This window comes from Phaethon aethereus (genome assembly GCF_964289735.1).
Source record: "Phaethon aethereus genome assembly, chromosome: 2".
Taxonomy (NCBI): domain Eukaryota; kingdom Metazoa; phylum Chordata; class Aves; order Phaethontiformes; family Phaethontidae; genus Phaethon; species Phaethon aethereus.
The window spans coordinates 56,444,523-56,588,701 of record NC_138582.1 but is presented as its reverse complement, the minus strand read 5'-3'; the positions used below and the strand labels follow the sequence as shown (position 1 = coordinate 56,588,701).

The 144,179-nt window shown below is 43.1% G+C and overlaps 2 protein-coding genes across 2 annotated transcripts; both read left to right on the top strand.

Moving 5' to 3' along the window:
* Window positions 1-39,830: 39,830 nt before the first annotated feature.
* On the top strand, window positions 39,831-98,861 carry EPB41L3 (erythrocyte membrane protein band 4.1 like 3; the record flags this gene model as incomplete). The annotated part of the gene is made up of 24 exons (XM_081996550.1): window positions 39,831-40,028; window positions 59,036-59,140; window positions 61,557-61,599; window positions 65,331-65,406; window positions 66,787-67,005; window positions 67,325-67,412; window positions 70,998-71,150; window positions 73,151-73,248; window positions 74,595-74,770; window positions 76,886-77,106; window positions 80,771-81,337; window positions 85,455-85,508; window positions 87,393-87,428; window positions 87,596-87,661; window positions 88,147-88,338; window positions 91,562-91,636; window positions 92,039-92,140; window positions 92,828-93,556; window positions 94,080-94,202; window positions 94,714-95,106; window positions 96,060-96,191; window positions 96,638-96,736; window positions 98,407-98,487; window positions 98,751-98,861. Exons 1-24 carry the CDS (start codon window positions 39,975-39,977, stop codon window positions 98,859-98,861), a joined length of 3,993 nt encoding a protein of 1,330 aa, XP_081852676.1. The 5' UTR covers window positions 39,831-39,974.
* A 33,290-nt stretch (window positions 98,862-132,151) lies between these two features.
* On the top strand, window positions 132,152-136,180 carry ZBTB14 (zinc finger and BTB domain containing 14; the record flags this gene model as incomplete). The annotated part of the gene is made up of 2 exons (XM_081996435.1): window positions 132,152-132,301; window positions 134,837-136,180. The coding sequence occupies 2 exons, from the start codon at window positions 132,152-132,154 to the stop codon at window positions 136,178-136,180; spliced, it is 1,494 nt and encodes a 497-aa protein (XP_081852561.1).
* Window positions 136,181-144,179: the final 7,999 nt, after the last annotated feature.

Sequence of the window (144,179 nt, the reverse complement as noted above, 5' to 3'; positions counted from 1 at the left end):
AGGGGTATCTCACCTGAAGGTTTAGTGCTAATATATTTTAAGGCAATCGTAATACTGGCCAATTAGAGGTCCGTGGGCATTATGTTTGCAGTGAGGGAAGACAGAAATAGAAGATTTCGTCTGATTTCTAAATCTTACCTTCATCTGCTGTGTCACAGTGATCGCTCTTAATTATGAGAATTTTGTTTCATTGCCATGCAGAAAGCTAAGCCGCATGAGTCATGGGCAGAACAGTTTGCTTTTAATAAATGGAAGTGGATACGGTAATAATAAAAAAAATAAAAAAAATCAGTTCGACTCCAAAGCCATCTACCCGTCTAGACAGTTAGTGCCAACCTCCTGTCTGCTAAGAAATATCTTCTTAATAATGCTGTAATAATGCTACTACTTTTATAGTACTTGCCATTTTTCAAAGTGCTGTACCCAACTAATTCATCGTTGGCTGGGCTTGAGTCGGCCTTTTGCTGAGTTTGATAGCATTTTTGTGTCTTGCTTTTTTGTAATGTGCTATTTTGAATGCCATGTCCAATCAATTAGGGAATCACAAGAATGTTTTAGGCAGCAGTTCCCAGGGCTGGGCAATAATCCTTGTCCCTGCTCTTCCAGGGTTGCCTATTCATCCTTTCCTGGCAGAGACCTCATGTCTCCCCATTCCCCTCTCCTATAAAAAAAGGCCCTTGTCATGGCCAAATGTTCTGCGCGGGTCCAGTTTCCTACGGCTGCCCTCCTCTGACTGGTACCCCATGGGGAAAAAGCAGGGGTGCGTGTGTTGGCACCTTTTCCTTGCCCACCTCTAATTTACCTGCTTCATGTCAGAGGCTGTCTTTGCCCTTATTCTTCCCTGGCTTTGCATGCCAGGAACAACGCCTTTCCTTCCTCCTGTTGCGGGGCTTTTCCAAGAAAGTTGCACGTGTTCACTGAAGGGGAGAAACTGGCAAACTGAAAGGGATGGGTGGGTGGGTGGATGGATGGATGGATGGATGGAAGGAAAAGGGAATGGAGGGCAGAGTTTGCTGCATGTTTTACCTGTTTCCCCAGCCTAGTGTCAATCTCCTGGGTTGATTCTGACTATTACTCATACAGTTGGGTGTCAGCATGCATTTCTCCCTGAAAGATGGGGTGCTGGGAGCAGCCTGGCTTCCAGACAGCACAGAAGCAAGTTGGACATGCATCTAGCTCCTTGCATGGGTCGGAAATGGAGGATCCTGGCCGGGGGGGGGGGGGAAAGCAAGGAAGGTATATGGCACAAGGGGAAGGATAGCTGCTTTGGAGGGGACGAAGCTGAAGAGATACCTCTCCAAGGTATCCAGAGGAGCAGTAGAGGGTTGGGAGGCCCCTGGCCGAGAGGTATGGTGGTAATGGGAGAGAGCGGGAGAAGGGGCTGGGTGGGGATGAAGAACGGGGCATGCTGGATGTGGGAAGACAAAAAGGGATGACCTGGCAGGAGCAGGCTGGGAGAGGTTTTCTGCAGTCACCGGAGGTGAGAGGAGGTGGTGCGTGGGTAGCGGCACACAGGGAGCTCCTGTGTAGAGCAGCAGGCTGTGAAGGGTTCAAAGGGCATTCCCTTTGCGTGCAGGGCATCCCACCCAAGCTGGTGCTGTTTGTAAATGAGCAGAATGTCAGAGTTAAAAACTTTTCCATGACAGGCAAGCAGGGGCCGTGCGCCTGGCTGCCGGCGGGGCATTTCGTGGAGGCGGGGAGTGCCTTGGGCTGCACCAAGCCCTATGCGTTGGGAGTTGAGACGAACAGAAACACAAATGAGACCATTAAGCTCATTTGCTCCTGACATCCAGGTCTGAAACATCAACCTCCAGAAAGGTGAAAAAAATAGCAAATATAAAACTGCTTTCCTGTAGCAAGGCGGGAGATCGGAGTCTCTTCTAGTGCTGCCTGGACTTGTCACCCGAGCTTCCTTTCATGTAAATGGACACTGGGATAACTCCAGTGAAGTGCGGGAGGATCATTCACATTTCCCACCTGTGTGAGAAGAGTATGGATTCAGGCTTGCTCTAAATTGCTGGAAGAAGAGCTTTTTAAAGTAATGATTAAAAACTGCTGATTCATGGAAACATTAACTTCCATGGAGCTCCCATCTGACAGAAGTCAGGACAAGCTGGCCAACTAACCCACCTCAGAATTAGAAAATAATGTTCAAAAAAAGAAAAATAAAGATACTGTCAGTGATACTGGAGTGTTGAGAACTCTGGAACTCAGGCTCACATGGGTAGCCCAGAGGTACCAGCTACCTCCTATCTGTTGCAGAGGTTTCCTGCTTGCAGGAACAGCCTGTTAATACCACTTGATGTTTTGAGGTTAAATCAATGTGCCGAAAGCCCTCTAGATCCTCGGATGAAAGATGCTATTACATATGCAGTATACCCACAAAAGGGATCACAGAGTATATTGTAACTGTGGGGCAAATCCGCCTGCAGTGCTGCTCAAGGACAACATGTGTTGCTGTGAAGCGCTAATGCCCCAGCAGCGTTATCTCTGCTTAAAAGCAGCGTCAGTGCCTTCCTCTGTAACGGACAGTACAAGAGCTGCAGAAAGTTGAGCTGGTAAATTTTGCGTTGTTTTTCAAGTAATAGTTCTTAAACCTCCTAGCTTGCTTTTGAGACTAGATTTGATTCAAACCAACTTTTTTCCTTTTTTTTTTTAATCAAACCTTGTTAACTCTAATGGATGTCTTAGCTGTCAAGTCCATTCCCTTGTGATTCATGATGGCTTACAGAGCTCCTGGTGGAGAAGAGTATACAAGTCTTTTTATTTCAACTGCATGACTAGAGGTATGCCCTCTCATAGTTGACAGCATGCATTTTCCTTTTGAAGTCTCCCTCCTTTTTATGCAGGTTACGCTGTGCCAGATCTGCTAAATGGCACTCCTGCATGGCAGGTGAAAGGTGGGGGGAATGTGTGTTTGTTGCTACGATTCTACATTAAACACCGAGCAGCACAGTTTTGCAGATCTGAGAAATGAAAAGTCTCCTGCTTACTGTCAAAACCTCTTTCCTTTCTTAAATCCCACAGAGAGATGCTGCTAATTAAAGGAGTTGGGTTTTTTTTTTACTCTGATTCCTATCAGAGGCCTGAATATAATTTGGATCTTAGCATTTTTGGGACCTCTCAAAATATATTGTCTAAAGAGAAAATAAGCCTAATTTATCCACTGTGGTGCAACAGGATTGCAGGTGCCGTGTTGAGAGCGTGTCGGTCTGTGGCTCTGCCGTAGCCAGCCATCGCTACCCTTCACATGGCCAGTTCCTCCCCTGGTCCCCCAGAGAAGCCGAGGAGTGGTGTCTCTGCGTGCCGTGTTTGCGGCAGAGTCTCAGGTCCGGTAGCTGCTCACATCGCCTCTGGTTAGTGGAGAGCTCAGTTACGTGCTCTAAGAGGAGCTACATTTGCCAAACTGAAATTGTGAAAGTCAGATTATCCTCTCTCAAAGGGCTTCTGTATCCTCCGAGGAATTTTTGATGCTTTCTGACATGCGGCATGTTGTGGTTTGTATTGCAGTGAAAACTCAAACGTAATTTTCAGTTTTACATTGCCCCTTTTGGATCGGGAGCCGATGGCACGGCAGGTCCTCCATTTATTTCTGGTTTGGTGATACTGGTGAGTGAAACAGGGTCCAAATTTTAATAGCATGTGGTTTGTCACTGGAAATTAAAATCGAAAAGGCAGACCTTGCCAGCCACCCAGCTTGCCGGTTTTAAGTTCCCTGGGGAGTCTCTCCCTTGCTAGGGTTTGGTTGCAGCTGCAGCAGCTAAACTCATCTGTCTAAATAGAAGCATGCATTTAGCTGAGCCAAAAAACAGCCCGATCCCTCTGGATACAGGTGGGGATCCCCTTGCCTCCCGTGTGCCCGGGGAGAGGCAGCCGGCGGGGGGTGGACAGGCTCCAGCAGCCTGACCAGCATCCAGCTTTTGCCGTTATCCGCAGCGTGGGTTCCCCCCTCCCCGGCCTTTTTTTTAAACCCTTTCTGATCTTTTTTTTTTCCTATTCTCCCCCCCCCCCCCCCCCCCCTTTTCCCTTTTCCTTTTTCCCTCCCTCTCTCCGGAGCAGCCTCCGCAGCCCTGATTTGCCGGGAGGCGGCGGAGGCTCGCTCCGGGCAGAGCCGGGCTGCGCGGACGCCTGCCCGCCGCCGCCGCCGGGAGCAGCCCCGGTACCGGCACTGGCACCGCCGCCAAGGTACCGTCCCGCCGCCCCCCTCACGGTGCGTGCGGGGGGAAGCGGGGGATGTGCCCGGGGCGGGGGCAGATTGCATCTCCATTCCCCCCTCCCCTCCCTTTTTTTTTTTTAAAACATATTTCTATTTATATATAGAAACCTCCTTCCTAGGAGCCATTTTTAAGTTAGCAGCCGCGGAGGGGGCGGGGGGCGGCGTGTGCGTGGGGCCGGGGTGCCGCGGGGGGTGCCGGGGGGGCAGCGAGCCGTGTGCCCCCGCGGGGCGGGGAGGGCGGCCGGGGCTCGGCGGGGGCCATCGCTGCGGCCTGGGGCGGGGGGGACACGGACACGGCTGCTCCCGCGAGGTGGGGGGGATTGCAATTTTTTCTTTTTTTAGGGTGATACGCGTTTGGGTGGGAAACTTCTGTAGGCGGCAGAGGCACGGCGGGGGGGGCGTCTGGCTTGGCAGGGCGCACCCCGACACCCCCTCCCCCGACCCTTCCCGACCCCCTCGGTGCCCGCTGCCCCGCTCACGTGGGGGGCAGAGGGCCAGGGGGGTGGCGGGGGAGTGGGCTGTCTCCCTCCCCCCCACGCCCCCCCCCGCCCCCCCTCGCGGCCGTGGCTTCTGCAATGCGGCGGGTGTGGTTATGCACGGAGCACATCGCCGCCCCGGACCGCTGCAGTGGCAGCGCCGCGCCCCACGGCCCCGGCAGCGGGGGGCCCCACTGTCCGCGGGTGTCGGAGCCAACGGGCCGGGATTTTGCTCCGCCCCGCGCGACCGGGGCCGCCCGGGGCGGGTGGGGAAGAATCGCGCGTGGGGGGTGCCTGCTCGCCCGTGCGCCGGCTCCCAGCTGCGCTGGAGCGGCCGCCCGGCTGCTCCCCCCTCCCCCCCTTCCCTCTGCGTGGCCCCGCGGAGCGCGGCGTGGAAACCGCGGTGTTCGGTCTGTGGGGAAAGGGGAGCGTGGCCGGCAGGAGAGTGGTGCGGGTCCCGTCCTTCCATGTCCCGGCTGCCGCCCCACGTACTGGGGTGACCAGAGAGGGGCGGGGGTGGGCCCAGCGGGGGAAAGAGTTCTTCGTCTTTTTAGGTTTCCTTATTTTTCGTTCAGAGCTGACACTTCTATCCCGGCTAGCGAGGAGCTCGGAAACACGCAGCCCTGTTAATCCTCGCCAGCAGCGAAGTGCGGCCGGCCTGGCCTGGCGGGTTCGTGATTTTTTTCCTTCCTCGCAGCTGCGCTGCGGGGGGACGGCATTTGGTACGGGTGGTGGTCGCTCCGAATGCTGTTCGCTGGGGTGTGCTTGTGTTTGAGGCAGAGTTGGAAAGTATTTTCTCAACGCGATGTCACATGTATAAGCCGAAGGGAAGGTGCCAGCGACGTTCCAAGTCTTCCCTCTCAAAGCGATTGAAGTCAGGGGCCTGCTTGCTGGGGAAAAGTTCCGCCTTAGGTGGGTCCCATGTGCACCCGTCTCTTTACGGTGTGGTGATCTGAATGATACCTTTTTCATTTTACTTTTAATATTGTCAGCATTTTGCTGGTGCCCATAGAAAGCTGGAAGATTTGTGTAAAGAAAACAAGTATAACTAAATCTCATAGAAAATGAGAAAATAAGGAAAATAGGTGTTTGACCAGTAAGTCTTAGTCAGATGCAATCGGGTGTATGCTTTTCCTCCAAATCTACGGAGAACTGTCCTTTCATAGGGTATGAAAAGGTCAAGATCACCCCGCTGCATCGCTTGATCTGGTTAAATTCACGGGTCTTGCTGCACCCGGCTGTGTGCGCACGTAGTACCACATAGGCGGCTGCTGCTGAGCTGGTCTCCTTGGGTTGGGAAGTTTCAGCTCCGATGTGAGGATGAGACCTGCATGGTGATGAGGGGCGAGGAGAGCCCGAGGGCACCGCATTAGAGTCAGAGCTGCTGGAAGTTTATTCCTCACGGCACCGCTTGAGCAGGAGGGCTCCTTGAGCCGCTGGCGCGCTGCAGACGCGCTTGCTGCAGTAGAGAACGTGAAACATGTTGGGGAGCATTAAAAATACATTGGTGGTGTTTAGTCAGACTGGTAGAGCGCGGGCCTCTCCCCGGACTAACTGTGCGCAGTCGCATCCCTACGTTACTGATGCAGCTGATGGCCCTTTCCCCCAAAGGCTGCCCCGTGTGACGGAGGAGCTGGTCGGATGCGCGTCAGGAGCTCATCCGATGGAGCCTGCTTCTGTGGTGGGCAGGTTTAGCTTTTGGGAGGAGGAGGAAGGGGGGGGGGGGAGCAGCAGGGTGTGGCACTGTCCCCAGCACCCCAGTCCCTGCGCCTCCGCCTTGGCAGCTCCTTGCAGGGTAGGAGCTGGGGAACTGCAGCAAAACTGAAGAGGTCTAATGTAGTTGGGGTTTTATTCTGTCTTCCAAGAAGGAGCAAGTGAAGGTGAAGCTGTAACTTACATAATTTTTGAATTTAACAGGGTGAGATCTTTTTTTTTCCTCTTTTTTTTTTTTTTTTTTGGTCTGTAGTGGAAACCTGCATTCTGTTTACTCTTTGATGAAAAAGAATTACTGTTCACAGGTTTTTGTCTGAAGGCTGAGGGGTTTTTGTAGATAATATGGGCACTGGTGGTAGGTTTGACCCACAGTAGCATGCTCAAACCTGTATTTGTTGGATTTGTTGTTTGGTGCAATGGTTGTGAATTCCTTGCGGGCTATGTGTGATTATTTTCTTAAATACGTATTATTTTCTTAAATATGTAAGATGACGCTTCTGTGTATTTCCGGCATGAACTTGAGTTAACAGAAACTTCTTGAAATGTGTTAAATGTGTTATTCACAGCGGGTGACATTGAGACTTGTTTCATGGAAATCTCATGTACCAGTAAATGACTGCTTGTTGTTTCAGAGGAAGCATCAAACCATTTATAGGCAGTTATAAAAGAATAGTTGTTTCCCATGAGATGAAGCAGCAGCTTTATCTCTCGAGCTACAGCATTTTCAACATGAAAGTAGTAATAACTGTGTGACTTTCTCACATGGAAATACATCCTGGGGTGAGAATCCGTGTACATTCAGTGCGCATTCAGTATATGTTGCGCTTTGAAAACAAAGAGTCAGTCCGTGCGGGGAGCTCTGTTCCATGAGTCTGCAGGATTGTGCTTTTTCGGTGTGTATAGCATGGCCCTGGGATATTGTGGTTTAGCATCTTATTTATCACATAAAATATGTGATAAAATAAAAACCTGTAAATATGTTATGACTGCAGAGTTTGAATTTTCAGCGTGTTCTGTTCAGACATAATTTCTCTCCAATCAAGTGAAAATAAATGCATGCATATAACTGAAAAAGATTGCTGTTGAGCAAGCTGAAGATTAAGCTGAAAATGTGTTTATTCTGAAGGATTGTGATGGATTGTTTTTATTGTGTACAAAAGTTACAGAGTATGTCAAAGAACTAAAATAAACATTGTGAAGCAGCTTGAATCAGTACCATAAAGGGAGCCTTTAAAAGAGATGGACTACTAAAAAGATGATGGATTAGGTAGATTTTATAGCCTGTTTCTCTTAATTTTTAGTCTCCAATACTAGCTATTTCTAATGGCTGGGGAATGATCCAGGTCTAAATGGGTATGTGGACACATAGATACTTCCTCTTGCATTAGCTGGCTAGAAACACCCAAAGACAAATGCTTGCTTTCTTTGGCTAGATCTGCATTTCTTAAAATGAACAACACAGGTAGTAGAGAAGAGGAACGTAAGCGTTTATCTTGGCTTCGGTAAGAGAAACCCTATGGGCCCTTTGCTCCTGCCCCTGCCGCTCTCAGTTGTTGTCACCAGAAGCATCGGTGCGGAGGAAACTTGGAAGGATCGCTGAGGACTAAGTATCCGTGGAAAAGCAGAAATGGGTCAGTATTTTGGGACAACTGAGTTATCCGAGACAGTGTGCTGTATAGACAGCAAACTCAGTATCTCTTACTCCCTTCCTGAGTAATTGATCTAATGCAATTTGAGTAATTGTCAGCTTTTTGTCTCTGGAGGAAGGTGAATTCTTTACTTTTTACTTGGTCTTTTACTGTATCAGCAGAGCTGGTTCTTGGATAAAGTAGATAAAAGCAAAAAGGAAATTATAATAATCTTCTAAATCGCAAAGCTGTTTGCATCCTATGGGACGCAGTATGTGAAAGGGTAATACATAAATAAGAGTTTAAAAAGTACACAGGAATAAAAAAGGGAAAAAAAACCTCTTTTTACACAGACCTCTTCAATTTTTACTCTTTCCTTTAGAGATCTTGGAAATACTTTGTGTGTCACAGATAGGGAATCTCTTTCAGTGGCTTCACTTACCTATCAGAACTGCTGTGTTGGCAAACTGAGAAACAAAAGAATTACTGAAGTCTGCATGAGGATCACCCACCAGATGTTTGATCCTACTGAGAAAAGTCTTTATAGTTCAGAGGGTTAAAGAAGAATGTGGAAAGCGGGGACTCGGAGCCCGTGTTGGGGGTCAAGGGCTAGAATAAATGGAAAGCATATGTGAATATGGAGAAATATTTCAGGAAGGGGGGGAGAGTGTAAAGAGGAAAAAGCAGGATACAATTCTGGATACATGCTCAAGTGCATGTGTTTGTATGAAACGTGTGTTTACTGACAAACGTGACAGAAGGCAAAAGTCATAGTACTGCTCTAATGAGTTAGAGGAGGGAGAAGAAAGCTCCTATGTGGAATGGAGAGCGGTTGATGTTTCTGTTTTCAGGCTATGTTAAGATCTGAACTACCAAGGTATAGCATGCATCAGTGGCTTGGCTTTTATTGCAGCCTTTTTCCTAAAACGGGGACTGGGTTTTGATCCTAGGTGGGCTGGAGGTAGTAGTGAGGGGGAGGGTGTATTGGAGGGGGGAACCGCTGACCCTGATGGTGTTGGACCCTCTTGGTTGGAGCCCTGCTGATGTTCTCCCATGAATGATGGGATGCTCATGGCAGAGAGGAAGGGCAGGCACCCATCTCCAGCCCGTGTCAGACCAGAGCAAGCCGCATGCTTACGCCTGTGGTTTTGCTCTTCTCTTCAGTCATGTCCTGCTCCCCCAGCAGGGCTCTTGCCTATCGCTCCTACCACACACCCCCTTCTCCTTGCTGCCGTCGCTGGCTGGGTGCCCTTTCCTTTGGGCAGGAGCCTCTGGCACTGTCCATCCTTCCCGTCTCCCAGAAAGCGCCTCACCCCCCTTCCCTCTTCCTGCTTTGGGATTATCCTTCCACGTTCCTCATCCTCAGAGCTTCATCCCTTGAGGGGGCTCAGCCTCAGCGCTCTTCACCGCCTCCCTAGAGGAGGTGGGTAAATCCTGGGAGGCAGCCGCACGCCGGGGTGCGCCGGCGGCTGTTCCCCCGTGGCAGGAGGTGAGACCGCTCCTGGCAGCCGGGAAGGGAAACGTGACATTGCTGGTGGGGATTACCTTGTTTACTCCTTATGAATCTGAGGGCAATTATGTGTCACACCTCCTGGTTTCCTAGGGCATACTGGCTGCAAAGAAAATCTTGTTTAATAAGCCAGCAAATGCAAACAGGCTGTGAAGAAAAAAAAATAAAAAATAAAAAACTCTTCCAGACCTAGGAAACATATGTTTATGCTAACTGAGAGACCTGTTCTTGCACCCTGACTCGCGTTGGGGAGTATCTTTATCTGCCAGTCTTCCCATGGAAATCAGTAAGCCCGTCTGAAGCAAGACTCGATTTGGTTTAGATAGAGGTATCAAAATCCAACCCTACCAATTCGTAGTTTAGGTCAGGAAGCTGTAATCTCTCTAAGGACCCTGGAGATGATTACTTTACCAGGTCTGCCGAATTCGTCGCTGTTTTCTTTCAATTAAATTACCGCTGTTGCAGAGCAAGGGTTGGGGCAGGTCGCGCTCAGCCCCTCTGCTCCCCAGCACAGCGTGATGGTTGCGGGTGCCCCATGGCTGCGCTGGAGTCGGTGCACAGACACACACATCTATACGGAGAGAAACGTTGCTGGTGTGAAGTACCTGCAGCCAGAAACCTGGTACCTCTGGTTTGTTCCTAGTAGCAGTTCATAACCTTATGTATCGGGAAATACGAGGTTTGGTAAGGGTAAAGGTGGTGGGTGAGGTATAAAAGTGTGCTCTCAGGAAAGCAGGGACTTTTTGGTTTAGGCAGTTGGTCTTGGTAGTCCAGAGGTGGGTTGCACAGAGCCCTTTGCACGGGGTATCTGGCCCCGGCGCTGGCCGGGGAGGTTGGGGAGGGTGATGGGCAGCTGCCTTTTCGGAGGTCAGCACGTCACCTTGTCTCGAAGCGGGAGCGAAACAGAGGTCTCGCTCCCACCTGAGGGGTGGTCAGTGGGTACGGATCGGAAATAATAACCTCAGCCTCTTCTTGCAAGCGGGTTTCTTAATTCATCATGTTGTAATGGCAGTATGTGGCTGGTTTAACCATGTGCCTCCCTAGGCAAATGCCGGTGTAATAGCTCGAGAACAGTCCTGGAAGGAGAGGCTCAGCTGCAGGGTTGAAAGGTGAAGTGAGATGGCAGGCTTTTTACTTTGGAATTTCTCTTTTCCATGTCTTCTGTCTCTCTCTCTCGGATCATTCCAGAAGACTGAAAGTTTTGGTTAATTATATATGCTTAAAGGGAAACACTAATGTAGTTTCCGCGTACTGGAGCATTATTCTTGTACAGCTGGAGCTGGCAGCCTTTCATTCCCTTACCACCTCCTTTTTCTCCTAAAAATAGCAGCACACTACAGTGGGATTACAGGAGAGGCAGAAGAACATTTCCTGAGCAGCAATTTTTGCCGGATGGTGGTTGAGGTAACATCAAGAGCAGATTTTGGGGGAGTCGGAGGGAGATAGAAATAGAAACACAACAAAATGGGACAGAGGCAAAACCGGGGTGGAGAGGATGAGGCTTGTAGGTGGGAAGCGTAGGGATGGTGAGGGTCACTGGGCTGTGTGACAGCCTGCCTGGGGAATTGGGAGAGACCTCAGCACTTGAATCATTTAGGAGTTGCCGAGACAGAGCACTCGGCAGCACCGTATGGGTAACAGTGCGGATCGGAGGCATGGGCAAGATGACCTAATTGCCAACTCTGATTTTTATGATTTATTAAAGAGTTTTGCAGGCTTTCTCTTAGCAGACTTAGAATTGGAATTTGAGGCATGGCAATTAGGAGGGTCTAATACCGTGCCAGCACACTGTCGGGGTTTGATCACTTACTTGCAGGGATAGCATGCTAAGTGCAGCAAATGAACGTTGTGGACAGGCTGTACACCAGTTTAGATTTGGTGTTGACATTGGTTTGCATTCTGTGTTCAGTCCTGCCCTCGATGCCACTAGTCCTACATGTGTATTATAACAGTATATAAATGGACTACAGTAGATATCTTGGAAAAAATAAAAGATCACCACCACCCACAACCACTTCTCATGCCACCCTATTTAATGACACCCTCAAGAATGACAGAATAGTTGATTTGTCTTAGTTTATTCTGATCTTGGGAATGCCTTTGTGCCTGTAATGGGTTGGAGAAGAGCCAGCAGACAATGTTTCCACCCCCACCGGTTGTCCAAGGCAGGAGAAGAGACAGCGCCCACCACCTTCATCAATATATTTAAATATATTCAGCTAGACTTTCTGGCTGCATAAACCTTGTACCTACGTGCATTTCCATGTAACTAAATATGCCACACAATTAATTACTGTGATGGTGAAATGCCGATGTAACTAAAGTTACTTGAAAAGCCTTCCTTTCTCTTCAGAGTGTTGCTGTTACCCATTGACCACAGTTCTTGCAAAGCCAAACAATCCATCCAGAATTTCACATTTAAAGTTTGAAAGTGTTTTATTTGCTAGTAGTGTGACACAGATTTCTTGACTTGTTCTTCATTGTGCAAACCCCAAACTCTCTCTCTTACACTCACATCATATGTAAACCATGAATATTGTACTTCGCAGCTTGTCTACTAACATGGTAATGCAGAGCAGTAAAGCCAGTCCTTTTCTCAGCCTGAGGGGTCATGATTGAATTAAGGACACACAGCTCAAGAATGAAAAGAAGTGTCTTCCTTTTAAATTTTTACCAACTTCCCACCTTCCCACCACCAAAATGTCTTTTGACGGTATAGGACAAATGGCATGGTCTTGGGGCTACCCGCGGCGTCAAGGCAGTCGTCGTTTCTGCGTTACGCTGGCCAGAAGGATACCAGCAGCTTCTGTAACGGGAGCGTCTGTATTAGAGGAAATTCTCTACCTGGTTTTGGACTCCCTCCCTCTTCAGCTCCAATTTTCTTTTTACTCATCTGCCATGCAGACGTGGTCGTAGTGCTTTCCCCATCCCTTGTTCTTCTCAGTCACCTCACCTCTACCCCAGCAGCAGTTCGGTTATTGCACTTTGTTTTGCTGTTTGCCCGTGTCCTGCATTTTCCATCATCTGAAGCACCACTTTCTAACTCTTGCTGGTGCAGCTTCTATCTAAAAGCAAGGTAGCTGGTACGAAAGAAGAATGCCCCCCGTGACCTTCTGGTCCTGTGATGTTGCTTTCAAGAACACAGTCAGTGTAGTTATGCTTCTATGCTTCCTTTTTCTAATCAGTTTGTGGAATTAGGTACAAGTGTTTAATATCTTCATAGATTTGTAAGAAATCTTGCCGTACTTTTTTATTTTAGTAAAAAAAAAATGCTGGCATACAATATATGATGCAGCAACAAGCCATCGTGTTATAAAGATACAAATTGCCATAAGAAGGTATCTGTCATTCTAGCTTCCAAGCAGTTATAAAGAGATAAAATAGATATATTAACTACATACTGCCTTATGGTGGTTTACTAAAAAAGCTTCACTACCTGTTTTTTTAAGGCATGCCAGGGTTATTGTTGTTCCTAACCCTCAGAACTGTGAGTCTGCTTCCTTGATAGTGTCCTCTGCGCCTGGGATGTTGTTACAAGAAGAAAAATCACTGCAGGATGGGACTCGGCAAACAAATCAAGGTCTCAGCCAAGGAAATGCATTGTCTGTTCATTTTCTAAACAAAATTAGTTCAGCCGAAGGCGAGTGTTTTGTATCTGGTTTCCACTGGCTGTATTTTGATTTTGTAAAATAGATGTGATAGGCAGTTATTTTGGCATACATGCCGTTGTTTAAAAAATACTCGTGGTTAAATATTTCTTAATTAAATGTTGGCTGCCGAGCCTGAAAGAAACTGTCCAGAAATTCAGAAGGGATATCAAAAACGTTAACAAGAGTCTGCATAAGTGTTTACATGATGAACGGGATTATTTCCTACTTAAAAACGTACTAGTTGGAGAAGTGGGCTGAGCAGAAGTCACTCTTTGACTAGCAGCATGTTTAAGCCCAACATCTTGAGATTCTCAGGCAAGGAATCCTGCCTTCTGGTGGCATTTGGCCTTCGTTTTAAGACCTTGTATAACCTACTCTAATTTAACCTAGTATTCTGAAATTGTGTTGTATGGAAACCCCCTTTTAAGCTACTCTGTGGAAATTTTTAGAACTTTATTTCTTTCTGAACTCTAGTTAGATACAGAATAAGAAAATTCTCAATCAGTATCAATCAGTAAGATACAAAATTAGTACCTAAGAATAATATTTAACATCGCTTAAGGTGACAGCTGTGAAAAATGCATGATGTCTTCCAGAATTGTGGTGGCAAGGCATCACTGCAAGTGTACTCTGTTAGAAAAAGGCAACTCCTTGAAAACTTAGTGTGAGCTTGGAGTATTTATTGCTTTCCATAGGGAAATGAGGTAGTGACTGGCAGTAGGTAAGGCTTTCGTTCAGATGCGCATAAAAAGCTCCTCGAGCTCCTTAGTCCTCCCTGCCAGTGCCACCAGTACAGAACAAACAGCTCTTTCCAGGCGCAGGTCACAGAATCATTAAGGTTGGGAAAGACCTTTAAGATCATCAAGTCTAACCATCAACCCAACACCACCACGCCCACTAAACCATGTCCTGAAGTGCCACGTCCACACGTTTTTTGAACACCTCCAGTGATGGTGACTCCACCAGCTCCCTGGGTAGCCTGTTCCAACGTTTGACCAGATGAAGCCCTCAGCCTTGTTTCTTTGTCACCTGCCTTGCAAACCACAGCATTTTGTATCGATGGGGCTGCCCAAGGTCCTCCCCTGCTTTGGGAAACCAAAGCTGGGAGGTAGCGGGGGGGGAGGGCGGAGGTCCCGGGCCCTCCTGGCTGCAGTGCCCGCAAGAAGTGCTTCACCCTGGGGTGCTGCAAGACGCTGCTTCCCCACCTCAGGGATGTTCTGTAGTAGCTCCTGGGGCTGGTAACTGACTGACTGCGCTGCTTGATCCTCTATTGTAGGCACCGCGAAGGTTAATAATTCAATTTGTCAGGTGAAAATTTAAACTGCGTCAGTCACACCTCTTGTAGAGTTATCCTGTGATTAAAACTGACAAACAGTTTTCAAGGAAACACTGTTTTCGTGTGCTCCTAACCTTTCAAAGGGTTTGTAGTTGAAGCTTAAACGTGTCACGTGCACTCTTCAAAAATTTGCCTTTAGAAAGATGTGTTTAATGTAAGGAGGAAGGAAAATTTCACCTATAGTTTAGATGGAACTGAAAGTGTATTAATTTCCACTTAAAATGTTGACCTCCCTTGCTTTGCCACTAGGAACAACCCATAGCTGCCCAAGTTTTTAATTTTTGCACCTATCTGGAATGATCTATTCGCTGAGCAGCGATGCCTTTAGACTTGACGGAACCCAATGATTAATCTTGTGGTAGCCTACCAAAATAGCCTTACAGGAGCTGATGAATCCTGCGCAGTTATTGAAACGTTTTGCAACATTAAACCCTTAAATTGTTAGCCTCAAACAGCGGGATAAAATAAAAAATTAATGCGTTCCTTTCCTTGAAGGTGCCCCCACTTCGTTTAAACAGCAGATAACTTTCTGTCTGCAGCCTTCATCCCAGATGAAACCAGCCTGCGGCTTCAGAGACGCGAAGGCTGGATCTAAGCACTCGGTTTCTCTCTGACACGTGAGGCAAAAGGCAGAGCCCGAGCATGCCGCGACTCCTGAACACGCTACGAGGAGCCACGGGGGTGCCTGACCCCGAATGTCCCCGCGTCTTCAGCAGCCGGCAACGCGATTGCCGCGGGCTGGTGGGCTGTCGGGGTTGCCGGTGGACGCTTGCCAGGCGTGGTATGAATGGAGCCCGCTCGCCATTTGTAATGGTAGCGCTTCGGCGGCCAAGCAAATGTTGCCCTGCTCCGCAGCAGGTAACGTGTGGAGGTGTTGGCTCCTCTTCCGCGGCGCGCGGAGTTGCAGAGCTCCAGGGTCGAGGATGCCACGCGCAGTTATCCAGCCTTCGGGTTTCGGGTTGGGGAGATTTGTGGGCTCTGAGGCTCAGCGGATGTTTGGGGCTCACAAAAGTAACGCAAGTTTGTGGCTGCCTAGTGGGGTTTTCTTGTCCTGGATCTGAAGGGCTTGTGGATCATCGTCCTCCTGAAGCCCATGGGGTGTGCGCTCGGGGTGTTAACGCTGCCCCGACCTGCTCTGTTCAGCTGCCCCTGGGTCACATTGTGTGTCGTGTGTTGCCAAAAAATACAGTGTTTGCTTCAGCCATCTTCTCCTTTCCTTTTTCAACCCTGAAGCCGGTAATTTTCTCATAAAATATCAAGTCCTCTTGACCACTGTAACAACAGCATCAGGCAAAAATGTCGCCAACCATCTCTACTGCTCAAGCAATCATTTACATGAATGTGAAAAACAGATTTTCAAGATTGAAGTGCTAACCCCAATTTCCTGTTGCAATCTGAAGTAAAATGTTTGGTGTTTCCAAATCATAATTCTTTCGTCTCAGAGCTGCTGTTTAAACTTTGGATTGAACAGCTTTGTAGATGACGGTGGTGCCACAGCTCTTTGCAGTGTATTTCCCATGCGAACCATGGAAGTACTTGCAGCATTTATCCATCAGTTTTCAAGCTCTTTGCACTCCATCTATTGGCACTATAAAAATGCATTAGTTTAATTATTAAGATAATACTACTTGGCTATTTAAATTCCCTAGCAAAAGATGGGACAATCTGTAAGTGAATGGAAGGTTTTTAACCTAAAACCTGTAAGTGTAAGAGGCTTTGGTCCTAGCCAATGGTCTTGGAAATTTGAAAAAGGTTTTTAGGGGCTACTTAGAAACAAATGATGGATATTGGTGCATCTCCGAGCGTGGCAGCTGGGAAGTTTAATTATAGGCTGGAAACTCAGTTAGGGATTAAGGAAAGTGTTAGCAGGAGGGGTGAACGTTAATGACAGCTGTTTGCTGTAGGCTTTGGGGAGGCAAAGTACATACAGAGCATGAATAAAGCGTAGGGCCAAACACATGCTGGCTTTGAACATTCAGAAACTCCAGGTCGCTTCTTCCTTGGCACGTGAACCTCGTTTGTATGAAATCGTTTTAACGGCCCGCATACGCGGAGAGGTGCGTGTGGAGGGGGCAAAAATTCCTGCCTTTGTTTCAGAGCCCTCGACATGGACGAGCTTGTGTTCGCTGTTGGAAAACAGCACCCAGGCCAGGGATAAATACAACCTGGGAGCCAGGCGTGCGCCCACGGTAGCCAAGGATCATTGGCCCAGGGGAAGGAGATCCCGACAGTGAAACGCCTGGGACCGAGGACCTGACATCCCCGTGCTTCGCACTGGCTGTGCTCCGGTCCCAAACGGCACCCTGCCAGTGCCTGCCGAGACCTGCAGATTAAAAAGACCTAGAAAGCCCGTGCCACAGGGCCTGGGCTCGTAAGCACGCTGTACAGAATCATTAAGGTTGGAAAAGACCTATAAGATCATCCAGTCCAACCGTCAACCCAACACCGCCATGCCCACTTAACCATGTCCTGAAGTGCCACATCCACACGTTTTTTGAACACCTCCAGTGATGGTGACTCCACCACCTCCCTGGGCAGCCTGTTCCAATGCTTGACCACTACCTCGTGTCGTGAATCCGCACTAGTAGTTTGAAGGAAAATTCCAGATCCTGTTGCCTTTAAAAGCGTATGGGTTGGGAGATAGTTCTCCATCTGCTTAAGGGATCTGTAAATCCTGTTGCATAGATTAAGCACCGGGGCTGAGATTAGTAATGAGGCAAATTGCTGGGGCAGTTTGCAATACAGTGCTGAGGCTGAATCAGTCTTCCCTTTCTGTCATTTTTCTCAGGACTGAGTTTAGGTTTTTTATTCAAGTACATTCGGTCTGGCCTGAAAATAGCTTTTTTTTTTTTTTTCCTCTTGTACGGCACAGGTTTTTTGAATGAGGAGGAGTTGTGAGGGATGTGTGCCAGACTTAAGCTTGCTAGGTGCATACATGACTTAACAAATCTGCTTTTTAACACATGACAGTAACCAGAGGTCATTCTTTGAGAGGAGAAAGAATGATAGCAAGAGCCATCCTGGTGTGGGGAGGAATAAAAAAGCCCAAAGAGCAAAAAAACCCCACTCCAAACACACACCACCAGCCAAAAAACCAAACCCCCAAAAACCCAGGCATTTTGTTTTGAAGTGTTTAAAACAGACGTGGAATAGTGACTTGGAGTTTCTATTCTTATGTTGAAGGGTAATAGCACAGATGGAGAAGTTTGGATTTATCCCTGTTGGATGTGAGGTTGAAGATTGCCTTTTATTCAGCTGCAGTAATAGATGTGCTGTACCTTACAGGCTGCCGTGGCCTGTGCATTGAAAGAATAAACTAAAGAAATCGTCTTCCCATCAAATCAAACTAATCGGAACATCTGGCATTATTTATAATACATTTCTTAGATTTATAGTTGTGCATGATCTTCCTTGACAATTAAAAGTTTGTAGAGCACAAAAATGTGTCTAGTTTAATAAGCTATGAAACCATCCCCTATGAGACTTCTGCGTGTTACAACACCAAAGTTGTTGGAAAAAGGGAATAATTCAGCCTTTCCGCATATAATTCGACATGAGCGGCCGTGATGAGCGTATGGCTGCAGTATATAGGGCAGTACAGCCGGCTGCTTGAAAAATTACCGTGTGGTCTTCATACCAAAAATTGGCAGCTTTTGGGTACTTGCTGACTTCGATTACAACTGGAGGTGGTTGTCGGCGGAGGGAAGTGGCTGGTTATCCCGACAGTCGTGTGTTCTCCCCTCGCTTGTGTGGGCGGAGGGGGCCGGGCAGCACCCCGCGCTGGGTGGGTGCCGCGGCACGCCGGGGCTGCTGGCTCCCTCTCTAGCCTTCCGTCTAGGGAAGGACAAAGGTATTTTACACCTCTCTTCCTTGGAGGGCTTACGGTCCTTGGGAAGCTCGCTGGTGGGGGAAAGAAAGCGCTTCACGTGGTACTTAAAATGCTGGACAAGAATTCACAGCAGGCGTTTCCTCTCCTCTGAAGTGTGAGCGGAGGGAGAGAAAAAAAAGAAAAAAGAAAAAAACCTAAAAAAACCGCGGCTCACTTTAGGGATGGTGAAACTGCATACCTGAACCTGTTTTACTTAAGGTTACATCAGCATAGGTCAAGCAACGTGCTGAACTGCAGATGAAATAATAAGAAATGAAAAGAATCCTCATCTTCCTGAAGGCAGCATGCTTTTACGAGACCGTAAGAGATTACAAACGGGGTCAGACAGGGAAGAGCCTTGAGTACGTGTGTTCTGCGAGCTGCGCCCTTCATTGTGTGCTTGCGTGTGTGTGTACGTGTGAGCAAGAGAAAAAATCTTTAACTTGGCTCAGTCTGCAGGCTGCTGGGATTTTTGGGGTTGTTTTGGTTTAGTTTTTTTCCTCAGTTGATTCTTCCCCCCCCCCCCCCCCGAAAACCCATTAATTACAGCTGTAATTCTGAGGCTTAGATGCAGTTCTGGGCACAAAGGACCCTGCCATATTTCTGGACTTATTTAGTACTAATGGATTAGACCAAAAAAAAAAAAAAAAAAAAGTTGTCTCAGAACCCCACCCTGAAATATTGCAAGCTGCTTTTCTTCTTAAGAAATAAATATCCAAGTCCCCACTTACATCTACTTAATCCAGCTTGAACTGGCTTCTCTGCAAGTCGTCTGAATGCCAGCCATTGTCTAGCAACTGGTTTGAATGAAATGGTGTCCTATATTGGCCTGTCAGCCTGTTCCTTGGCATCGTGTCCCCGTGGCACGTTTACTGTCGGTACCAGGGATAGGAAGAGTAGATGTTCTCCTTGGTGGTGTAACGTAGGTTGAGGTTTTAATCCCCTTTTAAGAAACCAATGTCAAAACTGTTCTTAAAATACAGGTTAAAGGCATCAGCCTCAGTCATTTGATTTTCCCTTTTTCGTTGGCGGGGCATAGCATGTAGTTCATTTCATGACTGTATTAAGATGCCCAGATGAACCTGAAATTGCAGTCTTTCCTCGCCATTTAACTTTTGGTTCAGTAAGGGTTAGGGCAAACATTTGCCAGCGTACCAAAAGGGACCTGACACTTCTGTTGCAAATAACAGCTTTTCCCCAAAAGCACTGCTTGCGCTGAAACAGTTTGGCTTCTGGCTTGCAGCCATGGGTTCACCTAAGCATATTACAAGAAGTGACAGGTAGACAGAAGTAATACATATTTTAACATGCTTGACTCGGCTAGAGACCATAAAATGGGGTAGACTAGACTTTCCTTTCCTAGCAGATGTGAGCTTGCTCCCAATTTATTAATAAGTTACAATACTGCCAGCGCTGCCACTTGGGTCACCTTAATGGCCCTGAGGCTCTTGAAAGCAGACAAGAACGTCGAGTTCCTGCGGTTTTTGGAAGATGTTCTCAGCTCCTGTGAAACCGCTGCAGAAAACATGCTGAGGGGTCAGCCCGGCCAAATTGCCAACGCCCCTAACACCTGCCAGGGACAGAGGTGACTGTTTCTGGAGTGGGTATTTCGGCAGTGGATGGAAGTTATAAGTGAAATTGGAAATGTTTCCAATTGGTACTCCCTAATATTTTAATAAATAAGAGGGTATCATGGCTTGAATGTACTCTGGATACAGGGAGCCACAGTTGTTCTGATATAAATCATGTGCGCTCTGTCACTGAAACTAGATCTTGTCCATTAATAAATGCTTTGCTTGTTTGAATGATACTCAGCACAAGAGAAGGAACTTTTTAAATATAAAAAGAAAAAAAAAATCAAATAACATCTACCTAGTAGATGGGTTTTTTTCCCCTTACTTCTTATTGACTATAATGTAGTTAAGATCGTTTTCTTCCACTTGGGAGATCTTTAGGCAGGAGTTTGGAGAAAACAGTGTGGAATTATGGTTGGATCAAAGGTTAAAACTAAGTTGGTAAGTGTCATAATATGGTGAAAATCTTGAATTCTTTACTACCAGGAGGTATAAAGAGCAGTATTGTTTTCAGACACAAAGCCATCCTTGCAAGCTGTTCAGCAACAGTAAGTGCAGTTGATCTTCAGCTGAAAGCAGGGTTTGGATGCTATTGCTCGGGAAAGAGGTGGACTGATGGGAAAGAGAAGAGAGGAGAGAGAAAAGAGCCTGTGAGAGGACTGAAAATAGGACTTGCCAGATGAGGCAGAGGAGAGAGTGGTCTGAGGGGCGAACGGCAGCCGTCCGCAAGCTGCGGAGCCATGTTACGCATCCGCTGTCGTCAGGGTGAGGAGGAAGGTAGGTAAATCTTCCTTTCAAGTAGGAAGATTTAGGTCAGACATTTGGGAAAATTTTTCTAAGTCGTAAGGCTAGGGAATAAATGGAATAAATGGCCTGTGGGGAACACGGGAACTTCAGCACTGTGGGATTTTAGTATAATACGTACTAGATAATTACTATACTATTTAGACATAAATATATACCAGGTAGAGTTTAGACAAGGGGGGCTGGGAAGGGGACCATGAAGCACTGATGTCAGTATGCAAGACGCTTCGAAACGACGAGCACCCTAATTAAGATCCAGCACGTTATCTAACGTGCTTGTTCTGTTGGTGGTGCTTTTGGCAGACGTTCATGGCTGTATCTCTCCAAAAGAAGTTTGGTGACTGCTAATAGTTGATAGTTAATGCTGTTCTGGAGCCAGGGGAAGGATTAGTTGGTTTCTTGCTTCTTTGCAAACCTCTAAAAAAAAAAAAGATTTCTTAAGGGTAAGGTTTCTGTGGCCCCAGCTGTGGTGAAACACATGCATATAGCGAAGGCGACGGAGAGCAGAGTGGGTTGGCCCCAGCTGCAGGGTACCGCTTCCCCAGGGCATTCACGACATCCAGGGAGGGGGTGGATTACTTCATTCATTTTTCAGTTCAGATGTAATGGCCATGTGAATATTGGCATGGAGATTGCTGTCCCCACAGAAAACAGACTGCAGAATGAACAGAAGAGGGGAAGGAGAGGTGAAATGCAACTCTTGTCATTTATCTAGCATCAGCCATGGCTCCTAGTAGAAATTTTTGGTTGTTGAACCACAATTTATGATGTAGGGAGTAATTCTCTGTATTTTCTGCATATTTATTAGCTCCCGAGAAGGTTGAATTGTGCACTAAGATATCGAAATTGTTTGATAAGTGAAACTTGGAAATTATAAATGTCTCATTGGGCAAATCTTTTTGGTAAAGAGCAAGACAGTTACCTTGTTTTTTTCCCCCACACTGCCACATAATGTGGAATATAAGTTGAATTTTACGTGCTGTGGTCTGAAGGGTTCTGAAGGAAGTGGGTTGGCATAAAATAATCAGTAGATACAATGCACAGCAGTCCTTCGTCGCATGCCCAGAGAGTCTTGCATTGGGTCCTGCACCATGTCAGGAGGAAGGATGGAAGAAGCCACCGTTTATGGACCTGTTTCACTGATTTGGACACTTTCCTGGTTCGCACACGAGACAAGTTTGAAACTCAGCACACCGAACAAGGTCTGGTATCTAAGTCTTTCGCTTTATTTCTGAATTGTAGGAGTCTCCCTTAGATTAAGGTAGATAATTTGGATTATTCAGTAGCTACCAAATGAGTGGTTTGTAGCCTTAAAAACACACTGTCAAACATTAGCAGAGCTATGTATAAGGAAAAGTACGTGGGGAAGGAAATAATTCAGGTTCTGAAGTCATTTGTTCCTGACTTAGGAAATAGCAGCATCTGGCTTAATTACTTTCACTTCTGCTTTTAAATTATCAACTTGATACAGAACAGATTTTTTTTTTTTTTTAAATGCTCAATTCCTGTTGAGTAACCTAGCATGATTTATGTGACTTCTTTTTTGAATCTCCAGTGATCTAAAAGCTGCAAAGAGGTTTTCTTCCTCTTTCTGCTGCAAGAGTTTGTCTGTTCCCTCTCACTCTCATTTTTGTCATTAAGCTGCATCACTGCCACTTTCTGCTTTCTTATTCTTCCCCTCCTCCCTTCCTCCCACATTTTTTTCTGACCACTGTCTTGCAGGGGCACTTCAAGCCACCTGGCTGTCACCATTGCCTCAACCCCTTCTGTCCTCTCTGAGCTGCTGTCACTCCTGTGTGTCTTAAGTCCTAGACAGTCATACACATCGAGGAGGAGTTGCCAGATGTGGTGACATCCATCTTCAGACACAGCATAATCCAGTATAATACTGGGTCAGGAGTATATGATGTAATTACTGTCTAGCTGTATGTATAGCATTTCAGGGTTTAATAGGTGAAAAGGGTTAGATCCTCTTTAAAGATAGCTATTTTCTTTGTCAGGCTGTATTGGATGTTGGTCTTCAAATCCTCATAGTGTAGTGTAGCGGCACAGACGGTGAAAGGTTTTGGCTTTATTGGGATGTTACGTGAAGACGCAGACAGCTTGCTCTTCATTCCTTGTAGAGCTCGTTGTGCAAAGGACCCTCAGGACTTGACTAGTACGTGTTGGGACAACGTGTGCACGGGCTTCCTGTCCTTTGAAAACTCGTAACTAAAACGGTCCTAAAACACGTAACCAAAGTGTAACTGAAGCTGGGAGAGAATCCCGCTTACTCGGTGGTTTGAAGTGAGATCACTCTGCGCTGCAGATGCCTGGATCCACCGTAAATACTCTTGTTGTCCGTGTGTTTCCACTGTGACCGATTCGTTCCTAGAAGTCCCTGCTCCCACACCATCTGCAGATCTTGGTTTGCATCCAACGCGTTATTTGACAGCTGGTGGCTTTGAGGCGTCAGGGCTGACTGCTAGTATGTGCACTTGGGTTGCGGGGGGGACATGCTGAACTGCATTTTCGGAGTTGGCAGTTTCCCCCGGCGGATGGTCTGGCATGCCGTCGTCTGCGTGGGTCTGGGAGGATGGTTTCGGGCTGACATTATAACCTGGAGCACGGGTGTCGCGGGCTAGCCACTGGTGCCAAATCAACGGTATTTTTGTAATCTGTAGCAGGTAATTAAAACACTGGGGGAGTGTGGGGATCCCAGAAGAGTTTAAGTATAAAAAGCTGCTGTCTGATGCCATGGGTTTGGTTGTTTAGACTCGCAAGATTTTAATTTGTTTGGGGAGCCAGTGGTTTCCTGATGCAGCGCTCCAAACTGGAAAGTCTATTACTTGATAGTGCAGGGTGTGTTTTACATTTAAAACTGACGTGAATACCCGGGAGATTAAAATCTAAATACGAAGTGAATAATCTATTTCAGAAAAACAAAAGCTATTACAGCTAAACACACTGCGATGCCTCATCGTATAGCCTTACTGCATCAGACACGTTAAATGCCTTCAAAAGTTGAAAAATTGGATGTAAAGTTAGTATGATATTGGGGGGGGGGGACGGGGTGGATCACAGAATCATTAAGGTTGGAAAAGACCTTTAAGATCATAAAGTCCAACCATCAACCCAATACCACCATGTCCCCTAAACCATGTCCTGAAGTGCCACATCCACACGTTTTTTGAACACTTCCAGTGATGGTGACTCCACCACCTCCCTGGGCAGCCTGTTCCAATGCTTGACCACTTTCTCAATAAAGAAATTTTTCCTAAACCTCTTTGACGTTTAGACTAGACGAAGAGGAAGATGAAGTAGGAGCGCTCTCAGCCCCAGGCCTCCGTGCAATTGCTCTCCACGCACAGATCCGTCTTTATTTAACTAGGACCCAATATGGACTCAAGGGTGGTTCCTCTGGTTTTTTTCCCTGCCTATGATTTCTTCCTTCCTTTCATGGCTGCCTGAGTTTGAAGTTTTCCCAATTATTTTAATCCAGCGTTCAGGAAAACTTGCAGCTCCCTGGTGATGGAGAGTGGGATGCCACGGGGGGAGAAGCCACTGCTCAAGCGCAAAACCATAAAGATGGGGAAAAAAATATCCATTAATTGCAAAACAAAAAAAAAAAATTAATACTACATCACTTCTTCAAGTATTAGGCTGGGGAGGGTTTAATTCATCAGTGGGCAGTCCTTTGTGACTTTTTCAAGCACCATTCAGTAAAATAAAGCAAAAACCAACTGGTTTCTTTGTTGAATTCTAGTTACTAAGATGTCCAGGAAATCAGAAAAGCCATGTTGATATTTTAAATTATAGTTCATCATTATTTGTTTTATTTTGTAGCCTTCTACATCACCTGAGCTGGAAAGAGAAATGTCTGGTGGGAGAGAGCAGGAAGCCCTTGGAGGAGATGGGCTTGATGCTCTGAAGTGCACCTTGTCTATCTGTTTCCCTTTGTCTGTGGAGTCAGGCAGGTGACCAGTTTGGGAGCACTGGAGCACAGTCTATTTAGGTAGTGTACGAAACAGAAAATATTGTTCACAGGTGTTACAGTATTTTGGCCTGAGGGTAGTGTGATAATGTAGCACACCTGCCATGTGTCAGCAGCTTGTGCAACTTTTTTTTTTTTTTAATTTTGAATTGATTCTATTTTCTGCTTAATGTAAGAGAATATGAACTTTAACAATCTGATGCCTGAAGTCAGTAGCGTTAAATACAACTTTTAAATAGTGAGCAATGCACAGGGGGCCCCACGTGGACATTTGGCTCCAGAGCTATTCAGAAAGGTCAAAACCTCACGTAAATGGAACCCAAGTAATCAAAGTCAATTGTCTGCAGAAAATCAGGGTGCGCCATTAAGGGCTCGTTCTTGCCTTTCTAGTTGCTGAATGAAATGTTTATCAATCAGTTGTAATCACAGTACTACAAGCCGTTTTGCTGTGTTTTCTTTTGCCTGGATTTTTTTTTTTTTAAACTGAAACGAGGAAAGGGTGAAGTTGGGGCTGTTTCTGTGCAATTTTCTCATGACCAGCATCTGTGGGATGCTACTGTAGTCTCCATTACTGGTTCCTTCATTTCCTTCTCCTCCTCTTCCTCACATCTGCCTCCCCCCTGTAACTCCTTGTTTCTCAGCATACTTATTCATTCAGTTATTTGTGTATTATTTCTGCTCCCCCTTACCTTCCTGCAATGACAGTATTTGTGCAGATTAAAGCTTTTCAGTGAGCGGACGTTTTGCTGAATTTTGTTATAAGCAGCAGTTTCTCGTGTTCCTCAGGAGTCCTCCTTTCACCTTTTTGGTTTTGGAGTCTCTTTTTTGTGGTGGTGGTGGGTTTTTTTGAGTTTTTGCATTTATTTTAATGAATGAAATAGGCATTGGGCTTGGGTTTAACCGCTGTGCTCTTCTACAGTTACACCTGGGAAGGTGTGCATTTGCCAGTTTGTGCGTGGTCTTCTTCCAGACGGGAAGCCGTCTGCAGGAACCGCAGCGTGAGTGGTGGGCAGTGGCCGCGATCCCGCTTTTGGAGCTCTTGGATGAATCCTGGCAGCGGGGGGAAGAAGGGGACAGAGCCAGCCCCCACTCTGGGTGCAGGGAAGGATGCAGCGGCAACCGCACCCTGTGCCTGGAAACCTGTATGGAGAGTTTGGTGGGAGAATGCAGTTCCCTTCTTCCTCTAGTAAATCCATGTCTGCCCATGGGGAGAACTGCTTGGGTCAGCGGGGTGGGGGAAAACCATCCAAAACAGGTTACGGTGGCCTGATTTTTCTTGTCCTGTTCAGAAATTAGGATAGCCTTGGGGTGCTCTAGGTGATACGACCTCCAAAAGGTGATCTGGTGTCTTCAGAGAACCCGGTCAGTCATACTCTTCATAAATCTTGCGTGCAGGAGGGGCAACAGGAATTGCAGTGATCCTGGGTTTCATTGCTGTGGGAAGCCACCCACCAAGAGAGCCAAACAGACCCGAGTAATTTCACTGAATCATAGAAATGAAAGGTAAACAGGAAATAAAAACATTATCCTGTGCATCCAGATGCTCTGAAGAGCAGAAGCAAATATATGCATTTTGTGAGTTCAGAGTTGCCAACCCAAGTGGAAGGGGTACCAAAAACAACAAAATTTTAATTGCTTATGCTTTGTAAAGTTGCAGAGAATTTTGCTGCTGCTGTTTATCTGTACATAAGTCTCCAGTGATGACACCACACAGCTATAGACAACCTCTTCTTGCCTGTCATTTTAGTTGATGTACCATCTACTCTAAATCCCACTTGATGCCGGTCAAGTTCTTGCTCCACTGTTAGCAAATGATTGATTACTTTCTGTCTGCAAGAAGCTTTGTATGTATTGCAAGGCTCTTATCCGCTCCTTTCTCTCTATTCCCTTTCCCAGGGTAAACAAATTCAGCTCCTTAAACCTTTTTCCACTGGTCACGTTTTTTAGACCCACTGTCGTTCTTCCTACTCTCTCCTTGACACTCTTCAATGCATATTTTTTCCAAAAATATGAACCCCAAACTGAAATACAATATGCTGTATACTCCTTCCTGGTGCTGCAGAAGGCAGAACAGCTCCAGCATCATGTCCCAGACTGAAGCTCGTCTCCCTTTAAGGCATGACTTCGGACCCGCATGCTGCTTCCTTCCTGCTGCCTAGCCCACAGCTTCCCCATCGCTTTTTGCTTCTGAGCTCCCCGCTCCTGTTGCCGTTACCCTTGCGGGAACGTGGTCAGATTCAGCGTAGAGGCGGTTTTCTGTCGGACCGCTTTTCTCCTCTTTAAGGGCTCCAGCAGCGTGCCCCAGCCTCCCCGGTGCGATGCGGAGCACAGATCAGGCACTCGCCCTTCCGTCACTGATGCTTGAAGGGCTGTGATTCCTCAGATCAGTTAAGTTCTCATGGGTTGACATCGTGCTACTGATTCGTAGGCTGGGGTTTGGGGTTTTTTTAATCACTTGTACACCTTTTTTTTTTTTTTTTTTTGTCCCCCCCTCCCCCTTTTAATCATTGAAATTATTTTTGTGGTTCGCTCATGAAAAAGTCATGCGGGGCTGTTTTAAAAGCCTTTCTAAAGATAGGCTCTGTTGTCTATACCACTTTCCTTTTATCAGCTGGGGCACATGCCCTGTCAGAGAGGGTGAGAGAGACATGACACTAGTTTGATGCGACTTTTAGATACATTCATGTTGACTGTTTCGTGTGGGGTTTTTTTTCTAATCTTATTACTTTTACAGGATTAGAAATTCTTCAGCAGTGTGCTCCGGTAACTTCTCTGGTATTAAAAGTACACTGTAATTTCTGGCTTTTCTGTCCCCGCTTTCCTTTGTAAGATCAGGTGCTGTGTTGGGTCTCTTCATTTCTTTTAGGCCTTACCTGGCCTCTCTGGCACCTGCAAGGCTGTGGTTAAAGGTTTAGAGATGGTTGCTGGTAGCTCCCCGAGCACTGTAGGGACATCTCCAGTGGTTCCTGCTGACTTGAAACCGCCTGGCTTTACTGACGTGCTCGCTCTGCCCTTCCCGCGCTCCGTCCAGCCGGTGCTTGCCCATCCCGCATGTCAGGTGAAGGATGTCCCGAGTACCTGGTCCCAGCTAGCTGCTGTGAAACAAGGCACCGAATAATTCAGCCTTTCCGTTTCTTTTCACTAACGGGCCTGGTTTTCCGTCTGATGTATTTATAGATTCTCTTCTTGCTGTTTGCCACATCCCTTGCTGACTGCAAGTCACTTTGCATCCTAGTCTTCATTTCTCCTTTTACGTTGGTGTAGTCTTCTACATTGTTCCCGGAGCCACGTGTCCTTGGTTCTGCTTTGGTGTACAATCCCTTTTTGGTATATTCTGCTCCCCCCCATCATTTAAAAGCTCCTGACGCTTCTGATCTCCACCCTTGCTAGGTAGAGGATAAACCCCTCCAGAAACATTCAGCTGCTGCTTCTTTGGGTGGTGGTGGGGAAGATGTGGGTCCTCTGTGTAATTCAAGTCTGCCATCACCTTTTTGTCCCCTCTGAAGGATGTGTCTGGTGGTTTTAAGGTGTCTCCTCCAGGTTACATGACTCCTCCTTCAGACATTGCCTCCGCTTTTCCTTTTCATCTTCATCAAGCAACTTTAAAGAACTCAGTACCATGCACCTTGCTAGAAGGCCGAACAAATGCTATGTATGGCAACACCTCCAACCAGCCTTTTTTTTGTTATTGCCTGTTAACACCTCCCTGTCCTCCCTGAAGTCTCTGTCCGGCACCTGTGCTTGGCCCCATGGCTTGTGCCGCCGGATCTGTTAAATCGTTCGACCCGGAGTGTGCCGTGCTGGCACGATTGCTGCTCATCCTGATGCTTTGATTACCTTTCTCCATTGGTTTTCCTCTTGTGTCTCTTGTTAATGTGTTTTTTCTATGTGCTGTCTCTAATGTGTTTGTGGTTTTGGTATATGTATAGGTGTATATATATAGGTATAGGTATATGTATAGGTGTATGTATACGTTCGAGGTGCAATGCTGAACTCTCAGTACAGCCAATGTGTTTGTGAGTTGAAGTACAAGGGTTGCGCGAGCTGGGCTGGAGCCTCACAGCCATGTTAGCCAGGTGGGGTGCCCACCGATGCCCAGAGGAGCGGTGCTGCCTCCCCCTCCCCATGCTGGGGAGGTTCAGCCCTCCCAGCTGAGCCACCCCAAATTACGCTGGTGCTGCCACGAGAGAGGTGATAGGTTGGGAGAGGGCATCCAGTTGCCCTTTTGGGGGTTGTTGCCCAACCAACGTCCGTTCAGGCCCCATCTCTGCAGTCGCGTTGGCTTGTTGGTGTCCACCAGAGGAACCGTAACGCCAGGGATGTGCCTTCTCCGCGAGGCCTCTGCCAGCACTGGAGGACGGCGATGGGTGAAGAAGGCGCCGGCCGTAGCCCGCGGTGCAGGGCGGCAGACGTCCTGCCTCTCCCGGGGCCTCCGCGCCAGCCGTCGGTGGCTTAGGGGCCTCCTGCACCCGAGGACAAATTCACTCAAATTAAAGAGGATCAACAAAAAAAAGGGGTGGTTTTGCTAATAAGGAACCCAACTGGAATGAAGCGAGCTGAGACTTCAAGCGGTTTGGTGAAAACGGTTTCTATTTCGAGCTTAGAAGTTGGGGTTCTGGTGTGTATTCTTTTCTCAAAACGTGTGTTGACATTTCTGTTCCCGCTCGTAGCGGCAGTGCTGCTCTCCGTACGCTCTTCTCATCAGCATCTCGTCATTACTGGATAAATATGTCTCTTGTGATGTGCAACATTACTCTTGAAGTGGGGAATCCTTGTTTTGTTATATAACATAAGAATTTGGACCTTTGCAATGATTTATAACAATCTTCACAAGTGATTGTAATTAAAGGGGAACTTTCCACAAAGAGGATTAATTGGATCAAAGAAGCTTTTATAAATGTAAATCGTTAATCTGTGCATTACAGGAAATAGTTGGTGGCTATGTATAGTTCATTTAATTACACTTGGTTCAATTCTGTTTTGTCACTACATCACAATTTATTCGGAATTAATTTGCAATTTCTTCCGTAATGTGATTTCTGTTTGCTTAATATAGCAGATATTTTCACTAGCATGTGTTTATATATAATTAAAGATTTATTAATGACTGCTGAGTTAATTAAGCTGTGGACTCTGCAGTCAATTAGCTGTGAATTTTGTTGCTCAGTAGATGCAGGAGGTCTGTGCTCTGAGAACGGGAGGCAAGGAGTCAAATAACTTGTTGAATGTATGAATATATACAGTAGAGCGTGACCGTCACTTGCTGGAGGGGACCAGGTGACATAGCCTGGGCTTTGCCCGCTCAGAGAATTATTAATAGAGGACAACATGATTTTGGTTCCCATACGGAGAAGAGGAAATTATGTGCTTTGAGCTCATAGCAAGTAATTGGTAAAAAAAATGGTAATCTCGCAAGCTGCAATATGTTGGTAGCTGTAGGTGACAAGGACTAGGTGTGTCGGAGGGTTTTAGGATGTAGGCTTTGCGCAAGTGGTTTGCGGGTTTTGCAATCCCTATGCAACGTCTTTACTTTGTATAGTGTAAGGGTATGAAAAGGTTCTTTTCTGTGATTTGTTCTAATAAAAATTATTTTAGAGTATGTCATGTAGTTTTCTGAAGTTGTGTTTTAATACCTTGATAGTATATTAACATTTAAATTACTCTTCTGCAGCGCTCTCAACACTTGCATTTTAAACCTTTACACCGCTGAAAGTACTACATACGTTTTTAACATAATTTTTAAGCAGTCCACACAGATTAAAATCAGCTAGTTTTTGGCTTCTATTTTCTTTTCCTTTAATTAAAAGACTTGATTTTCGTTCTGATTGAATTCTGTAGCTAAATTGACTTTAGCCTTAGACTATCCAGTGTTAGCAGCATCTGTGTTAAGTTTGGACTCAGCTAATCTTTTGGAATCTCTGAATATTGGGTTGTAAGCCAAAACTGAGCTATCCAAGACCACATCTGGCTTGCATAGTATTACCTCATTTGTATAAGGTAGTGCTCTTAGTTTCTTTTCATTAGTTTGTTTTCTGTTTGCTGGAAAGGGGAATTTGATACAGGAGTTGTGCTGGCAACAGAAAAAAATTGAGGAACTTCAGTGATTTCTTTCTTCCTGTACTGAAATTCTCATTAGAAGTCATGACTCAGGTACATAGCCAGGTATAGTAAAAAAACTAATAAAATAAGAAAAATACAATCTTAGCCCATTATGTGTGTTTGACATATGTGTGGACACCACCTATTCTGTCAGGTTTGCTGTGTGCAAACAAAAGTAGTATAGTATTTATATTGTTAAATTTCTTAAGATTGCTGTTACTTATTTTCAATAAGTGAAACTACCTGTTCCTAGGGGGATTGTTGTGCCATTTATAAAAATCAAATGCTTTCAAAGTTCCTTTGGATAAGCAGCTGTTTTCTGAGGAAGGCAAAACAACCAATTGGTTTGCACTGAGAGAGGAATGGTGTGTTTTGTCTTGTAATTTAGGTATTCTCAACCTGCACTAGATGGAATGAGAGAAATCTTAACAAATACAATCATCGGAGTAATTTGTAAGAAATTGGATTCAAAATGTGTTTGCTTTGCTTCTATTTATGTCTGTAAGATAACGCTGTAAAATCAATGGTATTTTGTTCTTAGTATTTGTTATTAAACATATTAGTATGCATAGGGAAATAAAGAAGACATTTGGAAATGGGTAACCTTGGGTTAATTAAATCCATCTGCTGTCTGACTAATGACAGGAATATTGTATCCAGGGAATCGCTTATGCTAAAAGATTTGATAACGGACAAAAAGTTGTCTAACAAAGCACTCTTAGAGCAAGCCAGGACTCATGTGTAACTGGAGAGAAAACCAGTCCCAGAGAGTAACTCACAGTATTGTAAAGCTCTGCTTCTTGTGGAAATGTCCCAGAAGAAGTAAGGAACCACATTTGTTGTTCCTTGAGATGCACAATTATAACTGGCAAGAAAAGTAAAACTCGTTTTCATCTCGTGCTACGTGAAGTTGTGTTTTATGGAGCTAATTTAAATGGGTGTGTTTTCATGCTTACAAAAAGCCAGGATACAAATGTTCATTAGAAAAGAAGCTATATAGAGTGCAAAAATGAGCTTCCAGAGGCCCAGTGATGGCAGCTGAAGGAAGACAGACTTTTGATTCCTAACGAATGGCAATCTCATCGTATATAGATTAATGCCTGAAGATACTTGGGTTGACTGTGTTTCAGGACAGCAAGTAAGATGATTGCTTTCTATGTACACTGCTCTAGCTCGTATCAAGAGGGCAAAAAAGACGACTTTCTACTACAACTTCCATGCATTATACTTTGTATTGGTCATCTGTGCTGTTGGGAGTTGTTTTATTAATGATTTTTTAGCTGTAAGTTAGTTTTTTGTTACTTGCTAATTCATAGTTTCTCAAAAAGAAAATCAAATACATCGTTTGTTTTCATTGAATTAATAATCTGTTTAATTTGCATTTGATATCTTCGTCCACTTGTACAAAGCATAGTTTGAGAGTGGGGGGAAAACTTCTGAATTTTGTGGAGACTGGGGTGCTTCTAAAGAAAGGCAACCGTAACAGCATCAGATGAAAAATAGTTTATTACATGTTCATCTGGCAGATGGGCAAAACAAAACTCTGAGAGATTAACATTGTTCTGCAATTTAATTTTTAAAGCATGCAAAGAAGAGTGGCTTAATAAAATTGAAAATGGAGGATGGGTTTGTTTGATCTGCATAGGAGGAACTTGTTTAGGCTTCCTTTGTAGCGAATCAAAGTCGCGCTAGTATGTGATTTATCTCAGCTTAAAGCAGGCATCTAAAATAGGTCAGATGAATTGCTCTCTGATGCGTCTGGTTTTCTCCTCCACATTTAAAGTGACCATCTCAGATGTTGACATCTGAAGTTTGATTAGATGGACGCCTTCCCGACTCACATTTTCAAAGACAGGAGTTAATTATTGCTTTTTGTAGATGCTAATGACAATTTGTTAAACAATACGTTTTTAAAAGGTGCTTTAAAGGAGTGTAGAAATTCATGATGTATTCCTAAACAAAGTGTGCCGCATGTTAGTGCTTTGAAAGCGTGGCCTGAAGCATAAATCTGCCATACATGCTTTCTAGTTCTGCTTCTCTCCTGTGCTGTTTCGGCGTGCAAGAGGTGGGAACGTGCGCCCCATCCCCACACGCAGTGCAAAAACTGGGTGCAGGCTGAAGGCTGGGCACTCGTGTGCTGTACAGAGACCTACAGTCACTGGAGAACTTGGCCTTGAGAGGGCAGAATACATAAACGAGTTTGAAAATAGTAATTGGCCTCATTTAAAACATTTTCTGTCAAGCAATGTAGCTTATTAAACATTTCCGTAAAACAAACAAAACCAAACCAAAACAAAACAAACCCCAAAACCAAAAATAAGGCCTGTACTTTTTTGTGATTTTTAATAAACCTAGTTTCTACTAGTAAACATTGTAGTGTATGTTAAGAGTTGATAGTGACTTCCTAGCTGATGAATTAGCAGATGTATATTCTGTGGAACTGCTTATAATTACACCGTAGCTATGCTTGCCAGGTTAGAGAAGTCATGGCCTGATGATGAACAGAAAGAGATTGCAGCAAACTGGGTTTTTTTCAAGTTGCTTAAAAGCAGCATGCTCAAGGATAAAACCATGAGGACTAAAAGCGTACAAGTAACAAATGTGAGAGTACACTCTTATTTGCGGAGCTGGCGCAGAGTCTGCTTTTTCAAATCCTTGCTTTGATACAAAATCACAGTGTTTTTTGAAATTGGATTTTGCTTCTCTGTAGTTTGAGAATTGGATGCCAATATTTCATTGAAATAGTTAAGATTTTGAATGAATATTGCTAGTATTTTCATTTTGATTTAGTTCTGGACAAAGTTACGGTCAAACAGACTTTTTACATTCATGGAAAGTCATATTCACTTTATTTTAAAATCTATTACTCAGAATGACTTAATGGAAGTATTTATCTCTTATTTTTGATGCTCCAGCACTTAGAAAGAAATGACAGAAGCAGGGATGAATTCAAACAGGAATGACAGAACTGTGCTTAAGGACAGTTGTACATTTGCACTGCTGTTGGTGGTCCCACTTCAGAGGTTTCTAGCGTGTATGTTGCCTGGAAGCATCAAAAGTACTTGAGTCCGTTTCCAAAAGGGAGTGCAGGTGTTGAGGAGTTGAAGACCTGTTGACTTCAATGTAAAGAACAAAAGATTTAATGTTTTCAAAAATTTCTATGTGGTTTAGAAACCCAAACTGCAGTGAACTGTGTTGGACTTGGGGCCCTACATCACATTAGCTTTTCTCGATGTGTTACTCAACTTTCATGAGACGTGAACTATGTAGAACTGTGTGTTTGTATTTAATGTGAACCTAAGTCCTATAATGTCTGTGTATGATAATGTAGAGTAAGATTTTATGGCAGCGTCCTCTTCCTTAGAGTATGGATGCATTTAGACCTGGTCTTTTGCACCAGGGAAGCTTTCCTAGGGGTCCTCGTTGGGCCAGTATAATAGCTACTTTAGTTTTAAACACTGAGCATATTAAGACTGAAACTTTGCATATGATTTTCCTCCATTTTGTAAACCTAACTTACAAATTCATGGCTATGAGATCGTATTCAGTGGGTTTGCACACCTTGTTTTACAGAATAACCAACCATGACTACAGAACCTGGATCAGACTCTGAGTCCAAGGATAAAGAGCAAGATCAGCAGGAGAGCCCTGCGCAGCAAGGGGCGGCCGAGACCCAGCCGCAGGACCAGCAGCAGCAGCTGAGCGACGAGCATCAAAACGCTCTCGAGCAGTTCTCGGCTGTGGCAGCCCACAGCACGCCGGTCAAAAAGGAGCAGGTAAGGGAGCCCATGCACACATGCCCGCTGCACTCAACTAGCTACGTGCCTAGTTGTTGCTCTTGGACAATAACGAGGTGTGTTAGGAGCGGAAATACATATTCCGACACGCATGGAAGGCTCTTTGGTGTGATACTGTAGATCTTGACTGGTTGGTCTTCTGTGTTTGAAAAATAATAGTTCTCACACAGAATGTTTTGAAGTTCATGTTGAGTCTTTCTGCCTCCAGTGCTTAAGGGCAGTCTTACTAAGTAAGCAGGAAACATCTTCGATATTGCATTTGCATTAGGTAGCAAACAGTGCCAATTTTTAAGAAGCTGAAAATGTTTTCTGAGTTCATCTCTTCGTTGACACCTGCCGAAAACTGATTTCATGCTTGCTTGTCTGATGTGTGAGCCACAAAGAATCTGTGGTCCCTTAAGCTTCTTGTAGTTCTGAAATGACTGCATTATAATTACTTTAACTTTTCATGTAATAGGATTCAGAAGAGCTATCACATGCTTTTCCACTTGGTTCATTGTTGCATTTACTCAATTTGCGGAAGCCGCTTTCTTTTTCCCACTAATAATTTCCAGTCAACAGGATTAACGGGCATTGTTCTTCATGGGCAAGTGACACACAATTAACGAGGTACCTGCAAATCACATCCCTTAGCTCCGTAAGCTTATGACCCCCATCTGATCATATGCACCTTTGAAGAGTGGAATGAGTCAGTCTAACTCCTCCTCTCCTCCACCCTTTAAAAAATTCAGATTGTTTGAAGTGAGGTCCCGTTATTTTACCTAGTTGGGACACAGTGCTGGTGAAGCAAGCAGATGTAAGGTGTTACTTAAAAGCAGCATGAGTGTTCCCATAGAAGCTGTTTGGGGCTGGCTGTGGTCTTGGGTTTTAAGCTTTTGTCCACAGAGCTACAGCCCAAACTTGCTGTTGGTGGGGAAAAAATGAGGGTGTAAGCAATTTCAGATGCAAACGAAGTATTTTTGTATCTTCCTGCTTTATGGGTGTATTACCTAAATGCTTGGGACAGCAAATGTTTCTGGGACCAAATTAAAAGTGGTGTCTTATTTCTGACTTCAGTATTTCAAGAAGTAGGCATGGCAGGGCAGGATTTCTGACATTTATTGCTATTGAAGCTGGACCTATCAACTGTTGGAAGAACTGCTTATTTTTTTGAGTGCTAACGATTTTTACTGTTGATGAACCCGACCAGCGTCACTTCATACCCACCAAGGACCTCTCTGCTCGTGCTCCCACATCCACCGATTATGTATTGGGACAATTTTGGTCTCTAAAATAGATCAGAAATTGCATGCAGTTAGTTTGGGGAAAAGAGGCAGGGCTGCTTGTCTGAGAGAGAAAGGTGCTGCACAAACTGGTCATTAATTTAAAATACAATTCTATCAGGCCTAAGCATAAATATTATTAATTTTATTCTTCCAGACATCTTCAGTAATCTTTCCATCCCAAGTTTCTTTTAACCTTTAAAAAAACAAAACAAAACAAACCCCAGAATAACCACAAAAAAACCCCAACCCTTAGGCACAAGTCCTCAAGTCCTGTCTGTCTGTGTTTACGGAGGTGTGAGTTTGAAGACCTGAGATGCTCTCGTGTGCTGCGTGATCCCTTCCTTTCGCAAAGATCACCTGTGGGCAGGTGTCTGCAGAAGCCTTGATAGAAGAACTGGGTTAGTGGAGGGATATGCAAGACCTTCCCATTGGGATTACCAGTTTGAATCTGAAAGTCCCTCCTGTAGCTACCTGCCAAATCCAGCTTTAATGAGCTGCCCAGTATGTTTCGTAGTGGCTTAAGTGGCTCTATCACAGGAAAGAACCGCTTAAACGCAGCGCTAGGAGACAAAGCTGTTGGCAGTGGTGTTACTAAAAAAGCCAAAAATGGAAGGAGTAATGGTTATCGCTCACTCTCTTGCTGTCTGTAATTGCAGTGAGGAAATTGATGATTTTTGCTATTGCTTGTGTCAGAGAACCTTGGGAAGAAAGATTTTAAGTTACTGATCCATGACAGTGACTTTTTGTTGTCATTCTGTACACATGAAAAAGAACATTTTAATGAAGACAAAATGGCTTCTTCATGTTCAAATTAGCAGTTGCCACAGAAATTAATTCTTTTTATCAGGTATAATAATGCAGTCTTACTATCTTCCTGCCTTCCTATGTCTTTGAAAAAGAGAAAGAAGGCATCACATGGGTTGGGCACTAACATTTCTGAGCAACTGTCATAAGTAGATGGGATTCCTGTGTTGTGCAAGCTTGATAATACCACTTCATACTCCAGTGAGAAGCTGTGAAGAATCAAAGATCATTAATGCTGCATCCTGGAGCTCCAAAGACTTGCTTCGAGAGGGGGGTCCAGCTTCAGAAAGGGTTGAACATACTGTGTCATAGTAAGGTAGAGTAATATAGATAGACGTGAGGCAGCCTATGCTCAAAAAACAAAACCTGAAGCAACTTGTACTGCACTAGAATTTAGTCCGTGACACTGAAAATACTGCAAAAATACAGCACAGAGGTATCTTGGGGAAGAATTTAGGAGAAAATGCAACTGTGCTTTCAGAGTTCAAAATAATTCACTGAGTACATGGGTTTTTCACTGGCCTTTTTTTTTTTGCTTTCCTAGACACCAGGATGTCGTGTTTCTTTAGGAAGAAGAGTCTTAATACAGTCTGAAAGTATCTCAGTGCCTGAACATGTCAGCATAGTTTGGGGGATCTTCTCTAATAGTTCTTGGCATGTTTTGTTCTCTAGACAAATGAGAGAAAATCCATTGTATGATTTTAACCTAGACACATTCCCCTGTTCTTAATGTAGATGGGAACCTTAACAAACAAAATAACCTCAGTACCATTAAAAAAAAAATTATAAATAAGCAGATTTCTGCTGTAGTCTTAAGTTACCACATGTCTTCATGTGAAGGAAAATAATCACCAATCCGTAAAGATTTGTAGAATTTGTTTGTAGGTTGAAGATGTTTCTAAAATTTAAATGGCTGCTGGGTGCCCTTTTTGTGGGCTTTTTTCTCAAGCAGCTTTCTGTTTTCTTAAAAAAAATTATTTTCATGCATCTGGGTTTTTTTGTTGGTTGTTTTTTGTTGGGGCAGAGTGTTAACTCTCACATGTGAAACTAATGGGCCATGGGCAACGACAGTATCTTTCTACCCCTTTTGCACCTACACGTGTGCACATGCACCTTCCTTGGCAGATCTCTTTAACAAAACGTATGGAAGTCATCAAAGAGCCCCGCAGCCCAGCAGCAGCAGCAGAGCTGTTCACAGAGGCCCTGGGAGGAGACATCTTCAGTCTTGTTTTTCTCTCGATGCAGTAGGTTGGACCACTTGCCAGCTGGCCGCGGTTGTGGTAGAGGGGTAGGCTGGCCTCAGGCCTTGCCTTGAGCCTGAGGAGACTCTCTCCCTTTGCGACAGCCGCTGTGAGCGTTAAATGCTCAGCAAGCAGCTAATCTGCTGACATACGTTGTGCCCTTCACCTCCTGCCAGCCTTCAAGGTATGTGAGGGCTTTGACATCCAGACACAGAGGCGGTGTCCAAGTGCTGGAAGGAGAAAGTCCTGCCGTGTTGGAGCTAGATGGGGGAAGAGCTGGCTGGCACTAGGCTGCTCCTGGGAAAGAACATCCATGGCTCAGGGGATGATGTGGGTTTTGAAAGCAGCTTTTTTATCTTTCTAGTCTCGCTTCTAGTCTCCCCACCCAGGGAAGCCCAGGAGACCATTGCTATGCCTTCTCTTGGAGGGGAAGGAGGAGTGCGGGGTCTTGCCTCACCTCTTTGCAATTGCCTCCTTGCAGTTTATTGGGGCTTTGGTGGGAGCTGGTGCTGTCAGAAGCACAGCCAGCTCCAAATGCCTCTTTCCCCCATTCACCCGAAGGCAGAGGGGAAGCTTATGGCTTGTTTGTATGAAATCTTTTGGGTAAAGTTCCCTGTGATTTAGCGGTACACTGTTGTTGCTGGCTATATGATGCAAGGTTGTTCTGGTCTCAAAGCAGATTAAAGCCTTTGGACAGATTTGCTCCATTCTCTTGAAGTTTTATTATATACAGTGAATGGAAACAGACTTGGAGTATTAATTTACAATACATTTCCAGCAGTGCTTGTTGCTTATTACACTGAAATCATTCAGAGCCAAAACAGTTTTGTTTTTTTCCTTCCTTCTAGTGGGATAACAGGAAGATGTTATTTTTATTTTGTTTTAGCTTTAGCTTTAGCTTAGGTATTACTGCACTCCTGTTGAGGTTTTGTTTGGAGACTATCAGGGGCATAACTGATGAGAAAGGTAATGACTGCGGCATAGTGCCGTTGCTAGGAAGGGTGAAATGCTGTAGAGCTGTTCTGGCTTTCATCTAGTGCCGTGGAGGGGACCACGGGCTGTGCTGCGTCACGGTAACTCTTCAAATGGTCTGACCCTCAGATAAACCCAAGCAAAAGTAACCGCGGTTGTTTCTTCTTGCCCCTTTTCTCTGTCTTTCAAACAGCACCTACTTCTCGCCAGCTTGAGGGACTTATCGGGCCTCTGCAGAGAGCAAGATTCAGCCTCTCATCCTGTACTTACCATCCATTACCCAGCTGGCTGCACATAGAAGTTGTTTGGCCCCTCACTTCCATCCTGTTTGTTTAACCCTTTGCTCAGGCGCTTGGGGAGCTCTTTGATCTTCCAGGCACGTCAGCATCCCCCTGCGAATTCACACTGTCACAGGGGGGTCGACTGCTTTCTCACTGACAGCAAAATTAGTGCAAACTTGATGTTTTTTTCCTGTTCTTTCTGACATCTTGGAAGTATCGTAGGATTTAATAGGTACAGGACTTAAAAGCAATATAGTAGGAATATTTGTTCATCACAATGTTTACCAATTACTCAGCTTTTCCAGCAGATCAAAAAAACAGGTCAAAGAACTCCAGGAGAGATTTTGTGTCTATGGAAAAAGTAGAAACCTAAATTATTTTCCTTCATGCCCCTCCTCCACAGGTATTCTATACATTTTGGAGTGAGAAGGGAGGGCTGGGAGTAATATGGGCAATAGGGGAATTTTTTCAATAGGTAAAGAAGACTCTGTCCTGCATCAGGGACTTTCTTGTCCAAGCCCCACAGTAGGCTCACTAAAATGCCTGGGTGAAGGGTGCATAGTGTACTGTATGGCATGACTGGTTTATCTCACTTCAAAAAGTATCTTTCTTTCTCTTTGTAGGGCACAGACAAAGAACAGGAGTTCGCTGCTGCGAGTGCAAAACAGCTGGAATACCAGCAGCTAGAGGACGACAAGCTCTCTCAAAAATCATCATCTAGCAAACTTTCCAAGTCTCCTTTAAAGATTGTCAAGAAACCGAAAAATATGCAGTGCAAAGTGACACTCCTGGATGGATCAGAATATGCATGTGAAGTAGAGGTATATTGCTTTTTTTTTCTTCTTTTTTTTATCCTGTCTGGAGGAAAATAGTTGCAGTTAGATTCCTAATTTAAGCAAAAGAATGAATAGCCTGATATTTCGCCAATGCCAAGCACAGAGATGCTTCCATTGTTTTCTGTGGAGGTTGAAGACATTGCACAGATTTGAGCTGGATGAGGGATCCTGAGCAGTCCCTGGAACAGCCAGAGACCTTGGATTAATTTTATGTCAGCACGTGCCACAACAGGAATGCAGAAAATGAATTATTGGTAGCAAAGCCATAAGCAAAGAAGGATTTGACCCCATTGGGCTTCCCTTTTCCTTGGTATGCTGCTGAGTTGAGGTGCACGTTGAGTCACTGTCCAAACAGTAATTCTGACCATCGTGAGATTAGCGGGGGCATGAGAGGCACCCAGGAGAGGCAGGGGAAATGTCAGGAGTGAATAGCAGAGAGAGTGGTGAGTTTTATGGTTTTTTCTTATTCCATGATGTCTGTGAATCATAACTGTGTCTGAACGTTACTGGCAGAAAGTCGCTGGTGGTTTTCTGTAAGGAAACTTGCCTTCCCTGCTGGCACTTTGCCAGGAACCTACTTCTAGGAGGGATGGTCGTTGCTGTGCTGTCACTTAGGAACTGGTCTGTGCCTGCAGGCAGACCCATGCTGAGAGGATGCCTTGCCTTCAATTTCAGAAGGCCATGGAGAAGCAGAGCGCGAGCGAATTCAACATCTCATAGTGGGCATGAGCAAATTCAGCATCGCAGAGTGGACCCATTTCTCCGTTCAGCCTTTCCAGTCATGTCACTGTCTTTGGGCAGTGGACCAGCCTGTCCCGAGCCTGCTTTAGGTCAAGAGGCCACAAGCAGCGGCCAGGAGGGGAAGGATGTGTGTTGGAGGGCTCGTCAAAGCCAGCCCTCCTTCGGGCAACTGCAGGGTGCGGTGGCAAAGAGGAGCCACCTGGGGAGCACAGAAGAGTGTAATGGTAGAGATGGGATAGTCTGCAGGCTTGAAAGGGGAACCCGCAGGAACCCGAAGGAGAGAGGGTGGAGGAAAGGAGGTGTCTGACTGGGAGCCAAATCCTGATGTCTTTACAATCGGAGTGCACTCAGCCCTTGCATCCTCCAGCCGCTCTTGTTTTAAGCACTTAGGAGAGTGGCAGGTGAGGAATAACTTTATGATTTTTATTTGACCATGGCTTTACAATTTGGGCCAAATTTTTCTATGCTAACACAAGAGCTGTGATATTATTACTCTTACAGCAACTTAGCAGTCATGCTGTCCAGTATCTTTTAGTTTCACTGGCCAAGTCCTGTGTTGTTTCCTTCAGACTAGCAATAGCTGTCTGGCCACATACTTTGTGACTATTAAATTGTCATTTCTTGACCTGCGGTCCCAGATTTGTCTGTCAAGAATAGCATGCAAACCACTAAGCTGGAAGAATGACTAATACTGGCTTTGATGGAAAGAGTCAAACTTGTTTCAGCTTTTGCCACTTGGTTATAACATGTGAGTCACCTTTTGGAATACAGCCAAGCACATTTTACCAAATAGGATTTCTATGGAGATCTTGTCTAGCTGATGACTGAGGCTGAGCTTTATGAGGATGTAAGATAGAGCAGAAGAGGAGACTTGTTATGTTAGACTTCCACTTACACAAAAAAATGCTGTGAATAATTCTTTTAGGAAGTTTCACTTTTTCACTAAACTTGGACTCTGTTGAAGTGTCAAAATGCTAGCATATAGAAGCCATCAAGTTGTATTGCTTGTCAGATTTCTCTGCTTTGTAAGTTCTGAATACCTTTTGAATAATGTCCAATATAAATTTTGTATGCATTTTTTCTACTTACACTGCTGAAATATTTTAAGTTGTATTGACTGTGGTCAGTAGTCACTTTATCTACTTCTAAATGGCTAGACTTCCTAGGCAGAATGCAATATTGATGAGAATAGAGCTCCTAAAAAGATGAATCCTCAAATGACAAAGCTGTGATGATGGGCAGACCATTGGGTACACTGAAACAGAAGTTAGTTAGAAGGCACAAATATTTCAGGGACACAGATATTTCAGGGAACAAGTGCAACTGGAGCGACACATGCATTTACAAACCTTAAGTGGACGATCCAGACTTTGCATCCTTCCTAGGTGGTATCGTCAGCGTACTCTGTGTATTGAGGATGCAACTGCAGGTACCTCTCTGGCACAGCCCACGCTGGCCCCTGGGAACACTTGATAGATCCCCAGGGGAGTCCACTTCCCGTGTGCAGAAAGTTCAGCTACAGAAAAAGGATGCTGTGTCCAGCCAAGAGAAATGATGTGACTTTCACTGTGCTTTTTCTCCCAGGGAGAAGTAGTATATACAAAGAGGGTTAGCAGGGGGGCAAGGGAGGCTGAGGTTCTGTCTCAGGAGACATGTCAGGAAACCATATAGTGGGCTGAAGGTGAAGATCTCGTACAGTAATTTTGCATAATAACAAAGTTCTGTGGCTGTTTCACAGAAACTCCGTGCAGCAGGATGAGAAATAATCTGTGACATTTCATAAAAATGCTATCATATTTTAAGGATCATCTAACGTGAACTTATTGTATCCCTTTAAACTTGGGGGTGGGGTGGGGGCAGAAATGTATAAAAAAGTACACTGAACGGCCTAACAAATTATGGAGGTCAGTAAATTCCCCAAGATTAATTCCTTAAAAGAAAGGGGAGAGGGGTGGACAACACATAGCAATCAATTATTTAATAATTCCACTCCTTGTGTTTAACCCACTCAACTGTATCTTTCGGCGCGGATGGCGGCCCAGGGTAGCGATGTGACAATCGGTGGATGTGAGTCAGAAATGTCATCCCATGTTGTCAGCTCCTGTCTTCCAGCTCTGTCTGTGTGTCATGCTTCTACCCACTGAAGGCTACGAAGCAGTGTAATCTAGAAGGACCAGAAACTTAGAAACCTAATTTTGAGCTAGAATAATAGCTCTTGTCAGTGAATCTTGATTTGGACATGGGCCAGATATTTATTCCTCCAGAATTTCATTCCCTAGACTGGGAGTTGGGGATCATTATAGAATCCATCAGTTACTCTATAGAGGGCTTTGCAAATGACAAATGCTTTTATGTATGTTAAATATTAATGACATTTAAAGGAGCTTATTGCTTTCAAGTAGAGCACAACCTACAGCTTATCAATTATGTGTTCATCCAGTTAATGACCTGACAGCCGAAATTGCTCATACTCACAGGCCAAGATGCTTCTGAGGCAGGTTTGGTTAATCCATTATCCCCTTGGCATCCTTTGTTTCAGAAGCCCCTCTTTCTTACTCCATATTTAATGCTGAGTGTCTTCACTGCCTTCTGCTGTATCTTTCAGTCTCTCTCATGTCCAGTACTTTGCATTTGTGACACCAGGAGTTTTTCATATTGTATGAAATACATCTACAGCGGAAAAAGTAGCAGACGTAACTTCAAAGCTGAGATTAGCAGTGGTTTCTCTAATGTGGTGTCTTTTCTGTGAAATGCTCTTACCCAAATGCTGGGGAAAAGCTTTCTCTTGAGGCCCCACAGTGTTACTGCCTGTGTGCTGGATTTGTCCTGACCCAGAAAGTCTTTCAGGCAGGAAGGTGTTAAAAGCCAAAACAAGGTTAAGTAGGTAACCCAACCTGTTCATTCATCCTCCTCCAAAACCATTAACCAGAAGCATTGCCATCTGTAGCCCCGCTGCCACTCTTGCCTGGGAGCTTGCAGGTGGTAGCAGCAGGCTTATTTAGGAGGGGGGTTTCCTTTCAGAGGTGGGGTGGCCACCTAACAGTGCTCTGCCTGTCCAGGGACGGCTGTTGGCTTTTGTAGCAGAAGTATTTGCTGTATGCTGACATTATCAAAGAAAAACAGCCTCAGGGTCACTAAGTGGTCCTCCCATGTCATAAAGAAGCTGTAGTCTTCCAACGGGCGCTCAGTCGCAGGAGTCGATGCGGTCTGCTCAGAGGGGTGCTGAGTGGTGATTTCCACCTAGATGTCCACCCCTGCTAAAAGCGGTTCTCCTTGGGCTCTTCATTGCACTCTCCCAGCCAGCATCAGGATCAGAAATGTTCTTTGTCAAAAGTGGCCAAGTCCATCGCTGGGGCCAAAACTGCAAAGAGGATGCAGAAAACTTCTGTTAAGCAAGCTAGACCTCTACTTTGCATTTGTTGGTTTTGAGAACCAAAGATAAAGCAAGATCCAAGACTGCAAATTGATTTCAGATAACCTTAAAAAAGACAGTGAACACACTAGTTCATTTTTTTCTTAAGATACAAGAAAACAAGCAGAAATAACGTATTTCTGGTTTCTTCCCACTTTAAGTAGGCATTTTCAAGTGCTATAATACAATTATGCTAGTTCTAAGATTTATTTCTCTCCTCTTCCCTCTCTGCCCCATCTCAATTTTCTGTTATCTAGACTACTGCATTTTAATTAAAAGATGCAAGTGGAACCAGCTGTCATCCTCTCCCTTACATTTAGCCTAATTCGAAGTGTCCTCCTAAAATAGGTTGGAATTTGCCTTCATCATTTCTGCTCTAAACGTATACATGTTATTAATCGCAAAGTGAGATCAGAAAACTATAACATAATCTGTCTAAATAAATGGTAAAATAATTAGATTCAATTTTCAAAGGCTCAGCTGTCTGAACCCATAGGTAATTCATAATCTTTTTGTTCCTCAACCGCTCAGCCTTTCTTATCGTGCAGGACACCAGTAAATGAAAACAAATGTTCCCATGGCAGCCTGTCTGTGGCATCTCTGCAGCCCTGCATCAAACAGTGAGTTGCCGTAGGATTCAGATAGGCTGCAGAGCACATGGAAAGGCAACATCTCAGAGAGCATTACTGGTATCCCCTCTTCTTGGTGGGTGGGGGTCAGCTGAGGTAGGAGGGGACTGGTAAAAAGACACTGTGTTTGGGTGGGGTTTTTTCATCCAGTTTTCTCAGTCATGCTCCCACTGGGACCTAGGCAGTAGTTGGGTGTCCATGCTGTAGCCACTGCTACGCCTTTGTGATGAACTTCTGGTGACTTCCTCCCTGATGGAGACCCCACTTTCTTTATGAGTTTCCCCACGTCCTCAGGTGACTCCAGAGTAGTATACTTGAGTCAAAATGGTGCGAAGTTTTACTTCCATACATTTGAAACCAGAATCTATAACACGGACAGAGGCAGACCGGAGTGAACAGGTCCCTTTCTGCCCTGCACAAGTATTCGCTGGAACTTTTTTGGAGACCAAATGGACGTGAAATAAATGGATTCTCAAACAGGATGGAGTATTGCATTTCACATGAATTTTTCTTTTTCCTGGTAAGAAGTGAGAGTACATGGGTGCTTCCCTTAAAAAATAAGTCGTTGAAGGTGGTTGCAGAACAGGTTTGAAGAATAGAGAACGAGCAGACTTACTTCTGCTCTGCCACCACTACCAGAAATGAAAGAGAGCAGGCGCTGACTTCAGTACTGCATGTGTTTCTTCTCCTGCTTTTCCAAATCTGGCTTGCAAGGCTACCTCTGGAGGAAAAACCCTTCTGTGTTTCTGTATGGCAGCGGGGGAACGCGAGGCCCTGTCGTCCCCCTCCTCGCACGGTGTCCAAGCTCGCCCTTCCCCAGGAGCCGCCTCAGCTCGGACCTGCGCGCCGCTTTTGCACGGGAAGTTCAATAACATTGAAATTCTCATCCATTTGAGGTAGGCTTTAAGGTCAGGAAGGAAACCTCTGTAATAAGATGCACTCTGCTTTCTGAAGGATACAGTTTCAGTTACCCCCTGCACATTTTAATTGTTTAATGAATTCCACACAGTCTCTTGCAAATGGCTTTACATGTGAAACTGATTACTGAATGCAAGAGGGAATTTTTTTAATAAGTCTTTTCCTTTTGACCTACTCGTTGCTTACATTTCAGTTAATTTAATATGAAGAGCTTTGTTTTAGGTTTTTGTTCCTTCCCCGGGACGTATTTCAGTAAATGTGACTGGGTTGAGATGCATCGTCTTCGTTACACGGAATGTTTTCTGTCCCCAGACCCACTAATTAGGGCTGACTTAGATTAGCCAGGGGATTCAGTTAAGGTCTATGTTACCTGACACATGTCAGTAGGAGTCTCAGTATTGCCTGAATGTGTTCCAGCTCAATAGAGTTAATACATAGCTCTTCTGGCTTGCTTTTTCCAAATACTGTGTGCAGCTTTTCATGAGTTAAAATGCTTGTCAGTTCAGAAAGCATAATGTTCTGGAGATCGATACTGATGTTGTCCAGCTCATAATAATCGACTGAGAGGCTGAGCAGAAAGAGGCTTTTTGCTTCAGTTTGGTAATTGAAACAAAAATAAACATGTTAGAGCTACCTTTTTAGTGTTTTTTGTTATCATTATACTTTTTAAAGGTTTTTCACTGAAGCTAAAGAAATCAAAATTAACCAAAAGTCACTTCAGGTTGAGCCAAGCATTTTGGAAATGCCACAAGATGGAGGGAGGATGCTGGTGTGGCACTTGTGGGGCTGGAGCATTTCCTTCTCACCAGGAGAAGCTCAGCTCCCCCAGCTCCCCCCCCAGCTTCTTGCACCTGGGAACATCTGGGCTGCGTGGTATTCAGGGAGAAGGTCTCCTATAACCTTGGTAGGAAAACACACCTAAGCTATTAGACAGCTGGGGTCTCTTGTATTTCCTCCAGTTAATACGCAAGTATTTTACAAAGACTGAAGGAGTACCAAGAATTAAAATCAAGTCACTCCTTCAGACGTCGTACCAAGTAAACAGCAGGTTGGGCTTTAAATTCATCCTTTTGGCACAGCAGAGGACATGATCACAATCAAAAGAAATGCCAAAAGTTTAAAATAACAAAAAAAAAAAAAAAAAAAAAAGGAATCTGTACATGTCCTCTCCGTTTTCTGCATCTAGTCCTCTTATCTCTTGCCTTTCATTAATAGTTTCTGAAAATGGTTTGGGCAGTTAAATGATGCGTTTAGCAGACAAAAATCTTCATTTTGATACTTTGGAGGTGCCCAGCCATTTTTCATAAGAGTGAAAACTATTGAGAGGCGTTGACCTACATTGACAAATAGTTACAGCTGCCCTGAAACTGCATTTTCTAGGGGATAAATGATTAGCTGAAAACTTCCTGGTGAAATGCTGCCTCCGGTTCCCTCCCCTTGGTGCAGCAGTTGGACACGAGCCAGGCAACAGGAGCTTGTTCTCCATCTGGCGAACTTTTAAAAAATTTTTTGGTCATGCGCGCTCCAACACAGATACGGCGGGCTCATCGATGGTTAATAAGTTTGCAGGAGTCCAGGAGAGGACGATCTAGGTACATCGCCCGGGGTCATCCTCACCCCGGAGACCCTGTTGCTTCTTGCCGGGGTTATTATCACCTGCTGAAAATACTAGCTGTTACATAAGTTCCTAACACCTCTATATGGATGGCTTTTTTTCCAGCTGAGCCCCATGCAGTGTTCGCTGGGCTGCTTTTATGTTTTCTTACCCCTGCCTGCGGGTACAGTGAACAAAATATCAGAAATGGAACTGGGGGTAAGGAAATACCCGCTTGCAAAGCAAAGCTGTGATAGGCAGCAGGGTCTGTCTCTCATGGTTTATCTTGCTCTGGCAGAAGTGGTTTTGATCTGAAGTGGATAAAACTTGGATATAGCTTGAGAATAGGCTGTGTTATTTCTCTTGACAGCCCCAGCATTGATGGTGCGATACTGTCTAAGGTACCCCAGATCTAAAAGCTTGTTCGTCATGCTGCCTCTCCTGTCTCAAGAGCACCTTTCTCTGCTACGGTTCCTGTGTGATGTGTCGCAGGTTTTTTTCACTCCAGCCCAGCAATGTAGGTCAGGGAGAGCTCTGTGGCTTTTAAATTCATATGGCAAGATTATTCTGTAAATCGGACTATGTTGGCAGTAGAGCTTTTTTCAGCTGAAAATAAACAAAGTGTTTATGGTTGATTTTTGCTGATAAATGCCAGTAACTACTCATGATACAGGTAGCGGTTGGTTCCCCTTGCCGTGTCGGCGCTGGGCTTGTGCGTAGTTAGCAGTTGCACAGGAGAGAGCTGAGCTCATCCACCTGTAGGTAGAATAAGGAAAAAAATTAGGCTTATAAATCCCCACTGCAAAGCTTCAACTGCTGTATTGAATCCCAGGAGACCCGCTTGAGTTACTGCAGAGCGTCTTGCAGAAGGCATTAAGCCAGTGGATCAGCTGCGCGTCTAGTTAAGATCCAAGCCCAAACAATCTGCGTTCTTAAGAAGGCTGAGCAAGGGGGGTGCTTTCTCTCTTGAAAAGCCTCCAGAATCGTGGAATACGGTTTATTATTTTACATCGGGGTGTAGCGAACGTGTGAGACTAATCAATGTGCTGGGAATTGAACTGCTGCTTGAGAAACAGCGTCCACTGTTTTCTTCCTTTACCTGAGGGTAGTGCTCGTAAGCTGCTAGCAGATCTCAGTTTTCACAGTACGAATTCTGTCGATCTGTTGGGACGCGCTTTGGTAATCATCAGGTTTGACAGGTATTTCCGTTGCTGCTGTGCACGTGCAGCCGTGGCTGTCGGGCTTCCAGGTACAGAGACGTGCTCCAGAGTTGTCATTTCTCAGGTGCCCCGTTTTGCCGCTTCCGCGTTGCCACGAACGAAGCGCCCGCTTTATTCCTCGGCGCGCACGCCGGCACGCTCAGGGCTCCTGCGGGGCCAGTGCTGGGGTGATCCCTGCTGCTGGTGTAGAAGGCAAAAAAAACCCTAATTTGGCTTGATGCCAGAATCAGGACTAGGTCACCAATCTTCTTACTGGGATTTAGCAGTCCCCTGGGGTGGTTTTGGGTTTTGTTTTTTTTTTTCTGGTTTTTTTTTTTTTTTTAGATTAGTGCTGGCTTTTTAGGATTGCAAGCTCAAACGGCATTAAAGGAGGTTGCCCCTGATAAAAACTGTGTCATGTTATACAATGTCATCGACACTTGCTGCAGGTATGCAAGTGTGGCATAGGTGGTGTTACATACTTACCTCAATGCCTGTATTGAATACAGGAGATAGGTGTCTGAAAAGGTTATTTTCAGGAATGGTAATACATGTCAATGTGCTATTTTACACTAAATATCAATAAGCTGATAAGTTACAGTACTACCATGATGGGGGAAAAAAGAAAATGATCAGTCATCACTGTATGTCAAACTACCTTCTAGTCTACTGTAAGTTTTCCTATTTGACTTTCATTTATATGTCCAGAGCACTATGGGATGGAGTTCTAAATTAACAAGCAGAGATAGGCAAAATACTATTGCAGGTTTTATTTCAAACTATGAGAATATATTAGTCACCTACTGGGATGTATATGTAGGTTCACACATAAAAAGTTAATAAAGAAATAGAACATTTGGAGAGCTTGTACTGACATGCAGCTTTTCAGGAAAAGCATTTCTTCATATGAAATATATTCACATTGAAAAAAAAAAAGTCTGTTAAACACAGCTTTTATTCAACTAAATCTTTCTGAAATTGCCTAGTTCTTAGTTCTCCCCGAATTTGGCTAAGTTATTTATTCAGTAGATTGTATTTGGAATTGTGACCTGGGACATTTCCAAATGCTACCACTGAAACATGTAAAAGATTAAACGATACCTCCTTTTGAGAACCAAAAAATTAATGTGTTTTGCTTTGAACTTTTTCATTGCCTATGTTTTTTTTGCCACCTGAAAGGCTGGCAGAAAGGTCTTGTTCAGTATCTCATATACGTGCTGGCAAACTGCTTACAAACTGGATGAGAGTATTATGTCCATGCAGGATAGACATGTGTCCTCGTAAGTGTTCATTTATAATACTCTGCATATGCCAAACCCAAGATTTTTCCCTAAGAAGCATAAAATAGTTGGAGTAAAAAGATTGGACGAGTTAATTTCTTTTATCTTTAAACTTTTCTCTGTCTGTCTGTGTGGGAGAGGGCAATAAGGTGTTTGTACCGGTAACTTCAGCAAAGTTTTTGTTCTGTAGCAGAAGTGAGGTTTCTTTAAAATGTTTTGTATAATGCCTAGAAGATCACTCTCAACACACTGAACTTTCAGATGAACTAAACGTTGATGTTTCTGGAACTGCCAGTGCCATTTTCAGCAAGCACAGCAGGGTACGTAGGGGCCTAAATTCCAGTGGTTAAGTCGTGTTATGCTTTTAAAAGCTCTCATCCTGCAAGTTATATGTGTCATCTGTAGGATGTACTTAGCGTAAACTGGAGGAAAACTTGATGATTTTCTGCCATTTAACACTCCAGGAAAGATTCTCCATCCTATTCTTCCTGGGTGCTTCCCACTTAGCTTCCTGCTGGGGACTTCAATGGAGAAAAAGAGAGATTTGAAAAAATTCAGGGTTTCTTTTCTCCTCTGTCACATTTCTCCTTCATCTTATTTTCCCTGTAGTAGGAAACTGTGAAGTGTAAACAACACAAAAGCAAATGCTCTAAAACTGCAAAATACAAATGTGTAGAATTGAAATGAAGTTAAACTTCTTTGGAATGACTTGTTCCATTTATCTTCCTTGGGAAAAATAAACCCTCTGCTATTTTGCTCATCTTCTAATCAAGATTTGTTCAAAAAACACATTCTCCCTGTTGGGAAATTTTCTGTCCTAAAGACCAGTGATTAGCTTCTAGAATTGTTCAGTTCAACCCTTTCTATCTTGACCAGCTCAAACTCTTTCAGAAAAAATAGAAGAAATGTCATAGTATGTAGATTTTTATTTCATTCGCAGCTAAAAATGCACTCCTTACCAGAATGACTGTGTGAGTTTAGGACCTCTGATTGACTCTCCGTAGGTGGAGAAGCGCTGCGATGTGGTCACCAGCTCCTCTGCATTTGGAACCACACTCAGTGTTCACTCATTCATAAATTTGTATATGTTTGTGTGTGCATATATTATGTGCACTTAATTCTGCACATTTTTACCCATGCATATTATATTACTACATATTTGTGACCGTCAAATCCCTCCCCCAGAAATGGGGTTCTCAGTACAAAATTGGTCATGGAAGCTTGCATACATTTGAACTTGCAAGTAATGACTATTTGCTCAAGTAATGTTTTTTTTCTGGGATTGGGCATATTTTTGTGTAAACTGGGTAATTCATGAGGAAAGAATGAAAAAGTGTGCTGTCAGGAGGCTGGAATTCAGCAACTTGGAGACTCAGCTGGGGGAATTTGTGAGAAGAGAATGCTCACTGTGGTGAGTACAAAGTATTCTTGACAACCAGTTAATCATTTACACTTGTTTGTGTTGCAAGAATAATTGTGGAAGCTGCAACATGGGGAGGGAGAAACTTTCCCTTCTGTATGCTAATTACTTGTTGCTATATGCATTTAAATGTTTATGGGTGTTTTCCTTGTGTTTGCACAGAGGGGATCATCATGTGGACCATACAGCATAGGAATGAAAGTGTCGACCAAAATAACTTGCAAAATGCAATTTAAATCAAACAGTAAAATGAAGTAAAATCAGTGGTCAGGACACAATCGGAATCTTTTTCATTATGCAGAAAGAAGGACCTGGACAAGCTCGAGGAATGAGCTCATGAGGTTCAACAAGGCCAAGTGCAAGGTCCTGCACCTGGGTTGGGGCAACTCCTGGTACCAGCACAGGCTGGGGGATGAAGGGATTGAGAGCAGCCCTGTCGAGAAGGACTTGGGGGTACCGATGGGTGAAAAGCTGGACATGAGCCAGCGATGTGTGCTCGCAGCCCAGAAGGACAACCGTATCCTGCGCTGAATCCAAAGCAGCGTGGCCAGCAGGTCAAGGGAGGGGATTCTGCCCCTCTGCTCCCCTCTGGTGAGACCCCACCTGGAGTCCTGCATCCAGCTCTGGAGCCCTCAGCACAGGAAAGACATGGACCTGTTGGAGCGGGTCCAGAGGAGGGACACAAAAATGATCAGAGGGGTGGAACACCTCTCCTGTGAGGACAGGCTGAGAGTTGGGGTTGTTCAGCCTGGAGAACAGAAGGCTCCAAGGAGACCTTATTGCAGCCTTCCACTACTTGAAGGGGGCTTCTAAGAAAGAAAGGGAGAAACTTTTTAGCAGGGCCTGTTGCGATAGGACAAGGGGTAATGGTTTTAAACTAAAAGAGATTTAGATTTAGACTAGATATAAGGAAGAAATATTTCACAATGAGGGTGGTGAGACACTGGCACAGGTTGCCCAGAGAGGTGGTAGATGCCCCATGCCTGGAAACATTCAAGGTCGGGTTGGATGGGGCTCTGAGCAACCTGATCTAGTTGAATATGTCCCTGCAGGGGGATTGGACAAGATGACCTTAAAGGTCCCTTCCAACCCAAACTGTTCTATGATTCTGTGCACATTGCAAATGAAAAAATCAGCTAATACTAGCCCACCAGAAAGAAGAGGGGAAAAGGAGAAGGTTAGTGCAGCCACATGCCAAAATACATTACAGCATGCAAGACTAGAGCCAGCCCACACTTTTATACAGTGCACTCTTAAGATCCATTGGAAAGTGCAAATGCTAATTAGGAACGTGAACCAGATAACCTCACCATCAGTTAAAGCCCAATTATTCCTACCAGGATTTCATGATACTGATCTTTTTGTCCTTCTTCCAGCAATCATGCCCAACTAGAGTTATTACAGTAATTGTACAGAGTTTAACGCCGGGCTGGGGTAGTGTTGCATTGTTCACTGGCTGCTTGACAGGTTTTCTGAGGAAAGTGGCGATGTCATGTTTGCGTATGTATTCGCGCACAAAGATATGTGCAAACCCTTCCATTTAAAATGCAGGTCCACAACTGTGACGCTTGTTCATCTCGCTTTGCTTGTTGGCTGAACAGAAAGGGGAGCAAAGTTTCGGTTCAGTGCCCTGACCTTCTAGGTCCTATGCACTTAAAGGAGGTTTATAAGAAAGATGGGGACAGACTTTTTAGCAGGGCCTGTTGCGACAAGACAAGAGGTAATGGTTTTAAACTAAAAGAGGGTAGATTCAGACTAGATGTAAGGAAGAAATTTTCTACAATGAGGGAGGTGAAACCCTGGCACAGGTTGCCCAGGGAGGTGGTAGATGCCCCATCCCTGGCAATATTCCAGGTCAGGTTGGACGGGGCTCTGAGCAACCTGCTCTAGTTGAAGATGTCCCTGCTTACTGCGGGGGGGGTTGGACTAGATGACCTTTAAACGTCCCTTCCTACCTAAACCATTCTGTGATTCTGTGATGGTTATCGGTGGCAAAAATGAATCCCTTTATAAACGTTTGGCTGTGGGATTCTTTCTGTCTTTGGATTTTCCCTTGTCTGTAAGACTCAGTCTGAATGTGATCTCTTGTAATTGCTTTTGAGCAGGAGGGGCATACCTGCGTGCTGCAGACAGCTTCCTCCCCCAGCCTTTGCTCAGCATTTTGCATCCACGTGAGACTGCAGTGTCAGATGCAAAAATAGAACTGCTCCAAAATGCGACACTTTGGAGGTTGCAATAGCTTTCATTTCTAGGAAGCCGAGGGTGCTGTTTTCTGCTCTTCAGCTTCTCATCCTAGTTCCGTATCAGTGAGAGGAAGGTAATCTGCTCATGAGTAAAAATAGACTGAGAGTAGACTAACACTCTATGCTTTAATCAGGTATACAACAATTAACTCCTTAGCGTCTGTGGAGATGCACAGGCATCCCAGTATCATAGCCGTGCATGTTGGAAGGAACTGAGGAGGCCAGCTGGGCCAGCCCCAGATTTGAGCGGGGTGATGGCCAGCACTGGGTCAGGCCAGCTGTGGCATTGCCTGACCAATGCCTTGAAACCCCCCCAAGAAGAGAGGCTCCTTGGTCTTGCTGAGATACCGGTCCCAGTACAGCATTACCCTTCCAGGAAGAAATTTGTCAGGCAGAGAGTTGAATTCAGTTTGGAAGAAGCCCGACTGGTGACAGATCCTCAGCACGGATGCTTCTCTGCTGGAATAAAGCTAGGAAAGGTGGCCGGTCCAGTAGGTTGGTGGTTATCCAACAAGTGAAGGTGTGTTGCTCGGGGTGAGAGTGCATCAGAAGAGAAGCTCAGGCTGTGTCACCAAGGCGGCTGCCAAAATGCCCCGCAGGCAGTTGGCAAATGGCCTTGTTTCAGGGGCAGGGCAGAATTGCTGAACTTTGAGCCACACCAGCTTGAAGAAGATGTTTCTGAAAGATGGTGTCTCCTGGCTTGGGGTAGCCAAGCCTACACTCTTGCACAGAAGCAAAATTTGCCCCTTGGAAGCAGCAGTTCTGGATCCTGATAAATGTTCTTCTCGCTCAACTAGCTTCCAGTCTGGGAAACACAGTTCAGCATATAACATTTGAAGCCTTCCTGATCTCTTCCTTTATATTGTACTAAATGGCAAAGAGGGTTCCTGGGGTCTTACAAGCACCTACATGACAAGGAAGTTGGTGTCACATCTTTTAATTACATTATTGGTTGCTCATTTCCCCTGTAATTTTCCTCATTGCTTATCACGGTACAGTAACATGGTTTTGGTAGCTTGATTGCTACAGTACAGGGTTTATTGTTACCTGAGGGTCCTGATGGACAACAAGGGGAACAAGAGTCAACGATGTGCCCTGGCAGCAAAGGAGGCCAGTGCCATCCTGGGCCACATTAGGCAGCGTTGCCAGCAGGTTGAGGGAGGTAATCCTTTCTCTCTACTCAGCATTGGTGACTCCTGGAGTGCTGGGCCCAGTTCTGGGCTCCCCAATACAAGAGAGATATGGACATACTGTAGAGAGTCCAACAAAGGGCCACGAAGATGGTGAAAGGGACTGGAACATCTCTCCTATGAGTAAAGGCTGAGAGCTGGGACTGCTTAGCCTGGAGAAGAGACTGCTCAGGGATCTTACCAATGTGTATCAATATCTGATGGGAGGAGTAAAGAAGACAGATTGATCTCGGCAGTACCCAGAGCCAGGACAAGAGGCAATGGACACAAAGTGAAATACAGGAATCTCCATTTAAATGGAAGGAAAAACGATTTGTACTCTCACGGTGGTCAAACGCTGACACAGGTTGCCCAGGCAGGCTGTCTGACCTTGGAGATACTCAAAACCCAAATGGATACGATCCTGAGCAACCTTCCCGAGGTGGCCCTGTGTCAGCAGAGGTGTGGGACTAGTTGATCTCCTGAGGTGCCCACAAGCTGCAGCCAGTCTGTGATGCTGTGGTGATTTTAATGCGCAATATGTATTTTTTGACTGAAGTGACAACATATCTATAACAAAGTCTTGCATTTTTTCACTTTAGTAATGTTTGTTTATCATAAGTACTGTACAGCTTATGGGCTTAATCATAATGAAGAAAAACTTTCTCATTTTTCTGCATTAAGAAATACCAGACATTGTACCCACATGTTCACCAATGACAATAATTGACTTTATAATAATCTTGTTATCCATGCAGAGCTAAGGTGGAAGTACTTACTTTTGAGGTCCTCGCTCTCAGTGATGTACAACGTGTAATCTTGGAGTGGTGGTCTTGTAAGGGGATGAGGGCGGGATGGAGGGATATAGGCTGAAGAAGCCGACGCAGAGGGGTTTGAGCGTGGCCTGTTTCTGGAGAAGCCGTTTAGGGGACAGGGCAGCCTTTTGTGGCTCCAAAACCGGGGGAGAAGCTGGCGAGGAGAGAGGCTGTTCCTCCTCTCCCTCGCATGTGGGAATTGCTGGTGGGCGCAGGCTTGCCAAGTTCACTGCTGCTGGCTCCTTTCACTGGGAGCTTGACCAGGAGGCTGTTTATTCCCATTCCAGCTTCCAGCGAGAGCCCTGGCCTTTATAGAGCTGCAGGGAGGAGGCTGTGAAAAGCGTAAAGGTTTTGCTCCCGGACTTTTGTACTCGTTTATACTGTTCAAGCTGTGTTTTGCATTCTTTCTGTTGTCGTGATTTCCCAAAGCTTAAGCAAAGTGTCTCTTTTTCCACAGCTGCACGTTTAACTTCGTCCCGTTCGTGCCTGCAAAACAGCTAAGAATATTTCTGGAGGAGACTTTTGCCATATTTACCTTTCAGAAAAACTCTTCATTTACAGGGCCAGTATTTTATAGCATGAAGTCTGATTTTTTTTTTTTTTTTTTTTTTTTTTTTAAATCCACATTTTTTGGGCTGCTGAGAATTGGTTGGCATTTTTGGCATTAACTTGTGATCCACAGTAACCAGCAGACTCTCAGTCTTCCATCGCCTTAGACTTGTCACTCCAAAATAGTGGAAAGCAAAGGTGTAGGATGGGTTGAGGAGCTCTATGAATTTATAACGTGACCTTTCTCTCCTCCTCCTCCCATTCTCTCCCTGCCAAAGCAATGGTACTCATGCCTTGTCTGGCATGCTTATTTGGGCACACGGTAAAATAAAAGCAATTAACAAGAGCACGGGAGGTCTGTTCAGTTGCTTTAATTAGACGTTCGTAACTAAACCTCTTATTCCCCATGGATTAACGCAGTGGCCTCCCCTCACTGTGTTTTTGTGCCACACTGTTTTAGAAGGAGGGTGTGTGTCCAGTGCTGCGTATACGCAGGTATACAAGGATTTGGAGGGCATCAGTGGTGGCTACATTGCCAGGCAGCCACCGCTCCCCAAATGACAGGAGCCCTCAAATCCTGCTCCCACGGGTCAGCTCCGACCGGGGAAGAGGCGCTCAGGTGCTGCAACATGCGGCTCATCTGTCTGGACGCTCGTGGGTGTTTCTGTGGCCAGTGAGAAGGAAAGGGTCCTGGTAAGGCTTCCTTCTCTCAACCATCACCAGTTTATACCTGGTGTCCAGTGAAGAGAGGACCCCTATTGGGAAGGGCTGTCGTGGTTTTTCTGGTGGTTTTTCTGACATCCTCTCGTGGCACCGGCAGGGCTTTCCCATATCGTGATGCAGCAGGAATTTTGTGGAAAGTGGTTGAGTACAACTCAGGCATCTCCCTACAGGTGGAGGATCCATTTTGTCATGGACAAAAAATGTGCCATGCAAATTATTCCAGGCTTTCCATACTCATTCTCACTTGCCTGCAATGAGTAGCCAAACAAGAAATCCTGAGCGTTGGGGGTTTTTTGGTTGGTTGGTTTTTATTACAGCACAGCCCCACACAACTGTTTCCTCTAATTCCCTATTAAAACACCGTACCTTGCAGCTGCTAGCTACTGTTTCTCAAAGCTGACATCTGTGTAGCTTCACGGATCGGCCACGTAAAATAGCTCCTGTGTTGACCTTGTGTGACTCAAAATTAAGAGGACATTGAAGTGTCACAATTCAAAGACATAGAAGTGGTGCAGACATGATGTTTCTCAAAGCAGGTTTCCTCTAGAGCTGGCCTGCTTATTTTTCTCCACTCAGTATAACCACTAGGTTTGTTATCAAGTAGAAAAAATTTGGCTAAGTACAGCATTGCTAGCTTATAGCAGATGTGACTACTTTGGCATGAAGGCTCTGAGTTGGTTCTTCTCTGCATACCAGTAGTGAGATCTTTTTTATCCACCCAATCCTCTTCATGGAGCATCAAGTAAAAAACCACCAACCTCTTATTATCTACTTCCAAGTTTGGGGTGTGAAGAATTAACTAAACATTTGTTTGAAATTATAAAGGAGCTAGGGTGTAGTTGTGCTTCCTAATAGAGTGTGGAAAATGTGTGACAAGCAGAACAAGGCCCTAGAGTTATTTGCTCAGACGATGCTGGAAGACACAGTAAATGAAGTTACAGCAATATGCTTGCAATGCACTTCTGTACCTGTTTTTTTTGTCAGCTGGAGAAAGTTTTCCAGACTTGTTAGACTATCAGCCCCACTCTTCTATTTCACCATCAGTAAAAACGTATAAGATATTTCCCTGCTTCCTTTCTGGGGAGGAGACAAATCTACGATCAGAGCCCCAGTAGAAATACCAAGTTTAACATAAATTAGGTTACACTGCACAACTCCCTCCATCATCTCTCGTAATATTTTCACTGGACATTAGGTAGCAGCCCTCAATTCTTTTTATTTTTTCTTTTTCCCTTTTCTCTTGACTTGCTTACCACTTCTGAAACGGTTTGAGGCCAGCGCTGGGCTCCACGGGTTTGTTGGCATAGCTATGTCAGCTTGGGTTGTGAAATATCCACCCCCTTCCCGGCCAAGGCTGTCGCGTGAATTTGGAAGCAGCGTTCTCTCCTCTTTTGTGTCAGCCTCCTGCACTGCGTTTGAAGCGTGTAGCATGTTTCCCGTCTGCTGTGAGTCATGTGTATGCTACAGATAAAGAAAATGCGGCACTGACGTCAACTAAAATATTTATGTGTCTGTTTAATATAAAGTGGTGAGATTTTTTCCTTCAGCTGAGGTGCAATTAGGGAAGCAGGCAGTGATGAAACAGTGGCCCACATAATTTTGAATTGTACCTCATAATTAATGCACATCAAAGTGGGCACACATAGCTTATAAAGAGGATGTTTCTATCTGCGTTTGGTTTTTTGGAGTTTTTTTTTTTTCAATGTCACATATTATACTGAGAACTAGGATGACCTGAATTTTTACTGTCCAATGCAAGAGATACTACAGAGCTTCTGCTAAGGGCTCTGATTGTTGACAGTGAGAGATCTTCTCATCTAATGTGTTAGCAGTAAAGAAGGTTAGTGGGACACAGGAAAGCTGCTTTCTTACCCAGCTGCCTTCCCAGTGAGGCTCTTTCAGCAATTTCAGTAGATGGGTGTATCACATTTCCCCATGTATTAGACAAAAAAAGATCCCAGAATCAGTCCATGCTGTTACCGAAGCAAGAAATGTCTCCACATTTGTTTTTCCTCCAGTGCATCGTCCCTGAGATCTTCTGAAGATCTGAAACATGGCATGTATTGACTTACTTTTAACTCCACAATAAGACCTGAACTTTCATGGAAAGCAGATTTGCCCCATTCCGCAGATTCTTTCAAAGCTCAAGGTCAATAGGTTTCAAAGATGGATGAGCTGAATTAAATCATTTGGGGGTTATTGATTCGAGGATTAAACAGAAGAGGTGTTATTTTAATGCTTATATTACTTTATTTTGAAAACATGATTTTTTTTTTTTTCCCCCTCTTCATTTTCTACAGAAACGTTCCAGAGGTCAAGTGCTATTTGACAAAGTGTGCGAGCATCTGAACCTTTTGGAAAAAGACTACTTCGGGCTAACATACAGAGACACAGAAAACCAAAAGGTAACTGGCCTTTGTTAGGCAAAATGTAGCTGGCCTTTGGCATGTGGGCATCGGAGCTCCCTGAGACACCCTCCAGACAGTTGCAAACAGTCCAGAAGTTGTTTTTGTCTTCTTTTCCAGGTTCCATAGGCATAAGCTTGAGCTATTGTTTTTTGTAACTCTCTACCTCTCAAGAGCATCCCCTGTGTTTCCCTGGCTTCTCTCTGTGTTGGCTATATATGACATGAAAGAAGTTAATAGTATAGCTGGTTCTCTTTCTAGTATGATTTATTTCATTACTGCCATGGATGAAAGTCAGATTTACATTCATAGATACACTACTAAACTTATGATACTAAAATACGGCTTAATAATACTGTGGTTGGGATACAGATAGGCAGGAGTTGATTGACTGCTCCTGCTAACTGTTAAGATAAAGCAAGGCTTTAAGTCGTGACTTGCTTTATCTGAGTGTTGTTGTTGATTTGGCTAAAGACATAAGTGTTCAGAAGCAGTTGGCAGCAATAGTGAATCACATCCTGCTTGTCTGCATCTCAACTTCAGTATTTAATAAGCTGTGTATTAACAATGTCCAGGATGATCTAATGTGCAGGTGATACACATATTGTTTCGGACACGTTACAATGAAAGAGAGAGTATCAAAGGATAATTTAAAATATGCTCTGTGTTTTTGGCGGTTTAAGATAAATGAAAGAAACCAGTAGCAAAACTTTTTAGCAATATGTGCCTTAGCCCAGCAGAGCTCCAGAGTGAAGGTATTTTGTGCTTCGCATGCCTTGAAAGGTCTTCCCCGGTGAAGCTGGAGCTATTACTGCTTCTTCAGCTGTTCATGTCTTGTGAGAACAACACTTATATTTTCTAGGCTCCCCTTTGTTTCAGTTATATATGATACAAAAGAAATCAGTCCTTTTTTTCTCTCTTTTTCCCTTTCTTTACAGACTTCTAAATATAAGGATTTTGTTTCTGATTCAGAAAAATCACTTAAGCAGACGCTTTGTCCATGCCAGTGCAAGATAACACTTCAGCGTATGCTTAGTTTTGAGTTGTAGTAAAAGTCAGGCAGGTGTTTAAGTGCATTTCCAGAGAGGTGTGCTTTCTGGTAGTGGAAGGAGGAGAATGTTTTCATTATTAACAGGTGGTTTAGAAGTACTAAACGTTTACAGATTACCAGTTACTTTACAGAGCTAAATAGCTAAAAGAATACTCCTTGCCACCCCGTTTATTGATCAATAACATACATATTTTTAACGTCAAAGTACTTAGTAATTCACCTCCATCCTCTGCCAGATAACGTCCAGCCAGACGATACACACGCCCGCGTCGCGTGTCACCTGAAAGCAGAAATCCTGCTGCATCTTGAATTTCTTGGTGCATGGTGTGCTTCGTGCGCAGCGGTGGCTGGAGCTGTTCAGGCTCATGTTTTGCACCGCAGACCGGGTTTGGACAGCTGCAGACTGGTTGTTTTTGTTCGGGGCCGGGGGGGATTGTGGTGTTCTGCTCGTTTGATATTGCTTTAGTATTTTTTTTCTCTGATACATTTGTTTATCTTTCTTTGGAGAAAGTGGAACTTTCCTAGGGGAAGCGAACTTTTTGTTCTGGGCTGTGACGTGCATTTTAAATACTAATTTGATGCTGTTAGAGGAGAAGTTAGAAGCATGGGGCCTTCACCCCCCGGTCCCGAGAGGCAGGCGCGGAGCAGGCTGCTCTATTAATTGTAAGCTCTGGCCGCAGCAGCGACACTGAGAGACCCCGAGCTGCTGTGCGACTCCCCCGGTGGAATTTCATCTGCCCCTTGGCGTCCACGGAGCAGTAATTATCGCCGTGGCAATTCCCCATCGCCTTGGCGGGGGTTTTGTCTCGCGTAGTCGGCGGGCTCTGCGCGGCGTGGACGGGGGCGGCCCTGGAGCTGCAGATCTGCCTCTGGTCTCCCCCCGTGCTCCCCCTGCCCCCGGGAGCCCCTCGTGCCAGCGCTGGGTTGCATATGGGGTAGTACCCTATGCCATGCTTGCTTATCCTCTAGCAAGGCTTTTCAACTTTTCAACCCTTCCAGGATTAGAGCAAAGAGCCAACCAACCAACCAAACAGAAAACCGCTTCTTAACGAGCTTGTAGAAATTAAATTTTCCCCGAAGATACTCTGGAAAAAGGTTTCTGTGGATTTATTTTACTAATTTCTATTTTTTTATTTTTTATTTCAAACCATTCAGCCCCTCAATCTCTGAGAAAGTTAATAAAAATTCTGCTTCTACCCAGGGCCACATCTTGAAAGTCAGTGTTATCCCTGCCTACTGCTGCTCCAAGGAGAAAGGGGTGTCAGACCTTTGCGTGTTCTAGCTTTGACTCATAGCTGTGTTTTACAAATAATGTTTATTGTGTTTTCTAATTCAGATTGAAAAAATGAAACGTTTTCTTTGCAGAATTGGTTGGACCCTGCCAAGGAAATCAAGAAGCAGATCCGAAGTAAGTTTGTTATCATTTGTGTGTTTATTTTAGGGACTCTGGAAAACTTCCATTCTGGTGTATCCACACCCTAAGATCTACACAAAAAGGGGTGTCTCTCCAAACTGGACCCCCGTGGCACCGGGCGGGGATGCGAGAGGCAGAGGGGGCTCCTCACCACACCAGTGGCATGTCGTGGGCGCCACATGCCCCTCACTGCCCAGCCCCTCTGATCCTGATGCCTGGTGGTCAAGCATTGGAACAGGCTGCCCAGGGAGGTGGTGGAGTTGCCATCTCTGGAAGTGATCAAAAAACGTGTGGATGTGGCTCTTCAGGACATGGTTTAGGGGACATGGTGGCGCTGGATTAATGGTTGGACTTGATGATCTTGAAGGTCCTTTCCAACCTTAGTGATTCTGTGATCCTCTGGGCTTGTTCCTAAACTGCTGGGGTAACTCGTCGCTCTTGGCTCGAAGGGCCGGTCCCACCGGGGTGCCCCCGGCCCCAGGGGCTCGGCAGCCCCCTCTCCCCAGCCTCATGCCCCGGCCCTGCTGCCTGCAGGGTGCGGGGACAGGCAGGACAAGGCCATGGCCCCCTTCTCACCGCCTTCCCCCAAGGAGCGCACGCTCCCCCGGGGCGACAAGGCCTGCTTCGCAGTCGCCTCTCGCATCCTCTCCTGAGTCTCTTGGCACAGGAGATACCTGCATCTTTTAGGTATTTTACCCCATCATGAGTGCAGGCGGATGCTGAGGCTCCTAACACGTGAACTTGCATTGCTGAAAACAACTTGACATTTGCAGAGATGCAAAAACCTGAAGTTTAACATTAAAAAACGTAACCTTAGGGACTAGGCCACGTATCTAAATCATTTCTTGCATTACTGACATTTATATCATACCCAGGAACGCTGCTCGTGCCTCATACTGAAATACTTCACTGATGCAAAGATAGCACCCTATCTGAAATATCTTTCCTTCCTGCATTTCAAAAGCTTGAACTTTGTTCCTAAAATGCCCATTCAATTCACAGAGAACCACTCAATTTTCTGCTTCATGTGAATATTTTAAAAATATTCAGTTGTTAAATTTAGCCATCTGCTATATTAGAAATTCAAAAGCCTCTCAAAGGAAAACCATGTCAAGGCTGCCAGGCTCAAAATTTGACCTGCCTTGTTTTTTACCCCCTCTTTTTAAAATTGATCAAATGTTTGTGTGTGACTTTTTGGGGCAGGAAAACCTCAGCAGGTTTTTTTCTTCACACGTCTTGTAAATGATCTCTTCTAGCACTTGTGCTTTCACAGGCAAATGCATTCGGTAGTTCACATTTGTTGAGTCAGGCCTGGCAAATGAATCATCTCCCTCTCCAAGATTCAAAGGGTTAATTTGCACTGTTTGGAAAATTTCCCCACTTCCTATGAGCAACCACACCTTTCTACCAGTATTATTTTCATTAGAAGTAAGTGATCTGCAATATCAGGAATTAAAACCTGCCTTTTTTTAATCTCTTGAGAAGATGCATCTGGAGAAGAAGGTGCTGTAGACCTCGATGAGTCAGGTTACGCTGATGGTTAATAGGAGTAAGAATATAATACAAGATTTGAAATGCATTTAATACGTGCGCAAGCTGTGAGATAGACAATGAAAGGTTGTGACAGCAAGAGATTAACCGGGGCAGAAGAGTCTTGCCCTGGATGTGACACGGGGGACATTTGCATTTGCAGAAGATGACAGCGATAACTTACTTGCTCTGTACAGTTCACCCCAGAAGTTTGGAACAGGGCAACGCTGGAAAAGTAGAGCTGTTACCCATGACACTTTCCAAGACACATGTATATAACCCTGCTAATGCTGGTTGAGTTGTACAACACTCAGCTATCCTTGATTCCACTGCAGCCCCCAGGGATTTTCATCCCAGTGGTTGAGAAATGAGGTTGTCGCCGTGTGTGATGCCCTTGGTTCGCATCCCATTAGTTATAACCCGCTAACTTGGACAGTGTTGGGTTTTATTTAAACCCCTGTAAGTAAGGGGTGAAGGCCTCTTACCCTGGGGTCTTAACTGTCCATGCTATATAATAGGCTGTATCATAAGTTTGATCTATTTTGTGTGTGACAGAGGAATAGATTTTCAGACTGTGGCCCCTTCCCTCTGTCATGGGGCTAGGTGTCACCCACAGGCTCCACACCCACCTCAGGGCCAGTCCACTCCCCAGTGAGACCATGCCCCATTCTCACTGCCAGCCAAATCTTCCTTCTACCAGCTTTCGTGGCCCAAGAGAGTGGAAAAGTTCCTAAAATCAAGGAGGCCAAAAGTCTCACCAAGAGCTGAAATCCTGATGGTGAATGTCAAAGTCTTCTCGCATATTGAGTGTGTTTTCTGGGGTGTGTTGATGACCAAAGTGAATGGGGCTTTGCATGGGATGGAATTTCCTTGTCATCTTTAAGTGAATACTCCCAAGCACCCAATTAGAGCAACCATACAGTATTTCCAGGCAAGCAGACTTGTCTGGCATATAAGCTATCTTACCAGAGAGTGCGCGAGATACACCTACAAACCCCTTATTCTTTAGGAGGTACCTAGGCGCAAGGTGCCCCCGAATTGAAGATTGTGGGAAAGCCCAACCCTGTAGGGTTTGTAAGGAAGAGTTCTGTTTTTCACAGTGTTCACGGGCACTTCCTCGTTATACAGCCAATACGGACTTTTCAAGAGGGACCTATTTATTTCTAGTTAGATTTGTACTTTGATGTGAGTGTGTTTCAGAAAACAGAAGTGTCACTTTGTGTTGGCTTTGGTTTCTTCACTGCAAAAATACTGTAATTTATGTGGTAGAAGTACACGTAAGAGGTATATCCCACAACAGAGGTCTCGGTGAAGAGCCTGTTTCTGGAAAAGCACCATGTTGCTTGTAAGAACACTGTGGTTTGGGGTTTTGTTATTGCTTTTTATTTGCATTTGAGACATGCACTAGTATAAACTGTCCCTTTTTTCAGAATAGCTTTTACATTTACATACTATGTTCAACTATTTTTTAGTCTTGATATTCTTCCTTCACAACATTTAAAGCTAATGCTCCAAAAAAAAATTTCACGAACTGTGGTGACGCAAACTCTTACCCATCCTGTGGGCCACCTAAGCTTCCTGAAATTGCTAAATAAGTGTCATGTACCCAGTGTCATGTACTGCTTTTTGGTTGTGCTCTCTGCCTTTGTCCTTGCAGTTTTGTCTGCACAGTAATTTATGTCTGCTGGAGACAGGAGCTATGTGCCGAGGCAGCGCTCTGAGAGGATGCTGTGAGCTGGTTTGGGCAGCCAGAACTCGGCACCTCACCCCGCTCCGGAGCCCATTCGTTCTCTCGCTTGCCATGTTTCCAGCGCCTCTGCGTTTTGGGTTATTGGTTTTTAAACTTTGTATAGGCTGTGTTTTCAGATGGTTAATTCCAGTAAACATTGTTTTTGGGTTGAGGTGTTTTGTGGGGTTTTTTTTTTTTTTTATTTGGCAATAAATTAGTGCTCCCTTAGGGTCCTCGCTTCAGTGGAAATCTTACTAAATAAGAAAAGAGCTGTAACATACGATCTAATAATGTAATTGTGAGTGAAAAGTAGTATCTTCAGAACGATATATGGGAAAAAGATACTGTATCCTGTTCATAGGAATTGCTTGGCTGGGGTATTTTTAAATCTGCTGATAATCAAACAGTGTAAGCATCTCCGTTTGCACTTACAGTGTACTTTCAGTCAATCTGTTTTCTTTTCCAGGTGGTGCTTGGCAGTTTGCATTTAATGTGAAATTCTACCCTCCAGACCCTGCCCAGCTATCTGAAGATATTACCAGGTGTTTAAAACATGAAATACCTTTCTAGAAGGGGCTTAGAAGCTGTTTGTAGTAGCACTTACACTCTAATTATCCAAGAAAAGGAATGTTTTGTATTCCCATTGGCTTCCTTTCTCTTACAAGCTTATGGAAAATATGCAATGCTTTGGCAGAAAAGACAATTTGAACAGTTTCTGTCCTCGGAGCTAAGAAGACTTTTGTCTAATTTAACTCTAAATCTCAGCTTTTCCAATATACATATTCCTGAGAGTTGATTTTAATTTCCACAAGGATGCCCGATGCCTATTTTTGCTAGTGGTAACAAGTTGTTATTTTAAGTAAAACATAACATTGAAAAGGAAAGAAGTGGGATGAGAATAAGCATGCGATGTGAACAGCATAGGGAATATGGTGGTAATGAATGGCTGATCCCTATTATCCAAGCCACTTAGCTCTGCAGTCTGCATCTCTGCTCTCTGGTTTTGTATTCAGATTGCAACCACAACTGAAAAAAAACCCTCACCTGGTTTCATCCTTGGTATAACGCAGGAAAGCTTCTGAGCCATGACGAGTTTTGTGCCATCAACAAACTGTTCCCTAGACTATTATAACATTTTGCAACCGATGGATGTTTTTAACCTTCATTGGTTTGTGGATTACTTGTTGCTTTTAAGGTAGCATGAAGCCTTTGGCTTAGATCAGAGTCCCCTGTGCTAGGCACTGTGCAGAAAGAGACTGTGCCAGGAGTTCAGACTTCAACAGAGGTCTTCCGAAAGAAAGGATTGCTTTTTTCCTCTTGTCATTCTCAAATCTCCCCTGGGAACTCCATGCCTTCACCACCAAGCCAATGCTCTTCACTTTTTTTCCTGTTTTCCTCTGTCTCGTGATCCCTTGCACCGCTTATCGCTGTGGGTTTAACAGCATTTACTGTTTAAATGTGTTTTTGAGAAAGCTCAACAGTTTGCTAAAGAGACAACTCGCGTGTTTTGAACGGCATGCAGTTCAACTACCCTTTAATGAACCTATTTGGGGTTTTTAATTATTTTTTCTCCTCAAAAGAATTATCAGGTAACTATATATCTTAATGATTTATGACAGAAACCTGGTATGTTTAATGGGTAATTCTCCATCTAGGTCACTAAACAAAGTAATAACCTATTTTATTAAGGGATCTCCATGATGCTTTATAAAGCTAAATTAGGCATTGCTACCGCTAAGTTAGGCAAGATTGGTTATTTTCAAAATTATGATTATCCTTGTTCATGCCTGAAAAATTTTGGGCTTGGGAGTTGTCTGCAAATGAGTAGAGGAGCAAAGGCTTCTTGACGGTGCTTGGGCGGTGTTGCTCTGGGGGCAGCGGTGGAGGAGCACTTTCTGAGCCGCCTTGGTGCTCCCTTGCAGGTACTACCTCTGCTTGCAGCTGAGAGATGACATCGTGTCGGGTCGGCTGCCCTGCTCGTTCGTCACGCTGGCCCTGCTGGGCTCCTACACCGTGCAGTCGGAGCTCGGCGACTACGACCCCGACGAGTATGGCAGTGACTACATCAGCGAATTCCGCTTTGCACCAAATCACACTAAAGAGCTGGAGGATAAAGTGATCGAGCTGCACAAAAGCCACAGGTAGGCAGAGGACATCCGCATGCGTTGTGGCCTGCCTTCAGGTGCTGTCCTGGTGCATCAGGAAATGTTAAAATCCGCTGCGGTATACTTAGTAAGAGTATTTTTCAGACAAAACTCCTCTCCGTGTCTTTGGTTAGAGAAGAGCTTTGCAGCATGAAAGGCAACAGGGTCTGCACCAGAGCTTTGGCTCTGGTAGGTACCCAGCTACCTGAGGAGTATGCTGTAGTTCTGACAGGCTGAAAATGTTTTCCAGCTGATAGATTTTGGTTTAGATTCTGTTTCCTTAACATTGATGCTAGAATTGGTTGCTTTTCCTCAGGGGGATGACACCTGCAGAGGCTGAGATGCATTTCCTGGAGAATGCCAAAAAACTGTCAATGTATGGAGTAGATCTCCATCACGCCAAGGTACTCTAGTTCTTTTCTAGTTCTCAATGTACTCTAGTTCTTTTACTGGTCATCTTTCTCCTGTGGCATAGTACTTGAATCTACACAGACTCCCTGATTTATTCTTTCTTGTTGTTTTGAGAAGGGCATTTTGTGGGATAAATCATGTGTCAACATGAGGAAAGGTGACTCACGGGGTAAGCATAAATATGTCTTGTAACTGTAACATAACTTAGCCTATAGATTCAAAGATGCTGCACATGAACCTTTTATGTTGATTAAACAACCAAATCCTTTGGGAAAATATTGAATGGACAGAGTAATGAGGAAGGATATTAGAAGCTGTCCAGAGAGTGATCAATTGTCATTTCATTCAGCTACATTTTCCAATTTAATAAGGCCAACTATGGTATCTTAACTAGATAAGTAGATCATTTCTAACACTGCAGAGAACTTCCAAGCAATTATTTAGCAGTGCTGGAAACCTGGTAAGATTGATAGTAATGGGGAGACAGCGGCTTGTCTCCCTTCTGAAGTGTGGTCATTGCAGTTGACTGGAAGGGCAGTAATTCTGCTGGAAACATTCTCCCATGATGAAGTAGTTTCTCTAATCATCGGCAAGTTAAGTTATGAATAAAACATGGTCATTCTTATTGTGGCTTGGGAGAGCCACCTACCAGCCTTGTGTTGGTTGTCTGGTTTTTGGTTTTTGGTGGGGTTTTTTCCAAATAAATAATTACTTTATTTTTCTTCACTCTTCAGAGTAAGGCTAATGGATTTTAAGATCTTTGAGGTTAGCAAATATCCTTGGCAAATGAGTGCTGAGTAAAGAATCCTGAGCTGTGGAGAGCGCTGCATTTTCTGTAAAAGTCAAAGTTATTGTGAGCCTGGTTTTGTGCTGCAGCAGATTCTTTCAAGAACCGAGATAAATTTGCAGCTCAGATCTTGAAAGGGCCTGCAACCATGTGTCTGGGGCATTTCATAGGAGCTGCACATATGTGTTACAGAATTCAAGGCAATCTTTTGGGTTCTGTTAATTGCCTTCACTAAAAACGAAAATTCTGGGTATGGCTCAATGGGCAGCACTCTACCAGGAGGCATGCCGCTGCCTTCCCTGTGTCTTGCAGATAGGCACAAAATCTTGAGGCACATTTGGAGCAGAGATAGAAATGGATTGGTGAATGTCACTCAATAGCTTTTTTCCAACATCCTTTATTCAACACAAAGAAATCTGCAAAACCCCAACAAAGGGAGTTCCTGTTCTCAATACACTACAGGCTTTGTTACTGAAAATTTAACATAGCATAGCATTAAGGCCTAAGTATTTTTTTTAGAGTACTGGAGAAAGCCTGTGAAATTTAAGATAGGTTATCCTGAGATAACCATGGTGTTTTGTTTTGTTTTTTAATTAGTATCCAGTTTTACTCTTCTGTTTTTCATATGGAAAGACTAGGAGCAAGAGAAGTTGGTAGACAAGCCAATCTCTCTCTGAAGTGGGGTTCTTAATTTAAAAAGTTGCAGTGCTGACTGGATTGGGTCTGTCTGGGCATTAAGAAACCCAACAGTAATCTTGGAAAGTGAGCTGAAGGTGGGAAAAGTAGACTCTGTGTGAGAAGTAATGTTTAGCTTTAATTAGGTCTGCCAGTGAGATCTGATGGTATCAGGCAAAGAGACAAGTATCTCTATGGATGCCTGTTTGAAGTCACACCGTGGCAGATGTCTCTATGTAAATGTCAATTCATTAAGGCTGTGCCAGTATCTTAGGTATTCAACAGATGCTGGGCTCGCCAGCTGCTGTTAAAACTAGTTCTCAATTACCCAACACAAGGCTACCATAAAAAATGTGTTCAGATAGACAGATTTGTCCTCTGGGCTGTCACCACTCTGATAAAGCCCCCCATTCGTATGCAGAGTTGCAGGGATGTGCAGCTCCACGTCTCGTGCTTCGGACATAACAGCTATCAGTTTTCTGTTCCGTGCAATGACATCGCTCCTGAAAAAAGCCAAATTCTTTTAATGAGGTTTCATTTTACACCAGTAGTATCACATTGAAAAGCAATCTCTGACACTGACGAATAACAGAAGCCGTGAATGGACTTAGATCTGCTGCAAAGATGGGGATGAGGGAAGAGGGCATTTCTCAATGAGTTTTTGAGAAAGTATAGCAAAAGAAGGAGCCCATTGCACCTGCAGCTCTGTGCCATATGTGAGCATGCGTGCATTTCAGGCATTTGTCAGGCAGTGATATTACTGGCAATGAGACTTTCTTTTTCAGAATGTATTCACTGTATTTAAACATTACTCTTTGCATAGGAAACTGTGAAATTGAAGTCCACTGAAAAAAATTAGCTTTGTCTCTTTTGTAGTACCTGACAATGATAGCACGAGAGCCTTATTTAGAAAAAAAATTTACCTTTAAGAGGTGATATCATCAGTGTTGGAACATATATCCTCTATTGATGTGTTCCCTAACACTAAAGTGACTTTGTGGCACTAATTCTATGTTGTGTCTCTGATTTTAAAACAATTTTTTTTTTCAAGCTTTACTGTAGCCTTTGCACCATGGCAGACCATGCGTGCCTTTGTGTTCATCTTAAAATGTAATCAGACTTTCACAGTGTGCCTAAAAGATGGCTTGTTGGGAAAACCAGAGGAAAACGAATTCATTTCATGATTGTCATAGGGTGACATCTTCACAGCTTCTGTTGTCAGACTTTTGTAACTTTTAAGTTATTTTAAAATAATTACCAAAGAACTCTGTGCTTTAGAATGGATCCTTCTTTTCTCCAGCTAAGTACTATTAATACTTAGCTAAATGAAAAAAAAAGAATTATACAGTCTAATGGTGATAGCAAACAGTGAAGATTGGTTTTAGACTATTTGAAGGCTTCTAAAGGAAAGAGAGGTGTATACTTCTTACTTCAAAAATACGTATTTATGGGTATATTCTAATAAGATTGTGGCCGAATCTTTTATAGTGATAACGTGTCTGACCTGTAGCTTCCCTGTCAAAAATGGGTTATAGCACACAGCTGCATGTTTTTAAAAGAATCTTTCTGGTCCAAATGCCCAACTTTCTGCCCACTGGTCATTTCAAAGTGAAAATACTGAGCATAGGCACAACAGCATTAAAGAAACTAGCAAACCAACTGAAGCCAAGATGAGCAAACTACAGAAGAAAAATCTATCTAAGGATTCACAAGGCTTAGTCATGGAGAAAAGTGATGCCAAGAGAAGTAAATTTGTATGCTGTCCTGCTTACTCTCAATCTGGTATTTATGCTAATAACACTTTTTTATTATGTTAATACAATTTCGCTGTGTGGCTAATATCATTCTTTTAATAACGTCTAAAAGTCTCCCACCCTTTTGGAGTCTTTCTAAAATGCAAGGGCACATTCGCAACACTCAGTTTCTCTCACCCTGCCCAACCTTACTATTACTTTCATGAATACAGTCAATGAGTAGGGTAGCTCTCAGAAACCAGGTCACTACAGCTGATGCATTAAAAAGACGAAGCTCAGATAGAAACTGTATACAAGAATCTGTAGTACTGTCAGATGTAAGGAGAGAAATACTCAACAAAGTGCATTTCTTGCTTTTCCAGGATTCTGAAGGAGTGGAAATCATGCTAGGAGTTTGTGCAAGTGGTCTCTTAATATATCGAGACAGACTCAGAATAAATAGATTTGCCTGGCCAAAGGTTCTGAAAATTTCCTACAAGAGGAACAACTTCTATATCAAAATCCGACCAGGGGAGGTAGGTCATCCTGACACACTTTAGCGAATGAACCTTTTCAAAAATACCATGTTCTCATTGATTCATTGATTTTTCATGTCTTACAAGCCTTTAACATGCCTTCCCATTTATATCTTCTAATTTGTGCTGATTTTCTTAGGACAGATTAGATAAATACTTTATTTAAAATACAGGTAAAATCTTCTTTAGTGTTTTTCTGTTTACGTCCATCAACTAATGTAAAAAATAAATATGGCCATCTGAATGTAAAAAGCTCATCCATATTATGAATACTTTATGACTTTAAGTAACATACTGCTTATTCATGGAGTGCTGATCATCCACCATCATGTTCTATATTAACTTAGTTTCTCTTCATCTTACCCACTAAGAGATGTAGGCAGGCCATGCCAAATTTTATAAGCATATCATACTAGTACATTTGGAGTTGGAGCAGAAATCCGGAGACTGATAAAAACAGTCAAGCATCCACCATTCAGCATTTTTGGTTGCTACATGCATTAGGCCTCCCAGACCCACAGGAGCTCATGTTCTGTCTATGGAGAAGGTGATGTGAAATCTCGTACAGTGAGTGCCCTCTCGTGGCTCAGCTGGATGCGTAGCAAATACCTACCTCACGGGTTGAGCATGCACGAACCCAGAAATAAGATGATAAATTTTAGGAAAAACCCCAGGAGGAGTTCAGGAGCATCAGAGGCAAAGGAGTGTCTCCATTTTAAGTGCTGTACAATAAGCAGTCTGTGGCAGGTGAAAAACACATATCCATTTTAGAGGGTGGAGCTATATAGCAGGACAGAAATCACCTGGATGAGGACTGGCGTTTCTCCCTTAATGCAGTGTGGCAGTTGGGAGTCCCGAGCCAGTGTCTCCAGTACTGGCTTCATAAGTGACCTGGCAGATCTGCTGCGGCACCCCACCGGCCCCAGGTCCGGAGCCTTTTTTGGAGTCCTAAACTAAAATCCACAAACCTACGTCTCCTGCCTCTCAGCAGACAGTTTTAGTAACCCACTTCCCAGTCTTAAGTTTGATTAAAAAAAAATGAAATAAATGACAAAGAACAGCCACTGATGTTCCCAATGCCTGCACTCAAGCTCTCCACCACTGAAGTCCTGCTGAGCTCTGCTGGTCTTGGTATGTAGCATCCTAGGCCAGGTCATAGTTCCTTCTGCAAAATAATCAATGCAGTCTCTTTCCAAATCACATTCGATGATAATGTGATTCACCATCCCATGTGTCACTTGTATCGTCTTTGTTCTTTTGCTGTTTCCTGCCTTGTTTCCCTCTGTCAGCTCCCTGTAGGGAACCAGGCTTCCTTGCAAGGGCCCTTCTGCCTACCTTTCCCTGGTCACAGCAACACTACTTCACCTACTCTGCTATCTGCATGTAGCCATCGACGTGTTACGGCAGTTGTAGCTGGCACAGCTTTTGCATCTGGAATATGCAAATCTGCAGCACAACCTAGCAAAGGTCTCTTAGTATCCCCAGCCGACTCTTTCAATTACCTGTGTTTTCCTCATCCTCTCCAGGAGATGAATTAGCTAAAAACCACTGTGATTTACTAACTGTAGTTCTTTCACTGTAAATCTCCTTAATCTAAGGCTGTGTGAGACCAGATCAGTCCCTATTGCTTCCCTCCAGGCTATTACCAGGCTTCCCACTGTTGTTTAAACTGGTGAAGTTTTGCAAGTCTCGCAAGTCTTAACTGATCTTTTTGTTATTACAGGGTATAAAACACCACTGGCACCATCAAAAACCTCTTGCTCATTATGTGTGTTTCCCCCAAAAAATGATCCTCAAAGGTTGCCTTTGATGATTGCTCACAGCTTCCTTCCCAGACAGTAGTCTGCAGAATATGTACATACGTGTTTATATACATGAGCATATACGTTCAGCCTTGCAATGAGATTATATAGATGGAGGAAATAAAGATGAACCTGTGTACGCTGTCTAAAAATAGATGCCCATCATCAAACACATCCTTTTTCTTTTTTCCTACCTAGTTCGAGCAGTTTGAAAGCACTATTGGGTTTAAGTTGCCAAATCATCGTGCTGCAAAGCGCTTATGGAAAGTGTGTGTTGAGCACCATACATTTTTCAGGTAGGTGGATTTCTTTTCCTGAAGGTGTGCCATAAAACGCAACAGAAAAGAGCGATTCTGTCGGCAGAGGCAAAACCCTTTGAACCAAATTGCCTTTTTGATCACGAGGTATCTCTGAGCAGACAAGGGATGGTTATTGCTTCTGAAAAACGTGAAATGTTTCACCCAAATTATTCATACTATTTCAGATGGATACTGAATGTTTAAAATCACCATATGGTCCCAATTAATCGTTTTGCTTTATCTGTGCCATGATATTATCAGCCACTGTAAAGAGACGAAGGACTCTGCTGCACTTCTGCACATACGCTTGTATAGGAAGAACAACATATGGAAAGTTACTGGGGGATGTGGGCAAGAGTTAAAAAAAAAGGATATTTTTATTTAATTAGAAATGAAAATACAGACAGTAGTCGGTGGTGTATTTTTTTGGTCACCCAGAATACCCAATCCATAGCTGTAATTTTTGTGTTCCTGAGGATTTTTGCAGCTATGTTTTTAACATCTAAGAAGACCTGAGAAAAGTTTGGGGTAGTGGAATAAATGCTGTAATTAGTTTGTGCTGAGATAGGCAGCAAGGAGATACTTAGCAATGGGAACCCAAAAGTGTGCGATTTTCAATGGCATTAAAGGGCATCCAGTGCTTAAAAAACCCTCTGAAGATGTTTGGCAGGACTGAAGAATGTGTCTCTTTTCCTAAAGCTATTGGTTCAGGCTGTCTTTATGTCCATATGAAATGCAGTCTTAACAGCAAAAGATCAAAAAAGAAATTGAGTGTGCATTTTTTGGTGTGTTTTCTGATTTTTAATGGAAAATCAATGTCTAAAGCATAAACTACATAGCAGGAGAGTGGCTTCTTCAGCAAACCCCCATAGCCAAAATACAGAAGGTGGGAAGGCTCTAACCTGAAAAATGTCTGCATCCCTGTGAATGAATACTGCCCTGCATTCATGGGAAATCCGTTCTGGCCCTGTCCTCAGCGTAGCAATACTATGTTAAATTTGAAGTATAAGAGATATAGCTGTATTTCAGCCCAGATCAGTATCCCTGATACAAAGAGCACCTTATTTTTATTTTTGGGGATTAGAAAATAATACGTCTGATTTTCAAGCAGGAAGGGACTGAGTGATTCTTGCCCCTTAGGAAGAACTCAGCTCTTCAGATGCATTAGCTCAGCGGTTTTGTCATGCAGTATGCAGGGCATCCTTTGATTCCCTTTTAGCCGCAGACCTGTGAGGCACAGGTTACGATGGAGAGTGCTACGCAACGGTCGTCTTATTTCGAGAAACAGTGGACTGATTTTTGGAGGAGGGGGAGTAACATGTGCACTGCTTGGTGTGTTTTAGGCTCCTGCTACCAGAAGCACCTCCAAAGAAGTTCCTCACGCTGGGCTCCAAGTTTCGCTACAGCGGCCGGACGCAGGCCCAGACGAGAAGAGCCAGCGCCCTCATAGACCGTCCCGCACCTTACTTTGAGCGGTCTTCTAGTAAACGTTACACTATGTCTCGCAGCTTAGATGGGGGTAAGGTCCTCTTTATTACCTTTGTCAAAAGTTATCATCACAGTGGTCACTGCTTTAGATTAGGTGTAAACCTCTTGTCATCTCATCTCCTGGAGCTTCGGCTGGGTGGAGGCTGTGAGTACCTGGACATTCACTGCAGGGGTAGGGGAGGATGCAGAGGAACGCTGTGCTAAACGTACTGCTGCCGTCCCGACAAAGTGTTTGCCTGGAGGAGGTCCTTGGGAGTCCACTCTTGTGGAGCCTCACTCCCCCTTGGCCTCACACCTGCAAAGCACTTCCCTGCTCTGGGGAAGGATGGGGCGCCCAGGTCTGCCGGCTGCAACGCTTTTTCAGGGTTTGCATGAGTAACTGTTTGGGTTTTGGTTTAATTTGGCTTTTTCTTCTATGTAGGTTTTTCGTTTAAGTATGTGTTACAATTGATGAATGAATTATTTCCCTGGATTGGGTAATAACACTTGCTTCCGATTACCTCACGTCCTAGTTGGATGAGTGCTAACAGGCTTTTTCCATACATTACTTTTGAAGGTGTGAGATGGAGAGTAACATGCAGGTTAATAGTATGTCCTTCCTCCTCACTTTTTCCGTGGTTCATGGAGGTCACAGTTCTACTGCTCCCTTAGGTTAAGCCAGCACGTGGTTCAGAGTCTCACCTACTTCATCAGCTGTTACTGTTGTCAGCTACTGAGTAAAAAGAGGTTGTACTTTTTTTTTTTTTAAGAAAAAAAGACTGAGACCAAATTCAGAATTGCTACAGGTTTAAAAAAAAAAAAAGGTGAATTCTCCTGCAGAATATCACAAACAAATTGCAATGAGTATAGCTGGTGGTGGGGACGGGGAGAAGCTTTGATTTAAAAGTACTAGTGACAAGACTTCTTTTCTCCCCCTAAAGGTGCTGCTTGTCATTAATTATTTTGGAATCTTCTAATTCTGATGTGCTGCTTGCTCGTTACCAAGCAACTGGTGACCTGATTGCTGTGCATGTGTCTCAAAGCAGAAATTATCCTTCTGCGTTATTTTGTTTGTAACATCTAAACAAAATGTCTCCCTTTACCCCTTTTGCTTTCTCCCGCCTCCTAAGCTCATTCTCAAGAGACACGATACCTCAAACGCTTTTCCCCGGTGTTTGTGAGACTCCGCAAGGTTTTTATGATTTTAATTTGCCTAAGTACAAATGGGGAAAAGAGGTTTTTTTAATCAAAGCTTAGGATTTCTTCACTAATGTTGTTGCTATAACACAAACATGGCTGTAGTATTCTGCATTGTGTACACTGTGATCCTGGCCCTGGCGTTTGTTACAGATGCAAATAACTTTATAAATTTGAATAGTCCTGTTGACTTAGAAATTAGTTACACAATAGTCAAGTGCAGGGTCTGGTTATATATTAGTTTTGATTACATTCTTTCAGTAAATTTACTATTTATTTCAAAACCATTAATATATATTTAAGTTCGCTGAATTACCACACATGTAAATCCTAAAATATTCTGGTTTGGTCCACTGAATTGAATGCCATCACCTTCCAGAATTTTTTAGGATAATGAGCTCACTTAACTGGCAGACTTTAATACTGAATAATAGAAAGATCCCATTTCTTGATTCTCAGATATTAAGCCCGTGTTACATAAATATTGTCATTTCCTACAATGCAGCAACATTACTTACAGGGCATTTGATCTGTGGTGTTGTCTTCTGAGAGATTTAAAAAAAAAAAAAAAAAAATCTCTTCCACCCCCATGGCTGATGTCATAGCTGGTTTTCCTTATGTTTCTTGCCTGATGATAACTGTGGCAACGCGTTGATTTTTTTCTGATCGTTTTACTACAGTAGCACTTTCAATGGCTTGCTAACATTTAACAACTGTGTAATGCACACATTAGCTACAGCAATGTGTGTATACACATCCATAATATATGTTTATGCATATAAAAGCTACAAGCTTTATTTCAAGTAAACAGTTTATTTAAATGTATGCACATGCTTCTGGTTTCCTAAAACATGACATGGTTGTGTTTTCGGCAATATCTCAAATGTTTTACTAACCCAGCTTTTTAATTTTATGCAGCTTCTCGGCAAAAGCTATTTCAGACTTTCCCTCTTTAAATATTTGCTTTTAGCATCAGTGAATGAAAACCATGAAATGTACATGAAGGATTCTGTGTCTGCTGCAGAGGTTGGTACTGGCCAGTACGCCACAACAAAGGGCATCTCTCAGACCAATTTGATAACCACTGTGACTCCAGAGAAGAAGGCAGAAGAAGAGAAAGATGATGAAGAGGGCAAAAAGAAAAGAGCAGAGGAAGTCACCCCGGTCTCAGCCATACGCCATGACACCAAGGTAGAGTTTTGAGGTTTTTGTATTAAACTGACCTGCCTGGAGAGCGCTTGGAGAAACACAGAATTATTAGGGAGGATGGGAGGAGATGCCTAGTTCCATGAGAGGAAACCGGAATCTACATGGCTGTATGTACGTGTATATATGTGTCTTGAATCAATATTTTTTATAGTCCTTTCACATTTCATATGACATTGTAAAAGTTAGTTCCTGCCTCAGACTGTTTTTTTGAAATCTGTTTAACAGTCAGCACAGTGTTTTTTACGTAGCATTCAAGAGCTCTTTAGGAAATACTCAAAAAGAGAGTAGCAGTGCACGTTTTGCTCCTTTGGTCTTCGGTCATATTTTGACTTTAGTATGGGCATCATGTTTTCTATTTTTTGACAAGGCAACAAAACAGTTCTTGTGTTCTCTGTGCTTTAAACTACTGTATTTTTCTCATTTACTTCTCGTAACGCTCTGTTTCCTTGCATGTATTTCAATAAGCATTTTTCTCTATTAACTTTTGGGTATTAATATACTATTATAAGCTTTTTTCCTGGCTTACAAAAGCATTTGCTTCCCTTGTTTGAAGTTTCGCATTGAAGAAAACTGTTTTTATTGATGATTCTTTGCTTGGTTGTTAAATTTGATTCACCCCTCACCATCTCAAATCCCACCACCACTGCATACACATACACACACGGCTGTGCATGATATCTACTGAGTTACTAAGATGGGGCAAATCAAACAGGAGGGCAGAGAAGATACCAAATTTCAGAGATTGTTAGTGAAGAGAAATAACATGGAATCAGAAAAGATCGGGTGTAAAATGTCCTGTTTCTTTTACTTTGAGGAGAAGAAAACAGAATGTGAAATATATTGGATCTAGGATATCATTCAAAAAGTGTACTGTGGAGTGCACTTGCTAAGCAAGTAAGATTTACCCTCTTCATTTATGAGGGAAAACCTTGATGTATACTTTTACACCCACAAAACTGTCATCCATGCAAATATTAGAACCTGAACTTCTAGCCTTTTCATACAAGGCCACAATGAGCTACATAGCTAAAGGATTAAGTCCTCAAAAATAGTTGCAATTAAGGTACCAAAAGTCAGAAACAAATTGAATTACTGAAAATTGTAGATGAGAGAAGATTTTCTTTTGAAAGTGTGCACTGTAATTGTAGTATTAAAAAAATAATCTCTGTAAAACTTATCTGGAGTCTTCTTGAAACTCCATTCGTTTCTGCATGCAGAAACGTTGATGAAAATCAAATACGCAGAAGATATCCCATAGAAACTAATTCTGTTCCAAGTGTTTGTTACTCTCGGTCAATGGAGCTGCGTTTCAAAGATCATCTGTTCCTTATATATATGGCTAGAAACAGTCAAAAATGTTTTTAGGAGAATATTTTGATGGTACTTAAGCATGCACAAATGAAAGATTTTTACCCCCTACTCAAGAGGTTGGTTTTGTTTAAACCATCTGTTAATAGAGCTTCAGTTCTGTAAGCCTATAGAGATATGCTTCCACTGGACCTGCTAACAGCTTTGTCATTTGTCATAGAATAGGGTCTCAAGAAACACAGGGCAAATTTAAAACAAATTCCTATTTAAGGATATATCAATTTTACAGGTAGGTTTTCCACTTTTCCACTAAGACTCTTTTCCTTTGTTTTATCCAAATGCACCAGAAGTTATTCTAAATCTTAACACTGCAAAGATGTCAGTAAGTGAATAGTTTGTGTTAGCAAAGAATAAATTTACTTTGGCTTTTTTGCCTTTACAATATAAAGAGAAGTTCTGTGTATTTAGCTTATATGAAGTCCTGTGAGTCATCAGGATGCTAAGTCATCAGCATTAAATTTTGACTTGAGCTTACTGCATTAAGCCCATAAAGAAGACATCTGTAAGTGGTTTGAAGTTAGGCTTGGTTTTGGTTGCTTAATTTGGGAATACAGATTGCCTGACCTGATAGATTGTTTAACTGTTCTGGTTAGAGAAGAGAGAGAAACAAAATATTAAAGAGGAGGGGAAGGAGCTCTTCCATGTAAATATTTGGCTTAAATCCCATTCCTATCATTAAGATACCTAGTAAAGATTAGGCTTAGTTCATGCAGCCTGTGTCTAAAACTTGGATCCTGCTTGTTGGCTTAGATTTGGCACCAGCTTGTGCAGGCAGATGCTGTTTTGGCTTTGAAGTCATTTTGCGCTTGGGAGCTAGGAGTGGCAGTGGGGTTGAAAAGCCTTTTGTAGCTCATCGAGGAGATGCATGGTGGATGGAGCAGCTCAGGCACTTAGGGTTTGGTCACGGAGCCAGTGTGCCACTTCAGCTAAGTGCGCCTGGTTGAATTTGGCCAAAATGCCTCCGAGCCATCAGCATCATGACAGGTCTGTTGTACTGGGGTATTTCGGTGGCAATGGTGGTTGTTCTCCTTCTAAAGAGCAGCCGTGGCTGGCCACAGAGAGCATGTTAGGTGACGGTCAGCTAGTCATGAGCACCCCTCCTGCTGAATCACCTCCCTACCAATTTTTTGTCCCTGAATGACCTTAAAGACTGGTTAAATGCCCTACAAGTGGCGTATCAAAGCAAATCCTGCTTGTTGGTAGCTGACATTCTTTGCATTGCGGTAAAATGTGTAGCAAAAGCATCGGGTGCATTTTTGCCTCTTTGCTGTGGCTAAAGAATCACTTTTAGACTATGAGGAGACGTGGCTGCCTGAAGCGCGGACACCTCTCTGGTCGGCCCCCCTTCGAATCCCCAGCGAGAGAGCACAGGGTCTGCCTAGCCAAAGCCCTCACCTCCCTTCTTTCAGCGTGCTGCCAAAGCCGTGGGGCGCAGCCAAGGGGGGCGGCAGAGCCTGTGGCTGGGAGGGGGCCAGCCCCCCGGTGCTGCCCGCTCCGGCTTGCGGTGGGCAAAGGTGAGGGCAGGGCTGTGGGGATGCCCGGCGGAGGCCAGCCTGCGCGGTGATGGGCGCTGTGCCGAGGAGCTGGCTGCTGGGGTAGGTATCGAGCTCGTGCAGTTTTTTCCATTGGTGACAGCTGACGACTGGATTTATGGCCCCCCAAACCAGGATATATATTATGTAGGTTTAGGACCTAGTTTTTTTTTTTTTTTTTAAATACTTTAACGGAGGAATTTGGGCACATAGAGTTTTAAAATCTTTGGGGTTTTAATTATTACTGCTGAGGATGTCCAAGGCATAGATGGGAAGCATCTGGCCCCCACTGGGTCTCCTCCTAACTGCAGGAGTGCTGCCACGGGCAGTGTTGGCATTAGAAATATGTCCCCTCGTTTCTTTGTTGGTCTCCATATACTTCATGTATGAAAACTCCTTATGATCTGCAGCCAGTGTGACACTAAGTGGAAACTGGCAGCACCTGAAACTCCACATGTGGCCATGAAGATTTTTACATAAATCCCCTGCTGCAGATGACTAGACAAATGCTGAATCAAGAAGTTGCCTTTTGTAAGCTGTAACCCTGATTCACTAATACCTGTGGTGTGGGGCATAGCAGTGTCCACCATTTAACTCAGTGGAAAGCTGTGGTGTTAAAATACTGTTTATAATTTTTATATATATATATATGTTATTTATCATCACAGAACTAAATTGACTAATGACAGTTTTCTTTTTGTCCTTTTGCTTTTGCGCCTTGTTTGCTGCTCTCTCTCTGTCACCAGCCATCTTTGCTTGGCACTGACTCCCACCACCCCTCGCCATCCTCGCAGCCTGGCCCCCCTGTATCTTCAGCAAAGCTTCGCAGGAGATGCAAGGAGAGCGCTCGAACCAAGCCTTTAGGCTGTGAGGTGCCCAGAGAGAGCGCTCCAAAGCGCGGCGAGCTGGAGCCGGACTCTGACAGAAAGGGGCGAGTTTGCTCCGCTGAGCAAGACGTGGCTTTCGGCTATAAGCAAAAAGCCGGCAAAGGCGGAACGCTGTTTTCCTTCTCCTTGCAACTTCCAGAGTCATTTCCTTCCCTCCTGGATGACGACGGCTACCTGTCGCTCCCTAACCTCTCTGAAACCAACCTCCTGCCTGCCAGCGTGCAGCACTACCTTCCCATCTGCTCCCCCTCCCTGGTGCCTTGCTTCCTCTTCATTTTTTTCTTTCTGCTCTCTGCCTCTTTCTCAGTGCCATACGCCCTCACTCTCTCCTTTCCTCTGGCTATGTGCCTCTGCTACCTGGAGCCCAAGGCGGCCTCCTTGAGTGCCTCACTTGCCAATGACCTGAGTGACAGTTCAGAGGAAGAGGTGTGTACCTCGGCATCGAACACACTCTTTTTCGTGTTCAGTGCTTCAGTCCTAACCAGTGTTAGATTGCTGCAATAGTGGTCCTACTTTCAGAGCCTCATTTCTGTCTGTGCTGATATGTTAGAAGGGGTGGTTTGGGGGTTTTTTTTGTTTTGTTTAGAGGTTGTTGGGGTTTTTTCTTCTTTTTTTTTTTTTTTCCTCGTGTTGGGAGTGCAGCTTGGGGCCCAGGGTTAGGCACAACACTGTGTGGAAGTGGCTTGGTTTGAACTGTGTAGGCTGATGCAAAGTGACTTGCGCTAAACAAGTTGTCACTGATCAGCCCTGAAGTATTGTATGTAAACCCACCGAGACCTTTTTCTTCCCCCTATCAGTTTATATTAGGATTAGAATAGTTACGTAAATAATGGTAATTAAGTACAATTTCCTGCATAATTATATATGCACGCATATATATGTATATTCATTATATTTATATAAATAGCTAGCCAGTAATAATGGGCACCCTCACAAACTTCAGGGTCTTCAAAATTCAGGTAGACTCAGCTTTTTGCAAGAGGCTATCAGCTGTAGCCCAAGTCTAGAAGAGCCTTTCTGGTCCAGCGAAACCTGGATCTGGGTTTTCAGCCTTAATCCCATCTCTGCTGCAGACTAAATTGTTTTCCCATGCTTAAATCCAACGTATCAGTGAGAGGTCAGATTGGGATAGCTGTTCTACAGCTGGGGGAACATGCCCATGTGGGCCGCCTTGCCATTTGCAGTGTACATTAGCACTGCCAAAACCGATGCCTGAAGCCACCACAGGTGGTTATCGCAGGGTTATCACAGGGAGATGAACCAGCTGCAGGAGAAGAGGAGTCTGCGGTGGTTCTGGGAGCTGTGGAGATGATAATACACCCAGAAGAAGGAAAGGAATCTGCTTGCTGAAGCAGCAGAGTAACTGGCATCTCAGTTCTTGCTGGTGCCTGGTTATTCTTTGTTGACAGAATAAAGTAATGAGATAATTTTTTCCTCATTTTTCCTCTTCCCCCCTCATCTTCAAATGCCAAAATAACGGGTTTGCTTTGTATGTAAAAAAAACCCAGATCAGATAATCGCAGACCAGTTGGCCATTTGTAGAAAGCCATTTTGGCCACTTGTCGATGCCATCGCAGTAGTTGTCTTCAATAAACCAGCTTGCACATCTAAACATTTGTGTGATCTGCTGCTCCTGGTTTTGCAAGACTTGGTGCAGGATTTCATTTCCTTTTTATGGAAAGCCAAAAGTCGCATCAATTTTTCTTGTAAAAACATTGTCTTTAGATGCTTTTGGCTCTGTCATGCCTAACAACTAAATAATGATGTGCAATTTCTGACAAAAGGCATCCAAAATGTTGCTGTCTCATTTCGTGTGCTCATTTTGAGATAGCACTTCGGTCTCAATTTGCATTAGCTCTGCACTTGGATTAATCTAATAGCAATAACAGCATTAATACAGTGCCAGCTCCAGAGGCAGTAACGAGGCAGTGTTTATGTAATATATTGGTCTGTTCCTCTTTGAGAAATGAGCGCTTCTTTTCGTTAGTAAAGTTAGGAAGTATTGAGCGTAAAAACGTATAAAATAGGCTTTTTAGTGTCGCTCTTGTACGAGGGTGATTACCCTGGCAGTGCTTCCTGGCAGACAACACAGACTTGTGCCTAATCCAGGGGGTATTTCTTGTCCAAAATATTGCATGAAAGTGAATATGTTTTAAACTCGGGCATGTCTGCATTACATTGGCAAAACAAATCACAGCAATTACGGTCGCAAGTCAGAGGAGGTGCAGCCGCAGCATCTCGGGAGATAGCTGCCTTCCGTTCCTGCTCCATCCCTCGCCCGCCCGCGAGCCCCACCAGCAGCTGCCTGTCATTCAGTGCACCACAGCCCGTCTCAGAGTTGAGCCCGACCTTTCTCAATCTCCACTCCAGAGGAAACCTGCCTTGCTGAGCCGTAATTCGCCATTCCCTGCTCTGCAATAACCCCAGATCTTTATTTCAAGTAACTCAGTAATGCTGACTTCGGCTCCATGGCTGTTGATTGGCTTATTAGCAGGCGTGTGTGTTGCAATAAAGCGAATTTTATGCCCTATTTGTGGTGGAAGAAATGGAAACCTTATTCTACCCCCAGTCACAAAAGATTGCACACAGTGATGCAGAAGGCTGCAGCCAGTATCCTGAAGCAATCTCATACCTTGCTGAGCACCATTCTCCCTTGAGCAGTGCGCCTGGAGGCAGCCCGTGCAGTCAGAGCCAGAATTTCTCCCCTTAGATTTCATTAGCTTCTGTGTTCATACCTTAGCAGCTAATACTTCTATCGATTTTTTTGCTAATGTTCCCAACTTCAGGTTCTTAAATGAACCCTATGTGCCAGACTCATGTTACAGTGCCTTGACGCAAATCTTCTAACTCCTTATAAATGCCTAGATTCATTAATTCCTCTTTTTATTTTTGTAAATAGGAGCGACAATACATAGATTTTTTTTTTTTATTGCCATACCTTCACAATTACCTCTAATGTTGTAAAGATGTGAGAATCTTCCTTAATAAAGAAACAGTTTTCTAACACTTCAGTGAAAGCAATTTGACCTGCTAGGTAGAGTATTTTGGCATTAGTTTCATTTAAAAACAAAAGATGTCTTAGTGTGTGATTATTGCTTGAAAAATTGCCTATAACTTGCATTCATGCACTTACCAAATAGTTCAGAATACCCCCTTATTCTTCTGCCTGTCATACAAGCCATACAAATTATTCAAAGGAAGGAATGATAGAGAACAAAGCAGTGAAAAGCATCCAAAAAAGCAGTTTTATGAAACATTGCAGTTGTCAGAAAATAACAGAAGATAGGGAATTCAAAGTTAAGACTGATACTCCATCCACCAGTAGGTTGCTTTTTTCTCTTGTTTCATCCTGATGTGATTTGTGGATGAGATGTATTGTTCTAGCTTTAAATTACCTGCCTGGGTTACTTTAGATAAGGACCACAGAATATCTGTAATGAAGACCAGAGCTTTCACTGATGTGACAAAACAACTTGGATGTGCCAGTCTGGGGCAGGAGGGAGCACTTTACGTAATAGTTTTTCATAAGCTTGCAAAACATCAAAAACAGTCATTTGAACTCTCTTCTCAGCCTGTAGTGAGCTACACTCGACTCTCCCATTTATTAAATCTCGACACTTGCATTATCCACTAAAATGTTCTTCACAGTGTCGAGCAAAGCAGGGATAGATCAGTCTGTGCAATGCTGTGCTTTGTTTCATTTTTATCACTTGTACCTATAGTAAGTGTTTGGGGCGGGGGGGGGAGTTACTTTTATTTTTCTCTTGCTTTCATCCATATTCTTAAATGGAATGAGAAGTATTTTTGATTCTTTTAATGGCAGTTTTCTTTCTTTTTACTATTGTTAACAATATCAGCTGCTCTTTATTGGAACCAAGTGGGATCTGAGCCTTACCATTACTCCACAGACAGACAGTAGATGGGCTGGGGGTATGGTTATTTGAGCTCCTTGGTAATGCAGACAGCCTCATGGTGTATAGATGTGGAGACAAGAACAACTTCTGTACAAATGAGGGGCTGAAAGTCAGGTGACTGTTAAAGTAGCCTTTTTTTTTTTTTAATTATCTTTTCCCCCTCCAGATAAAAGGTCAAGTGCCACATTAACCTATATTGGCTAGAACAAAAATTTGATGAATAATTTTCTTTTAAAAAAACATTATGGGAGGAAAAGTTTGTTTAGAAAATATTAGCCTTTTTTTCCCCCAATTTTTTTAAAGCCACCTGGCTTTCTTAAAAAAAAAAAATTGCTATTCAAATAACACTTTTCCATTAATGTTTCGTTTGGCTTATAAATTTGTTCCAGTAAAGCCATATACTGTGTACAGTACGCCTCGAGTCTTCCTCTGAGTCTGTTCTGTTTACTAATATAGCACTTTTTTTTTGCTTCTTTGACTTGTGCGTGGTTTGAAAAGCAATGCTAATGCAGCTCGCAGGGATGTTGAGTTTTAACAGTTCGCCGTGTGAGCCGCGTGTACTGATGCGCTGGGTTTATTCTTTATTCCTGCCTTCCTCTTGGGACCCGGTTACTTGTCTCACCAAATAGACTGACAGTGAGCAGACGGATACCGCAGCCGATGGTGAGACCACTGCCACCGAGGTTTGTACGGTTGCCGGCACCTGGTTATGGCAGAGGAGAGCGCGTTGCCTCATCTCTTCCCGACCCCGAGTGCCAAACCGCATGTCTCCCACGGCAGCTCGGGACCCTTCTCTGCGGGCGCGGGCGGGCGAGCGCGAGAGCTTTGCTGGTCCTGTTGAGTTTTTGGTGCTCCCGAGGGGTTCCTCTGAATTTGGTCTTTGCGTTGGAAACCACGAGGCTTCCGGGCAGTGCAGATCGCGGGGTGGTGGTGGAGTCGCCCGCGCCTGTGAATGGTCGTGCTGGCCAAGTTGTGCCCTGGGTGGTTCAGTTTGCTTGTTTGCTCTTACAATCTGCAGCCTGTGTGAGAGAGGAGGGGGGAAAAGACAGTAAAAGGCAGTTTTCAAATTTTCCGAAAAAAAGTATTCGCAGATTATAAATATCTAAGGTTTTCCTTGAATGTAATTTCATGTGTCATCTTCACGTATTGCCACCGATAGTCCAGGTATTGTCTTCAGAGGAGGAACGTAAAAAAATTGCGATTTCCTTTGCACTGAGAAGCCTCATATCCACAACATGGTATATAGACTGTGCAGGCAAATTCAACCCTATGTGACTCCAGTGAAGTGCATGTAATGCTTTCATAATTAATATGGTTGCAGCTGCAAACATGAGCTGAATTTGGTCTGACATCTGGTAGAAGACAGAGTCTTACCACAAACACTGCTGTAGGTTTTCAGTAGGATCTCATTAACATTTCAGACTATTAAAATTTACCGAGGAAAAATTCTCTGTATGACGTGTCAGGGCAATTTGGCCTTGACTGTACATAGAATAAATTTGAACTGAGTTAAGAAGTAATCAACAGATAAAGATTTTCCCATGGGTCATTTGACTAATTAGGGCTATATGAAAAATTAACATTAAAATAGTGGCATGAGCATTAAAAGAATCCAAATGGAGCAACAACATAAAGTGTGTTGAGGCAAGTCAGGAGTACAAAACGCTTTGAAGTGCCCCACACACTGTATGGCTTCAGGCCTTGAGCCACACAGAAAGTACAACATAATCCTAAAATGGTGACATTTAAAACGTTCAGTTTATTAATCAAAACTGCATGATAATCTCCCTAGCTGCCATCTTTATTTTAGGGGAGGAGATTGCATGAGCCTCAATTTTCCTTTTTCAATTTTACCCGATTTTCAAAAAGTGTGGTATACTTGCCATCTGATAATTCAACCCGCGGAAACGGGGCTGCTGGGGCAGCCCATATTGCATCGGCTTCTGAAAATGTGAGCTGAAGTGCCTAATGTCTGTGCCATTCCAGAAGACCACCACTGTGGATAGATCCTGAAGAGTAGATACAGACTAAATATGGAATTAAATTGTATAAACAAAGAAAGGGACTGGGGCTAGGGAAAATAGCATTTTAAGCAAAGAAGAGGTGCTGCATTCTGTAGAAAGTGCTGCAGGTTGTTTACCTGTGGTGAGTTCATGCAAAGCTTTGCCTGTGGCCCAGGAGATGTCATATGTTTAAACTCTGGGATTATGGACTTCCAAAGAATTTGCTGTTGCTATTTGGTCCTAAACCAGCCGCAATCTCGGTGAGAAGGTCCAGCTGCTGCTCCTTAAATAGAGACCTATGAACGTGGAGCGCCCCAATCGTATTTGTAAGAGGAAAGTGTTTAATATTCCTTCATTCACAATTAACAAGTTTTAAAAGAGGAGGCATGCTCTGAGTTAGGAGAACGTGCGAAGTCTTACCAGTGTGTCCGTTCCTTCTCCTGAAGCCCTTAGCATAGAGAAAATGTGACCTTAACCTAGCGCGTTCCTCTCACCAGTTCTTGTAAAGCCTTCGGCCATACGAGTGGGTAAGGTGTTGTTTTCCAATCTTTCTCACGCTGGCAGTCGGATCAAGAGGAGGACGGAGATCTAAAGGCACAGGTACAGAAACGAGAGGCCCAGATGTTGCTCAAGTATCAATGTTGGAGGTGTTCACCTCTCTTGGCATGTTACTGTCAGTTCTCTGTGAAGAAATGTGTAGAAACAGCATTTTGTATCCTTTCAATACTGTGTCCCTTACCTTTCCCTTTCTTTTTCACTTCTTTCAGAATAGTCTGATTAAGCGAATACAGGGTGAAAATGTGTATGTCAAACATAGTAATCTTATGTTAGAGGTTGGTATTGGTATATACCAGTGCATGTACGTACATGTGTGTTAGTTTTAGTGGTAAACTGTGAATCTGCACTATGATGCATGACGTGTGTATTCCCACCTGCTAATAAATCAAATAGATATTTTTTTTTTCTCAGATTATGATGACTCCTCTAACTTGTACTGTAAATAGAAATATATGCGTGTGCGTATGTGTGTGTGCATCCACGCGCATATGTATGTTTGTTTGAAGCCTCTTTATCAGGTGTAAATTGTAGCGATACAGATAAGCCCTTTAAGAGTATATTTATACTCACTTGTACGAGATATGCTATGCTGTTATCTTCCAAAATGCCACATTTTCACAGAGTGTTGTGTCAGTGCTGTGCTCCCCGGCTCCCTGAGATGTTACTTCCCTCTTTACTAACCAAGTTGCGTGTTTTGGCTCTAAAATTTGCTTGGCTTAGGATGTATTACAAACTGCTCTATTCTTTTGAAACTGTCCAGGACCTAGACAAAACCCAGGAAGATCTGATGAAACATCAGACCAATATAAGCGAGCTGAAACGCACCTTCTTGGAAACCTCCACAGAAACGGCTGTGTCTAATGAGTGGGAGAAGAGGCTTTCCACATCTCCCGTTCGGCTTGCAGCAAGGCAGGAGGAAGCTCCTATGATTGAACCACTAGTGCCTGAAGAGGTCAGCGTGAGCTGAAAGGCTTCATTACATATTTGTCTATTCGTTTTTCCTGATATTAGCTCTCAGTAGATTTAGAGGCTGTAGTTAGAGGCCATTCCCTACTTGCAGGCTCTCCCTTTTTCTCAGGACTCGGGCTGTAGCAGCTAACATAGAAGGAAGAGCAGATACCTTATATACATATATAGTTAGAGTATGAAATTCACTGTAAGCCACGTGGCAGAACTGGGTCTCTCTAGGAGTGCAAAACGCAGGCTTCCTCACAGGTTCGGTGAGCTTGAGGAAGTCCAGCCATGCATGAAAGAAACCATGAAGGTGATGGAGAGAAAATTTAAATAGTGGTGACTAGTTGAGAGCAGCAGTCTAGCGGGATGGATGGGGGTGCCAAGCTTGACAAGAAAATACAGAGCAAAGGGCAGAACTCTCTCAGTCTTTGAAGGCGGGGAAGAAATAATGATGGTAACTAGACTTGCTTGGCCAGTTCCATAAGGGACTGGTAGTTGCTGCAGTCTGCTGGATACGTTGAAGACCCAATGCAGATTGCTAAGCGTGTGCATTTTCATGCAGTGTGCACGGGTGAAAAAATCTTGCTGACTGTGCAGTCTTGAACTGTTTGCGAGAAACTTGCCAATTAAAAAGCTGCCTTATATTTAGTTTGTAGGTAGATAATGAGATATAGAGGTAAGAGTGTAACATTCATGTTGCCATAAAAGACAAAGATATTCAAAAAAAGTAAGGAGTTTTGGTTTAAATCCAGTGGAGCAAAAAGAAATATGCTTGTGTGGTCTGCACAAAGTTTGGAGTTTTTTTTATTCTGTTGTGGATGGATATCTGGTTTCTGTCTCACAAGGAATCATCTTTATTGTTACCACTTGTTCTTAGCATCACAGACCAATAAATGGTCATAAAATGTTTCTGTCACCTCGGCACTGATGCAATATTTTGAGGAACTCTGCAAAAAATGGCTGGAAAGTACAGTTCAAAAGTCTTCTGCTTTCCCACCTTAGAGGTTGGCATTGCAGACCCACAGCTCTCTGGGGAAGGGAATCCCTGGAGGCACCCAGCTAGCACATGTCAACTTCTCCTCTTAGGGAAAGGGATGTTTTCCAAGAAAAAGGCCCCAGCTCCTCTTCTCCCACGTTATACCCCTCTAACCAGTAGCTGATCCAGACATCAGGTGGCCATCGGGTTGCATTGAAATACCTAAAAAGCAGAGTGGATGCCCAAAGCTTACCTTTTGGAGAGCGCGCTAAGGAGTCTTAATATTGCTCCTGCTGCCTTGTACAGGAGTCATAATAGATCCTATGACCATGTTAGTTTGATTGTAGTTGAAAATACAGGTTTTCTTTCTTAAAAGTAAAAACGTAAGTATAATGAACAGGATGCATTTAACATACGAAAGATGTAAGGAGCTGTTGAAAGGGAGCGGCTGGCTAGCTGCGCCTATATCGGAGAGTGCAGATGGAGCAAACTTAAACCCTCCCAGTTCATTTCATGTCTTTATTACTTTAGAAATTTAATAACAATTTTTAATTAAAACACAAGAGCAGTAGCAAAGCATTGCACAGTTATGTAGGCTTTACCCTGAGGAAACACATCAGAATTTAACCATTCCTTTGGAAAGGAAAAGGGCAAGAGTTATCCTTATCTGGTACCTCTTCTCTTACTGGAAGAAAAGGACTTGCTCAAAAGCAATGTCCAGTTACTATATCTTATATGAATCTAAGTAGACTACAGCTGTCCCACAGAATTGCATCCAAATTAAGGCATTTCTGTGGAAAAATGTGAGTGGATTTGATCTATCAGAGCCTAACTCTGAGGTGACTTCTGTCACTAAGGGGCCCCTGCTGTAGGTAACATCTGACCATCCTTTTTGGTTCTGCTAAGCAGTATGGTTTCAGTTCACATGTCCTGTTGAGAGAGGAATTTTTCAGGAAAAAAATGAAGCTGTGCATAGCTCAAAATCAGCACCTTGATGTCTACTAAGAAATGCAGAGGCAGTCAGGATAGAGAGCATGTAGAACTGTGTTATGTAGTATCTTCTAGTCAAAGTTGTTACACATTTGACTTAGCATATCCACTTTAAAAATGTTACAGTGCTGTTACCTGTAGTTCATAATATAATATAATATATAATAAACAAGAATAGAAGGGAAAATACGCCTTTTCAAAATGTGTGCTTTGAGCATTTGGCACCTGTGGGTGTTTGGTCAGTTTGACTTCAAGCCTGTCTAGTCACCAGTTGGTTTCTTACAATAATAGGGGAAATACTTTGTTTTTCTTCAGTTATGAAAAATACAGTTTTAAATACCCATCATAATGGTGGCCAGATAGCTGCAAAACATGAAAGCCATCATATTAACAAACTCCTTGATGATGTTTAGTCTGACCTGGATTGGATTAAACCAGCACTTTAGGGATAGAGAAGTTATGCATCTCATTACAGTCAGGGAGATGAGCCATTTCTCCCTTTCTCTCTCAGGTTTCTAGAAGTTTTGTATCTTTGAACGTGTACCTTTCTTCTTGAGTACGTGGAGTATATGTATTTAAAATGGTACACTAGGAAAGGTACCTTAGGAAATTGAGTCTTACCAACATTTAAAACTGTCTCAGTTGGTCTAGTTGCAGAGATACTCTTCCCGTTCTCACAGCATCGGGAAGGCACGGATGGGATAAAGGTGAGGAGGATTTTGGTGTCACAGTGTAGAGGATAATACAGCTTCCCACTTGGGAACAAGACTCTGAGACCCCTTTTACCTGTAAGGAGAAAAGGAGAGCTGAAATCTGTGCAGAGCTGAAATCTTCTGCCTGCCTCAGCAGGGAAGGCTGCAAACTCAGGGAAGGAGCTAAATCCAGGGAGAAGGTGTAGGGACCTGTTCTAGGCTACTGACGGAAGCCGTGGAAGTCGGCACCAAACACAATTAAACGAGTAATAGAAGATGAAATGAAGACAGTGCATCCACACCTGGTGTTACACAATTTACTGTTTTTCCAGCTATGCAAACAGTGTGCTAGTGTCTGCCTTGCATTCATCACAGAGAGACACTGGTTTAACTTCTTATGGGAAACTTACTTGCTGTAAAATTACTCTGTTTCATTCTGTTTCCTAATTTACAATGCAATTAATAATTTCTAGAGTGGAGAAATATGATGAGCTATTGTAAAGTAGAGTGGACTATATGCCCTCCATTTACTGTATACCCTCCGTTTATTCCCCTGACATTAGACCAAAGAAGAAAGAGAAAAATCAGAAAAACTCATATTTTTGCAGAAGGGAGGTACTACATTCCTTGAATTGCAGGTAAAAACAAATAATACTTTCTTGAAATGCAGTCCGATAGGCTGGCAATGATTTCTTATTTTATTGTCTTTTTTCCTTTCCAAGCCACTTTTTTTTTATTTATTTCATAAGTTCAGGAGGGAGATGTAATCTGGGGGACAAATTCTGAGGAATGAGTACCCTCCAGAGCTTATGCCTTCCTAATAGAGGCTGATTTCTCTGCTAGTTAGAGATCTACGTGCACGGTGCTATTTGTGGATGTCGTTTGCAGTTGTGCATGCATTTCCAGCATAAGCCTCACTGAGAACATTATGGTGAATGGGGCACTTCTGTCATTAGAATGAATTTCCTTTATACTGTCAAGTGAATTCAGATTATGCTGAGTGATGGTGAACTTTGTATTCTTATTGGTTTTTCTATTAGCCAAGTGTGATAGAGAAGAAGCTGCAGGAAGGAGAATCTGCTGGCACTTTGGTTACTTCTCATCAAATCATTATCCAGAAAAGTATCCCATCATCCCTGGAGGTTGTTTTTAATTCATTCGATTTTAAACTAACACATTTGCTTGGTTAAATACAGAAGTTACGGTCTTAAGGTCAAATGGCTGGTTGCTGATTGCTCAGCCAAAGCAAATCACATAGCATATTTGCATAAAGAGGAAAAAAGATGCTGCCTTAAGTTCAGTTCAGTATCTCTAATAGTGTGGCGTTTACTGTGTTGTACTACTCAATTTAAACAATGCTGAAGGGGGTTGATGTTATTCTAATGAAAACAAGGAAATTAAGTGCAGGCTACAGCTACACACAAACGCATACTATTCTCAGACCTCATCAGCAGTCTGTTTGTCACAACTGGGGATCCGTTAAATGAGCTTATTTGCTGTATTTTTGCAATTTGTTTTTTGACTGTAGCGTTACGAACCATTGCGATACACTGCTTCAAATTGCTACAGAAGCAGTATGGCAAAAGTAACTTTTTGTGTCCACATGACATGGGTGTTTAAGGGGAGGGACTCTACGAAGGAATCATACTTTGCCGAAGGTGATGCTGTTTATTTGTTTGATAACTGCTCTAAGAGGTACGATGGTAAAAGTTATTCTATGCTTTCAGAAGAGGCAGCATTGATTTCTTAAAAGTCTTCATACTTTAGTGCTCCTGAAGTAGAGATAAACCTTCAGACATTCTAATTTAGCTTTTATATCTCAAATATAGGGCACTGAGGATTGGGTTATTATAGACAAAATACCCTCTGAGGTAGTTGATGGTGAATCGAAAAAAACACTGGCATACAAAGTAGTGACTGTGAGCAGTAAAACTGCCTTTCCACCTGAGATATTACAATCCAGTACCGTTCTAATGCAGAGCTTTGAGGACTTGGAAAGTGAAATACAATCCAAAGAGGAGAATAAGCAGAAAATGTTCACCCTAGGAAAGTCCTATGATACCTTATCTGGGAAAATTGTAACCATGACAAGTAAAGCTAAAGAGGGCGAGAAAGCAGTACAGCCTTCCATAGAAGCTTTGCAAAAAATGGAAAGGGAAGTGCAAGAATCTGTGAAAATCATTCCAGTAGTGGCCGAGTATGAAATCCTCGAGCCTGTCACTGATGAGAAAGCCAGGCGGGGATCCGACGTGCAGAGCACAAAAAGAAAGCTGTCCGACTCTCTGACACCCATAAAGGAAGCAGAATCTCAGTTGCAAAGCCCTGAAGAGGAGAGTTTGAAAAAGACACTAAAGATGGACCAGGATTTGCAGTTACATGGTACACTGGGAAGCTTGCAGCTTGGCAAAGCAGAAAAACACCTTGGCAGTGAAGCTGTAAAAGCAAGGGCATTTGCCCGGAGAGATGAGAGCCTGTCTGAGTGGAGATATTCCAGAGAACAGCCATTTACCATTGCTACTGCTCACTATGTTACCGAGTCGTCTGCGTCAAAAGTAGTGGTAACAAGTGGCTTTGACTTCATGCCACGGTTTAAAGATTAAAGCATGACTTCTTTTAGGCAACCCCCTCACACCACCCTACCTTTCGGTTCTCTTGCTGCCTGGCTTTATGTTGACAGCAGCCAACCCAGCTTATTTTTTTTCCCCTCATACTTTGAATCCGTCCCACAGTCTGAAGCAGATATTATATAAGGCTTTCAACCTTTCTGGTTTATTTAAAGATCCATGTTACTGAAATGTAGTATTGCTGCTGTGGCTTATTAATAAAAGGAAAACAAAGGTTTGCTTGAACCAGCAAAATGCCCACGCTAACAACTATGCTTCGTAACTATTGCTTACTACAGCCATTATGAATTTGCTCTGATTTATTTTCCCATTCTTTTCCCGTTTCCAACCTCTCCGTGCCCCCGCAACCTTCTCTCCCTTCCCTCTGTCTCTGGCTCTGGTTTTGGCACTTAATTTCTCTGTGCGTGTGGATCTGCCTTTCTTCTGTGTATGACTCTACATTTCTCTGTCTGTTTAGACTAAACAGTCCACCGGTGAAAAAACCTTGGATGGTTCAGATATCTTCAGTCTAATAGAGTCTGCCAGAAAACCGACTGAGTTCATAGGAGGGGTTACTTCTACTTCACATAGCTGGGCGCAGGTGGCCGTTTGATTCCCTCCATCAGCGTTGTAACCGCACACCAATTACTTTTGCTTTTCTTTTGTTTCCTGTTTTTATGCATAAGGTGGAACCTATATAGCTAACGCATGCATTGGAGTGCCTTTTCCTTTGTTACAATAGACTACAATAGAAACTTCACTGAAAAGAAAGACAACAAAAAAACAGTTTTTTTTCTCATTTCACTTTATTTTGGTCATTTTGTAGGGTGCTGTATTTTGCCTTTATAAAACTCACGCGAAAATACCAATAAGAAAAACACTGTGGCATTTCTCTTTCATTCTAAAAATTGTGATTCTTGCTTTGTTTTTCATTTCTTCTATTCTGATAGTGTCCTGAGAGCAAAAATCCATGCAACGTGAGAGAAATAAATTGGCAAAATATAATACCCTTTTTTTTTTTATTTACGTTCACAGTACATTAAGCTGAGGAGCTATTGCAAGTAGTGTTGTCTGCTTCTGACGCTGAGGGCTTTCTGTCTCCTTCCCTGCAGAGGATAGACACGACGACATCTCAGGAGATGACTTCCAGTGAAACGAAGCAAGCCGTTCAGCCGCACCAGGATACGGTGAAGAAGGTTGTACAGGAGACCGTAGTTATCGAGGAGAGACACGGGATGAGTGCGCTTGCGAGCAGGGATCCTGCTAAAGCAGCCGGACTTGTGCTGGATGCCCAGGCTGAGGCCGCGTCGGCGGTGGCGGCCGGCCTGAAGGGGAAGGAGGGCTCTGCAGGGACTGAGGGGGCGAAGGAGGACAAAAAGGAGGAGGCTGGGAAAGCCCTCCGCGGGCAGGAAGGAGTCGCCGCGGCTGCTTCCTGTGAGCGGGTGGAGGAGCACAGTACAACAGTCCACCGTGCAGAGTCTTTGGAAAGAAAACCTCATTTTGAGGTAACTCGTCGTTAAATTGGTTATATCCGTGCTCCAGGCTTGTATGAATGCATGTCTACAGCAGTCAGTTTGTGCTCTTGGTTCCTCCTTGCGTGGCATCTGCAAGGCTCGTTGCTGGTCTCCAGTACTGGCCAAATGCCATGCTTATTTTCCCTAAAAGCACTTTCCACACTACAGAGAAATACCTGCTTTGGTGGCTTTTTTATGCAACAGATAGCAAGAATTCAGCTGGCATTCTCTTTGGGAAAGTCCATCAAGATTGGCAAAGGACACATGTCCTCAAAGACAGAAAATGCATTTTTTTTCCATGCTTGGTACAATTTTAAATAACTGTACTGTGCCTTAAACAACCCAGGTTCCTTATCTTACCCCATTTTCAAGAGAGATTAAAAAGCCCTTGTTCTTGCTCTTTTTTTCTGAGAACTGAGTGGAAGCCTATGCCTGAGTAAGATTCGTTCTCATGTCACTTAAGAAAATGTATAATCCCAGAATGGCTGAGACTGGAAGGAACCTCTGGAGGTCTAGTCCAGCCCCCCTGCTCAAGCAGGGTCACGCAGAGCCAGTTGCCCAGGGCCATGTCCAGACAGCTTTTGAAAATCTCCAAAGGTGGAGACTCCACAACCGCCCTGGGCAACCTGTGCCAGCACTCGATCACACTCACAGTGAAAAAGTGTTTCCTGATGTTCAGAGGGAACCTCCTGTGTTTCAGTTTGTGCCCATTGCCTCTTGTAGTGTTTACATCTTTTCTGAAGTTTGTTTTCATGAAATCCAGGATAGTGCTAAGTGTTGCCAGCATTATATTATAATAAAGAGAATTTTCTCTTTTCCTTTTTAATGCAGAGTGCTTTTTTTAGTTGTTCCCCCTCCTTTTCCCAAGTAAAAAAAAGTATTATGAGAAATCCACAGAAGTTTTACTAAATGTTCCAAATTCCCTTTTTTTGTTGTTCATGTAGTCACCAGTTGTGAAGACTGAGACTATCAGTTTCAGTAGTGTTTCTGCTGGTGGGGAAAACCTTGAAATTTCAACAAAGGAAGTGCCAGTAGTCCATACAGAAACAAAAACCATTACGTATGAGTCTTCTCAGGTAAGAAATTCTGTAAAAAACAAGGTCAATTTAACATGGCCTTAAGGAACCCATGTTTCTTCACCCATCTTTAAGTGTATGCCTTAGTGTAAACTGTTCTAAGCTGTTCAAGGATTAAATACTAGCATGAGGAAGATGTACATAGGTATAGCTTACCTGAGGGTGTCTCTCATTTCCTGGTGTAGAGCTTTTTGAGACCGTTGATGAAACTACAGATTTCAGAGCCCTAGCTTCTCCTCTGTCCTTCCAGAACCTAAGGAGAGTCTCCAGATACAGAGAGAAATACTGACACATGATCACCCTCATTAATAGCAGTTGTTACCCTACCATTAAATACTCACTTTATTAAGAACACTAGAAATAGGGAAGGTCAGCCAGCCCAGTTTTTGCCTCCCTGTGCTCAGCAGCATGTTTTTGGTAACTGGTTTTCTCTTTTGGTTCCCTAGGTGGATTGCAGTGCTGACTCAGAACCAGGTGTATTGATGAGTGCACAAACTATCACATCTGAAACTACCAGCACTACAACCACTACACATATCACCAAAGTGAGTCCTCAGAAAAGAGGGAGGGTTTTTTTCACAAGGGTATATGTTTTCTTAACTTCAATTCTATTACTTATTTTAAAACGTGGACACATGCTTATATTCTCTGCACAAAATCCTGTCTGTTTTGGGTACCTGTCTTCATTCACCTATCGTTGGGTTTACTGGCTTCATTAATGTATTATCCAAGGACTTGATAAGAGTTCTGAAAGTCATAAAGCCTTAGGGTGTGTTCACACAAGCGCACAATGTTGCTGTGCAGAGACACTTGAGTTAGCTGCAAATACTCTCTGGAACTGGAAGCAGTGTAGCCACACTGGTATCATATGGTAGCCAGGAAAGAATAATTTGTTTGGGCATGAGGCTTGTCGTGGTTTAGCCCCAGCCGGCAACTAAGCACCACGCAGCCGTTCGCTCACTCCCCCTCCCCCAGTGGGACGGGGGAGAGAATTGGGAAAAAACTCGTGGGTTGAGATAAAAACAGTTTAATAGGACAGCAAGAGAGAAGGAAACGACAATGATAACAACAATAATAATACCAACAAAGGAATGTACAAGAACAAGTGATGCCCAGTACAGCAATTGCTCTCCACCTGGTGATCGACAGCCCGTCCCCGAGCAGCGATTTCCGCCCCCCGGCCAACTCCAGTTTATGTACTGGGCATGACGTCGTATGGTAGGGAATATCCCTGTGGCCAGCCTGGGTCAGCTGTCCTGGCTGTGCCCCCTCCCAGCTTCCCGTGCATCCCTAGCCTCCTTGCTGGCAGGCCAGCACGAGAAGCTGGACTGTCCTTGACTGCTCAGCAACAACCCAAAACATCAGCACATTATCAACATTTTCTCATCCCAAATCCAAAACACAGCCTCACACTAGCTTCTGTGAAGAAAACCAGCTCTATCCTGGCTGAAACCAGGACAGGCTCCATTGGCATGACTATACTGCCTTTGAGTCCTGAGCTGTTACGCCTGCATGGTGTTGAAAACGCATAGTAAAGCTGTATCACATAGTCATAACAGGACATTCGGTCAGCTCAGACACTGCAGTCGCATTGCTGGGTGGAAGGAAGTTCCCTAAGGAACTTGCCCACAGCCAGACAGAAAGCTTATGGCTGCACAGGCAAATGATGTTGGGTCTCCCTAGTTCCAAGATACCATCTAAATTACAGTTCCTCCCTAAGCAGAAACCCTCTTAGTGCCGTGACAGCTCTCCTATCAATACTCACTGAGGACAGGACTTCATCTTTCTGCAGTGAAATTCACCCTTCAGTAGATGAGCTATACAAAGGCCATACCCCCCTGTATATCCTTCTGAAGCCTGCAGTTGGACTTAATTAGGTCTTAATATGAGCTGTCTCTATGTCCATTCTTTTCTTCATGGGATGAATTTATCATAAATACGTGCCATTTTTTACGTACAAACATCTCTCTGACGTGTGCAGATTGATTAGAATCAAAAAATAAGTTGTGTTGGAAGGACATCCGGAGGTCATCTAGTCCATTCTGAGCAGGCCAACTTCTGAGCTGCTCTGGCTGCAGTTCAGGGTTGTTCCCTCTGAACTACCTCTGTTTGAGGTAGTTCAGTCATGTCTGCGTTCCTGCACTGATCACTGTCTGGATGAGTAGCAGCACACTTTAAAGTAAGTTACTGACATGCATTTATCCCTCTCGTCTAGACTGTGAAAGGAGGCATCTCAGAGACAAGAATTGAAAAACGAATAGTCATCACAGGAGATGCAGATATTGATCATGATCAGGTAAAATCTATAAGCTGCTAAAGGCTACTCTAATACTGCCAAAGAGAACATTTCTAAACATTGCTTTAAAAGATACTGTTCATACTGGCATGCCTTAAATTAAACTGAATTAGTAGTTAAATCAGTGATAGTATATTTCATATTTTAATCATTTTCCTCATTTGTAAATTGTGTAATATCTCATGAATCTCTCCACCTTGCTACTGATCATGCATGTTCCACCTCCTTTTTGTTTTTGCCCTTCTGTGGTTTCCTTGGGATAGGCGCTGGCTCAGGCAATTAAAGAAGCCAAAGAGCAGCACCCTGACATGTCAGTGACCAAAGTAGTGGTACATAAAGAGACAGAAATCACACCAGAAGATGGGGAGGATTGACCACAGGTAAGAGGACTAGATGATTTTCCTAGGCATTTACTGGGCTGGCATGTTGCAAAGGTTGTTTTCCTACCATAATTCACCTCTGACTCTGCTTTCTCTCACTGGCATTTGAAAGTTGCATTTGTGCTGGTTATCAGTTCTGGTATTTGAATGTAAACCACATTCAGCTCTAAACGTCTGTCTTCATTTAAAGGTGCCAGCTGGAGAAAGAGAAACTACTCATTTGCTTTTGTTGGCTCTCTGGAAAGTCTTCATTGTCCATGCTTTGATATAGTCTAAATTTCTAATTCTGAAGTAAAAGAAATCTGTTGTCTGCTTTTATGTCATTTAAGAACAAAAATAATTTGTTCTTAAAGGTATGCATTTTGTTTAAAAATGCCAAGGGAAAAACCTACAGCTGCTTTTTAAATGTTGTGTTACAAGTTAAGCTTTAATTCCTAACTTGCAAAGATATGGTCCAACTTTCTTTTGATTTTTCTTTTAAACCCAGTGAATTAGTGTGTTGGTATTTGGATGTCTTGGCTTTCTTGTATTTGAAAGAACATTTTATGTTTTAAAGCAGCATTGTTTATCAGGATGAGATGATAATGCAGCTTTTCTCATTTCAAGCTTTTTTTCAGTAAAGGCATGCTCTCCAATTGTGGCTGGCTAAACAGACATCTTAATATTATTATATTTATTCTGTGTTCAAAAACGTCATGTGTACTAACCTGCTATGCAAAAGCCTTTAATGCCAGCACCATTGCACAAATTGCCTTGAATGCCGTATGCAGAAGGAAAAAAAAAAAGCTGCTTGTCTGATTTGTTTAAATCGATAGCAGCGTTTTATTCTTAAAACAATATATATTCCCTAACACTTGGTGTACGTAACAGAGTATGATGCACAGCACTTTTCAAAGCTGTTTTGCTCTCCTGCTTTTGGATATAGAGGCCTTAAAGAAAACTGAATTTCAGTATCTGTTATTTATTTGGAAGATGGAACCAGTCACTGAGGAGTGAGTAGCTGTGATTCTTGTGGTATTCTGCTAAGTGTTTCAGAGATGACGTAATGTGGCTTGCTTAAAAGTCTATTGATGTCACTGATTCTTTCCATTGGTGTGAGTGGACTTTGGATTGGGGCCAAGTTTCTTATACTGGGATGATGCCATTTTCAAATAGCTTTTGTTACATGAACAAGTTGGCAAAATCTCTTTTGCAAGAGAGTAGTCGCTTCAAATAATTAACTCTGTTCTTTTTCCTGCAGGAATAACCTAAATTGCATATGAATCCAGAAATGCACACCAGTAGGAATACGAGAGCCTATACGGAGTCTCAGTTCCAACCTGACTGACTTGTATCTGTCTATGGAAAATTTCAGTACAGAAGAATTGATCTTGACCGTTAATAAAGAAACTGGCAGAGATACCTTCCCATAGAAAGCAATCTGAATCAGCAGCAGTTAAACAATATTGCATGAAGCAACGATAAAATTACAGAAAAGCAGCATTTTTAATTTTCTTAAAATGTCTAAGTTTTCAGCTATACCTGCACGTTCATAAACAATATAAACAGTGATCTCATGTAACACATAAACAGTTCATGCCTTTCCAAGTTTATGAGAGTCTAAACAAATTAAAATTTGTTAGGTGGCAAGCCTTTTGTTTACAGATATTGTAAATGAAGATTACCCCCCAAATGCTAGAGGCTGCATAGGTACCGTGTATAATGTTTTACCACACATTAGATGTGCCAATAACACAGTTTATTCAGTAAACAACTTGAATCTTCTATTTGTTTCATCTGGTTTTATTACTGCCCGATAAACAATGACAAATCTTTACTCTTATCAAAATATTTAAATGCTTACAAAGTGTGCTTTGTATACCTGACTGAATACCTTATGAGGTAGTAATGATTTTAGTATATTAACTTTAACGATTTTCGTCAGCTTTGTTGAGAGTCAGCTTCCAGTCACCCTTCACAGATCCTAACCTTGTAAATTATATGTAGTTATTTTGGAGAGAAAAAAAAAAAAAAATCTGTATTTTACTTAGTTTGCAGCATTAGAAAATTATTAATCTGAAATAACCGTGATGGTTTTCTATTGATTTCCCTTTTGTTCTCAGAGGAAAAAAAGAAAAAAAAAAATCTGTTTGAGAATCTGGTCAGCATTTACTATCTAGTTCAGAGTCAAGCCTTAACCTGTACAGAATGTCCACTGAAAACTCGTTAGTGTCCAGCTATGATACCCACTGAAGGGATAGCATCCATTACACTGTCAGCTGCATCACAACATATGGTGAATGTATGTTTCTGCATAGTGAAATAAAAGTGGTAAATGCATCCAAAATCGTATTGTTCTGTGTCTAAAAGCACCCAGTGTTTTTTAATATTCAAATCATTAAGTTACGTTTGTAAGACACCACAGGTTTCACTCATCTGCACAATAGAGATGTTTTGTCTTCAGCGGCTGACACTGCACTGTGCAGACAGTTGGAGTTAGCGGAGCACCGAAGGGATGAAAGTGTTCACGTTTGGGCAAATGATGTTTGCAAAGGAAAAGGAGTATTTGGTTCCTTCTGTTTTCTCTGGTTGTGTACTGTTTCACTGAAGCTAAATGAAGGGTTTTGTGGTTGCTTAGAAAGTAAAGGCCAGTAGCCCTTGATCCAGATCCACTCTCTTTTTGTACCTGAAACATGGATAAAATTCTCTTTAAAGCAGTACTTACTTACCTGTTCCTTTTTCTTGCTCCTTTGCCACATCTCGTTGATGCTTCCCTGGTACTTCAAGAAAAATTTGTAACAATTAATTCACCCTTCAGTCTGTATTTCCTTGCAGGATTGAAAGAAATGGGTACAAGCAGACTTTTCAGGACATAAAGGGCCAAATTTGCCCAACGTTGTTTACACGGGGCTCCCTCACATTGAAGTCAATGGATTTGGCTTCAGTGGAGAGCAGGATTTGACCCAGTGACTTGTTAATAAATGTTTATTTTCTTAATTTAGAAAGAAAAATAGTATATATAGAGAGAATAACCTGTAGATAATAATGAAAAGTAATATCCCAAGACTTCTAAAGCTTCGCCATTAGTCTCTAAAATGTCTTCCTTCCACCAGCCATTCGTCATGCCTTTAATCCAGAGTGCTAACGATGTAACTCCCCCTACCACCGTCATTGCTTACCTCTTGCCTAATGACCAGCGCAAAGATTACGGTCTGTGTGATCTTTGATTGACCTCTCCTCCTCCTGCTCCAAGAGCATCTGTGTTCTCGGCCCTCTCGGTGACGGTGGGCTCAGCTTCCTGGTGCTGCCAGCGCCCGGCGGCAGCCAGGGCTGGAGGAGGTGCTCACCCTGTGTCTCGGCAGATGGCATGCCAGGTTCTCGCTACTGCATCAGGAGTTTAAAAGTAGACTCTGAAGCCATATTGATCTTCCCTCAGGTGCCCCTCATGTTGTCAGCTAAGAAACAGCATCATATTACCTCAGAGAGACGCGAGGCGATTGCACAGCCTTCTCTCCAGAGTTAGCGTTCTATTTTAGCATGGCTTGAGGAGATTGTACTTTGGTGATACTGCACAGTATGTACGCTGTCTAAAGACAATTGTCTCCTAAGATGTTAGTCTTCTTGGAAAGGACACTCGCAGCTAAGATACGGCCTAAGCATATGCAAACTATGAGGAGATGAAAGTGGACAGGCAAGGACGTCTCAGTGCCACTGTTGGCAGTAGACCCTTGTTTGGGGGATGGTTCCTGGAAGTGATAGCTTTGGTTTTTGTTAGAAACTGTTTCTTGGGTTGTCTGCCTAATGCTGTGCCACATAAAATAAAGAACACCTGCCTGTTTCTACCAACCGTCTTTTGTCTCCGTCTCTTCTCATTTATTGTTGGTCTTTGTTCGGCTTCTGGATGTAAAAACAGCTCAGAAAACAAACCATCAAATATTGTGTTACTTGAGAGCGCCATTACCAACACAGACACCAGCACAGGAGACAGCCTCACTTGTTACAGCTGGAGTCACGGCTTCAGCCCCGTGAGAGCTGCCTGCTCTGCGCCATTGGGGTAAGGGACCAGGATGGCCAAGCAGGGCTTTGCATACCAGGCAAGAATGGGCATAGCAAGCAATCACAGCAATTGTGATCATTACAGATGCAGAAAGAGTGAATGCGTTGCCTTGGCATTTTTAAGGCTCTTTGGAATCACTTAACATTTATCCCTCTGAAGTTTTTTAAAGGTGTCCCAACACAAATGGCAAGTAACGGTGTTCTGTGCTCAAGCATATAAAAAAAATATTAATGAGCCTCTAAATCCAGTTACTAGATCAAAGCAAGGGTTTAACAGCTTAGTCTTACTTCTTCTCAGAGCAGATTTAGGCAGCTGGTGAGGTGATGTGGTTCACCTGTACAACACTTTGTATCCACTGAAATTATAGTTCCTTATAAATAGTTCTTCATGGCAGATAAATTGGACATTGAATCCAGGCCTCGGTTTGGCAAACCTTGCTGCAGATTTCTCGCCTTGACCCAGAATAGCCCTGTCAGTTAAGATCAGAAGGCCCATTTACAAGCTTCACCTTTACGTCTTCCCGCTTCAGAGGTAATAAGGGTAAGGTAAGGAAATGTGTTCCCCTTTTTTATACAGGAGCAATAATAGTCCAGGTTCTTCAGAGCTAGGAATCGAACCTTAATTTTTAATCACTTTTCCTAGTCTAGTCATGTGCCTGGGGCAATGCTGAGATACGTTGCATGATTTTTTTTTTAATGTTCGTTGAACACACGAGCAGAACATGCTATATACTCTTAACTGTTGCCCAAACAAAATCCTGTTCAGTCAACCACATGTTCGATCAAACTGGCTGGCATTATTTTTATATTGTTAGTTACCATGCAGTGAGAAACCCTACACAAAAAACTGGCTCAAATGAAGAAAGTTCAAACTAACACCAAAGGAAATCCATTTTCATTTGACTTCAGCTATTACAAAGCACTAAGAAAAAAAGTGGTGTTTTTCAAGGTACATATGTCCCAAACTACAATTTGCTGTTTTGAACTCTGCTCTTCTATATTGCTAACTTTAAGGAAAATCCTTAATTGGGTAATTTCCTATTCCCAAGTCTTAGATCCCCTTTCTTGTGAAGTACATAAAAGTAACACTTGGCTAATGAGAGGAGATAAGAAACAGATCCTCTTCTTTCCCTTCCCCTTCATTACGTAAAGAAGCAGATACTTGTTTTCAAGTGTTTTCTGTGGGTACTGAGCCTCCTTCAGTTGACTCTACTGATCTAATCTCTTGAGATGCCTTTGCAATTTCTTTTGCTCATGAAACCCACCATCTCTAGTTACAGAATTCCAATGTAGATGTTTTCTATGGCTCTGTGCTAATGAAATGACACCAGACAAACTCTCCATCAAGTGGAGTAAGACCAAAGTCTCCTCAAACAGGATCTGGCTGGATGAACATGAAGAAATGCTTTCTATGGCAACAGGAGCTGAACTGGACCTCCTGAAGTCCTGTATAGGTCCTGAGGTATAGTGGTGGTTTGAGGTACTATGGATGGACTATGAGATTACTGTGGATGGGCTAATGGATGACTATGAGAAATGCTTACTTCATTGCACATGTAAAGAAGGGGAAATGAAGCAGTTTTCTTAAATCTACAGATTCCAAAGGCTGTATCAGTCTTACACTGCAAATGACGGTTTGCTGTGTCTTTTGTCATTAGTGTTATGCCACATCAGTAAAGAGGTTGTCCGTGGTTGCTCTGGGTTCCCTCAGAGCAACACAAAATACCAGCTTTCCTAATAAAAACTTGATCATACACTTAAAAAAACTGTTATTAGTTATGCACCTTTTAGTTCTGTCTCAACTAGGGATTTAGGTTTAAATAAACAACATATTGCTGGTACTTTTTATATAAAAATATTTTCCACGTATTCCTGTATTCATTAACTGAAACGAGGTTACTCTGTTATCTTGGAAGTACTGTTAGCCCTTGTTCATACTGTAAATTACTCTGGTTTATGCTATTTGGTTCCTCCTCCACCCTTTTTTTTTTTTTTTCTGTCTCCCATTCGACATCAGTCCTGCCTCTCAGCTAGAACTAATGGCTGCTGTAAAGACTGCTGGGAGCAGAAATTCAAAAATCCTTTTTTAAAGGAAAACCTATATGCTCACATTATGCAAAAATCTCAGTCAACTCTCTTCCTCATCTCATGCTCCCAAATGCAGCTATGACCTCCATAGATCAGTGACCTCACTCTTGCAGCTGAAATGACCATCACTCACTGTAAGTAGGATTAATAGCCTGTCTTTGAGAATGACTACAGTGACATAGAGGGGAAAAGAAAAAAGAAGAAAAAGAACACTGACACTAGAAATTATTTTCATTTTTAAACACATTAGACTTTTATCTGTACAGTCTACTGGCTCTGTTTTCTCCAGTGCAGAACTTAAATAAGAACTTTTTATTCTTGTTTCTTTTTGTCCAGAGTTTACTAGGAATTTCTTTTTAATTTTCTGGAAGTATCTCTGCTGGATGTTGCTGTGGTGAGATACACCAGGACTCTTAACTTCTGCCCACAACCAAAGCTCAGGCAATGATGTCAACTAATCTGAACTGCAAAATGAAGATCCCGGAATGTGTGGAGCTTTGGAGCTGCCTTGAATTGCAACCCAGAGCGGCATGTTTCCACACAAGTCCTGCTTTACAGTGCGCATGTTACTTTTAAGTATTGGGCATATGTTCTTTGGTCGATAATCCTGGGTGACTATAGCGTAAAAGGTACAAGGTTAGACAAAATGCATTAAAGGACTCAGGGAAGGGCGAATCATAAAACATACAACAGAGCAAAGGAAAAAAAACAAAAGCAATGTATCTGAAAGTACAAAAGCAAATCATTGAGAAACTGCTTCAAAGTCTCTTCCAGTAGGAACAGTCCAGCTAATATGATTAGCTTTCCTTAAATCAAGAGCACTACTAGCACAGATGTCCTTCCTCGATGGATTTACGAGGTTGTTTCTCAGACATACTGGTTTTCTGGGCAAACTCAGTTGATGGATTTGGCATATGAAGGCTTCTAAAGGCATTTATACTCCTTTGGTCCAATCTCCAATCCATAGACAACTTAGGCAAATGTGAATCTTATTACATAGTCACAGAAATGTTGACAGTTTAACCCCTCATCCTTAGAGCTCCTAAATCACAAGCTACTGGACAAATACATGCACGCACACACATTCCCACAGAACATTATTTGTTCTAACAGTATTTCTATGAAATCATCCTTTGATATGCATTAAACAATTTTTTGTTTTGTTTTGTTTTTCCATCCAAAATGCCATCTGGTGATTGACATGTCACAAGATTACTTTTTTCCTGCAATCAGATGCATATTGTCCATACAAATACTTTTTGTCCTATCAATCTATAAAAGTGAGTATCTATCGTGAAAACACTGCAACACTGTGGCCTGCCATCACAAAAATAAAGGACTATCTTGAATATCTGCATGGAGTGGTCCTGTGACAAGGAGCCTTCTGCAAACTCTGGGAAGACAGCCTATAATAGTGGCTTGTCCCACCACTTCACAGTTATTTTAAATTATCTTTGCCCCTTCTTGCTTGCTTTCATATTCTCCAACTTAACCCATCTGTGTTTGATCTATCAGGCTCCTCTCTTCTGCATCTTCTCTCCTTTCCAACTTCTCCCCCAGCTTTTGAGCAGACTGTATCTGCTGCTTCTCTTTCCATCCATTCTGCTGTTACATCCTATCCTACCTATCAACCTTCTTTAAAGTCTTGCTAATTATCTCTGTCCTGCAGTCGTCCTCAGTCATCCTTAAGAACTTCAACTCCTGCAATGATGATACATCCAACCCTTACGTGCATATTTCTTTCCTTTCATATATCTCTCCAAATTTCAGCCTTGGTTCATTCTTCTCTTCTTACTACTGGTATCTTTCCCTTGACTGTTTTTATCAAACAGTACTCTCTTTGATTTTTTTTTATAGCCACTTTCTCCCTTTTCAGCCATCATCTGATCTCTTTCATCATCAGCCCATTCTCTCTCACACTGACACTTGGCCCTTTCATGTTTTCTGGTCCATTAGCTTTGATGGGTTGTCATCCGCTTTCAGACCTTTCAAACCCCAGCCCTAGTTTCTCTGCTCCTCTTTCTGACCTGTCACTGAAAAGCATTCAGGATGGAAATCCTGTAGATCATTTTCCTTCAGCACAATAAACATTCTTTTCTCTAGCAATGTTAAACAACACCCTCCTATTTAAATAAATCCCCCCAACTAGACAACTTATGTGCTGCCTTGTTGTTTCTACTTCTTTCTACATGGGGTCTTGCCCATACCTTTCAATGAGAGCAGATTTAAAAAGCAGAATGACTTCTACCACCCACTCAGCTTCTGCCCTCTTCATCCTCAGCTTCCATTATCCCTTTTCACAGACATAGAAGTTTCTTGTCTGCTTCAACTTCTGATATCCTCAACACATCCTCATGATTGCATCATCCCAAGGGATCTTTCTCCCCATTGATATCAGCTATTTTTTCTAATTCTGTAGTTCCTCACATTCTAAAAATGTCTGCTCTGGCCCCCACCAACTCTCCCTTTCACTTCCAGGACCACGCGAGCATGTTTTCCCCCACAATAGCTACCACAGCATCTCTGGTTGTCTTCTCCAGGTTCAGGACCAGTGCTCCACCGTTGTTCTCCATGACCTGTCCTCTCTGTTAGACACATACCCCACTTTTCTATCTGAAACCTGTCCCCCTCTCTGTGCTCACTTAAGTCATCCTGACTTTCCAACCTCTCTTTTAGCAACAGATTCCCCTCCTTTCACTCCACTTTTATGTAGGAATCCTCAGATCTCATGGTGTGCATCCAATCTCCCTTTACACCACCTTATTGTGATCTTCCCCACAAACGTGTATTTGGCCAGCCCGTATTTCTGTCTCACTTGTTCAAAGTAAGGTTAGTATTGCTTCTCCTTAACCAATTTGAGTGTATTTACAGCTAAAGCACTATTTAGTGGAAACAACTCTGTCACTCACATTACTGCAATTATGACCCCAGTGTGAAAGCAACATGGAAACACCCACAGGAAATGTGATATTTACTGGTGTAGGAGAATAAAGAGGTAACATCATCGCTATGTTTACACCTGAACTGTTCTGGAATAAACTGAACAGCTGATAAAGAAGCCCCATGACCAAAAGGGCATCTTTGCTGAGGCCCAGTGAAGCTGGTTTCTATCTGATCTGCTCAGAGTGAGGGCTGAGGAACGGGAATGTCTGCTCCCGTTCTTGTACACATGACCCTTACATACACCCTAGGAATGCAGTGAAATTATATTTTCCATGTGAGGCAGGCTGCTGTGACACAGGCTGAAGAATTCAGATATCAACTCACTGATCATATGCGTCGGTACCCTTGTACAGAAATGATGCATCGGCATCATTTATTCAGTCATGCCACTGAGCTCTCCTTCAGTGCATTTACTCACATATAAGTCTGAGTGGTTTTAGGAGAAGGAAAAGACAGCAGAAGAGACACAGGCAGAGCAAAAGTTCTGCTATAGCCTTGTGGATGACGGAAACCTTGGCTGACACTCTGCATGTTCCATTTGTTGTCAAGTACATCAATCACTCCAGCAATTAAAGCTAATGGATGTTGGGACCACAGTAGCACCAGTTGGCTCCCTACCCAAATTTTATCGTTATATGTCCTTGTTTGGCCAGAAATACAAGTACATCATGGAGAGCTGATTCCAGTTTCTCCAGTGAAGTAGGTTAATCTCCGATTGACAACTAACTCTGTGGAGTCAGAAAAGCAACCTGGTGCTGTGGTAGGCCAAATCCCATTGCTCTACTGATTTGTAACAAGGTTTTTTGTTATAGGAAACCTAATTTGCCAAAACAAAAAAACTTCTGGTGCTGGGAAAAAAGAAAAAAACCCCACACCTACCAGCTGCATTGACAAAATTCCTCCAACAGCAGCAGTATTGTTCACATGTTATGGTGGGAAAATCAATTCCAATGACTGCTTGAGGGCTAATCAGATGTCCTTCCCCACCTGAGGTAGGTGCTAAAGGAGGGTTAACTTCACCTGAGGCTGATGGTTGGCCCTCCCTCCAAGGACCAAGAATATAAGGAAGGTCTAGAGAAGATGAATTCAGGGAATAAGTAAGATGTGTTTCTTTTGTTATGGGGCTTATTTGGGAGCCTGGGGAAGGTGACATTACTGAAATATAAGGTAGGTGGCAATAGTTCAGGATCAAGAAAGCTACTTCTTATGACTGAGTATCAGTAAAAAGGCTTTGCTATAATGTCAAACTTTGTGCTGTATCTACAGTATTAATTTTGTGTTTAAGACAAAAATGGTGGTGGAGAGTTAGAAAAATCTTGTGGTCATTCATAAGAGAACTATCACATGAAAAAAAGAAAATCTCCAGATACATGTGAGTAAAAAAAGGGAGTAGTGTTGCTGTACTGAGTACTTCCAGGTAGTACAGAACAATCAATAGCTAGGTACATTTTGTAAAACTTGTTTCTTTGTTGTTGAGAACATAACCTATTTGTCTAAGTGACACTTGGTAAAATATTAAATCAGACAAAATGTTGTACTGCAGGAGTAAAAATATGTTTGTATATGCAATAGAGCATATCTCTTCTGTTAGCATGTATCCTATAAAAAAAAGCTTGATATGCTCTTAGTAATCTATGACTCTGATGAACATGAGTTTTGCTGTCTTAAAAGAAGGTAAAAATAGTGATGGACTAATATCCATCCACCATCTGAAACGGATGTCTTTCACCTTCACAGGTTATTACCTTAAAATCATGATGATTAGAGATAAGAATAGAAAAGGCCATCCCCAGAATGTTGCTAACTTCCAAAGCATGTTTTCAGTGTATATAGTACTAAACTGTATCTCTAATCATGTCTTTAGATACTGACCATTTGTTTTACTATTTGATGATATCTTTAACACATGCCAGGGAGATACTAGGGAAAAGACTGTCTATATCCAATGCATGCACAGCTCCGGCTGCTGTCTTAGTGAAGCTGTTGCTGAAGACTCAGTCATGAGCACAAATGTCAAGTGGTGTCTAGACTCATGATACAGTAGTATTTGCCCCTATATAAACAGGCATGAAACTACAAATTTGTGTGAGCAGGCTGAAAGCATTTCTACACTAAACTAGTAATATCTCCGTACCTACATGAAACTATGCAAAGCAGCTATTGCTGAGACTCCAAAGTGATCTGATTCCAGCTTGGTTAATGATGTCCATTGTAAAATTTTTGCTTGGTCAAAGCAGACCTCTGTGTGCTCAGCAATGCTGGCAAATGGATTTGTTATATATCAATTGGTAAAGCAAACATTATTTGTCAAGACTGATGTGCACTGTGCTGGCACCAACAATTAAAACACCCCCATATCCTTCCTGCCTCCAGCAATGTTTTGCTGCTGGAGAGAGAAACAATGATCTTTTGAGACAATAGTTATGTCTAAGATTTTCTAATATAGATGACTCATCCTCTGCATCTGTCTCTCCCCTGGGGGAGGAAAAATTAGACAAAGATAGCAGGATTTCTCTCTTGATTCTCTTGAATATACTTATGGATAGAAGTCATAATCCCATGCAGGCTCTGCTTCTGACAGGGCAAGCCTTTGTCCTCAGAAGATGTGGTATATGAGAGCTTTGGATCTGTTGGTGCCTTTTATGTGGCTTGCAGCCTTTGCGGCTCAGTTACACCTTAACTAATCTAGAACTGCAGTGGGGAGAAACCAAGAAGCCTGCCTTTCCTTGTTCTGCTTCTGCTTTCTTATATTTCTGCCAGTATTCTTAAATGTTTCCCATTGTATGTATTATGGGTGCCTTGGCATTCATCACCCAAAATCATCTTTCTTCTAACAAAGCTTTCAGCTTTGTCTCTGTCTTTCCTCTCTGGGAAGGAATCATGGCCACACTTCATGCTGAGATTTGCTGCCATTTTCCTGCTAAAAGAAAACAGTGGCACAAATCACAAGGCCTGAAGATCTGACCTTACTAGTCTTCTGGATTCAACCTGCAAATACAATATCCCTTTCACTTTGACAAATTTTCATAGGCATCCACGTCCATGCAAGGTGACAGGGAAACTTTCCTCATGCCTACTTACTTGTCAGCCAAGACCTGTGGCTTGTTCAGAGCCTGCCATGATGGCAAGCAGGCCTAGGATCTTTCTATATTATAAATACCCATATACTGGGTCTTAGTCCCCTTGAGGGATACGACTGACCACTAATCTTTGTGTAAGCTGAACAGAAGTGCCTATGATAGCTACCAAAAGAGAAGCTCAAACTAAAATAATGCAATTCTTTCCTCCACAATTTTCAATATTTTTTTCCAATGATAGCTATCTGTAGAAACATATCTATACCAATTTATGAACAATTATTGCCTAAAAATGTCTACTACCTTTCATACCCTGCTGCTATGGCTGATAAGCAGCAGTTCAAAAATGCAGTGTGTGTTACCATTATTGCCAGCTAGAGTCAATTAGAAAACTAATGTTAGCCTGAATTCAACGTATCCCATGGCAAATATTAAGGTATAAATGATTAAACTCATGGCTGATGGAAAACAAGCTTAATATTTCCTTTAATATGTTCAGTAGGAACTTCTTTTTAGACCTAAGCTCAGTCATTTGGTGTACAGAAACAGACAGCTCTCAAATTCTCATATAGATGACTTCAACAGCAAGAAGAATATCCCCAGCTCAAACACTGCAAAGGTGAAAAGAATTTCCTCTTTCTTTGCTATCCTATTAAACTGTTTTTATCTCAGACCATGAGGGTTTTTTTCCCCAATTCTCTCCCCCATCTCACCTGGGGAGCACAGGGTGAGCAAGCAGCTGCATGGTGCTTAGTTGCTGGCTGGGGTTAAACCATGGCCATCCTTTTTGGTGCCAAGCGTGACACCCCTGCTGGGGTGAGGAAATAATAGAAATATTATTTCTATTAATAATAGAAATGTTTGTTTCCTCTTTTGATATTTTTAAACAAAAGAAAGAGGAAATAATGATACCGATAAAGGAATATACAAAAACAAGTGATGCACAATGCAGCAATTGCTCACCACGCAGTGATCGACAACCCATCCCTGAGCACCAATTCCCACCCCCCGGCCAACTGCAGTTTATATACTGAGCATGACGTCATATGGTATGGAATATCCCTTTGGTCAGCCTGGGTCAGCTGTCCCGACTGTGCCCCCTCCCAGCTTCCTGTGCACCTCCCCACTGGCAGAGCCTGGGGACCTGAAAAGTCCTTGACTGAGTAGAAGCACTACTTAACACACTGATGTTTTAATTGTTGCTATCAACATTATTCTCATACTAAATCCAAAACACAGCACTATCCCAGCTGTTAGGAAAAAAAATAACTCTATCCCTGCTGAAACCAGGACAAGCAGTAAGAGACTTCAACCTCACAAATGGTTACAAGTATGTTCTGTGTGTCTGAATATATTTTTGCTTCACTTGCAAAGAGACGCCCATCCTGTTCACAGCAGCTCTCTGCTGGCATTCAAGGGTAGATTCCTCAACGCTTCCATGTTATATGTTATGCTGTTCAACAGCAGGGCTTGTCAGGATCTTGGTTTTGCAGATCCTAGGACTACCAGAACATTAAGAGCAACTCCTTTACTTCTCTACTGTTACACATCACATTTTAAATAAAATCCTCTGATAGCTATCAGATCAGACTTACTAAAACCTTGTTCTAGGCCTAAAATAAATTTCGGAGGAAACTGCCAGCTCTCAGGTCTTCCAGAAGACTACCTCTGGAGTAATTTCTTTCTAGATCTTGCTCTTGTTGACTCTGTCTTCATTGCTCTGTAGCACTCAAATGGCTGCTAATAATACAATGCAGGGCAGCACTGCTGGAAGCTCAGCAGTGAAGCTTAGATGGCAGTTTTCTTGCTTCATTACCATCGTCACCTGATATGCAAGCAAAATAGAAGAATTTAGTTGATGAAATTTGCACTTTGAATTACAATAGTGTCACTGTCCTGCACAAGCTCAGTGGTTTCAGCTGCTAGGGTGGATTTGGTGTTTGTAATGGAAGTGGTAAAGTCTGGGGGCACAGCTCTAAAATGCCATGCTTCATCCAGAGAAAGTTATCTGTGAGTGGCAGGGGTAAATATAGGAGATTAGACTGTGGATATATTTGCCACACAGGCTGTACAGTATGTTCCCCATGGTATCGTCCTAGGCAGACAGAAGTATCCTGTGACAAAGAAATATCAGCTGGGTAGAAAACCTGTCATTTTTATTTGATATTCTTTTCTGTGTCTTTGTCCCACTGCAAGTACAGATGAATTAGGCATGACAGTGGGAGTTGGGAGGCACAGCTTCAAATATGCAGAGGTAAATGTCGCTAGGGAGATGTTGTCTCAAGACGTGGAAATGTGTAATGTGGGTATTAAAGAACACATATTCCTTCCTACAGTGCTAGATAGGGAAAGAGTTACAATACATCTAGAAGAAAATATAGCATCTGCCTATATCACACAAATAATCAGAAATATTTGTCTCTAAAGAGATTTAGTTTGGAAAAGTAAGTCTGTAGATGCTGCGGTCTGGGATTTGAACTAGCCCGAACAAACAGGTCTGAAGGATATAACCCTAAAAGAAGGATACAGCATACAGCAGATGTATAGCAGATACACCAACTTGTACTGAAAGCAGTAAAAGCCATTTGGAACTGAAGTTTTACTATGTGTTTGCATTGTAAGAACCAAACTTCTGGACAGAACTTGCAGGAGACATTATTTGTCTTATTAATGAAAAACAGTTGGACCATGACTTGAAAGTGAATGAGAAATGAAGAAAGGAATTCTGTTGTGGCAAATTTTGTTTGGGCAGCAAACAGAATTCTGCAAGGTCTTCCCATTTCTAAATACAATCTTTCGGGTATTTCATAAATTTTATACAGGATGTATACATTCCACTCTTAGCAGGAACTACAATTTAAAACCTTCTTGCCATTTAAAACCATAGATTGCCAAATGTTTCATGAAACTATTTGTGTAGTATTTCTTTGAAATATGATCTTGCCTCAGAATTTTACTTCACAAGACCACTATTCCTTTAACAGGGATTTTTCCACCCTACATCTGGCAGTAACCCAAAAGAAATCCCTAAAACTACAATATCAGAGACGCTCATAACTATAGCACAGATTTCCAATGAAAACAAAACGAGGCATGGTCCAAAGACCATCACGGCCTGAGTTGGCAAAGCTGATTTTACCATGTGAAGGTAACTCATAAAACAAGTATGCTTATGCTTGGAACTGTGTTAGTACTTTCTCCCATGGGAAACAGAGCAGATAGACAATCTAGAACTTCCTAGCCATGCCACTAGGTTTGAGCCAATGTACTGAACACAAGTTGTACATCTGGCATGATGTTTGCTGATTTATTTCATACTGAAACACAGTAAAAAAGAAAGGAACTAATAACAAATTAGGTTCATCATCCTTATAGTATACGGTTTGTATACTATACAAAATGGACTCCATTTTGCCAGATACAACACACACAGAACAAGAATGTGGATTCTTCCACCAAACAACTTACAATCAAACAGCAATGCAGCACATGACTGGATAAAGACAGACAGGTGAATACAAAGGGATACTAGTGATAAAGGATTCCAGTGCATGTGGCTTATCTACTATCAAGAATTTTGAAAGGGGAATTTTTAAGCAGGGCTTGAGGAATATTTTATACATGTTTATAGAGAATTCCCAGAAGAAACCCAAAGTCGTCCCACAGTGGACTGCCTGAGAGGAAAAATATAAGGACTGAGAATGTGAGGGATTTTTAGCCAGAAAGGTGGCAGAAGCAAAAGACAGAAATTATTTACAGTGGGAGGACATTCCACCAAAGATATTCTGTGGAAGGAGAGCAGGAGCAGAGGAAGTAACAAGAGTAAGTTTCAGCCAGGGTCTGCTAGACCTCAGAGTGGAGGGAAAAAGAGTCCTCTCTGCAAAGATAGAGAACAATTAAATGTGAATAAACCAAGGATGATCTCAATTTAATTTCCAGGTAAACTAAGAGAAATGAAAACACAAATTTTGATAGGCTGGACTAGTGACAGAACATAATGATGGGATCCAAGAGCAATGACGCAAGAGACTGAACCGTTCCAAGGTGGAATGGAGCCAAAGATCACAGATTCAGTGAAGAGCCAAACTGGGTAATTAGCCCTGTGGAGAGTTTTGAGCTAAGCTTATAAATGGAACTGGGATGAGAATGTGGAAATGGATAGCTAAGGTGGGTCATCAACAAGGAAGTCACTGATGTCTGAGCATGAGGGGCTTTAAGAAGGGGAGAAAGACATTCAATAGAGAACTGTTAAGTCAAAATTAGAGACAGCAGCCTACAGGGCTTAGGTACCCAGGAGATAAGAAGAGAAGAGTCAGGTGAAATCAAATGCTCTGAAAGTCAGAGGGGGCAAGAGTATTTGAAAAAAAAAAAGAATGGAAAGGGAAAGCTGTCACATCCTCACTCTGGTCTTTCTGCAGCAGTGATCTTATAAGGGAGAAATGGCACCCAAGTCTTACTTGAGTTATTGCTTGTGTGGAACTCCTGTGAGCAACATACTGTGCATTTCAGGAAAAGCAAAGTAATCGGCTGAGCAGAATTCATGGTTAAATTGCTTCTGCAAAACAAGTAAGCAAAAAGTTTCAACAGCATGTTACAGGACTACAAGAGAATATTGCTGAATCAAAGCAGCGTGCAATGCCTAAGGCTTTTATAATCTATTAACCTCTGAGTTGACCATATGTAATCCTGTTGATTTTGTAACTGCTACAGCAAAACAAGCAACATATATAATAAAGTTAACACTTAGTCTGGTAGGCTACTAGACAGCATACTGATGCAAAGCTCTAAGAGGTGCCCCTGACTTGTGTGGTGCATGAAATACTTAAATGTTGTAATCATAAAGTCACTGATTAAACAAAAAATGGTGAAAAGTGGCATTAAATTTACAAGTTGTATGCTCTTAAGCCAATAAATTTACTTTTTTTTTTAAATATTCAGCTGTACCTGAGCTTTTAACGCTAGTGGTCCTCCTGAAATAAGATGACAACTATGTTGGCAAATGAGAATGTTGGAGAATGCACACTTAGGTGATCTTAAAACAAACAAACCAAAAAAAACCCCTGCTAATTTTCTCTAAATTTGGCTTTGGAGAGAGTTACAACATAGCTAAGTGTGGATTGCATGTGCTATATCACCTTACAAGCGCTTGCCCTCCCAAGTGCCAAAGGGTATGGCAGATAGTGAGGTACCACACAGGATAAAAATGAGATGATGGTTACTGAAATGCTTTGTGGCCCTCATATATGTAAGTAGAGGGGCTTCTGCTACTGAAATTAATGACATCTACAGAACTTATTATCAGTATAAGAGGTGATGTTTATGCTTATAGCTGCTGTCATTTTACTTTTGCTTCTGACAAGTTTCAGTCTGAAAGATTTTTTTGAAATCGGGGCTTTTACTGTTAAGGTACCAATCATATGGCCTAAGCTGCCTCCAGCACATGTGAGGGCTGGTCCCATTGGCATTGGTGGGAGAAATTAACAGGATGGTTTAGCTGAAACAACAGCCACAATCCTTCATATGAACATATTTGAAGCAAGAATTATCCTAGCATGTTGATTTGCTTAAATGTGTATGGGAATTTGCTTGTTGTCATGTTGTCAGCTATGACTGCACGTAATTGCACAGACATAAGGCTGACACAAAGAAATTTGGCTTACTTCCATTACTAATCATATACCTTATTAATACCAGAGCAAATCTGGGAATTGCTGCAGTTAGAAAATATCTCTAACTAAAAAAGTACATAAATAACCCTGATTATCATTTCAGTGAGTACCACCATTATGGACAGCACTGGCCAGCATATGGAAAATTCTGTTTTGATGATGGTAAGCTCAGACAATGATAGTCAAAATGCAATAACAGTGCACCACACACCTGCTTTATTTGTGTATATCTCCACCTAACGGGTATGAACATCAGCAATGGCTACTTGCATTTCATTTAGGGAGAGACACTTGAGATGGAAAAGCCTATGAAGGGGCAGAAACCTCTCTCAAAGCACTCTATAGACTTTCTGTTGACTTAATTTGCATGAGACCCACCATCCAAGGATGATCCAGACTGGAAGTATTACTTTCTGTAAATTGGACTACTTGACAGGCAGTAGCTAGACTCTATTATGCTGATACTATGAAAATTGCTCTCCTCTATCCTCTCTGTCCCTTCCTCCTTTGACTTATGTTACATACAGATATAGGGACTGAGAAGATGCTGTAATAATAATTCCTGAACTGTTTATGTATATTGTGTGATTTCACAGAATCATTAAGGTTGGAAGAGACTTTTAAGATCATCAAGTCCAACCATCAATCCAACACCACCATGCCCACTAAACCATATCCCAAAGTGCCACGTCTACACTTTTTTGAATACTTCGAGTGATGGTTGATTTATGCAAGGTCTTTGAGAAGCTGCTACATCTTTTTCAGCATCACAATCAGGTGATTGGTATCTTGGTTCTGAAGCTCCTCTAGGGTTTTCCAAAAAGAGGTTCTTTTTTTTAGCATGTTTCTCTTCCCACATTTCTGAGACCACCCCTCTGCATTCATGTCAAAATAGGAAGGAAAGCAGCAGAAGCTAGAAAGCAGAGAACAATGCTTAGCCATCCACCTTGAATTCTGTGAAGAATAAATTGGGGTTGAACAGTAAATACAGATTAGTGTAGTTGCCAATGCATAAAATAATCAGACTGTAAGTTTGCAAATTCTGCTGCAGATGTCCTATGTGTTTAATGTAACCCTACCTTATTTTGAAATGGTAGCACATATCAAGAAAAAAGCCTTGTTATATTACCATCACAGGCTGTAGATGTATCGCTAACAGCTTTGGCTGAGATGTCATTGGGCATTTAAGTCCAAAGTATGCATTAGGTAAAGCAGAATGAGTAATGTTTGGGATGACCATAAGGCATGATTGTTATTAATCTCTTTGTACTTACAGAGGCTGAGCAATGTTCATTTGCTCCAAGTAATTTGGCAGTCACAGCTGCTGGAAATATTTGTATGTGTTCTTTGGAAAAGACTCTAACAGACTGTGGTTATAAAACATAAATTTTCCAAACCAAGCACATGTAACTTGTAATTTCCATGGGACTAATAATTCACATAACCCTATAATATATTGCATGTTTCCTGTATTTCATGCAACTTCTACAGTACAGAAGCACATGGCCTGATTGTGACTGCAAAGCTCACATGCATTCAACATTTTGTATCAGTTTGAAAAACACCTACACATATACTGGGGACACAAGCAGCTGAAAGAACTTTGGTCAAACAAGCTGGTAAAAAAAAGTCTGGTTTGGCAGAAATTTTGACAATCCTGTGGCAGAACAACCAACGCTGTTCTCAGACCAAGTCCAGCTGTACAGCATCATCACTCTAGGAGAAGTGGCACACCACAGCCAATTCTCGTTTTAGCCTGCAGCAGCTACATCCCATGGATCTTTTCCAATCTTTCCCTTTTATGCAAGCTCTACAGATTTAGAAAATTTGTAGGTTTCCTGCCTCAGCAAGAAGCACTCAGCAGTGCTATAACAACTTGCTGCAGCAGACTAACTGCAAATGGAATTGTTTGCTGTACCTGTGGCACTATACATTTTTATGCTGTAGTCATTGCATTCCTGATTTTGGTAACTGTGTTCACCGGTGCACATAAGGATATATGTTATCCCTGAGGATCCTTGCACATGAGTCAAATGCATCTACACAGTTCTCTCAGAGGTCAAAGTCAGATTATTTTGCCAAAGTTTGACCGTTACCAGCTACAATGTATGGGGATATCTTCAAGATCCTCCAATGGTAGCAAAACCAACCTACAGCCATTGGCGTGCCCTGAAACATTCTTGAAGAGCACTGTGTTTAAAGTCAGTATCAAAACACAGGCAGACCTGAGCTTCAAAAAGCCATGGTATCAGGTTTTTTGACATTGGACTTCATAGGAAACTAGCTGAAAAAAGGAATTGGTGGAGTATGCTTTGGATCTAGCTCTGGTAAGACCAGGTTAAAAAAAATCCACCCCACTCCCAAAACCAAACCCTAGTTGCTTTGCTAGGAATATTCTACTCTGGCAATTCCTTGAGTCAATTGACACTTTGTATAAAGGCAAAATGAATAGGTCTCTAGGAAGTGAGAAGAATTTAAACTATTGATGAAATGACTTGTGGCCACCTGTTGTACCTGTCACTATGGTCCAGACTGACAATGGAGGAAAGTATTTTGTTGACTGCTACATATTATTTGCTCATAACTGCATTTTTTGCAGTCCAGCAAATATTGAGGACTCTTTAACAAGCCTTTGGAAGACGCTGAGCAGTCAAGAAACAACCAAAGAAGGGCAGAGGGGACCACTGCTTAAGTTGTGTTATCTTAAGTTAGTATTTTCTGCACATCATCACTTTGATGTACTTATCTTTGGATCTCTTAACAATTTAGAAAACTGTGGCAAACAAATTTGCTGAAGCTTGCTGAACAAAAAAGTATTAATCGTGGTTCAAATCTATTATACCTATCAGATAGCCCTTTTTACTTCTGGATAGGTTTTTGAATTAAAAGTCAAGAGCTATGAATTTGGATGTATTCAGGAGATTATTCAAAGTGTTTATAGGGGGAATGGCTGGTATACACAAAGTGCATGATTGCCAACTATCTTCCCTTAGCTATCCTCTCTACAGTTTTCACTTAATATGACACTAAATTCTGATCTTATGTAAAGTTTTTTCAGGTGTTTCAGAGATGAGGAAAATCATTCTTATCTACAGTATATATACTTATGCATCAGTAGGAGTTTCTCTCTACCCACCAAATCCCATAACCAACAGTTAATCTCTGTTCATACTGAAATATCACAATGAGGTCCAAATATAATCACAGGAAAATTTTTTTCAATGTGGAAGTCAATGTAGTTGGAGCCAATGCCTCTTCTGGTATCCTTTATTAACCTAAGCACCAAAATGAGCACCACTTAAGGGAAGAAAGTGAAGGAAACAGAGGTGAGTGACCAAGGTCATGACCTCTTAGAGAAGAATCAAGGACAGAATGCTGCTTTCTGATAACTAGCCAAGTTCCCAATCCATCACCAAAGCAAATACTTTTCCTTTTGTGTTACTCTTTAATGCCTATTAATAATTCACTATTTTAATTTCATGTAAGAAGCTAATGGTCTTACTATTTTTTATTTCTCTTTAGAAAAGCAAAGAAATATAAACTTGTATTAACTACGTGATCCTACAGTACTAAATATAAGCTCCAAAATTCTGACATGTTAATGATTTAAAATTAAAAGTATTTGGGAACACTTGGGGTCTGTAAACTTTAGAGGAATGGAGCCAAGACCACCGAGAAATTAATACATTGTATTTTTTGGACAAGACAAGTAGCCATATGATAGAGATGAAGCATATACTAATAATGAACATTGGAGGAGATCCAGACTGGTTCACAGGGGATTGCTTCAGTTTAGACCAGTGAATCTAATAGGATTCAGCATAGTCATTGTATTGTTCCACAAACTTTGTTCACATTGAATAACACAGAAGGATGCAAGTAGCTTCAATACGTTTAACTGAAGTAATCACTTAATACAGTTTTTGCAAAATCCAGTCCTGAGAAAGCAGACAAAGGCAGTAATAATACTTATACTGACTCTAATAGAGGATTTTTATGTTTCCAAACTCTTATCAAACTAAATGGAGAGATAGGTTTTTTCATCTTGTAAGAAATGAGACTGATAATTTACAGTAATAGCTTTGGATTTATCAGAATAAAACTCAACTACATCTGAAGAGAGCTAGGATATGCTCAATCCTATCCTTAACACAGCTTGACACTGTCTCCCATGGAAACCAATGGGAGCCATTCTAGTTACTTTGTCAGATGAGGTCTCTGAATACTATGATGTTTGGGGGAGGCCTAAGAAATAGAGGGGCACGCTAGAAATAAACAAAATATAGGTCTAGGTTTTTCTTTCATACTCTAATGTGCAACTTTTTAATGTAATGTGACTGCTAAGAGACAAAGGAAGGCAACATTATAAATTAAAACCCTCTTTCCCCTCTCCCCTAAAAATGTACTTACACCATTATTTCACTTTAAATTAGGAAATCTATTTCTTAAATACTGTTATGTAGAGAGACATAGAAAGGGATATCTTTATAATGGGTTTAAAAGATAATTGCATAGCTCTATACATTTTTCTCAATCAAAATTTGGTATTATTTTCTAAATATGAAGTGATGTGTGCAAAAATTTGTATTATTTGAAAAGCCAGTTTTATCTATGCACTGGATTATAAATTATGGGTTCACCTCTACTTCCCTTATGAGTGGCAATATTTTCATTGAGTGTAAGGAGAATGGATTCAAGCAAATTCTTCACTGGGTAAAGAACGGGCTGGACGGCCGAGCCCAGAGAGTTGTGGTGAATGGCATTAAATCCGGCTGGCGGGCGGTCACAAGTGGTGTTCCCCAGGGCTCGGTTCTGGGGCCGGTCTTGTTCAATATCTTTATTGATGACCTGGATGAAGGGATCGAGTGCTCCCTCAGTAAGTTTGCAGATGACACCAAGTTGGGTGGGAGTGTTGATCTGCTGGAGGGTAGGAGGGCTCTGCAGAGGGATCTGGACAGGCTGGATCGATGGGCAGAGGTTGGTTGTATGAGGTTTAACAAGACCAAGTGCTGGGTCCTGCACTTGGGTCACAACAACCCCATGCAACGCTACAGGCTTGGGGAGGAGTGGCTGGAGAGCTGCCCAGCGGATAGGGACCTGGGGGTGCTGGCTAACAGCCGGCTGAATGGGAGCCGGCAGTGTGCCCAGGTGGCCAAGAAGGCCAACAGTGTCCTGGCCTGTATCAGCAATAGTGTGGCCAGCAGGAGTAGGGAAGTGATTGTGCCCCTGCACTCGGCACTGGTGAGGCTGCACCTCGAATCCTGTGTTCAGTTTTGGGCCCCTCACTACAAGAAAGATATTGAGGTGCTGGAGCGTGTCCAGAGAAGGGCAACGAAGCTGGTGAGGGGTCTGGAGCGCAAGTCTTATGAGGAGCAGCTGAGGGAACTGGGGTTGTTTAGTCTGGAGGGAGAAGGGGAAGCTGAGGGGAGACCTTATCGGTCTCTACAACTACCTGAAAGGGGGTTGTGGTGAGGTGGGTGTTGGTCTCTTCTCCCAAGTAACTAGTGATAGGATGAGAGAAAATGGCCTCAAGTTGCGCCCCGGGAGGTTTAGATTGGATATTAGGAAAAATTTCTTCACCGAGAGAGTGGTCAAGCATTGGAACAGGTTGTCCAGGGAGGTGGTGGAGTCACCATCACTGGAAGTGTTCAAAAAACCTATGGATGTGGCACTTCGGTTTAGTGGGCATGGTGGTGTTGGGTTGATGGTTGGACCTGATGATTTGGAAGGTCTTTTCCAACCTTAATGATTCTGTGAAATTGCTGGGCAGCAAATTTTCCCAATTTCATTCCTTTACCTAATAGGCACACGATATTCTCATAATGTTTGTCTGCATCCCGAGTAACACACATAAATATGAAAAAGAAAATCCTCCCTGCAAAAATACTTTGTATTCTGCATCTGGGCTATGACTAATGTCCTCTGTCTGCATTTATGAACAGAATATTTGGTCTTAATATGACAGAATCGTGCCCTCTCTGTACCTGTGTTGCTTCTTGGAATAGGCAGGACAAGTTTGATGGCCTAATGGTGTATGCTTTCCTTGAAGATCCAGAGTTCCTGTACTTTCATTAACTTGACATTGATACAAAGTGCCTTTCATTCTGCCAGTCCTTTATACAATTATTGGTTCATTGTACCCCTTGCTAAGGGCTGACCTGCATAAGAGAACAGAAGTAGGAGCTGTTTCTTTAGATCAAGCAATAGAAGATTCTGATTTCTAAGGATTTAGGATTATAATTTTGGTAACGGTCTATGCTGAGAGGAAAATCTGAGTGACTGAGCAGCTGAGAGTGCATCCTAATGCAAATGCACAGAGGATCATAGTGAAGATTACTACAGTAACCTTAATTCTGCCTCCTTTACCCTTGGAGTGCTTAACTTCAAAGCATTATTTTTCTTTTAATGTAGACCTTTGGCAGTGGCAGTATTTCATAGACTGGCAAGCCAAAGAGAAATATTAAAACCACCTAATTTGACCTCCTATATAAAACAGGACACAATGTCGCTTGCTGCTTTTACTTTGAGCCAATTAACTGGTGTGTGACTAAGCATAACTTTCAAAGGCATTCATTTTTTCACTTGAGGATTTCAAGAGATGGAGAATCCATTAGTTTTCTTGCTGATTTCTTCCAACAGTTAATCACTCCCTCTGTTTAAAAAATGTATGCTTCATTGCCTATCTATCTGAATGGTTTCATGGTCTCAGCTTCCAGCTATGGGGAATTCAGGTCTTTTGTCTTCGGACTAAAGATCCCTTTATTCACTTGGTATTTTCTCTCCCTTGAGTTAAGTAAGTGTCTTAGTCATCGTAATCAAATCTTCCTAATGCATTCTTGCTGAGGAAGCTGAATAGCTTGTGCTTTTAAAGTCTCTCACTGTAAAACACTTCCTGCAGCCCTTCAAATAATTTTGAAGCTCTTTTCTGCTCCTTGTTTTTTTTTTCCCTCACACCCTTTTCAGAACATGGGAACTAGAAATGTGTGCTGAATTGCAACAGCAAATGAGAGATGATATCAGTCACGAGCCCACCAATCGAAACCATACACACCACCTCCCTATCTCAGCTTACACACACACGCGCATATATACATATATGTATTCTTGGGCAAAAATTATGCAGCCTCTTTGGGACATGTACAGACCTATCACATCCATGAGATTCATTCTATATTACGATACCTAGTACATCCCCTTCTGCAAAACATGAAATACAGAAAACCAAATTCATCCAACAACAAGGCCTGATGCCACTGATAGCAGAAGTACAAGCAGATGGTAAGGGGAATGCTTTACCATGGGACCTGCCACTGCTCCAAGGCCAGGATCCATTGTGGAAACACTGGTCCTTGATCCAAGGATGCTCAGACCAGCCTAAGTCTGAGGGGACCCTGTTGGTACTGCTGCCTTTACCAGACCTGTGCCAGTCCAGCCTTAGATTTCACCTTTTCCTCTTCTGCTTGAGAAGCATTTGGGGCTGCAAGATAAGACTCCACCTTCTGCAGTGTTCCTATAACTGTGTGGCCAAAAACATGAGCAAAAAAGTGATACCTTAAACAGCTGGAATGTTAGTGCAAACGAGTTATATCTCAGAGTTGCCTCAAGGCAATGTGTGAGGCTTGTTTTTCTGAAAAGGAAAGGTTGTACACAAGAGTATGCACCAAATAACTTCAATTTCTATTTCTATGCTTGCTATCATTTTATGTATGTCTGTCATTAGAAGGTGATTAGAAGGAAGCTAGTTTGAATAACTGACATTATAGACTATTAGAATGAATCCTTTCTCCAGGACAGTTAATGCCACCTTTAATACAACTGAAGAGGCTGTCAGTTCAGGGAAAAGTGGATACAGAAGTTATTCCTTCTTTTTCTGTACTTTTAATGACTGCTAATGAAGGTTGCATGTTTGTCCATGGGGCTGAAGAAGTTGAAAAGCCAAATCTTAACTCCTTAATGTTGTATGACATCAGGATGACTCTCTTAGCTTTCTAGGCCCATTTATTCCCTCAAAATTAATCAAACACTTCTTCCACTACCTAAATCTTTCCTATTCTTGAACAGGTTAGAGTCAATGATATTTAACAATTCTGACAGAGCACTGAGCTCTTTTGCCTCTAGCCTGAATCCAGCTCAGTTCAAATGTTTTTCTGTAGTTATGGTTTTTTTGGTGATGCGTTTTCCAGTGATCTTTAATGACTTCACTGTTAGATGAGATCAGTTCTGATTTCCACTTTCATTACCTTAAAATTGTTTCCATGCTTTCTAAAAATATTCAGATTCAATAGTGAGATCAAAAATGCAGGCGTTAACAGACTAAAATCTTTCTGATCTCCTTGGGGAAAAGTGATAACTAATGCTTGAAATGTGCAAACTAGAATAGTCAGCGAAAGCGCTCTCCATTCTAAAATTTGTCCTTTTTAAAAAGTGAAAGTTCATGGTTATTAGCAAGCGTGCAGAAAACCCCATTACCTTTAAATAATATATCACGCATAGAGCCGCACAGCTTGTGCTCTCCACCTCTCTCTAAGCATATGATTGACAAAATACGCTTAACTGCTTAGAAAAACGTTCACAAATAAACATCTACAGATAGTGAAGAAAGCAGCTGTATTACCTAGAAGCAGAGAAGATGTCTACTGCGGGGGGGGGCTTGATTCCCCTCTGCTGATGGCATTTTGTGAGAGGTTTATGAATGCAGAAATCCTGGTCGTTCAGTCTCAGCTACAGAATTTCAAGCATTTTGTGTAGCATGGACAAGGCTCCATTTCCTTTTGTTGTTGTACCCTGTGTAGCTGACTGATTTGAAAATATCAAGTTAGATATTGCTTTTCATTTTTTTATAGAGCATTAAATAACAAAAATAGCAATGGAGAATTTAACAAGTTATTCTTGCTGTAAGCAATAAACATCTAACTTTCAGGAATAACAAAACATGAGGTTGACAAAGAATGAGGGCTACAGCTGTCAGACAATTGATTTTTCAATTATAGCCTATCTATAATTGTGAGGGACAGTTTCCAATAAACAAACACAAGTAAAAGGCTTGGGTTTTTCAACAAAGCAAATACATCATAGTAAACAGTACTTGTTCATATTTGGCAAGCATGGCTTCTTTCAGAAAATGCAGAAAATGCCATGTCCAAAAATTCACATTTGAATAAAAATTAGTTTTGTGTAGCCATGACAAGATCCACAATAACTTGGTAACCACAACTCCACCTCAAAGAAGAGTTAAATTGTTCCACTCTGCCCATTATCACACCAGCAGATCATTCACCCAAAACAATTTGTCTGCCCTACTTACTTACACAAACAAACTGGACATCACATAAATAATTCACGTAATGGCAGTCTCTTCTATTAACTGCATACTGGAAGACTCTGCCTTGAACATGAAACATGGCTGAAGCGGAAATTACCATGCTAGCCTTATAGGATCAGGTGGTACAAGTGCTCTGTAAATCAAAAATATACTTGACCTGTGAAAGAAAAATCTGTTCTTTTTACTAGATCAGACATGAGGAGGCTGTTACACTCTTGTGGACTAGTTGTTTCTTAGGAGTGTTGTTCATAACGTTGGCAGGTCTGGAATACAAACAGGAATCAAGCACAGAAACAGCTCTTGCCTAGTGAGTATTAACTAATTCACCAAAATGCCTTCTATTCCTCTTATAATGCATATTACACGCTTAAAAGTCAAGAAATATCCAGGTGAAGATTGAATATATAATTTTAGGCTTTTGTTCATTTGGTACCATCTTTACCTAGGATGAAGGATCCAAATATACACAGCACTCTTTCTTTCTCCTGTGGGACCTCTCACGGCTGCTCAGTGTCCCCTTTCCATTGGGTGCTCCTTAAAGCCTCTACCTGTAGCACTACTTAGCTTCAGCACCAGAGTACAGGATCACAACTGAACAAAGCAGGAGGATAATGACACAAGAGTAAGGAAAACACAGAAAGAACACTGTGGGGGAGGAAGAGAAAGTGATGAAGTTTCATGATATTCCTCTGGCGCTTGGCGTTGGAAAGTGGCATCCATCCTTCTTCACTCATTGTCCATATAGTTCCAATCAAATAAGGATGTCAGACAAAGTCAAGAATTGCATCTAGAGCAAAATAGTTGACAGTGAAAAAGACAAAAGAAACAGGAAAAGGAGAGGATGGTGGGGATATAGGGAAGAAATAGAGAAAATCAGTAAAGAAACAGAGTGTGAATCCCAAAACATGAAGAAATATACCCCAGAAAAGAGGGGGGTGGGCGGGGCGGGGGGAAGACAGAGACAGTCCCACAGGGACAGTAGTAAGGTGTGTAAAATTATGTAAGTTAGAGCTGGACCTGACTATTTTGCTTAGAAACAAAAAGAATATGGACTGCCTTGTGCAGGCACAGAGTGTGAACTGCTGTGTTCACAGGGCCACATCTCTTACCTGCCACAACTGTTGACAAACGTGACAAACTGCACATGACTGTAGAGAAACACGTCACAAGGTGTACTGGAATTAACTGGTAAGTATTTAATTAAAACGCTCCTCTACTTAGAATACAATACTCTTAAATATGATTTTAGAGATCAGGGTCTCTAGGGAGCACAGGCACAAACTGTGAGTGCTGTTCAGTCATGCGGGCGGCAAGATGGCCGCTCACCATCTCTTTCCGTCCGTGCGGCTTAGCCGGGGGTTGTGCCGCCAACCTCTGTCATTGGTGCTCTGCTCCTCCTCATTTGTCCCTACTATTCCCTCCTGTGTGGGGATGCTTGAAAACACAGAAGCGAGTAAGCGATGCAAAAACGTGACTAACTCGCACGCAAATTTCTGCAGGGAAATTTGCCAGGTTGCTATGGGAAACCCAGACTGCCAGGAGCATCTGCTCCCTGGCTGTCCTCCCCGTCCCAGTGCGTCCACTTCCACCCTCGGGGGGGCTTCCACGGGCCGTCCTTGCCAGCATGTGGGGATACGCTAAGAGGCTCTGCGGTTCCCTTTCACAAATCTTGGATGTTTTGTATCTTTACCCTCTTTTGCCCGCTTGGCCTGACAAGAAATCCGGCCCATGAAAAGGGAACAGGGAAAATCAGTGTCCTTGTATGGTGACCGTTTCTGCAGGACCAAGGTACAGTTTGAAGGCACGAAAGCTGGCCGTAATATTGTGATGTTCCTGTCAGCGCTTGTAACTCAGACTTTCTAAACCTAACCATCACGAACACGCAAGAACCCACTGACACTTAACATACATTTTAAAACCAGTCGCCACTTGGAGCAGGTTAGAGGCGAACCTTCAGCCCTTCCTGCGTGCCGCCTCCCACGTGGTTGCGGAAAGCGGCACTCATCACTCTTCGCTCCTGTTACACAATTTTCTAAACAAACAAGCGCGTCCTACAAAGGGCTCTCTTTCCCTGCAGATATCCCTGCAATCCAAACAGTCTGGAAACAGCCTGTTGGTTCAACAGTTCCACAGTACCTACGGTCTGGCTCATCAGATAGGAAAACAGCAAAACTACTTCAAAGCCCGAACATTAACCTGTGTTAGCTGGGTGCAGGGTAATTTCACAGGAAGACTGTTCCTGTCAGACACGTGAGAAGGACATTTTTTCCTCTCGGTTACACTTCTTCTGCAGAAGGGGAAATTTTTCAATTCCAATAGATTGGCAAAAATACTTACTTTTGGCAAACTGACATGACTACATATATTAGCCCACAGACATGCTAGTGGAGATGTGTCTTCTTATTCTTGTTTCACATTCAGTAACACATATTTTTTGATCCTAGGGCTTTTCAGCAGAAATTTCTGTGACCTTTACCTTTTCTTTTATTTCCAAAACCCAGTACAACACGTGCGCGTTCAGACCTGTTATCATGTTTCATATACGCAGCTATTCTACCTGTGCTTTCCACACACCAGCACCTGAGATGGCTTGTAGGCTCCTCTGCTACTTTTCAGCATGGGGCGTTCACCGGTGCACTTCAGACAAGTAGGTTTCACCAGAAACTAGGCTTCTCGTGCGACACTGGTTTCTATTTCTTGCCCACTTCAATCACTCAGTGTGCTGGTTGTGGCAGGGATAGAGTTAATTTTCTTCGTAGTAGTCAGTATGGGGCTGTGGTTTGGATTTGTGCTGAAAACAGTGTTGATAACACGGGGATGTTTTTGTTACTGCTGAGCAGTGCTCACACAGAGTCAAGGCCTTTGCTGCTGCTCACACCAACCCACCAGCGAGCAGGCTGGGGGTGCACGGGGAGCTGGGAGGGGACGCAGCCGGGACAGCTGACCCCCACTGACTGAAGGGATATTCCGTACCATATGATGTCATGCTCAGCATGTAAAGCTGGGGGAAGAAGGAAAGGGGGGAGTGTTTGGAGTGATGGTGTCCATCTTCCCAAGTAACCGTTATGGGCGATGTTGCCCTGCTTTCCTGGAGGTGGCTGGACACCTGCCTGCTCCTGGGAAGTGGTGAATGAATCCCTTGCTTTGCTTTGTTTGTGTGCGTGGCTTTTGCTTTGCCTATTAACCTGTGTCTCAAACCACGAGTTTTCTCCCTTTTACCTTTCTGATTCTCTCCCCCATCCCACCAGGGGAGCGAACGAGCGGCTGCGTGGTGCTTAGCTGCTGGCTGGGGTTAAACCATGACACTCAGTGAAAGCAGTCACAGGGAAATGCATAATTGTCTCACATGCAGTAGTTTAAATAAGCCACTTACTTAGAATCATAGAACAGTTTGGGTCGGAAGGGACCTTTTAAGTTCATCTAGTCCAACCCCCCTGCAGTGAGCAGGGACATCGTCAACTAGAGCAGGTTGCTCAGAGCCCCGTCCAAGCTGACCTAGAATGTTGCCAGGGATGGGGCATCTACCATCTCTCTGGGCAACCTGTGCCAGGTGCTGCTTGAACTGCACCTGCAATTTTATTATTATTACCTGGTACTGCTAAATTTTAACAACCTTTACTCCTGCTGCTCACTGCACATGCTTTATAATATTATTCTATAGCATTTACAGTCAGGCAGTGTTCCAGCACAGAAATGAGGAAGACTTTCTCTCAGTTTGCAAGCTCACCAAACAGCACAGTCAACTTCTGACCACACAGCAAATACCTGGGACATTATACGGAATGAAAAATATGACACAGTAAAAACGCTTTATTTTTCATTCTCCACAATTCATAATTAAGTCGACTGGATACTGAACATATGGAACATACTTCCTCTATTTCAGCATCTCAGAGAAAGCTACTCATGATACAAACTCAAACATGCAGCACACACGCTGAAGTAGCCCATGACACAGAAAAGCAGAGAGAAAAGCCAGAGAGCCATACCTTGCTTTTCTCCGTCAGGAGTTTAGTTCTGATTACTGGCATTACAGCAGAACCTGGTCCTAGATATTAGGGTATCCATATAAGTGTATCCATGCTGTGCCAGGTGCTGTACAGATAGAGCAGAAATGGAGAGTGTAACAAAACCAAGAGGTGTAATTTGCTGGTCAGCACGGTAAACTCGGCAGTTATGTGTTTCTCAGAACTAATAAGGGTATCACAGGAGTGTTTGAGGCACTGTTGAAGAAAGAAACAGCATGCTGGGACATTGTAAAAGGGAAGCTCCTTCTGCACTGGAGGGATTTCTTGTGTAGGATTCAGAAGTGCTTAAAGATTTAGGACAGTTAGTTCTGCCTTCTGAATGCGGGTCACCTGTGTTACTACAAAAACCAAGCCTGGCAGTTTTAGCAGAAGGCAAACTATGGCCTTCTTTTCACCGCATCTGAAAGTGCATAAAAAAATAAAATATTTCAGTTCAATATTTCAATTTGAAATAGATAGAGTGATCCAGCTGGAGGGCAATTCGCTACACGTACCAGTGCATTACACAACAACACTGCAGAGATGACTCAGGAAGGGGCAGGAGTTACCAGCCTCATGAAAAAAGTCACTATGTTGCTCCCAGAGGCTGATTCCACTATTCCAGTAACTTGTTCATATTGCTGTAATTTACAACACAAGCAGTTATTATAGCAAGACTTTTTCTAGTAGAGCCGCTGTGTTTTACACTAAGAGCTACACTTTAAAGATTTATTTATCCACAATTTCTTTTACTGAACGCTGTGCCACCTGGCTAGTGCCTCATGAACTGTTTCTGAAAAGAAAAAGCAGACGTGGGCGATGACTGGTGCAATAATAGCTTTTATTTCCTTCTAGTGATCGTGTTATTTCTCTAAAAGCCAACCCCAACCCCCGAGATGTGTAAACAACGGAGAGGAAGCGACCGCGTACAACGGGTTTGGGGGGCGGCCGTGTTTCCCTCTCTGTGACACGCAGAGGACGCAGCGGACGCTGAGGGGCAGAGCGGCACCCCTGGCCTTTACCCGCAACCCCCACAGCAGTCACCTCACGGCGAGAACGCGCGCCTGGACACCCGGGACTCCGCAGGCGCAAACGCACGCTCGCCAGACAACCGCTTTTTAAAAATCCCGCCTAAATTATCCGCCCCGCCCTCCCCCCCCCGTGCCGGGCCGCGAGGCCCTACCGCTACTCTCGGAGAGCCGCGACACCGGGGCGGCGGGCGCGAGCCCCGAGCGCAGCGCCGCCGCCGGGCGCGAGCGCCCCTTCCCGCCCGCCGGGGCGTGTCCGGGGCGCGGCCCCGCCCCTCCGAGCCGCCGCTCTACGGCCGCGGGGCCGGCCGCCTGGCGCCCGTCTCTCAGCTCTCGTTCCCCCTCTCGTGCCCCAGCCCGGCTCGCCGCCGTGCGCCGCCGGGACGTGGGTAGGGGTGTCCCGCCGGGCTCGCACACGCGGGCGCAGGCGCGGCGGAGCGGGTGCCCGCGGGGCGGCGGGAACGGCTCTCCACCGCCCGTTCGACGAGGGCCGCCGCGGCGCGCTCCAGCCCTTCCCGCCCCCGCGCAGCCGCCGCCGCCGCGCGGACCCCCCGAGCAGGGAGATGGAGCCGGCGCGCTGCCCCCGCTCTCCTCCCCGCCGCCTCCGCCTCCTCCACGCTCCCCGGCACAGGCGCGCCCTGCTCGCACCGCGCATGCACGTACCCCCGCCCCCGGCGCGCGCGCGCGCACTGAGTGCTCGTGCAGGAGGCGGCGGTGACGGCCGGAGAGACGCGCGCAGACCCCCCCCCCAACCCCCCCTCCCCAAATTCCCCCCTCCTCCCTCCTTCCCTTCCTTCCCCCCCTCCCCAGCCCCCTCCCGCGCGGCGGCGGCGGCAGCGGCAGCCCCCGCGCTCCCCGGGAAGTGCGGTTCCGCGGGCGCGCGCGGGCGGCAGGTAAGCGCGAGCCCTTTTCCCATCCCCCCCTACCCCCCCGCGCCCAACGGCAGGGCCGCCGTTGCGCTGCGCGCGCGCGCTCTCCCTCGCGCGCCCCCCTTCCTCCTCCTCTTCCTCCTCCCCCCTCTCCCTCCCCCGCTCACTGCCGCCGCCGCCGCCTCCAGCAGCCCTGGCTGCTGACGGCCGCAGCCGTTAAAGCCCAGGCAGCGCGCGCTGGGTGAGATGGAGGCGCCGCGGGCGCGCCCGCCGCCGCCGTCAGCAGCCCGGAGCCGTCGCGCGCCTGCCTCCCGCGCGCGCGGCGGGCGGGCGGGGGAAGGAGGAAGAGGACGAAGACACGTCTACCGGCGGATACGCGGGCGCCGCGCGGCTACGGTGGCGGCGGCCGCAACAAAGGGGCGCGCAGCCGCGGCCTGGCGGCATCTCGGCCGGCGCCGCCGCCACCGGCGGGGCGGGCGCCGCGCGCGAAGCGTTGGGGCGAGGAGGAGGGGGGCGCCGTCCCCGCGCCGCCCCGTGAGGCGGCGCGGGGCTGGGGGCAGCGCCGGGCTCGCTCCGGAGAGAGGCCGCCTGCTGCTCGCGGGCGCCCCCGACGACGGGCCGGGAGCGCGGGCGGCGTCTCCCCGCCGCAAGGCCGCGCCGGCAGACGCGGGTTCCCGTGGCGGCGGCGGCGAGCGGGCCGCGGCGGCCCGGCGGGGCTGGGCCCCGCCGGGAACCCGCCTGCGCCGCGTCCCCGCCGGCGGGTGCACGAAGCGGGCGTGCGCCTGGCTGCCTCTGCGGTCACGGGCACGGCAGTCGGCGCCGCGGCAGTGCGCCTTCAGAGCCGGGAGAGCGAACGTGGCCGGGCGCCGAGCGCGTCTCGGACGGCGGCGGCAGGAGCTTGCACCAACAGTTAGAACCCCAGACGCATTTCCCACCCCACCCTCCGTTCCCGTTGTGGCAGCGGCAGCGTAAAAAGTGTGCGCGTGTAGGAATAATGGGAACTACCCCGCGGAGCAAGCAACCCAGTGGCAACGGAGCTTCCCCCCGCCGTGACTCCGTGCTGGCGCTACTGGGGTCCCAAAGTGCCTACCGTGCCCCACTCGCAAAGTAGTAGCTTTCTTTCACCAATTACACACCCCTCTGTACTTCGCATCGCTGTTTTCAGCCAATTACTTCTCCTATAATTGCTTCTCGCTTAGTAAGTCTCCACAGAATTACAGCAAAATTGCATATTGTTTAACAAAACGGGGTGGGATTGCTGCTAGATCATTAACAGTGACGCTTTGCTGTTTGCTTAAAAAGAAAGTAGGGTTTTCCCCGGTTTGCAAAGAGCTCTAAACAGATCCCGTTGAAATAGTTGTTTGTCCTGCCCTTTTGGGTGCTGGGCTGGTACCTTGCCCTGGGGCCATAGCCCCAGGCAGCCCAGAAAAATACACACAGTGTTCCTTGGTTTTGTTTTCTTTTGTGTATTTCAAATATTTATGCACTTCCTATCTGGCTCTCTTAGTATCTGATTATGAAGGACTAAGGAAATAATTTTGGCTTTCCTCAGTTTTTAGTCAGTGGTGCTATACGCTGAGATGCCAGACCCGCAAAGGAATCTGTAGCGAGCCAAGTGTTTCCATACCATGTTAAACACCCAGCGCCAAGAGTGGAAGTTGGATACCTGTCAGCTCCTTCCATTTCCTATGTGGTCAAGGATAAATTTAAATTTAGGAAAGGAGTTCCCGGTAGCTCCATGCCAGGAGATGGAGAGAGGTGTCTCCATCACACATAAAATTTCCCTTCTCCCCGCTGCATTTCCCACTTCTGTCACAGTTATGTGCCTGTGGGAAATTGGAATTGAATCATTTAAATGACGCGTTTTGCATCATCCTTCTGCTGTTCTAGCATCTCCATTGTTTGGAGATCTGGTATTCTTGATGTCTCTTTCCCTGGTCCTGGGTGCGCATCCGTCCACAGGGCAGACTGCTGCCCTTTGGGATGCCTGCTCTTCTTGCCAGAGCCTCCCCTAGGCTTGCTCAGCCCACTAATTCAGCGGAAGACTAGCCACTTTTTCAATGGGTTGGTTACTGGGTGAACTCTGTTGATTCCTGTAGAGGTTTTTCAGACTTTTAGATCTAGTGCAAAGTAAGTAGCAGGAAAATAGAGTCAGAGAAACAAAGGAGTCAGAGAAAAGTAGACATGGTTTATGACAACAGCGCTATCAGAGACATTTATGCAGTCACCTGAAGAATCAGTCTAAATAACTGCGCATTTTAACAGTGCATTTTGTATCTTTTTAAATAATTGAAAATGCCACATTCTAACACACTAACTTAAATGAATTTTTGGAATACATTTTATAATTTCTTAAAATGCTATTATCTTCCTGTCTTTCAGGCTGAAGGTGGCCCATTGTAAGGGTTAATCATCTTTATTTAATAATCATTTGTTTAGAAAATTTCCTGCATTGTTCATGGTAAGGCTTATATTTGATATTTCACATTTAGTTTGTTATGATGACACATTCAGTGTGTTTCTTACACTTTTTTTTAGTATTAACATTTCCCTTAGCTATAAGGTTGAATTCTACTGCAGTTGGATCATACATTTACTGGGAACTGCAGCTTCACAGAGGAAGTTTCCAGTTTTGGATGACTGAATCAATAAATATTTGAATAAATTAATGTCTTGATACAAAAAATTATCCTTAATAAATCGCTATGTGTCTTGTAAAGTGTATAACCTAGGGAAAGACATTTACGTATTCACAATTTTAAAAGAAGTTTCAGAGTAATGCTTTTATAATCTGAAAGGCTTTTTCTGGTCATATTAAGCAAAAAAATTTATTTGGAAATGCTTTTGGTGTGTAAATGACATTGGCTGTTGGGATTTTATGACTCAGACTACTTAATAAAAATTACAAAACTTTCCTTTGTTATTTTACAGGAGTTTTTCATCAGTATGTCTGAAACCATTAAATATAATGACGACGATCACAAAACTGTGTTCCTGAAAACATTAAATGAACAGCGTTTGGAAGGAGAATTTTGTGACATAGCTATCGTGGTTGAAGATGTTAAATTCAGAGCACATAGGTGCGTGCTTGCTGCCTGCAGTACCTACTTCAAAAAGCTTTTCAAAAAACTGGAAGTTGATAGTTCATCAGTAATAGAAATAGATTTTCTTCGTTCTGATATTTTTGAGGAAGTCCTCAATTATATGTATACTGCAAAGATTTCTGTTAAGAAGGAGGATGTAAACTTGATGATGTCTTCAGGCCAGATTCTTGGTATTCGATTTCTGGATAAACTCTGCTCTCAGAAACGTGATGTATCTAGTCCTGAAGAAACCACACAGTCCAAGAGTAAGTACTGTCTAAAAATAAACCGTCCTATGGGGGAACCTAATGATACCCAAGATGATGAGGTGGAAGAAATTGGAGACCACGATGATAGTCCATCAGATGTGACGGTGGAAGGAACTCCCCCGAGTCAAGAAGATGGAAAATCACCTACCACTACCCTGAGAGTGCAAGAGGCGATTCTGAAAGAGTTGGGAAGTGAAGAGGTTCGAAAAGTAAACTGCTATGGCCAAGAAGTAGAGCCTATGGAAACCACAGAATCAAAAGACTTAGGATCTCAGACCCCTCAGGCTTTGACATTTAATGATGGCATAAGTGAAGTGAAAGACGAACAGACACCAGGCTGGACCACAGCAGCTGGGGATATGAAGTTTGAATATTTGCTTTATGGTCACAGGGAACACATTGTATGTCAGGCTTGTGGTAAGACCTTTTCTGATGAAGCGCGACTGAGAAAACATGAAAAGCTACACACTGCTGATAGACCATTTGTTTGTGAAATGTGTACGAAAGGCTTTACCACGCAAGCTCATTTGAAAGAGCACCTGAAAATACACACAGGTTACAAGCCTTACAGCTGCGAGGTATGTGGAAAGTCTTTTATTCGTGCACCAGATCTAAAAAAGCATGAAAGAGTTCACAGTAATGAGAGACCATTTGCATGCCATATGTGTGATAAAGCTTTCAAGCACAAGTCCCACCTCAAAGACCATGAAAGAAGACACCGAGGAGAGAAACCTTTTGTCTGCAGTTCCTGCACTAAAGCATTTGCTAAAGCATCTGATCTAAAAAGGCATGAGAACAATATGCACAGTGAAAGAAAACAAGTTACTACAGCCAATTCCATCCAGAGTGAAACAGAACAGTTGCAGGCAGCAGCTATGGCTGCTGAAGCAGAGCAGCAATTAGAAACTATAGCTTGTAGTTAAAAACTAAAGCAGAAACTTTATCAAAAATAATATAAGAAATTAAATTGAACAAAATCTATTGTTGGTATACGTTTAGACTGAGAATTATCTTTTCAAAAAAACATATTTTTTAGAGGATTTGAATGCTGCATAGGAGCACATAGCATTGCTTGTTTAGGTATTTTAAAACATTTCAGAGATGGGTATTCTTAGAATATGAAATAGTTTTGTTGTCATTAGCAGTATAATGCACTAATACCTGATTTAATTTTGAGAATATGATAAAGTTCTCTATAAAAACAGGGGTCATCACCGGCAGATGTTTTGTTTCATCCAGTATGGAGTACTGCATACAAAGCAGACACCAAAATCAGCGAGTTTAAAAATGCTGAGATCTCAGAAAATAACAACCACAGAAAGAAAATACTTGCTTTTCATAATTTTGAAAGTGTTATACCTACAATTTTTGAGAAACAGACATTTATTCCCTAAACTTTTTAATTCCTCCTTTTTTCACCTAATGTAGGTGCTAGAGCTTGCTACAACAGAGTGTAAGGGGGAACGGTGATCAGAACGAAATCGCTTCGTATTCCATTCTCTCCAATATCCTCTTATTTTAATCAAGGTGGCAAGTTTAATGAAGTACTTGCTTTCCTGAAAAAAACTGCCTTATTCACAGTAGTCCTGGCTGGCAAAGCAGAAGGATTGTGGCATTCACCAGTCCCTTCTGTGGGGAAAAGAGTCTGCCTCGTTTGTTTCTATGTTGGCTCTTATGCAGGTCCCTGGAGATGGGACAGAGACACAAAGGAAAAAGGGTGCAGCATGGAGAAGGAGACCTGTTCCTTACTCAGACCGGGTAGAAATTAGTTAAAGCTAATACAGCCTGAGGCTGTGGGTTTTATTATGCGGCTTTGCAGTTCCCCTAACCTAGCACAGTTAAGGCAAAGGAGTGTTTCTGGCAGCTGAGGAGGATTAGCTGCACTGGCAAGTGACCGGGTGTCACTGCGGGACCTCCACAGCTGCAGAGCGCAGCCATGGGCTATCGCATATGTGCCCGCGCTGTTCAGACTGGGTTTGGTGTCATGGCTGGTCATACCAGCTAATAGGTCCCATTCACGTTTAAAAACTTCCGCCTTCTGGCACACCACCTCTCGGCAAAAGGGAGACTTCAGTGAGTGATTTCAGTCATAACTGAGCCAGAATCAGTGTTCACTAATAGTCTGTTACTTAGAGTTGCCTATTTTTTTTTCAGACAAGCTGGGGTAGATGCTGCTAATTTAACTGTTAACTCACAGAGTCAACAAAATCCGTGGTCTTTGGATTGCAGGCTGCTACGTGTAGTCAACAAGAGAAGACACAGTAACAGTGGTAATGTAATCCAATGGGATATCGAGCCTTTATTTTAAATTTGTAAATACTACAACTGTTGTCAAAACTTCTTTTGAAGTTGGAATGGGAAAAAAAACGCACTCGTGGGCACATGGCTTGATAACATTGGTCGCTCGCAATACCTATAGCATATGAAAGTATTAGACCAGTTTCTGGTAGTTACTATGTGGTAGATCACATCTTGCTTTTCTAAATAGAAATTGAAAATAGCATTTTTGGAACTGTTATATGGAATTTTGATTATTGTTTTTTTTGTTTGGTTGGGTTTTTTTACAGATTTGTTTTATTCATGTACTCATCAGGTTAAGCAGTTACCTTAAAATGCCAATAATTGTTTGAAAGCTGGTCTGTAAATAAAACATGAACTTAATATTTTAGAAAATGTAAACTTTGGACCTTTACCAATATATTTTTTTAAAATGTTGCGTCATTTTACATTCAGTAATATTAGTTTGTAAACAAACTATACATTTTGTATCTGTGCAACATCAGAGGATGTGTATTCATTGCATTTTATTGGTTCTCTTGAGGAACATGATAAATGACCATTGTGAAAATGTTCTACTGTATATGATCATAGATATAAAGATAGTAGGTCCAAAATAGGATCTACTTTTTTTTCTAAATATATTAGTCTTTGCTATGTTTTCTTATCTAAAATTGTGTTAATTTTTTCTTAGATGATAAAATTGGGGTTGATAAGTCTGTACAAAACAGATCTGTTGTGATGAGAGTTCCAAAGAGTAAAAGATGAAGAAAGTGGATTTTCTCTAGGTCTCCTATGAAGAGTGCAAGAAGTAATGAGCTGAAATTACAGCAGTGAATGTTTACATTAGACATTATGAAAAGCTTTTAAAGGGTTGAATAATGAATTATTAGAACAAAATGCCTGGGGAGATACTGCAGTCTCCACTAGTGGTGATATTCAAGAATGAGTTAGACAAACATCTGTTAGGACTGGTTTAAGTACAGTTAATTCTTCCTTGAAGCTGAGGGATAAGCTAAATAACCCCTCAAGAGCCTCTTTAACTTTGGGGGTTTTTTTTGAGTGCTAGGAAAGTAATAAATGGACACAGGGCTTACTAGGACAGCAGACACTTGAATGGGAAGAGAGAGCTTGAGGTTTAGAGTTAAAGAAAATTACCCTCTGACATTTGAGCACAAGCAGTCAGGCTGTGAATTTTAAAATGTTGTAGAAAACCAGGTTTGCATTAAGACAACTGAAAGTGTGATAACATTGTGATTTACATCAGAGCACATTTTGCTATTATTAAAGCTTAGAGTTGTAAGAGCTATACAAGGTTACAGCTGTAAGGGTTGTGTGATGTTTGTAGCTTTTTAAAACTGTGATAGATTGATATTATACGTAGTCTAATACAATAGTGTGCAGAGGCAGGAACAAATGTTCTGTCTCATGTTCCTTGGACACGGCATAAATGCCTTACATGAGACTTGGTCTTTACGAGTCTGTCATAGGAAGAAATTCAGTGAAACCAATGGAATTGCTCCTATATTATAGGTTTTGAAAGGGACCTTGGCCTCTTACTAGTTTTTAGCTGCTTAAGAGTCAGAGGCTGCTGTATGTTCCTGAGACAATGACAATATTGATCAAGAAGGCAAAGGCTCAGTTATTTTTGTGAAGTTCAGAATTTTATTGGCAATTTCTACTCCTGCTATTTGTCTTAAGGATGTGAACTTACCTTATTATTTCCTGTTTTTGAAAGCCAATTGATAATTTTTCCTTTCCAATTGTTTTTACCTAGACAGGGAGAAGGCCTAGAATACTTAAGCTTAAAGTTTTGGAAAAGGTTTCAGAAAGGAAGTGTGGAGGTAACCTTAGCTGTACATTATTGTTAATGTGTTCAAAATTAATCCTGATCATTGTGTACATTCTGAAGGGATGTTAGCTTATATGTTATGGGGGCCTGTCTGTGAAGTTCAGGTAGATCTTCTGCATCTTAAGACACTACTGCTTCCAGCTTCTCTCCTGTCTGTTCCAGAAGACACCATGTACAGAAGCAGATGTATGTCAGCTCCAAGCCACAGAGGTTTTCCAGCGTGGTAAAACCTAAGCTATGAGCTTAGTTGATTGAGGAATGGGCAAATTTTTATTTTTGCTTTTACAAGGATGGCAACTTCTTTCGGAGCTTATGAGACAGTGGATGAGATTCTTTCCAATTAATGGGAATTTTGCTGTTAACTTTTTGGGGGCCAGACTAGCCTAATATTCCTAACAAGGTTTCCAACAGCAGGCAAATTACCTAACTGGTGTGCGTGCAGGAATGACAGAATGCTATAGAAACATAGATGGCTAAAATAACAGTAGATATGAATTAATTGTTTTTCTCAGAATTAAGTGGCAAAAACACCATGCATGGAATTAGTCCTAAACATTCCGTCTATCGTTTGTGAAATCGGAGTCAGTTTGTCTTTAATATACACAGGATAGCAACACCTCTGTTACTTTTTTTGGCTTATACCAAATGTCTGTCCATGTTACGATGTTAGGAGTCCACGTGGCTTCAGTGGAACTCTCTGTGCATTGGAATTAACTATATGAGTAGATGTTTGCATGACCAGGGCTTACATGTATGTAACTCAGCAACATGTAAGCTGATGCGAAATGAGGTTCTTCTTGTGACCCAAATGTGATGCCAATACCAGTTGAGATGCTAAGTGAAAGTATTCTCAGTTGCAAAAATATCTAAATATTAAGGAAGTATAACCATTTAGTTAAAAGACTTTTTGTTTTAAAAAACTAAATAACTTAGACTGAAAAGCAATATTTGAAATAAGAACTTTGCCATTCTGTCATCTTAAATGTGTGTTCTTAAAAATAGGGTGATTGTTTTGTAAAGAGAAAAAGAAACAAAGAGAACATATTTTGAACTCTGGTATCCGATTAATTTCTCGTCCAAATTGTGTGAGCCGTGGGTATGCTGCTGGTTATTAGGCATAACTCAGTTTGGAAACTGCAAAAGTTCAGGAAAGAATACCTTCTAACCCTTCTCCATGCCCCACCCCTTCTTCTGCACACCCTTCTTATAAATATTTAAACAGATATTAGAAGATTAAGCAATTCACAGTTGAGTATTTGTGTTTTAATTTTTCTGCTTTAATGTTTGAAAAAGGTTTAGGCTTGGAGGTCTGAGTTTTAAAGGTTGTGTGAAAGAAAATGCTGGCTTAAGTAGCAAGATTTTGAGGAGTTCAGCTTCTATTTCAAGTAAGCTGCAGAATACTAAATACTCCTCAAAATCTTGCTACTTAGGTACCCAAACTGGAGTTCTTTTGAAGAGCGAACCCTAATTTTCTGACCTAGAGATTGCATTCATGATTCCAGTGAGTAAGAATATTTAATAGTTGGGTGAGATACAGAATAAAATATTAGATGATATCAGAAAGTCTACCTAAGTTTCAAGGATATTTTTAGGGACACATTATCTATTGTCAAGTCATCTATTTAGCAATTTAGACACCTCTCTGTTTTACAGAAGAGACAAAGCATTTCTGAAACAAAGTATATCTACTGCTAACAACATATGACTTTCGTGCATGTAAATGTTTACACATCAGTATAGAATAGGATAATTCTACCTAGAAGGTTAAGACAGACCTAAGGAATTTTCATCTCTTTCAAACAGCTAATCTGTAGATCACAGCAGTATGCCCAATCAGCCAGCAACGGGCATGTTTCATTAGAAATTCCATTACAGCACTTGGTCCGTCATTGTCTCCATATAGATCTAAAACAATTATAATAACATTCATTTCAGAACACATGGAGGATTTCCATGAATAGATTTTATTAAATATGTGTCATAAGAGTCGAGACATCTTTAAATATAATACCAGAAATCTGAAATAATAGGATAGCTAAAAATAGTGATTTATACAATATTGATATGTTTTTCAGTGTATTTCTCTCCACTGTCCCTTTATAATTTTTTTATTTGCAGGCCCTGCTCTTTTAGATATTTCTAGAACTCTGAAACTGTATGAACTTCAGCAATTCCAATATGAACAGAATTAGAGCTATCATGTTGAGAGCTCTTTAAAATAGAAATAGTTTTTCTGTTTGAAGTCTTTTTGTTTTTTAATAATCTGTGGCTAAGCATTTAATTTTTTTATAGATAAATTTGAAAAACATGTAGACCATAGGAATAAAGTTGTTCCATGTCTGATCTGATTGGCATATGGATATCAAAAAGCATGGCCAAAGCAGAACATCTGGATACCTGTATCTCATATTCCTTCCTGTATATATGTATTTATATTTTGCTAAAGTTTGTAGTTCTTGAAAGAAAACAAATTTATAAGAGAAGTGGTGCTAACAAGAAATTGAAATTTTTACTGAATGGAAATTCCAAATGTATTTTCTTTTTGATAGTGAGCCATTTGCAGTAAATGTATAAGACAATAACTACATATTACATATTAGGCATATAAATAGATTTAAAGCTGTATTTTAATGCAGAAGTAAAAGAAATTAATGGAAATAATGCATTGAATATAATTGTGTTTATGGAATCATAAAATAATGTGAATTATGAAAATTGATAATTTCAGCTTTTTTCCACCAAAACATCAAAGCAGTCTTCTGGTTTAGAAAAATGTATTTTCTGATGCAAAACCAGTCTGTTAAAAACAATACCACCACCAGCAAAAAATACCCTGCAGTGCTTGCATTTGTAGTTTTCTGACTTCCTCCCAATGGACTATTTATACTTTTAATATGAGTAATCTGCATCTGCAAGCAACTTAGCTGCAGGGAAGCTCAATCTTTAGAATATTTTTGAAGGCAAAAGTATTCTAGATTTTAATTCTTCACTGATAAAGATCCATTTTTTTTCGGGGTCAAGGGTGCCACAAGCAGTGCTTACAGGAACCAACCACTGTAGTGGCATTGCTGCTTGCTCAGACAAGAGGATGTAGAATGGTAGAACTCCACTCTGAAATCAAAAATTCATTTCTTTCTTGTCTAGGAATTGGAAATGGTACTGACACAAAAGCCTGTGTAACTTCAGGCAGGAGTTCCTCTACAAGAGAAGTTCCGCAGATGACATATGGCTTTTTTTTTACTTATCATCAGCATAATTGGGGCTTACAGAGTAGAGTTGTCATGACTATGTCTTTAAAGATATTAATTGGTTCTATTTTGCATACTGTCAAAGCTTGTTTACATGTTTTTGTTGTGCTTAAGGTTCCATGGGCAAAGTTAGGGAGAAGAGTTGGAGTAAAAGCAAAAATATCCTGTGAAAAATTTTCTAAACATTGCATTTATTAAACTGTAGCACAAGTTACATGCAAATTTTTATTTGATGTATTGAGGGTACATTATATTTAAGAACATGTTTTCACTTGCTTAAGAAGTCAGTAGCCTCAGATGATAATTTGTTGATTTGTTTTAGTTACCTTAACCTCCAACATTTAGAATCAATGTATAGATTTATTTTGCCTGGGTGTGAAAGCCATGAAGTATCTGTTCATACAGCTCTATTATGCTAGAATTATCTAGTTATACTGACTATCTATATCTAAGCAGCATTTAACCCTTTTTTCTTTACACTAGGGGATCCATCTTCCTTGTATCCCAAGTAAGTCCATGATCATTCCCCCCCCATTTCCTATATAGAAAATAACTGATGTTTTCATGAGACTTGCTTAGGCTGTTAAGGAATGTCTTCTCACATGGCAATAGGATTTGATCTGATTACTTTGCAAAGATGTAAAGTGAATAGAAGGTGGTTGCTTCTGTATGGGAAGACATTTTGCAATGGAATATTTCTCTATATTTATTTCAAAAGTTAAGTATTGTTTCTATTTCTTTCTGTTCTGTTATAAAGCTTGCTTTTTGAGAATACAGTATTCTGAAGGCATAGCAAAGTAGACTTTGTATGGTAGAAATGAATTGTGGTGAAAGGGTGAGTCTTGTTCCTTCTCTTCTTTCCTGCTCACAAAGGTGTCTGGTGAACTTCTGTGTCGGTGCAAGGTAGGTGATGGGGGTATTCAGGCAGGAGCAGGTATGAAGGCAAACAGGGAGGAGGAAGGAGCAGGACCTTCTCATTCCAACCATAGTGAAACGACTGACAGCTCGCTTTAACGTGGTCACTCCCTTAAAGTTTGTCTCGTCTGGACAAATCTCATTCCTAAGTTACGTTCTTTTATTCTTGTTGAATTCTTTCTTTTTGAAGACTTCAGGGTGGAGAGGTTTAAGTAAAGCCAAAAAGAATTTCACCTATTTCTCAGTGTAAAATTTACTATGCATAGAACTATGGTAGAGCTAATATTCTGATTACGGGTTAATATGCCGGATAGCATGTGCTAGTTTGTTAACAAACTAACAGCTGTTGGATTTGATCCAAAGATGATCTATTCTCAGTGTTCTTAGAACACAGGAACAGGCTTGGCATTCTTTTTAACTCAAACCTATTTGTCTATCCCAGATGATAACAAAAAGAGAGTAGTAATGCACCAAGGCAGTAAGCTTCATGTCCAGGGCACAGCTAAATCATGAGATGTTTCCCTGTTTGCAAGTTAAGGGAAAAGCTAAACAAGGTCAAGGCATCAGATGCATGGTGATTTAAGACAACCAAAGTTGTGGTTGCTGCTATTTATTGTGATTCTTTTGCCT